The sequence below is a fragment of the Copadichromis virginalis genome, linkage group LG7, assembly GCF_057382275.1.
Source record: "Copadichromis virginalis isolate Kocher_CV1m ecotype Utaka linkage group LG7, C_Virginalis_male_GT1.1, whole genome shotgun sequence".
NCBI lineage: Eukaryota > Metazoa > Chordata > Actinopteri > Cichliformes > Cichlidae > Copadichromis > Copadichromis virginalis.
The window spans coordinates 66,048,703-66,161,839 of record NC_140624.1 but is presented as its reverse complement, the minus strand read 5'-3'; the positions used below and the strand labels follow the sequence as shown (position 1 = coordinate 66,161,839).

The 113,137-nt window shown below is 41.6% G+C and overlaps 2 protein-coding genes across 6 annotated transcripts; one reads left to right on the top strand and one right to left on the bottom strand.

Annotated features, from left to right (window-relative positions):
* The first annotated feature begins 19,776 nt into the window (after positions 1–19,776).
* Positions 19,777–88,946, top strand: ndrg4 (NDRG family member 4). Of its 5 annotated transcripts, XM_085464820.1 has the most exons (19): positions 19,777–19,913; positions 23,674–23,747; positions 55,250–55,340; positions 57,672–57,830; positions 63,181–63,219; positions 72,652–72,757; positions 75,349–75,469; positions 76,109–76,171; positions 76,586–76,646; positions 76,738–76,824; positions 76,930–76,986; positions 77,565–77,668; positions 77,798–77,854; positions 78,228–78,279; positions 82,166–82,213; positions 82,875–82,910; positions 83,058–83,109; positions 83,294–83,332; positions 84,661–88,946. In XM_085464820.1, exons 2-19 carry the CDS (start codon positions 23,674–23,676, stop codon positions 84,813–84,815), a joined length of 1,401 nt encoding a protein of 466 aa, XP_085320946.1. In that variant the 5' UTR covers positions 19,777–19,913; the 3' UTR covers positions 84,816–88,946. The 5 variants fall into 5 exon arrangements, with proteins under 5 accessions (XP_085320946.1, XP_085320948.1, XP_085320949.1 ...); XM_085464822.1 differs by lacking the exon at positions 23,674–23,747; XM_085464823.1 differs by lacking the exon at positions 57,672–57,830.
* A 1,353-nt stretch (positions 88,947–90,299) lies between these two features.
* Positions 90,300–96,830, bottom strand: LOC146706616 (olfactomedin-4-like). The gene is made up of 7 exons (XM_085464819.1): positions 96,724–96,830; positions 96,509–96,631; positions 96,182–96,400; positions 95,392–95,545; positions 93,254–93,481; positions 91,303–91,471; positions 90,300–91,045 (listed from the first exon to the last, which is right to left on the bottom strand). The coding sequence occupies exons 1-7, from the start codon at positions 96,775–96,777 to the stop codon at positions 90,592–90,594; spliced, it is 1,401 nt and encodes a 466-aa protein (XP_085320945.1). The 5' UTR covers positions 96,778–96,830; the 3' UTR covers positions 90,300–90,591.
* Between the last annotated feature and the right edge of the window lie 16,307 nt (positions 96,831–113,137).

The window sequence follows — 113,137 nt, the reverse complement described above, 5'->3', positions numbered from 1 at the left end:
TCACTGTCGTGAGACATTCTCGCAAAAAAATCACGGTTTTAGTAATGCAGTAACGCAGCGTTCCTAATTACCAATTTTGCAATAGTAATCCCTTACTTTACTCGTTACTTGAAAAAAGTAATCAGATCAGTTACAAGTAACACGTTACTGCCCATCTCTGGTGATCACCAGCACATAAAAACTGCATGTGCAGACTCAGTCTGCTATCATAAAAATCACAGTTTCGGTAACTTTTTCAGTCTAAAGTTCATGATGAGAAATGCAAGCAGGCTTACTGTCTGATTGATTTTGTGTGAAATTAGATCCATCACAAGCCTTTCAATACATCTGTCTGTGCATCCTGTTGGGCAGTCTCAGCCAAAGATTTGGCTGAAGCAAAGGACAGACTGAATGGGAGCGTCCAGCAAGCTGACATACAAGACACTAATGCTGCCTCTGGCCTCTGTCTACGTTGAGCGCCTCTGACATTTGGTATTTGTTGGAAAGCTATTTCTATAAAATGCTGAGAGGAGCCCAAGGCTTAATCTCTCTCTCTCTGTGTCGTGGCCTCTCTCACTCTGCTTGTCTCTTATTTTCTACACATGAGTACATAAATTGTTGTGGCATTACTATTCTATTGTCATTTTACCACTGTCACTTCGATCAGACTTACAAGTAATATAATCACATAATACTTATCACAGGTTGTATTACAATTATCCATCCATCCATCCATCCATCCATCCATCATCTTCTTTGGCTTATCTAATTCACAGCTTATGAACATAACTCCTGTGATTTTACTCTAGCTGTGATTCTCTGTAGCTCACATGAAAACATTGTAAAGCTGCTGATTCCTGATCAGCCACTGATTTCTGGTTCCTGCTGTAAAGAGCTTCCAGAGGGACACGTCTCTGGGATCTGTGATTTCTTTGCTCGTTAAAAAGAAAAACTCCGTTTTATTTTGTCTATTAGCCAGATTAGTTTCTGCCATTGTGAAGTGACAAGATAGTGTATAACCATGGAGACATCAACTTACGTAATAGATCCAGCCCCCAAGGAAGTGCTGGACAGTGAGGCCGAGAGTCTACAATTACAGCTGCAGGTGGTCAGGTGGCCTCTCATCCATCCATCCATCCATCCATCCATCCATCCATCCATTTTCTCAACTGCTTTTCCAGCAGTTGATTTTGGAAATAAGTTGATTTTTATGATTCTTCATGATTACTTTTTAGTGCTCCTTATTACTGCAGCCATCAGTCACCAGCTTACTGGGATCGATCTGATTTTTATTTTTACCTAAAAGAGCCCTGAGATAACTGTCCTTGTGAATCGCTGCTGCATAAATAAAACCAACTGAACTGAAATGTAAGTAAACCAAAGTGAATGTATGAATATAAAACAGACCTGTTCCACCCCTGAGTTTGCCTGAGCTGACTTTTTTATTTATGCATTCCAACACAACACTGGAATCAATTCTGGTTCTACATTTACACCTGCTGTTGCCATTTCTTTCTGTAAAGTCTGGTCTTCACCTTTTGCAAAACAGATAATGCAGATTCACATAGTCAGACACATACGTATATCAGCAGCTACCAAATAGTTTCCTATTTTTTCCTCTCGGCTGCTGGCCACCTGCTACAGATAATGAAATGAGGCCTACAGTGTGCTGGACTCCCTTCCACTCCCAGCCCGGACAACATGGCATTGTATGAGCTGTTGCTCTTGTGCCAGCTTGGGATGGGGGGTGGGCGGTTGAGGAGGATATAATACTCATTTGGAGAGCATTGCTAGGGCGTTGCTTCAGATACAGCTAATCCTCACACCTCATCACAGGGATGTGGGGGGCTGCTGCAGCATTTCTTTACCCTTGGCTTTTTTCCCCTCCTCTCTTCACACATAAGCCCTCTCCCACTGTGTTTTTTCATCTCTAAGCCCTTTTCACATTTTCCCTTTCCTCTCCGGCATCATTTATCCTCTTTTCTGAGGCATAAGGGCTAAAAAGGCAGTAGAAAGAAGGAGGTAATAGAGGATTTAGTACTAGACAAGACTGGCTGAAAAGAACTGAGGACAGAGCACAGCAGGGATCAAAGCATAAAGTAGACTCTGCATTTGGTTCTGAGCTCCATTAAACGTTAAAAGTGTATTCATAAAATTCCAAGAATCTGCCATAGTTTTAGTGCTCATAATAAATCTTATAATAAACAACCTTTTCAAGCTGTTTAAGCATGCCCACAGTTACTACACATATACAAGCCACTTTGCAACCCACCTCCACCACAGCTATTCCTTTCATGCGTTACCTAAGTTAACCACTGTTATGTTGTAGTCATTCACAACTGCTCTGTTCTGTGCTGACATTTTTCTCTATCTAATCACATGCTCACAGAAAGTTGTTTGTGAGGAGGCAGAACACAACTATGCCACTAAACATAAACCTGGCCAACTTCCCACAGCTTCATAAATATATTCAATATGCACAAAAATGTTGGTCCACACCTCTTAATCTTTGAATTCATGTTTTTTGGTGTCTGTCTTTACAAACATTTGTGAAAGAACATGTCAGTGAAGCTCACTGAGTTCTTGTGTGGTACTGCAATAGAATTTCACCTCTGCGACATGTCTGTTTGTGAAATGTCTTCCCTTTGTGATATTCCACATTCAGCTGTAAGTGGTATTACTGCAAAGGGAAAGTGTGTAGGAACCACAGCAACTCAGCCCCAAAGTAGCAGACCATATAAAGTCACAGAGGGAAAAGTCACCAACAATCTGCCGACTCAAAAACTCCAAAAGTTCCAAACCTCCTCTGGCAATAACATCAGCACAGAAACTGTGTGCTGGAAGCTTCATGACATGGAGTCTCACAGTTCAGCAGCTCCACTGTGTAGATGGCCCCATTCTAACTTTATTATTCTTACTTTATAAATGTTCCTTTTCCAGTCTGTGTTCGTCTAATAAATAGAAGGATAGAAGGATGTAGCACATAGTGTCACTTTTATTTAATTTGGGAATTTTTCACAATGCTTAATATACCAAATAATATGGTGATAATAATGTTAGTTTCCAAATTTGTTATTCCAACTTTATTTTCTTGTGCTGGTTTTTTTATTATGCCAGATCCTTTTAAGGCACTTTTTGATTTCCTGTTTGTTTCAAAATTATTGTTTTATCTGTTAATAATGTAGCTTTTTTCTGAATGATATTCTACACTCACCAGCACATTATCCTGATAACCGTGTCATAAAGCTCAGGCTCATCTTAGAGTGCTTTCTTGAACATGACAATGAGTTCACTGTACTCCAGTGACCTCCATAGTCACCAGTGGTGATAACTCTCTGACGTCTGACCCTAACTATAGGAAATCAAAATATGTATTTGTATGCCACCTATTGTGACTCTGACCTCAGAGGATTAAGACGCTATGTTAATATCAGTGAAAAATGGCAAATGGACGTGTTGTCATATATCGCTTTCTACTCTATCAGAGCACTCAAAGCACTGACTTCTGTTTGGGAAATGGTGGTTAATCTAAAGCTTAACACTGAACACCAGTCGGAAAGATCAAAACATACTAGTTTACCTTCTTATTTGTAAAGTTATGATTTGTGCAAAACAAATAAACAAAACAAAAGAAGAAAACAAAACAAAAAGCTGCGGCAGCTGAAAGAAAACATCATTTTAACTGGAGCCCTCTAAGAGAGCTTCATCCACTTTTCAACAGTTGCTTCCAAAACGTGAGCTCTGGGGTTCCTGGTGTGAGCTCAGGTGCAGCCCTGAGGTTTCAGCAAAGGTTAAGCAATTCAATCTCGGCCAAAGTAGTGACATTCACGTCATTAGGATTCAATTCATCGAATGTGGTTCTCAAAATTAAACAGCTTAGACCAGATGGGTTTCTATGTGACATTTGAGGCAATCAGTACTTTGGCACTTTTTGGAGATTTTATAATACAGCTCACAGGCACAAAAACCAGAGCAACACATTCAATTACATTATTTTGTTTTGGTAGTATGACTGGTAAAATTACATAACAACATGATAAATACTATAGGAAAAGGAGCTGAGCTGGGGGAGAATTGATATATGGCACACGGGAATGAACTCAGGATATGCTCAGGAAGCAGCTGCAGTATTTTTCATTAATCCATTTGTTTGTCAGCGTTAACAAACTGCAGCTCGTACAGGTGTACAGACCTGTGGACCGTATCTCAGGAAGTGGTTCTAATGACACTTTTGTTGAGCCAGTATGACTAAAGGAAAGAAGAAAAAAAGAAACCCCAGTCTTGAGCAGTATACACATAGTGTCCATCACTAAAAACTGCAGAATACTTTCAATTTGATGTGTGTTTGTGCTTTTCAGACATTTATGAATTGGTGTTCTTAGATAGATTTAAAAAAATGTCTTTGTGTGTTGTTGCCAAATGTATATTTGTACCCTCTCAACACCAGTTAGATTAGAAGTTGTGGTCAAAATGAAGAATATCCACTCATGAATGTTCTGGTAACTTTAGTTTTTAATGAATTCCTTGAATTGTTCTTTTTCCAGTTTGAAATGATTATACAGAATCAATTTCTTAATGGCTTAAAAGAAACAAGAATTTGAGTTTGAATTTGTTTTGGATTTTCTCTAAATCACACAGAACATTAGTGTCATGATCCGGCTGTGTGCAGGCAGGAAGAGGACCTAAATGCAGACTTAGATGTAGGACGTGAACTCAAAAACCCCAGTTTTGTTGCTCGATGCAAAACAATACAAAACTAAACTGGAAAAACCTAAGAATCTAAATCCACAGGGAGAAACACAGCCGTGAGGGAGAACGCAACACAGAACGGAGGGAGATGCTGACAAACGTGATGGAATAAAACACAAGGAGGGAAAACAAGGCACAAGAACTCAAACAACTATATAAACACAGATGCACAGACGGGGACACAGAGAGCAAAGAGACGAGGGGAGCCTAAATGTACAAAGCTTAACACAGAATAAACTCAGGATTACCACTAAGAATAATAAACCATAACACAAAAGGTAATAAAAATACAAGAAACATAAAATGCTGAGTCAAAAGGACCCAGAACCATGACAATTAGTAAGGTAAAGTAACTTGTTTCACTGCCCACTACTCTTGATGGACTTTCCCTCCCACTTCTTGCTCACGATATGAACATCTTCATTCTGGTCTCCATTCTTTCCATAGTACAAAAACAGCTCTTGTGACCACCTCTCTCATGGTTCACTCTACTTCAGTTAATTGGGGTGTGCCCCAGGGGTTTTCTCTTTATTATTTATCTCCTATCTCTGCAGTATTTTAGGGAATATAATATTCAGTTTCACTTTTATGCAGATGACACCCAGTTCTATTTCTTTTCCAAACCCTCTCCCATTTTCCTGCCCACTAGGGCTGGGCCATATCATACCGTTCACGGTAATACCGGTATAATGTTGGGCAATGATAAGAAAATGAAATATCGCAATAGAATATGGGTAAAACGCGCATGAGCAGTGCCTTTGTTTTCATACGCACATGGCGGAAAAAGCATGGCGGAGAATGAGAAGGGCGAAAGCGGATCGTTGAATGAAACGGATGAACCAGAATTGGTTTGTGAAAATGCTGCAACTTCACTGGTGTGGAACTGGTTTAGCTTTCGTCCATCAGATACACAACAAAGCACTATTTTTGGTAGAGCATGCTAGCGGGCCGTCGTTATTTTGGAAAATACGGCACACTTAAAATCAATCCTTTGATTTTTCTGAAAATCGACAGTGCCCCTTATAATCAGGGGTGCACATAAGTGGTCCGCAGGTGCGCATTCGCTGTCAAAATAAAAGACGTGCACCAGATAAGAAGTTGCAACGCGCGTTACACTAGTAGTAGCACAGGAACAGAGCCGGAGGGAAAGAGAAAGAAAGAGACACAACAGACAACAAATACATTGATGGGGTTTTTTTTTTTGCACTAATAAAGTTGTGGAGTTTAGTATTGGAGTAAAGTATTTTGTCTAGTGTCAATTATATCGTCAGTTATATCGTTATCACAAATTTTCAAATGTATATCGTGATAAATATTTTTGGTCATATTGCCCTGCTCTACTGCCCACACCCGCTTCTGATCGTTTAAAGGAAATTAAAGTCATTCCTTCCCTTCAGGTTTAGACTCTGGGTGTCATCCTCGACAGCACTCTTGTCCTTCATGGCAGAATTCAGCTGACAACATTATATCCAGAACCAGAACATATAACACCTGGAGTAAAGTGGCTCCATTGGGTTCCAGTTCACCTAAGCATTAACTTCAAGACCCTCCTTCACATTTTCAAACCTCTTCATAACCTTGATTCTCCACACTTGTCTGTTCTCCTGGATACATGCTCGCCCTCTTTGACACTTCAGTCCTCTTCAGCTTTTCTTTTCTTTACTGCAGCTGCTCACACGACTACTGTGTCAGAGCGTTTAGTCCATCTTTTGACCTCTCTCTCTCTCTCTCTCTTTCTCTTTTTAGCAAAATTGGTAGAGCGTATTTAAACTCTTTTGCACAAACCAGGCTTTATAAATAATGTCCACTAATTTTTAATATTGTTGAGGTCAGAGCTTTAGGAAGGCAATTTTATACCTTTTATTTTAAAGGTATAAACGATGGGCTTCACACAGCTGAGATATTCAAAATTACAGTGGTAAGGTAAATCTACAAACTGCAAGTTTGTATTCATACATTGTTGGGTGCTTGTTATAGTTGGTTGTGACCCAAATTAAAAACTGAATAAATAAATAAATAATAAGAGAAGAACACATTTATGTTCTAGGCCTGGTCATTCAAAGCCATTTCCTGCATCTGTGGCTGACTACAGAACGCCTGGCTCTGTCTCTTTTGTAAACTATACAACTTCACAACAGTTACTAGAAGCAGTTGATGCCTGTAATGACCCCATACTGCACAGAAACACTTTGGCATACATATCTTTGGAGGCCAATTTGCAGCATAACAGGCAGATGAGTCACAATAATTAAAACAGCAGCTCACTTCTCTCAGAGGTCAGTCAGTCTGTTGGCAGCAGACGCTGTTTGGGCTTCTGTGATGTTCGTGCACAGAAAAAGTGCTTTTTAGACTGGATCAATAGGACTGGACATCTGGGACAGGCATGCCAGGGGATTAGCTTTGGGACTCATGCTTCGTTTTAATTTCCTGTCTGTGTTTGAACAGTTGTGCTTCCTAACTGTATGTCTTAAAGAGCATTTTAAAGGCATTTTAAAGGCACTGGGAAGTAGAGATGGCACAATACCACTTTTTAATGTCCGATACCGATTCTGATATCATAAATTTGGATATCTGCCGATACCAATATGGATCCGATATAGCGTATTTTGTAATCAACAAAACTGTTTTATATAACACTGATCAATCTAATAAATTTAAACCTACACCATCCTCCCTATTCTGGTATTTTAAAGAGTACTAACTAATAGGGTTGCCAACTCCCAGCAAAAATATCAGTGAACCACCCCCGCACTTAATCGATGTAATCAACTTTAATTTAATGCGTGTAAAACAAATGCACAGAATCAATTATTTTTCTACAATAATTAAATAGATTCAACATCTTTCTTCAACAGAATTGCAGACTGCACAGATGGTACCTTCCCAAAGGAAAAAGTACTATAGCTTACTAGGGTGTATATTACTATATACAATAATGGATTTCTATACATTTAATCGGATGACCACTTTTGTTTTAAGATTCAGATAATTATTTATTCAAAGTTTTTAAATGACATAACAAAGAAAAGTATTTCTTTGTGCCCCCCTTTCCCTGTTAATGCCCAACCTGGCCCCTGACAAAACTTTGCTAGAGTCGCCCCTGCACAGTTACCAGCTGTCAGCTACTTAGAAAAGGATCCTGGTGTTATTTGTCTCTCAGAAACAGTTCATAACTTCCCTTCAACTCATTCATGTCACCTAAAAGGTAAACCTGTTTCTCCATCACCTGTTCAGCTCTGATGATTCAGTAAGGACATCTCCTGGTTTCATCTTCAAGTTTCCCTCTCACCACATATCCAAACCGACATCATGACCAGCAGCTTTTACAGCTGTGGCTCCAGCAAACATCAGCTGATAGTAGAAAGTAATATTAAATAAATTCTAACAACAGCTTATCACTTTTAAACGTGCTGCTGTTGTTTATCCGCTGGTTTCCTCTTTCTAGCGCAAAGTGGGTGATAAACAAGAAAGACAGGACTTGCAGCAGAAAAGCCGATCAGCTGATCATTGATCAGTTTCATGTTTGAAGTAATAACAGGAGAGGGAGGGGGAGTGAATGAGAGAAGTAGATGCAACTGCGCAGCAAAGACAGAATAACTCCAGCTTTGTGTCTATTTTTTAATTCTAGCTGAAGTACGGGACAAATTGCTTCCTTTTCACCTCAACATGGAACTCCGATGGCCAGTCCAGCTGTGGCTCAATATATCAGTTGTTAAGCTTAATGTGGAAATACTATGCAAACATTCAGGGATGAACTTACACACTTGCTTTACTTCTCTGGGATAGTTTTCGCCGAGATGAAATGCTGCGATTAGGAAGCATGTAGCGAGGCTCCAAATGCACCAACAGACCACCGACAGGTCTGGCAGACAACAGCTGCTCTGTCACGTGACACATACTGCTCCGATGCGGCGAGCTAGGTTACGCCAAGTAGCGCATTTTGTGAGGTCATTTTGTGATACTCGGATTACATTGTTTTTTATTTCTCTCCGATATCCGATCCAGTAATTTAGTTCAGTATCGGACCGATACCGATACATAATATCGGATCGGTCCATCTCTACTGGGAAGGTGGGTGAAACAAAGATTTTGGTGTTTCCATTCATATATTTGGCAAGAGAAGAAAAAGCTAATTTAACAGACCCGATACAAACAATCTGTAACAGATTGACAGCCATGCCCACCACAGCTCTGTGAAGCTGTGATGCACTTCAGTACTAATATCAGCTTTCATGTTTTTGACATGTGTTAAATGAGGATGAAGGCACTAGATAAGCAGTTTTTTGATTAGAAATGTCATAATTTATATTGTTTCAGTTTATAGCGATCCATCCAACAGTTGCGGAGACATTCAAAACCACAAGCCAAACCTCATCATAGCAATAAAGGAAAATTTAAATGAAATGAAATGAGGACTGACTGTATGGGGAAAACTGTGTAATAATTAATAGCAGATCAAGGTGCTAGTTTAAGGTCACCAAAACCATGTAAATGACTCTTCTGGAGAGGTTGCATAGAACAATTTGAATGAAAACCCAAAACACATATTTCATAAACCTAATGGTGCGAGTGAAAGAACAAATTAAGTCAGGAGGATTAATTGATTAGTAACATTAATTATCAACATGCAATCGAGTCCTAGTTTATATATATATTGTGGTGGACCACTGGAGGGCTCCACTCACACCCAGTTCTCAGGAAGTGTTGTTGTTGTGTTTTGGAGGGAAAGTGTTCAGTTCTGTGGTGATGAGTAATAAACGAGCAGTGTTTATCGAGAGCTCTCGTGTCGTCTGTGTTTACCTCCACATTGGTGACCCCTGACTCGAACATGCTGCAGTCCAATGGTGGCGCCGACTCCGCTCTGGATGCATCAGCAGCCGCCAGCCCTCTGCCTCCGGCTGCAGCTACGTTTGCTGTGGCGCTCGAGCTGCCGGACTTTTGGCTTCACGATCTCCCGTCGTGGTTCGTGCACGTGGAGGCTCAGTTCGCCCTTCGTGGCATCTCGGCTGACGACACGAAATATCACCATGTGGTGGCTTCTCTCGACCCGCTAGCCACCCGTCGTGCGTTGACTCTCCTCCGGGACCCACCCACCCGAGGGAAGTACGCCGCCCTTAAGGAGCTGCTTCTTCGGCGCTATGCCCTCACCGACGCAGAGCGAGCCGAGAAGCTCCTCTCCCTCTCAGGCCTGTGCAAACGTTTCCACCGGTCGCTTAAGGCCGCATTCCGTGCTTCTCTCACAGATGGCAACTGGGTTGACCGCCTTCCATGGGTTTTACTGGGGTTGCGCTGCACGGTTAAAGAAGACCTTGGGGTTTCCCCAGCTGAACTTGTCCTTGGTCAGCCCCTCCGGGTCCCCGGGGAATTGTTTCCTGAGAGCCCACCCCCGTGCTTTGCTCCCTCTGTGCTGTCTCTCCGTCCCCCTAGAGACTCGTTTTCTCTGCCTGGCCCAGTGCACCATTGTGTGCCCGACACCTTTGTTCCGAGGTCGTTGGACTCTTTGCAGTTTGTTTTTGTCAGGCATGACGCTCACAGGCCTCCGCTGCGTCCACTGTATGACGGCCCCTTTCGGGTTATTCAACCGGCCGGAAGCATTTCCTTTTGGATTTTGGGGGTCGGCAGGAGGCTGTTTCTATTGACTGACTTAAACCAGCACATGTGCTTCTGGATGACCAGGTGGTGCTGGCTCAGGCCCCCCGCCTTCCACTCCCGCCTTCCACTGGACTGGACAACCCTGCTTCTTCCTCTGGGAGCTCCCCCCACCTGGCGGGGCCCGAGCTATCTTCAGTTTTTCCTGACCGCCCATGCCAGCCTGGCCCTCAGGCTCGTTTCCCCTCCGCCAGCTCTCCACCTCCCCGGTTCAGCCGTTCTGGACGTTTGGGGGGGGGCATGTGTGGTGGACCACTGGAGGGCTCCACTCACACCCAGTTCTCAGGAAGTGTGGTGGCTGTGTTTTGGAGGGAAAGTGTTCAGTTCTGTGGTGATGAGTAATAAACGAGCAGTGTTTATCGAGAGCTCTCGTGTCGTCTGTGTTTACCGCCACAATAATATATATATATATATATATATATATATATATACTAGGGGTGCAACGATACTCGTATCGATATTGAACCGTTCGATACAGTGCTTTCGGTTCGGTAGGCATATGTATCGAACAATACAAAATTTTTTATTTATTTTATCAACTTTCCTTCTGACGATGCTGTCTGTGTTGAGCGCTCAGTGCAGCCTAGGCGGAGTAGTCAAACGCAGATTCACTGAGTGCAGGGCAAACTAGCGAGACAGAAGCTAAGCTCGTTGCAACATGGCAAATTGAAGCTCCCCCACCCTCATTCAGATCTGGCGTTTGGAACTATTTTGGTTTTCATGTGACGTATGACCCAGAAGGTAAGCGCGTCATGGACAAAAGTAAAACAGTATGTTGGATGTGCCACGCAATGCTCAGTTACATTGGTGGGAACTAGTGTGTTAGCGCAGTTAGCTCGTTAACGTGTTGGCCGTCCAGCCCCACGCACGCACGGGCGATCCGCAGTAGCTCGTTAACGGAGATTTGCCGTGTTGTGGCGTTAATGTCATTTCAACGAGATTAACGCTGACAGCACTAGTGGGAACACAATGAATATGACTGCACATTTACTCCGACATCATCCTAGTGCAAAGACAAGTGGAAGCAGACAAAAACAACAAGCACGCATGCTACAAACTTTACCCGAGTCATTTAGACAGCCGTTAGCACATGATTCTCCTTATGCTGGGCATACTGTGTGATTTTTTTTGCTCATTTTGAGCCCATCTCTGAGTCGTGCGACCGTTTTGGCGATCGGCCCGATTTTGCCTTCATCGTGCGTCGTGCATCGTGTAGTATACGTGGGGTAACGAGAAGCGATTAACACCTCACGACCAGCTCCCGATCATCAATCGCTTGGTCGTGAGGATTTCGCGACTGTCGTGAGGCTGTCACCGCAGTTTCTCACACTGCGCACACGCAAAGACAAATGTCAGTGAAAAAGATCTGGACACAAGCGATGGAGGCACAACTTGTAGAACTTTGGAAAGCTCATCCGAGCCTTTTCGATGTGGCCTCACAAAATTATCACGACCACAACAACCGTGAAAATAGTTGGATCTACATCGCTGCTCAATCACAGCTGCCTGATCAATGTTTTTTATTAGCAATTTAGCAAAGTTGATGGTCTGTGTGAGTGCGAGCGACAGAATTTCTGTTATAACCTTCATTTTATGGACGCACAGTGTGAGCACTCGGGTCGCATCAGAGCATCGGGTCGTACAGTGTGAGACCCTGCATCGTGACCTACGAACTTCTAACCCCTGCGAGTCAATCGTACAGTTTGAGCAGGAGCTGTATCGCGCGACTGAAAAAATCGCACAGTGTCTGCCCAGCATTATAGGAACCTGATATGTTTAATATGCTGCTGAGAATATAGCCCAGAAGAAGCGTATAGTATAGCTTTTATTTTGGAAAGAGCCATTTCTCTGTAATAAACTCTCTTTTGCAAAGATGTGGGATTTCTCCATCAGATAGATTTATTTTTTTTATTACTTTGTTGTTTCAGCAACATTAAATTTAAAAACTGTACTTTTGAGTTAAAATGTATATTTATAATTTTAATAAATGACAAATTAAAAATGCTTGAACATTTTTTTTTGTATCAAAAAAATATCGAACCGTGACACCAAAGTATCGAACCGAACCGAACCGTGAATTTTGTGTATCGTTGCACCCCTAATATATATATATATATATATATATATATATATATATATATATATATATATATGTGTGTGTGTTGAGGCTTCACAGGGAACATGCTGTTTATCCAGTTTCTTGGCTGCAGGTTCCAGCTACTGCTGTCCGACTATGTTCAGACATAGAAGTATAGTTTAGTTATAGCTATAGTTACAACTAACACTTCTCATTATTGCTGGAAATTCCACCGTTGTGTGACAAGCTCATTGTCAGGTTGATATCACAAAGCCTTGATATTTGTGTATGTGTTGATTATAGAGGATTAGTTTTCCCAGTGGATTCACTGATGCAGCTTATATTCTTTTGCTCCCTATAAGAGGGAAAAACCAGCTATGCAAGGTCCTCCAAAAGTGCCACCAGGTGCATTTTTGTTCATCTGTTGTTATTTTTTTCTTTTTCAGCACATTTTGAAAGGATGAAAAATTAAAACTGGAATCCTAAAGGGGCAATGAACCACAGGCAGAATCATTAAACATAATAAATATGCTGTTACTTTCAAACAAAGATTAATGTAAGGGTTAGAGGAAATGATTAATTCCAGCTCTACAGTGTGGGAACAGTTCCCTAATACATGAAAGCATCAGCCTATATTGCTCTATTATTATGAGATTATTAAAGTCAGTATAAAAAAAAATTCAAATACACAGATGTTACCATTTTATTGCTAGCATACTGTTACCAAACTACTGGTTTACTAACTGGTTTTGCTCTGGCACATTTCTACCTCCAGTTTCTGACCCTTGTTCCCCAGTTACATACATTTCAGCGTAACATTACTCAGATACAACATTGTTGATACAAGATATAACTTGGCCATTACTTGGATATTACTTTGGTTATTTAGAGGTAATAGCTTGCTATTTCAATATTATTACATTCTTGTTTTCATATTATTACCTCAGTATTACAGCATTATTACCAAGCTGGAATAGACACTTACACTGATGAGCTCTTTGAAAAGTTATTCCTCCATCCTCACTGTTTATGTGCTTCTAAATAAGATTTTGTAAATGAATGCATCTATTTTCTATTTTAATAAGAATGGTAAATGGCCTGTATTTGTATAGCACTTTACTCAGTCCCTATGGACCCCAAAGCACTTTACACTACATTCAGTCATCCACCCATTCACACACACATTCACACACTGGTGATGGCAGCTACATTGTAGCCACAGCTGCCCTGGGGTGCACTGACAGAGGCGAGGCTGCCGGACACTGGCGCCACTGTGTCTCGCCCAAGGACACAACGGCCGAGACTGTCGGAGCCGGGGCTTGAACCGGCAACCTTCCGATTACAAGACAAACTGCCAACTCTTGAGCCACGTTAGCCCCAAACCTCTTAATAAAATGGAAAATAGAGTTAAATTGAAAAATCTAAATTTAAAAGAACAGCAATGAACATCCCAAAAAAACACTTAAGCACTTAATTAATTAGCCATAAGAACATAAAATTAGTGAATATTGTGACCTGTTATAAAAATATGTCATTCATATCATGCCTTTAACGGCTCTTTCAATGTCATTTTGATTTTTCTCTTCATAGTTTAATGAAGCCCCTATAAAAAAAAGTTCACCAGCTGTTTATCTTCATGATTCTGAAACTGTAACGTAGCAGTGAACACAAACATGATAAAAAATAAAATGCTGCACAGACCAACTGAACAGATGAAATTCAATTAAAAAACCTTGAACTATTAAGACAGCGCTATTTCTTTGGCGCGCTCTCCACACAATCCATGCATAGTTTTAACCCTGTGATGCCAAATTGCACTGTACAAAAAATGCCAGATGTAAACAAAAAGAGTACAAATAAAAATTCATATATGCAAATTTCTATTTAATTTCCTTAAAAAAAATGACAGAGGGTAAACACTCAAAAAAATTGAATTTTCTAGCAGTTACAATCACACTTAGACTGAACATGTTACATACCTCAGTAAATTGCAGTGTTATGTATTCAGCGGTGTGTTAATGATCTTTATATTGATGTTATGCAACTGTCACATTTAATCCCGGACTGACTCTGACTGCAGTGGCAAAGTCGGCTGCAGTTCGACGTGCGGTTAAAACAACCTTTGAAGGGAAGTCTGAGTTTGCTCGGCAGTGAACGAAACAATTTTCAGGTTGCAGTCTAAAAGCTTCTGACACGTGTCAACAGATATCAAGTAACTCCACATGACACAAATGTGTCAGGAAAAGCTGCTGCTGGCTGTCACAGGGTTGATGAAGAAATCTCATCTGTTCTTTACATTTCCTTTTTTCCTCCTGAGGAAAGTTGTCACATAGCGGTGCTCAACTCTTTTTTACTAAAAAAACCTTGAATCTTTAATTTTAAAGTTCGTGCACTCGGCTGGCATCTCAGCGCAGAGGGATTTGGAGTAAGCTGATGGGGTCTAAGTTTTTTTGCTCTAGGATGTTTTTGCTGGATACATGACTGTTGATGGACACATTGGGAGATTGCAGAGATTGAGCCTGTGGCGGTCTAGTTAGAGAGCAGTTAAGGTCTCCAGCCTCGCTGTAGGGAGCTGACTGGTGTTGAGTCATAATGAGATTAGCCTTTTGGGTTATACCACAAACTCGTTAGGCAGCATTCAGTCAGTGAATACAAATTATGTAAATATATATAGAAAAATTGCTAAAGTATTCAAATATTTATCACCATTTTCCATTACATCACTGACTAAAATGTTTCGTTGTTCTTCAGCAGTAAGTAAGACTGCAAATACACTTATTTGTCAGCTGCTGATAAGCTATGGTTTTTATAATAAACAGTTTCTTAATGTAAATACTTCAAGGGCTACACTGAAAGCAGCACTGTTCTCGTGATAGACCTGGTGACTGGAAAAAAAGGACAGTTACTGGTTAATAAGCCTACGTTAGTGTATTTATACACCACACGCGACAACCGCCAAAGCTAAAAGATGACGGCAGAGCGGAAATTTTCAAAAACTTGTGAACCACAATGAAATTATGTTCACAGCTGGTACAAAACTGGCCTATATGAACAGTTTCTCCCTTAAAAACAACATTATGCTGGGTGATTTTTTTTAGTGGTTTACTCAAAACCAATGATGTCATGTGAACTGGGTACACCTTTTAAACGTCGTCTATAATCCAAAGTGTTTTCACTGTACAGCTGGTGCCAGAAAAACAACCAAAGAAATCATAATTACTAAAGATTTGTGTTAATAAAGGAACACAGTTTGTGGGCAAAGTACATCTGATGATAATTGTGATTAATATCAGAGTCTAATGCCCAAACACATTTGCAGACATATCAACTATCTAATAACAAAATATATCTGATCTGTAATGCAGTGGGATAAAGTGATCACATAACAAACTGTTCTGCATTTTGTTATTACTGTGAACTCTGTATGAGAGGGCAGGCTGATTATTATTACAGTAATTACTCTCATTTGCAAAACCTTCTTTATCCTGCCAAATAGATATTTTTTGAAAAACAGGCCTGAGTTGCCCACCTACACTCCACTCCCTCACCCCCACCCCCCACCCCCCTCCTCGCTCCCTCCCCCTCCTCAAATATGACTCATCTGTGTGAAATTTTAATTCATCCTCAGGTGGCACTAAAATGAATGAAGATAACTTGGTGGGGGTAATTTGTTGAATTGTATTGTTGATGAATCATGCAATGTATGAAATACTGCAGAAAGGCTTTATTTACCTTACAACTTTGCTCACTAATTACCACTTATATGATGCTGAATTGTTCCATCTCTTGCGGCATCTCTTTGATTTGTGATTCTGGGCTATTAAAATAAAACTGAGCTGTCTTTCGGCAAATAAAATCACTGCAATTAAAATGTCTCAACTTATTAGTGGCATTGTTGTAAATGCTCTCCACTGCAGCAGCACTAAAGGAAGCAGGTATGAGAAAAAAGTGGCTTCTATCGCTGTCTGAGTCTGAAAGAAAGGAGAATCTCATCACAAGCACCATATGGATGCCAAATCTGCCAAATGCTCTAAATTTGCATGTGATGACGTAAATTGGACTCACATATGTCTTTAAAAGCTCTATCTGTATCACATTTAGTGCTTTATTGAATGACACAGCATAGCTTTACATAATGACGGTCTGAGTCATGCATCCCTTTAAACCGAATACATTAAATTTAAATTGGACTCAGAGAAATTCTTAAATGCTGCTCGATCAAGATGAGTTGTGAGAGTGCGTTGGCAAGATCGCCATCAGTTTGGACGTGCTGTGTAATGGGTCAGCTCAGGGTTTGCTACATAGGTTAGACTGTCTGTGACAATAATACGATCCTCATCTTGCCCCGATACATCAGATGATCCTTATCCTTTAGTTGCTTCCTTTTTTAAATTTTCTAACCAGTTATTTACAATCCAACAATGAAGACGACAATCCTACAGCCTAGTAACAACAAACATTTGATGAAAGCGCTCTGACAGCGAGGTTATGGGAGCTGCCTGTAGACACAGATGCTTGTGATTAGATCATAAATGTCAAGTGTTTCAAGCAAAATGTGATATGTTTGTATTTTCTGTTATTATCTAATATTTTCTATTAAGAATGATATCATGTTAAGCAGCCACACGGTTTTGGTAACAAGAACAGACCACTCATTTTATCATCTAATATATGTGTACATGGAGTATGATGATATTACCAGCAGTGTTTAATGTTACGTTTTATCGTACTGTCAGTATTTATAAATATACATTCATTATGTGTCTTATTATGTCTTTCAACAAATTGATACATTCTCATAAATACTAAAAATGAACAAAAATAATAAATGCATAATTCTATTAATTAAAAACTACACAAGATAAGGCTGGTTTGTTGAATTCAGTGGTCGAATACAGTCGTATGCACGTGGCCAGACACAAATGCAGAACACTGAAGCTGGAGAAGAAGGGAACTCGTAGGCATGTGTGTGCCGTGGAGGCATATTTTGTTTTGTGTCTGCACCTTCAGATTCAAGTTATGCAGGACCATACCTATATTTTATCATCTGAGATAAAACGCGAGGAAAGAGACGACGCCACCAGCACCTGAATACCACGTGATCCTCTTCCTCCTCACCTCATCTCCTCAACTGAAGTCAGGGCTTTATCAAAAACATTATTTATTAATTATTCCTGATCTTGTCGCAATTGCTTATTGTCAGCAAATTAGCCATACAACCGTCCTGTAAGAAAACAGGATTCCCTTGACTGAAATCTGTAATGCGCTGACATCTAGTGGTGAGATTTTATGCACTGTAACTTTAACAGATTAATCCTAATAAAGTATGAGAAGAGTAACTTACTCTACCTTTAAGTGTAACGATTTAGTGCATATCAAGTTGATATTTGCAGCGTTTCCTTTATCATGTAACCAGCAGCAGGCATGTTAATTCTCCCACAGAGGGACAGCTTCTGCCAAGCTAAAAGTTTAGCCATTGCTGGAACGCTGGCATCATTCTCCTCCTCAGTTTTCTTCAAGTGTTGTGGATCCTCGTGCAGGTGCTTCTTCGTAATCTCATTAGGGCTCTTAATGCACACGACAGACGTACGAGCACTGTGCCTTAAATCTACTTTATTGCTAATGGCCAACAGATGGTGTTTGGGTGTAAAAGAAAATTACTCGTTGGCTCTAACTTTCTCCGTGACCCGGCGTTTGTCATCTCATTGAATGAAACATGCTTTTCATTTAGCCTATTACGGTCGAGTACCTCAGGCCACGCTTGGATTCCAAAACACCAAGATGACAATGCCAAAAACATGGAACCAAAAGGAACAGCGAATGGTATCTAAAAGTAAAGAAACAGTAAAAATGAAGTGGGAAACGAATGCTTAATGTCACTAGTTTTAACAAAAAGTAATTGGAGAGCTATGATGAGTTTCTTTTCATTGCCCCATCACTCACACTGGTGCTTGCTTCATCTGTGATTGTCTCTAATGTTTAGGCACATCAATATCTGGTAACATCACAAATGTGAGTCGTGATTCAGATGTCAGGAAACAGGTCGGAGCTACCCAAATCTTTAAATGTTTAAACAATATCAGGCTCTGTTTATTCTCGGGCCGGCAGCGATGTAAGGTGCCCAAAAAAGGGGATTATGTGACCGTCCCATATGCTCTCCAATCCTGTAAACAACACACTCCCATCTCTGGAACACGGGGTTACAGATGGAAGGTGGACAAGTTTAAATTGCAGGCCTAAAATTAATCTTTTCCTATAAACAAGTCTTACTGTATTCAAAGCAGAGCTGAAGTCAGTGCTCTGCCAGAGACACATGGATGATGCCGCTATCAGTGCCCCTATCACTTCATGCCCCAGTTGCCCAAACATGGTAAGCTCCTCTGACGCTTGCTTTACCCAGACAAAATAGCTCTTCTGTTTGCCTGTGGGCTGTTGGGTTGAGTGTGTGTGCGTTTGTGTGTGTCTGTGGGCGTGAAGACGTCTGAGAGCCGTGTCAGAATTGGGCGTTCAGAAAAGGATACGTTCTTCCAGATTTGGATGGATGTATTTTCATTGCTTGGTTTCAAAATCACGAGTAAATTCAAAGCTTGCCAGCTCAGGGCTGCAGAACGGCACCGGTGCAGAGCCTGGCTGGTTCTATAGGTACAACTTACACGTGTGTCACGTGTAGGCAAACAAAAACGAAACAATTACACATTTACAGACTCTTAGTAGTTCTCTCGAGAACCACTAATCGAAACAACATGAGTGAATTAAATCATTAATCACAGAACATTAAAGCCAGGAAACAGATCGTGCTGAGTAAAGACTTTACAGCTTTATCTTCACGAGGCTGAGATTTACAGTTAGAATAATGTTTGGCACTTATTTAAACTTAATGTCAATGAATGTCATTCAAACACGCTTGTGTTTATATATGCCCCTCCCCCTGCACACAGACACAGTAGAGCAGGCACTATAGTCATCCTTATGACCTCCGACTCTGCAGTGCACCTACTCGTGTGTCCTGCACACCTGGTGAGTTTGAAGCAGATCAGATGACTAGTTGTTGAAACTGGCGAGGAAAAAAAAAGACTTCTGGATTTTTGGTATGATGAACAAGATCGTTCCCACGCTTTCCTTCTAACCAGACTCACTTTGTTATACTTTTACCAGCGTCTTTCTCCTTCATCCTTCACTTCTCTCCTCGCTTCTCGGTGCTGTGATTGTCAGCGTGCTGCATCATTGGTGAAGCCACGTGCTCTGTGTTTATCATCAGGAAGGGGAGGGAGATAGAGGGAGGGAGAGAGAGAGAGCTCTTTCTCTCTCATTTCTAGTGCGACCACAGGAAGACACACACATTCACGCACAAACACTCTGAGACGTACACTCAGCCAGTCTGTAGCAGCCTGAGGGACGGACACAGAAAACACAGCTACACCAGACTTTGCGGCCACAGAAGCTCTGAACAACACCACAGGTACCGTAAAGCTTTGTCTGCCTGGATTGTGATATTGATTCAACAGTTTCTACCTAAGTGGCAAACAGTCATTTGCAGGTGAACTCTTTGAGAAGCTTCGTGTTTTGACTCTACCCTCAGCTTTGAGCTCGGATGCAGTGAGCCTGCTTTGTGTTTGAGGACTAGAGGAGGAGGATGTTAAAATGAGGACAGGAATTTTGGCACGGTGTATGTGAATGCTGCTGCTGGAGCTTTGTGCTTTTTACTTTTCCTCTCTCTCTCTCTCACAGACACACACACACACACACACACACACACACACACATATACACACCCCTGTTTCCAGCCTCTGCATTGGTGAGAACAGGATGTCAAGAGGTTGAATTTATTGACCCCACAGGAACAAAAGTGCGACATTTAGAAAACCAGACGGGATTATTATTATGTATTAAACCCAAAGCCTTTGCATTTATATTGTATTTCCCTGGTTTACAGTTGGATTATAAAGTTGTAGTTTAAAAAAGTCTTGATGCTTTTAATAATCGTCTCATTCTGATGTGTCTGACTTTGGCAATGGCAGGGGAGGGAGCGATGCGTGCTAAAGAAAACAATGCTGGATTTGAAGGAGATTGAGTCAGCTGGATGATGAATCGACAGTAGGTGGAAGTCATAAAAGTTGATTGAATCTGGTGCAGGCTTGTGTTAGTGGTGCCCTGAAAGTGCCTGCATTTGTCTCAGTGGTCTTGGCAGGACCAGACAGATTAGAACCATCAAGCATTGGGGCATCGTGGTCAAAATAAAGTGGCTGGGTGATCGCATTTAAAAACTAAGAACCATATAAGACAACATTAATGTATATGCAGATTTTATCAGAACTCGGTGAGGTTTGCAGCGTCACACCAGCAGCAGAATGAACAGATGAACAGATTAAAGAGCATTTTTCATATCCTTGAAAAAGCAACAGTGTTGATGTCTCATTTTTATTTGCACCTCTTACATAATTTCTCTATCAGATCAGCAAATGCACTTCCCTTATCATTTTCTTGCAGTGCATCTTTTGCTATGTTCAGATTTCAAGCTACTACAAAACTTATTGACTCGTATTCTTCCTGCTGCTTCTTGAGAACATGAAACAGCCGCTGAATCCGAGCTGGCCTCCCCTTCGGGAGCGGGTCTGTTTCTCAGCTCGCAGTTTATAAATAGATTTACAAAGAGCAATACGCTCCTGCTCTTGTTCATCACGAGCCACACAGCAATGCTAGCTCACACCTTATCGCCAATCCAGTTAGTCCATATTTGGCCAGAGGGGATTTTTGGGGATATAGATTTATCACATTATTCCAGAATTTTCTACAAGTATGAACAACATGAGTTAAAATCTTGCTTAATTTCCAGTGGAAGAGATGCAGTTTTGGGTTTTTCTTATAAATCATGTCACCTCCTGCTACTATGCGCCGATTAACAGCTCATAATTATCCGCAATTTTACTGCTCCCTACATCCAACTCACTATGTATTGCACTACAACTCAAAGTAAAAAGGTCACTATCCCCTATAAAAAGCACAATAAGGGTTACTACGTGTCCAAAATGGCAATAAGATACGAGCGATCCTGCTTCCATGTTTCACCTGCTGGTTCTAACCACAAGTTCAAGCTCTGACTTTACATCTTGTGGACTTCATGAAAATCAAAGGTATTGGGAAATTTCACAGCCACGCATCTGTGCAGATGAAAAATTTAAGACAACCTGTCAGATCAACAAAGCATATGAAGTAGTAGGAAAGTCCCAATACCAAGCCCCAAGTCAGAGGAGCTTTAAAAGCTAGCAAGCAGCCACTGCTTAGGAAGCTAAATGTAATTAGCACAGTTCTGACAGTTCACGACATCTGCATAGCAAACATACAATTGCACATGCATAAAGCACAGATATGAATCATTAAGGACTTAACACTGACCAGCCCATCCAGGGTTAGACTTAGTGTTGTTGATGTTATTTTTTAATTACATGCTAAATGGGAAAAATCCTTTATAAACTACAAGATGATAAATAGATAGAAGTCAGATAAAAAATGGACATTGCAGTCACATGACTCTTTTAATCTTTTCAATTTGTTCACCTTGAATTCACGATCAAGGTAGGAGGTGAAGTTTTCTAACAATCTTATGAAAACCCTAAATAGGAAAAGATCTCACGTAGAATTTTCCAATTGATTTGAAACGCGCATCTACTGGGAGGCTGATGGATAGCACTGGTGATATTTTTGCTATTGTCAGCATAAACTTCAAGAGTTTTCACACCTTAAAAACCTTTTAGCCACAATTTGATCTTCATAAAGCTCTGACTAGTTCAAATCACTTTACTTTGGTCACAAGTAAATTGCTTGAAACAAAGCAAAGAGAAAAGTTTGACTTTTGGATGGGGATCACTTTATTACTTTGAATTAACAGATAAGAAATAAGATAAGATAAGATAAAACTTTAATAATCCCTCGGGTGGGTTCCTCTGGGAAATTCGGTTTCCAAAAGCACAGCACTGACAGAAGTTACAGTTACAGAATATTATATATATATATATATATACACACACACACACATATATAAATACAGAGACATATATAAATAAAATATACGAAGGGGATAAATAGAATAAATAGGAATAAAAATAAAAATACAAGTGAATTGCACATTTCAAGTATGGAGTCTATTGCACCGTTGACTATTAACAAAAGTATTGCACAAAAGGTATTGCACAGTGAGGTGAAGAGGCACTACAGCTTAGAAATAGAGTGCTGAAGTCAGAGGCTACATGTTGTGAGATTTGACAGTGTGGTTACGTGGTGATCTCCTCTCTAAAATACAAGACAAACACATGAAATCACATACTGTACTGTTGAAATTATGCTTCTAGAACATTTAACTATTTAGTAAGGAATGCTAAATGGCTAATTCCCCAACTTTAACCTCTGAGCAGAACTTAAGCTGACTGTGAGGTGCTTAGCAGTCACATCAGCTCTCAAGTTGGCTAAACACTTTTATTCTGTTAAGACATTTCCTTGTACAAAACAGCAAGATTAACCTAAATTTCAGATGGGGGTAACAAAACTATGCCTTAGAAGAGATGTCGGGTATGTGAAGCTTTCATTGCTCGCTTTCTTGTTCCTTCTGTTTGAAAACAACTCTTCTTGCTCTTTGGGTTCTTTGCACCACTCCATAGCCCCCATCTCCCTCCCCCCAGTGGCATTTTCAATAGCTAGACAATGAGGCTGGCACTGAGAGCGAGCCACTGCAAAAGCAAAACTGTTATTACCGTGTTTTGCATGCTGATACATTTCCCCTTTGCGTCCCCATTTGTGTTGGATCTTTGCTCTAACCCAGTAGCATCCTTGTGTCTCCTGGAAACTATATCTATATAAATTATAAAAGGTTGTTGCATGTCTTTCTGGCCACTATTAGAGGCCAGTAAAAGTCAGTTGATGTATTATTAGAAACCCCATGGCTTTTTTATTGATTTGAAAATCTGACTAATTAAATATCACTCACCTAATAACAGAAAAGTCCTTTTCTATCATTTAACCTTTACATTTTTCTCCCTAATTTTTTATGACCATTTTCTTACTGACCTCTGTCGCCTGTCTTATTATTCCTTCTGTCTGTTCTCTGTAGCTTTGCTGCATGACCTTTCCTCTTATAACCTGTGAATTTTATTATTGCCTTTGCACCTGCAATGCACCAACGCTAGTACAGTAGTTCTTGTCTCTTGTATTTTTATACCTGCTGCTAGATGGGGCCTGGATTGTTTTGGAACTTCCCTCCCAAGGCTGGCTGCACGGTTCCACAAAGCCTCCTGCAGACCATGTACGTAGGATCGTAAAGCCACTGTACCTACCTACCTACATAACCTACCATACTGTACCACATAGGTCTCTCCTTTATCCAACCCGAGTGGATATACATCTATGGCATTCTCTGTCCATTCGCCCCATTCTGTCAATCAGTCAGACCAGTGTTTCAAGCATTCATTCTGCAGCAGCCAGCAAATGCCCATAAATCCAATCAAAAATCATAATTCTGTTGTTAAACAAACATGCATTTGACAGGAGCAGTCCATCTGCCATATATATATATATATATATATGTATATATATATATATATATATATATATATTTTTTTTTTTTTTTTTTTTTTTTTTAATTTTATTTTATTTTTTTAAACTTTTTTTTTTTAAGAAGAAAAAAACCACACAACAGATACTGGAACAGATACTAGGAATTAGGCCGGGAATAACGCCAGACTCTTGAATTGAAAATTCTCTCTACAACCGTTGGCAAAAACCTCATCCAGGTGACACACCGCGTGGTATGAGCCTCTTCCAGCGTGTGCAGTTTGCTCATCCTTCAGACTCTTCATCGCTTTAATATGCATATTTTTAAATGCATCACTCTATTTAATTCTGACTGTATAGAAAACACCTGAACAGTTTAAATTCAACCTGTAGCTGGGCTTTTGCTAAGCTCGTGCTTACAGGATGCTAATACTACTGTTTTAAATGACAGTGAATGATTTCCTATATACCATTATTTGTTATCTTACCACTGAATTCCCATACTGTTTTACATCCCATATTATTGTATCCTAGTTCTTATATGTAGGCTTGATATTTGGATTATATCATAAATTCTAAATAAAGAATCATAAATCAGTACAGAGATGTACGCAGGAATGCACTAATAGCTATGAACTTCTTCTTAAAGGATGCTGTTGTTTAAGGATTGTAGTTTAACAGATTAGCAGCTTTTAGAAAACTTGGGTTGTACGTATTAACAGTTATTTATTTTGATGCTTGATAAGGGATCTTGGCTCTAAATAAATACACAATCCCAAAATTGTGGTGAAAAAACAAACAAACAAACACACAAGATGCTGGATTTCACCTTTCATAACATCAGCTGAAATTTGCTTGTACAGCTGATCCTAGCCTGGTCACTTTTGTCTTGTGTTTGGGCCTAACTGATTCAGTTTAATGTGTTTAAATACTCCCGTCAGTTTTGTTGGTTCACACAACAATCCTTTGCACATTCATATTTCTGTAAAGTTTCAGTTCCATGTTGGAGTCTATGAGGCCTGACTGGAGATGAATCTTTCTCCAAACTGCTAATGTTACTAAAGCATATCAGCATGCCCCGTCATCGCACACATTGTTTTGTTTTTTCCCCTCGGTGTGTGTGTTATGTTTTGCTGTCACCCATTAATTTTGAAATGCCAGCCCTGGTGCTGACTATCCTGTGTGACTGACTCATTGTTGATGGAACTCCATGTTCCACACATCTCTGCATGCATATTAATGCCTCTTTGTTGCAGAGCTTCACCGTGTGCTCAAAATATAGTTTGCAAACAAAACCGAGTATGCTTCTAAGGAATATCCCTTTAATGTCAAATGATTCAAAGCTGTATCACCTCACGGTAACTGCAGGATTAGTTGAGTATTCTGTCTTGTGAACAACTGAAAAACCTTTTATTGAGAATATAGTACAAGGAGAAGCTTCATACAGTGAAAGTAAGTACATCTACATACAGCTAGAAACCTGTGGACTTGAATGAAGTACACTTGTAGGAACAATAATAGCACTTTTTCAACATAACAATCAGAATAAAATGAGTAAATGTTGCGATTTATCTTTTTTTTAATCTATTTTGCTGATATTTTTTATTCAAGAGCTACAATCATTAAATTAGCTAATGTATCTCATCAAACTATACTTCCCATTAATAGATTTTATTAGCTCAAAAATACATACGGATGGACACTGGTGGACTAAAAATGAATGGAAAAACAGCTGATGTATAGAATAAGTTTTCAGCAGCGACCACACCTTTTAAGCCCTGAGAATTTGATGCATGTCCTGTACTTAAGATGTTAAGAGGGCTCAAGCATGTTCGTAAAGTATCTAATTTCCCATGTATTTCTGGAAAATATTGGAAAATATTTATAGAACGGTACAATTTTCAGTTGAATTTATTAAATATACAAGAAGTATTATACAAAAAAAAAAAAAATCAGCTGATTCCGAGAAGTGCAGGAGGAGGCACTGACGAGTGCCTTTCATGGAGTGCCTGTGGCTATATTGAAAAACTGGCTGAGAAGATGAATCCCAGTGTCCAGAAGCTTGGCAGCAGAGGAATATTCCAGCATGAGAGCAAACCCAAGAAAAAAGAGTTTTCTAAAGAAGCAAAAGTGACGACTGTGAGCTGGCTGAGCATGTTTTACCGAAGAAAGGAAGAATTCCTACTGTGTGACCTTTAATGTCACACAAGAACAAACACCAGAGACATTAAATTAGACAGACATGCCTCTCAATGCACCATGAATTAAAATCTATGGCAGAACTCTGTAACAGCAAACATGTTGTTCCAAAGGAAAAATGTGCCTTTTTAATGCCATTTTGAGACAAAGTCAGCAAACAGATTTGTCTGGTGATTCTATGCATGTAGTCTTTATGTTCCTTTGAAATGAATTAAAATAATGTCATTTATTTTATTTGTAATCACTGCCCAAATACTCAAAGAGATCCTTCAAAATAGAGCCTAGGAGCTGAGATTTGCTTCTAGAAGGATTTCTTCTTGGAGGCAAGCAGTTACTGTGACAAGGTTGAAACATTTGATACCAAAGCAACATCACTCTGGGGTTTACTCACTTTTCCTCCTGACTGTAAGTCATCTTTTGTAAAGAGCAAAATTTGTGGGTTTTACGCTGCAGTATAAAACACAGAATGTTCATGGTGCATTAGAGTAAAAATGATCCGATCGATAAGAGAATGCTGCTGCTTACATACTGGCTATTGAATGCCAGCTCTGTGCTACTCTGTGGTCACTAATGGAGGGCATATATTAAAAATGGAGGCTGGCACAGCACAAGCAACAGCTTCATATAATATGCAGAAACATGACTTTGCCCTCAGGTTCAGATGTAAATCAGTAGAAAACTGGACACACCTCTCATCAGAAAAGCAGCAGGAGAAGTACGGAAATAGCGATGTGATCATTTCTTGATTACTGATTAAGCGTTAAGTGTTGGGTTATTTGTCTAGAATGAAAATAGTATCCTGACATATCAGGAAAATAATCCATCAAGCTAAAAATAAAACATGTGGCGTGTTTCTCTTGCACCTCCTCATATTTCCCTCAAATGGCTGTCAAGCAGCAACAAGAGGACAATTCAGTCTTCAGTTATTAACGCTACAATGTTACAGAACGAAAATGTGAATGTAGAAATATATTATTGAATATGCAACCTTTTTGTCATTAAAAATATGAGAAATGCATTGTTTAAATATATTTCTACATTTCTGTGCATTCTTTTTTATTTGGACGGTCTCTATCTCTCTACATATCTCCATGCACACTGCTCAAAAAAGTGAATCTGGACCAGAGCATCACTGAGCTCCTGAACACCTTCAGGTGCAACCTGGAATGATTGGATCAAAAGATGGATTGAACAATAATGTCCCACTGGTGTTCGATTGGCTTTAGGTCAGGCGAGCGTGGGGGGAGGTCAGAGGTATCAATTCCTTCATCCTCCAGGAGCTGCCTCATACTCTGGCAACATGAGGCTGGGATTGTCATGCACCCAGAGTAACTCAGCACCCTCTGTGCCAGCGTAGGGTCTGACACTGGGTCCAGTGATTTCATCTTGATATCTACCTGGCCTCTAGGGGCCTGTGAGTCCCTCTGTGGACTGTCTACAGGAATCTCCTCTGTGCTCTCGAAACTCTGCTGGGTGACAGAGCAAACCTTCTGGCAGTGGAAAGTTTTGATGTGGCATCCTGGAAGAGTGGACTACCTGTTGCACAGGTAGTTTGTATACCCTAACCCAGAGGTGTCCAAGTCCAGGCCTAAAGGGCTGGTATCCTGCAGGTTTTAGATCTCACCCTGGGTCAACAGACCTGAATCAAATGATTAGTTCATTACCAGGCCTCGAGGGCCGGTGTTCTGCAAGTTTTAGATGTGTCCTTGATCCAACACAGCTGATTTAAATGGCTCAACATGTCTTGAAGTTCTCCAGAGGCCTGGTAATGAACTAATTGGACACCCCTGCCCTAACTAAATACAAGACCAGTGAAACAACAGTCAGACAAGATGAGGAGGTAAACATGTTAGTGGCCTCCACCTGTAAATTTCATGTTTTTGCTGGTTGTCTCATTGCTGCCCCTCTAGTTCACCTGTTTTTATTTAATTTAAGATCAAAACAGCTGAACATGATTAACAACCCTCTCCGTTATGTAACTGATAGGATCAATACCTCAGAGGCTTCACTGACTTGATGCTATAGCCTGACTAAAAGATATTCCTTTAATTTTTTTGAGCAGTGTATTTATTCCAGTATCAGTGGGCGTATGGTTCTACACTCAGTCTAAAGCAGGACCGGTCAGCTTAATGAGCAACAAATCGACACAACACAGACAAATGACGACACATCAGAGCACATTAAGTCCACACAACAACACGTGTATTAGGGCGATTGTGGCTTAAAGAGTTGGCAGTTTGTCTTGTAACCGGAAGGTTGTTGGTTCGAGCCCTAGCTCGGACAGTCTCGGTCATTGCGTTCTTGGGCAAGGCACTTCGCCTACTGGTGAGGGGCTGATGGCGCAATATGGCAGCCTGCCATGTCAGTCTGCCCCAGGGCAGCTGTAGCTCACCTCCACCAGTATGCGAGAGTGAATAGTGGAATTGTAAAGCACTTTGAGGGTCTCGAAAAGCGCTATATAAATGCAGCCCATTAAATTGTTAGTGTTACCCAAGTCTTTAAATAATAGGCATGTACAACACTTCTAAGACTTTTATGTTTATGTAACTCTAAAATGATCTAAACATCTGAACATTAAATAGATTTAAATGTGACAAATATTGACAATTTAGCTCAAAATTTCCATCTCAATGCCTGTTTGGTGTAACACCTCCAGTCTCAGTGAGGTATAAAATGCAGGGCCAATCACTGCTGTTGGGGTTGTGGGTTATGGCCTGTCTTGCAGTGGTAGTGGCATTAAACCCATGCGTCTGTGGAGGAAGTGACTGCGGCTTGCTCAGGAAACCATTCATCCCTTCACCGTGGGTCATTGGGCTTCGCTTCTTGACATCGGGTTCTCCGTTCGGTTCAGGAAAGAATCCACCGACCGCTCCCCTCCCCCATCAGTGTACTGCTGGTGACCACACGCTGTCTGCCCGCCTGTCCTGCTGGCGCTCGTCCTACAGCGCCGTGGGCGGACCATAGAAACACAATCACTAGAAGGGACATTTGGTTGCATTTTTCAGCGCCGCTGCCGGACGATCCAACTGTGCCATTCAGCATGAGCCAAATAAATTCAAGTCATGACGTGTGAATGTCGGTGACTAAAATACAGTGGATGATGATAGTGCTGGGCTGTTAGCAGGTTCTAAAAGTTCAGTTCTGCAGCATCATGACATAACTGCGAGGAGGATGAGACGCTTGCAATGTGAAGGAAATATTTTTTAGAAGAAGCCCCAGAAGAGCAAACGATGCAGAGCCACACTCAGTGAAAACCTTGAATCACGTCAGTCTCTTCATATAAGTTACACAAACAACTCTGGCAGCATTTTACAAGTCCTAGAACCTTTCTGTTTGGGGGAATTGTCACGCTGGAAAAGGAGAGGATTTTTTTAATCCAACACCAAAAGAACACAATGAAAACCAGCCCGGGGCCTTTATTCCTCATTCACCGTGAACACCTGCCGCTGTGCATTCACGTAAAACTCCTGAGGCAGTGTCCCATCATCAGTGTCCATCAAAGTTTGCAGGTAAAGAAAGCAACGCATCACTGTCTGGGGAAATGTTTCCATAGCCTGCAGCGGGTCTCGCGCTGCAATGTGGCTCAGCAGTTACACAGAAAACTCTTGTCTCGATGCATGCTGAGTCATCCCGGTATGAAAATCCCAGAAAGCTTCCTTCATCACACTGTAGCATTTTTATTGGGAGAAATACAAAGTGACTTCTTCAGTCTCAGACCAAATGTTCCTCCCACTGAAAATGCCACATCCAGGTGAACAGAGAAGGAAATTATAAACCACAGGACAAATCATTAAAACTAGGAAGTTCACAGATGTTCTACTGATGTTTTATGTTTTTCCTTTTCAATTCACTTCAATTCAATTTTATTTATATAAAAAAAACAGTCCTTCATGCATGTTCTCCTCAGCCTCTGACTTTGCAAAGACATGAAAACAGCAAAATCAGCAAACACTGAGAAGCGAGCTGTAAGACTTTAGTATTCAACACCTACGAGCTTTGGTTCAGTGTGAAGAGCTGCTCGCCCTTGGGCTGTTGTCCCTTTGGGAGTCTTTGTTTAAAACTTGTAGCAGTATAATGTTATTATTTAGGTCATGATTTTACACAGTGGTGGAGAATAACAGCTACAGGCAGCCGTATGTGTTGCCTCAGCTTTTTTTTTTATTGCAGCTGTTCGACATCAGTTCAAGTTATCTTATTCAACTTTCTGCAAACTTGCTGAGTAAAGTTGCAGCTGTGAACACACCCCTGTGTGTGTGAAACAAGGTGATGATCAAAAACAAAATGTTTACTCAGCCAAAACTGCTGGAAGGAAAAGCTAAGGAGGACCCGGTACAGTGCCTCTGAACATGTCGTCGGTTCCATTACGGGGGAATTAATGAGGTGAATAACTGTATGTGCTGTGGGACTCAAGTGGGTTTCACTTTAATCACTGATCACACTTCAGGCAGTGCCAGCTCCTCATCCACCCAAGAAACTCCTTCAAAGCTGGGATCACATATCAGAATGTACATCAGTGTGGCATTTACTTAAGTTATGCGTAAAAATGATGGCATGCAGACAAAGTCAAAGTCTTGCATCCCTCAACTGATGAATAATAATGTCAGCTCTTAGATTGAGATGAATCAGAGATAAAGCTCATTCTCCTTCCCAGGCTGTGAATCTCATCACTTCCTGCAAATAGAAACTGAGAATTAATGGGTAAACATCCTGAATGGTGATTGCTGGAGGAGTTGAAACAGCAGGGCAGCAACAGTGCAGACATGTCACAGGGACGTGGTCACCAAAGTAGGAGGCTGAGTTCAGTGCATGACCTGAAAAGAGTGAAGCATGACACAGTGCAGCTCGAGTTGCCCATGCAAATGTACTGAGACATTCACCAGGGGGAAAAATACAACACAAAGTTAAATTGGTCTCGAACTGAATTCTGGTGCGAGCTGAAGATACTTTAAAGACGCTTAAATTTGTCTTCAGAAAGCTGCCAATAACCGGAGTGTTTCGTCCTCTTTGCAAATCTAAACTAATGTAAGCGTTATCATTTCACTGCTGCGGTAAGTCCAGCTCTCAGGAGCATGACCCTGTCACACCCTGACTCTGACGTTCCCGCTGAGAGATGAGGTGAAAATAGAGGTCTGAGCGAATGTGCTGTCAAACGTGTGAGCTCACCACTGTGCGGCCGGACCCTCCTTACATCCTCTATGCTGGTTTTCCATTTTAAACTCACCCTGTCTGATTCAGGTCACATTACGTTCTGAATATCCTGAGTATGAATGCACTTTACTTATTGTCTCTAAGCTGCTTTTCTGACTCCAGAGTGAAGCATTTTTTGCAGACGCAAAGCTTTCATCTGATTTCTCTGACGAGGAAACTTTTTCTGCCAGAACAGAAAGTGCCATTGTGTGTTTGTCTGGAGCCGATAGCTGATATTTAATATTTAATCTTCCACTCCTTTTTTTTTTTTTTTTTTTTGCCTGTCCCGTTTGGCTCTTTTGCCATCAGAATTGTTGTCTAAAGGCAAAGAAAGATGCCCAACGGATTTACTTTACCAAATTGACCATCCCAGCCTTGCCGTAATGGTCCATTTGATTCACCTTTTATTGTTTATTTTATTTTCACTTACTGAATACGGGACAGACTTGACTGGGGGAAAGAAGGGGAGAAAGAAAGAGGGAAAGAGAAACAGCTGAGAAGAGGGACGGGGGAGAAGGGCAAAAGACAAAAACCAACAGAACGGGCAGAGAAAAAAAATGCATATATCAATCACCTGGATCACCTGCTGAGAAAGAAAAAAGAAAGCAAGCAGAAGAGAACAAGAGTAATAGAATAAACAACATCACAATGATATATGGGAATATGACAGTAAATACTAAATGTTAAACATTATTGTGCAGCACATAAGATCAACAGAACACAGTGTGCTTTGAGGTAGGAGCCAAAAAGGGTGTAGTTTGTGGGTGTGATCACCCGTGTGTACACCTGTGAGCATGGACGCGCTTGTTTTTTGTTTTTTTAAAAGGTTCCTTCATGTAATAATCTGCTAGAGGGTGTGGGGGGGCCACAGCCCCGTCCTCCAGGGAGTGAAGCAGGTGTGGAGGAGATCAAAACTCCAGACATCCAGAGGCCCCCAGAACACAAGAGACCAAGGAAGACCAACAGAGGGGCAGCTGCGCCACTGTCCCGGAAAGAGCTGAGGAGAGTCCCAGATGAGGGCTCACTCAGCAGCCGCGGAGCAGAAGCCAGGGGGAGTTGCAGTGACGCGCCCGTGAGCTCCGCCGGCAGCCAGCTGCGCCTGAGTGACCGAGCCCCAGGCCGAGAGGCCGGGGGCACCCCACCTCCGAAGTGGCCCGAGCGAGCCCCAGGCTCCAGGCCCGATAAGCGGCCGCCAAGAAGTGAGCCGGTGTGTACCTGGACGCCCACCCCCGGACACAAAGAACCACCAACGCACCGATGTCTGAGGGGGTCCGCCACTGGCAGGGGAAGTGGTGGTGGTGGGGGGGGGATAGGCCTCCAAACCTTGGAGGGCCTGAGATGTCCCCAGAGAGGTGGCACCTGACACCCAACCTGACATATAGACACAGACATACAGGCACACACAGATACAAACATCCATTCCCACCCTCATGCTCTCATATGCACTTACTCCACACTCAACCAACGTGGAGACAGACATAAAGAGACGTTGTACACACGATCACACTCCCCAAGCATACTCTACAAACCGGGTCTAGGTGCCCTCGCCCCTGGAGGGGGGAACTGCACCCAGACCCAGGTGGTGTTTCCCTTTTCCCTGCGGTGGGGGGAGGCAGACCGCCCCGACTCCGCAGCAGCAGGGAGGCCCCACACTCCAGACCGCAGTCGGACGGCCAACTCCTCCTCCTAGTCCTAGCCCCCCTGCTCCAGCAGGTCGCAGAGAACGGGGGTGAGAGAAGACTCCAAACCTCCCTCCACCCGCTCATTGTAATGTTGATGCATGTGTGTTCTAAGGTGCATTTAAAACCCAGGAGGGCTTGGAGCTACCTGCCAGAGAGCAGCAGGTAAGCGCATGGTCCCTCCTGCTGGCCCTCAATGTCTACGTGTATTCAAAATTGAGAGGTGGGCAACGATGCCAGGGGTGAGGTGTACACCCTGATGGTACTTTGGACTCCGTGTATCGTGCCCACCCCCAAGATCCTATATGTATGTGTAATGAGAGTGTGAGTAATGTGAATGTCTAAGTTGTGGGATAAAATTGAGGCAGAGGCAGCCAGAAGGGGACAGAGGGGGGGGGGGGGGGGGGTAGCCTCCTCTGCACCCTGGTGACATACCCCTACTCCAAGGCCCTGCATGTGTGGGTGGTTGTGGTGGAGCGGGAAGAGGGAGGCAGCTGGAGATGGGGAGGGAAGGAAGGGAGGGGCAAGTGACCCCTCCCTGGGGCCAGCTCCCCCGCTGACCCCAGTAGGCACCCCCATACTCCGCGACCCGCCAGGGAAAGGGGGCCCAGGCCCATCCAGACCGGGCCCAGTGCAGCAGCGCCGCCCGGCCCCACAGAGCCCGGGACAGTCCACCCAACCCCACCACAGAGAAAACTGCACCCACCCCACCATCCACTCATCTTCCAGACTACATAAGACAATAAACACCCAGGCTGAGATCTTCCTCCACCTCTCCTGTATCTCCCCCTCCTGCAGAGGGAGCTCCTGAGGAGAGGAAAGCTCCTGCAAGATGTGACAATCTCCCCCACCAGTTGAAGAGACCACCAGGTGGCTCGACGCACCGGCGGCACCCTGCTCCAGGGCTGGGCCCCCATGCACCCACCCGCCCACAACCCCGGCAACACACCAACCAGGACCCAAGCCCCCGAGGCCTGGTCCGGGTCCCAGCCCAGAGACGGAGCGCCCCCAGAACCTCACGCCCATCCCGGACCCACCCAGGGGCAGCCAGGCTACCAGGTCAGTAACCCACGTCCGTCAGCACAGACCCTCCCCTAGCCCCGCTGCACGCAGCCGCGAGGAAACAGTCACCGGAGAGCCAACAGAGCCCCTAACCGGACATGACCGCTACCCCGGGTAATCTTCCACTCCTACATTGATAGCTTGGCTCTGAGGTAGCTTCTCAGCCATCTCCAGACATTCAGCAGCTATAAATATTTAAAAGTCTCATTTCAAATAGTGGAAATAGCTCTGTTACTAATTGTGAGTCAAAAACAGTTTTAAGAAATGTTGAGATTTTTTTTTCTTTGCATTAAAAAGGAAGAAGATGCATGTGAAGGTGTGTTTCTCCACCCACAAACCAACAGCGTAGGTAATGGAGATGAAAGAGATGTTGTGAGTTGTAGGAGTGAATGCTGGGTTGTGTCAGCAAGGATTAACATCTGCTGGAAGCTCCTTTAGGAATTGCATCTACTTAGCTCAATATCATAAAAAAGACAAGATCAAGTGAACAAGGGATGAAACAAGGCAGCAGATACAGGACGAGATAGATGGCTGTTCGGGGACAGGGCTGTGCTGCTGTTTAACATTTTAAGTGGCTTCATTTCAAAATCTGAGACATGTTAAAGCATTTTGATAAATGACATACCAGTTAATCTGCCCCAGAGAGGTTTTTGGAATCAGGTAGTGAAGCAGTCGACAGTGTACTAATGCTCACATTCACTGAAGAACAAGGGATGCAAGATCCGGTGGAGCAAAGCTCAGTGAAGGTGACTTAAAGCAGAACACCAGGAACGAGACTTTTATTGATTCTAAGCTTAAAACAACTTGTTTTGTATCAGGACTGAAACACAGCTATACCATCTTTTTCTTCTTAAGCAGGCTGCCATTAGCAATGCTCCCACAGGCTCCTGATAGCTAGTTCTGGTACAGTGCCATGCAAAAGTGTACACAAGCCTGTTTTATATCAGGCTTTAAAAATGCTTTTTAATGTTTTAATTTTAACATTTTAACAAACTGAAATGCAAATTAATCTACTGACATATAAAAAATTATTTTCTCCTAATTTATTTCTGCAAAAATCGACCACAAAGCCTCGTTTTTAGCACTGCTAACAAAATCTCCTGTGCTTTTCAGTCCTCATTGCTTTTAAAATGTTCAGTATAGAATATAAAACAGATGAAAATCCAGAGAATTTCATTAAATTCAAGCATAAATGGCTAACCAGCAATGTTCAGCAACACCCTGTGACTTCTTATATCCTCAAAAAGTCTAAATATGCCACAAAACCCTAATTTAAAGCTTGGCTGACATGGTTTAAATTTAAGGCATCAAAGTTAAACTGAAGCTTAGTGTTTGAGAGCAAGGAAGCTAAAGTCTATTCAGTTCATCATTAATTCCAGAGATACTTGTCAAATGTAAATAAATTCATAAATTTGAAGTTTTACAGATCTAAAAGTGAATAAATTCATCCTTGAGTCTAAGTGAAACTTTGTGCCAATCGAAGTCCTTCGGAAGTCCTAGAGATATTTCTTTCGCAAGAATGGGATATTTGGCAGAGTCAAAATGCAGCAGCTAGTTATGTGAAGCTCAGTGTGCTCATATTGAGGCTAGACAGGAAGCGGAACATCAGTTCTGTGAGGATTCTTGTTGGCAGTTACAGAATCACAGCAGACCTCCTTTTGGACATATTTCATCCCTGACTTCCACCTTTGTGACTGAGCGTCCTCATTTATTAGCAAACATTTTTTCTTCAAACTATTTAAATTTTTTCCTCCTATATCTATCTGTCTATCTATAGATAGATGTGTGTGATCACAGTGAAAAAGGAGAAGGGTTAGAGACCCACATCCATATCCTTTGGTGGGCAGTGTGGCAGCCATATGTCTAATTAATACACTCGAGCAGAGTCGGTAACCTTGTATCCTCCGTGCAGGAGAGGAAGCTGAGCCTCAGCACTTTTGCTCAAAGTGTTGGAATCAGTGACCGAAAAGCCTTTAGGGCACGTTGAGCAAACTATAGCACTACAAGGCGGGGAGTACATATAATGTGACACTTGCACATCACACCAGTGTTTCTGCCTCACTGCTTTTTATTAAAGGGGCTTCTGCTGGTTTATGTTGGCCTTGTAAACATTTAAACATGGTTTTTGTGACACTATGTCGTCATATTTGTCCCTCTGCTGTCCTGTGCTGTCCCACTTTCCAAGCATCGATTGAGCGAGTGTCCGTCAGATCAGATGGTTCCCCTCCACATGGCAGTGCAATTGATTTCCTGACAGGAAGCGTCACTCTTAGCCTCTATACTGTAACTGCATCCACTTAAAGTGCTTCACTGTCACTGAATGACTAGACCTACAGTTTCCAACCTTCCCCTCAGAGTTGCATAACTAACACAGATACAGGAAATCCGTGTGTAGCTTTACTCTCATGACGGTTTGTTCCAACTGTAGCAGCAAAATGTCCAGTACCTGACAAACTTGAACTAACTGAGTTTTTAGCTGCCTCAGGCCTCATTCAGATGAGATTCACAAGGGTTTTATTGTTATGTTCTCTGATCACTTTCTATAAATATCAACAGCCAAGATTGACTCCTGGTTTTCTGTTCATGTAGTTTTTATCGCACCTATTTTCTGTCTTTTACCTACATTATATTAGTGTATCAATGCAGACAGTTTTCTCCAAGTTGAAAAACCACTATTACCACTGACGTCTAACCCAGACTTAGGAAATGATATGACAGGCAAAAGAAATAAAAGTTATCAAGAGAGCAAAAATAATTCAGAATCTTTGAAAATTAACAAAGTTAATTCATATACAATATATCAGGGAAATGCTGTACTTTGTGTAATACAAATTTGTACCAAAAGGTGTTGCAATAAATCATTGTAGCCTGTATTTGGATTATGGATTAACAACACATTTTAATTACAACGGAGGCCTTCGCCTCGAGGAAATGGGGTAGAGGTAAAAAGAAGCAAAAAACCCCCATCAGAGCATAAAGGTTCAGCAGCACACAGCATTGCATGTGTACTGTGTGCTTACTTCTGATGTGCACCAATATTTCCTATAATTCATAGAACATCTTTTTTTTATAAAGACTTATTAAAATCCCTCCACTAGTTCTCTAACCTGCCCTGAGTTCACCTGAACAGATACACAGTAACAATCCAAAGTGATACAAATGGTTTCATAACCCTACACAAATGAGCAGGGACAAGGAAGCAGTGTGAGAAAGGGTTACCATGGTGCGACACTGAGATGTGTAATTTGGCAAGAGGTCCTCGTGAATGAAGAACAAAAGAGGGCATTATGTGTAATTTTAAAGCAGGGCTAGGAGTGAGAGTGATAATAGAGTTAATACAATAATGGAATTCGTGCCACTATGTGCCTTCCTGGGAATCGTTCTGTCAGTAATGTTTAATTCAAGTCAGTTTTATTTATATCATACCAAATCACAACAACAGTGCTTTTGATTATAAGGTGAAACCCTGAAATAATAGAGACAAATATGTGTAACTTTACTCGTGAAGTCATGTGCAGATTGCAAGGAAAGTGACAGTTTCCTGTCACACCTGTATAATGTAAAATGATACCAGTTTTTAACTGAAGTCTTCCAGCTTTTCACTCACTGTTTCGTGTTGTTTTGTGGGTCACATGTATTATCATCATGTAAAGCAGGTTTTCCCTTCCAGCACATATTTTCTATAGAAAACACCCGACCATAATCCCACCGAATATTTTTGCACAGACCAGATTTTGTACAAAAAAAGTTTCACTTTCACCTTTGAACTTTAGTATATTTTGTTCCTGTTTCCTCTTTCTAGATTGATGACTACACTACTTCAAATTCGAGTTCTAATTCAGCTCTGCGATTGATTAATAAAGCAGTGAGGTGAAGTAAACAAACAAATATAAAGAAAAAAAAAAGAGAAGTCAAAAGAACAAAGACGAAGCTTTCATCAAAGCAGTAAACATTTAAAACGTAGAAAATGTGCAAATTTGCTAGTTTAGATTCATTAAAATAAGAAAATAAATGTTTAAAAGCGAAAAAGGTGAGCCATGCCTGGTGGGACTGAGCTTGGTTGTCATGGCAACCATTCCTAGGCAGAGCTAAAGAGAGAAACAGAAGCATCAGAGGCAGAGAAAAGAAAAGAGGACAGGTCCATTTTGTTCTCAAGAAACTGCTGTAGAGACTGACTGTTTCTCCCCAAACTCGAAAAGCTCACTGAAGGAAAAAAAGCTCTTTTTTTGTTGCTGTTTTCTGGGCAGCATTCCTCAGTGAAAGGGACACTGAAAACAGGTCTGTAAATAACTTCTCACCCACTGACGCTTTGGCTGCCTGACCACAGTTAGTTAAGAGGATGAAGAGAGGCTTTGAAGTTAGGCCCTCCTCTGTGGCAAGTTGACTGTGATATCCACATGCCTCACTGGTCATCTCAGTAGCTTTGCCGACAGTGCTGTTTACCAGATCCTTCACACTGCTGAAGGAGAACTCAGCAGATACACGAGGGGTGGGGAAACAGGAATTTATTGCGTAGTAGAAAACCTGTACCAACTACAGTGATAATTATTAATCGGGTAGAGGTTCTCTGTGAAGACACAAAACAGCAGCAATAAGAAATAATACAAAAGACAAAAGAGGCGCAACTACAACACCAAGACACAAAAACACAAAGAGACTCGAGCTTACAAGAACAGAGATTAAAACAAGAACAGACTCTGATCAACGCCAAAACAACCGCAAAGAGATGCACGACATTCACAAAGAGGGCCAAAGCAACGACACATACACAAAATATCTACGGAGACGCAAAGCAAGCAAAAAGATATACTAAAGTAGCACAAAGACATTCAACCACAAAATGAGCTCAAAGAATATATGATGAGAAAGATTAATAACCCTGGCTCTTTCGCATGACATTTGAGAAATTGTTGTTAATATAAGGACCTAACAGTGTTTTACAAAAGCTCAGGTACATTTTTAATAACCTAATAATTCATTCTAGAAGATCCTAAAGCTTCCACGTTGCAGAGGAAATATGCTGACCTAATAACTTGCTTATGGGTTACGTCCAACTGTGTCCTAAACTATCTTAGAAAACATTTCTTGGGGCAATGTCGACACCAAATCCTACACACATCTAATGGAAAACACCTTCTCAATAGAAATTTAAAAATCATCTACAGATGATCCACAGTTACACACCACACAGACTTCATAGGAGACGATAATGGTATCTTTCCACTAGTAGCAATGGCGTCACAAGGACAAATATAGCCGATGTAATGCAACGGTAATTGATTTCACAACCAGCTGTCTTACATAAGCACGACAAAGTGAATAATAGAGCTGGTGAGAAAGAGCCTGGAAAAAGGCAGAGACGAGGGGATGAGACAACGGCGTGAAAGAAAGAAAAAAGGTTAAAGAGATGGGGTAGGCGTTCAACCACAGACATATGCAAGAGGGGCAAGAAGAGAACTAATGTGTCAAGTCTGTTTAGAAGAATGGACGAAAAACTAAGAGACAGAAAACTGTCAAACAGCTGTGACAAATCCTAAATTCAGAGAAACAAAAATATGCAGAGACAAAGTAAGTACCAGTAAAGAACACCACACAGACAGCTGCAGCCAGTGCTGGGAACATCACATTTATACTCAGACCCACAACAAACTGTTAACTAAAACTAAATATTCGAAGTTTAAAAGTCCACAATGTTTAACTCTTTTTAAGTTGAGCTAATACGTCTGAAAAAGGGATTCCTCTTTATGTTTTTAGTCAACTTGAATGAAAGAGATTGTTTAACAAGTTATTTCAAATACATACGTTACATTAATTTAAATGCAACTAAAATCAACAAACTCTACATTTCTGGAAACGTCTGAAAGAGCAGACGATACTCTGCTAAGAAGCTACACTATTTGTTGCAGTTATTTTCCCCCTGTAAGATTTTATTTTTCAATTATCAGTGGGCCAAAAATATAAAATTAGCTTTAACCAAAGCTAAGAACTAACCTTAATGAGCCTTATATGACTGGCTTTAGGTTTTTCTTCTTCTCTGTATTCTGGGTCCAGTCAAACTTGAATTTGAATCTCCATAATGATACATTTTTAAGCTAAGTTTTTACCATCTTGACATTTTCAAATCAATAGTAACCATATTTAGATGAAAGAGTGAAGATGGTGAGTGACACTTGCTCACACCTACTTTGAATGCCTAATATCAACTTAATGATGATATTATTTTAAAAAGGGGGCACCAGTAATCTCAAAATAAAGAGTGACTTTAGCTACTTGAGAAAATAATATAGATTTTTCAATCAGAGCCCAGCAAACAGAAATATTTTGGATAATGAACTATAAGCTATCCTTATATCTCAGATATATTATGATGACCCTGGAGGCAGGACTGCAACACTTTCTATGCAGACAAATGAGAAATTCATTCCAAGGATTTATTGAGGTGAAATCAGGATAAAGTGCTAATCCTTGAAGATTTATTTTTATCCGTTACATCTTTAAGGTTCAGAGCTCACAGATACTCTAAACATGTGCATAGTGTGGGTAAAGTTGTCATTTTCACTGGATTATTGGTCAGTGACGTTCGTGTCTCTGTACTAGGGTTTGTCTGTTCAGACATTAGACAGCTCACACATTCTGTGCGATACGAGTTGATCTCCACCAGACTGTGTTGGAGTCTGAAGACCCACAAAAGTGCATTCCCAGTTGACATAAGAATTTATAGTTTTATTCTTAGATTACGTTGAGCTGCAGTATCTGTGTCACATCCAAGCAGCTCTGCTATCTTCTGTGACTAAGTGCAATCTCTCAGCTTAACCAGTCACTTCCTTTGTTACTTTAATATGAAGGTAACATAAAGTAATCTATTACATATTACTGGTTATTTACTTAATGATACATTATTTCCATGTTACTCCATAACATGGCTAAACTGTTGCATAATTACCAATTAAAAATATAAACAAACTACAGCAGTGCTTCTCAATTATTTTCTCTTACGTCCCCATTAGGAAGAAGAAAACATTTTGAAAACACACATCCTGCTGTGTGCTGTGTGTGTGCACATGCTCGGTGCAAAAAACCCTGCCACCTACTGTAGTGGATGTGCAATTGCACTTTATTCTAGTATTTATTCTAGCACGGCGAAAAAAGCATGTTCCCTGGGGTCACATTGTTACATTAGTCCAAGACTACAGTCCATGGTGGCACAAATCCCGGTCCTATGAGGACAAACATGTGATCTTTATGTTAGTGTTTATGTTCAAATGCAAAGCCCACTACACGACAATTAATTGGGTATCATATAACTACTGAGATTACGCTTTTCAACAGGCAAACAAAAGCCTTCATATGAAACGGACAAAAAAGGCGTAAAAAATACTGGATTCCTTTGAAAAAAGAGACCCTGAAATGTAGAAACAGATGAATAGTTTTAACAGCTTTCAAAACATCCAAAATAGTTTGATGTTATTGAGTGGTCATACAGGGGTTTCCAGTGAGCGATCTAAAAAGAAAGCGTTAAAGGGGGGATTAGCTAAATTTAAACAGTTTCTGTTTCTATGGGCCTCGCTTTAATCACACCCTGCAAAACAATTTTCATGGTTTTTTAACTTCACTTCACAATTTATATAAACAAAAACACCTCGGTCATGGTCAGTGTTTGTTATACTATGAGCTCTGACATTTTATCAGCAAGACAGCTTAAGTACCTCTGAAGTGCAGCATTGATGAAAAATAACTATCGCTACGATTACAGTTTTTGTCTAATTCTGGTATTCATAGTGACAAATATGCCACCATTATTGTATTAACTGCATATAACTCAAACCCATTTTGACATATTTCTTCTCAGTTTAACAAACTGGAAAACTAAGTGTTGCTTTTCTATAAAGATGAAGGATGATGAAGATGAAATGGTGATAATGAGGCAAAGTGATTACAGAGGAAAAAGGAAGACAGGCAGCTATTCAGTGAGGAAGCAGGACGAAGGGAGGTGTTGTTGTCTGGTCTCTGTTCTCATATTAATGCCCCTCATGGCTCTGTTCCAGTGGCTCCAGAAAGGTCACATTCAGCCATTTAATAAACTAGACAGGAGGGGAAGGAAACAAGGAGGAAAGAGGTAAACAGACATGTGGTCTGGAAGAAGGCTTGACTGACGGTTGTGTGAATGTTGTTTTAAAAGAACTCAGTTTTTAATGTGAAGACAAGTAGTCAGAGATTCTTCTTCTGTTTTCTTTCCTCAGCGCTAATAACACCAAGCAACATGTAACTTTAATGAGCATAAACTCTTTGATATTGCTATTAAAGCCCAAGCTAACGAAACAAAGAAGAGTCTGGGTCTGTGTCCACTAAGGGGCGTTTTATTCTTTTGCCTTGAAGCACTAATGACCTCATTTTCAAAGTGTTCCTCTCAAGCACTTGCTAATGCTAGGTTACAAAAGACTTTCCTCCAGTACGCAACGAGTGTAGCTATGATCCAAAAGTTTAACTTCAACTGAGAGTCCTGTGGCACAGTGGAAAATAACCTCATTCTGATTTGTCCTTGTCTTCCTCTTTAACTCATATTAGTTGGACTGAGGGCAAGTGAAAAACTGTCCTGTGCCCTGACCCTTCTAAAAGCTGAAATTGGATGCCGTGTCCTACAGCCTAAAGAGACACTCTGTCACGTCTAGCTAGCTCAGAATACAGCACCTTAGCATCTTACTGGTTTTAGCAGATACAATCACTGTCTTTGTCACTCATTTCTTGAAAAAAACTATAGGCTATATGTTTTATTCTCAATATCAAACTTTATAATGAAGTGATATTTTTTTACTGCTGGTTTTGTTTTTATTGATCTAAACTAAAGAAAACATTGGGGTGAACTATGCTGCACATTTTGTAGTCTGCCTTAGTGATATTGTAGTTTCAATGCGGGACTATCACATTGTTAAGGTGTCCACTGTTAGTGCAGTCGTGGATCATGAGTTTATTATCTACACCTGCTTTCAGTTTGTTAAATCTTTTTCCATTGTGATTTTTTAAAAATTTCAGCCTTTTACTAATTAACTTATATTTGAGCTTTCTTTTTAAACCCCTTTGAATGCTGGTGGTCTGAGTACACCTACATTAGGAAAAAAGAGTCCAAAACAATAAAACTACATAGTTCAAAATTAATTAAACTATAATAAAATGCACATGGCTCGTCTCTATACAGTGATATTTGTTTCTCTATCAAGTTTTGACCTGATAGCATCTTTGCTATGGTGAGAACAAAGTGACTGAGGTGGCTAGCACATTTTTGTTTTCTAGTAATATTAGATGTTTTTGCAAAAGACTGAAACAAGAATTCTTACTTTAAAAGGCTGATGTGCAGCAGCGTATTCCTCTCTCTTCAGAGCCATGGCAGGGGGGGGGCACGGTATGACAGGTTTTTGATGGGGCTCCCACACAAACGCAAGGCAGGAGATGAAGCATCGCCAAATATGTTTCCAAACCAACTTCCTTCCATGCCAAAGACTAGAAAATATGGTGCAAAACCTTCCAAACATGTCTGTGTCTTGTGGCTGCACGTTACTATGCTATATCATATTTGGTGAAGACAGGACCCCAAAGAAAGACTCTTATTCAGGAAGATATCAAATGAAACAATCATTTATTGAAGGTCAAACCAAGTCCATAGAAATCGCAGTAAAATTAATCTGTAGAATGAAGGTAATTTCATCATGCCACCATATCTCCATCTAAAAATGAAAGGTTTGCTTAACGTATTTTGATTAAGTTTCATGAACAGGTCATAAATTTGTCAGTTAAATTTCATTCACTTGTGTAGTGTCAATTTATTAATAGTTCATTAAGTTCAAATATTTGAATTTGGTAAACCAAACAAAATTCATGTTAATTTTCTCAGAGTTAAAATTAAGTAACGTGAACGTTTCATAGTTTGTGAGCACACAAAAACTAGAAAACGTCACCACATGTTGGATTTCACACACTCTGTTTGGAAAGCTCTTTTTGTCACGATCTGGTACAGGGATTCAAGCGCAGAGCGGTAAGGTATCTCCAAGGTGTGGTTTATTTACAGTGCAGTGCAATATATGTACAGTGAAGGGATCCAAAACTCCGGGGGGGGGAAATCACAGGGTAACTCGCTCACGTCTTCTTCTCTCACACTCACACACTTTCCCGCAGCAGGGAGGTCGCAGGTCCGGGGGGGAATCTGAAGCAGACGAGAAGGCAGGTCACCAACAAATCACAAGTCACGGATATGAGGCACAAGAGTTGTGAGAACACTAACGTTAGGGGTACAATCATCCAGCGACGAGAGGATCTGTGTTCCAGCCTCAAATAGTGCTCCCGGTGATGATGGGTGAGTGTTGTCAGGTGTGTGTGTGGGCCAAGGGCGGGAGCCCACAGTGAGCTCCGCCCAGGCAGAGAGGGAGAAAACAGCAACAGCAATTGTAGCCTTGTGGGGCCGACCGGGCAGGCACGGAGACCATGACACTTTTGAAACAACCAGTTAAAATTAATATTTGACTCAGTGTCCCATTAAATCTGTTTAACCTGATTTAATTGTAACAGACTCTAACAGTGATGTTAGTGCTGAATGTTGTAAAAATCCTAAGTGTAGCAACTTTTATACATAAGAAATTCCATACAGTACTGTAAAATTAAATACATTTGTTTTTTATAGTTAATATAAAAAGCTTACTGTTTAAAATTAACAGATATCTTAAATATATTTAAGATAAATTAAACAGTAAAAGGCAAAAATTGAGTTTAGTATTCGTGGGCGTTGCTATTTTGTTGTTCTGGCTGTAAAACTGCACGCTCATTTGGTAACAACTTTAATCATTTAAGTGTTAATCACCAGTCATTAGCCAATGATCACATCACACACTCACACATATGACCAAGAGTTGTTAAATTGACTTAAACTTTTTATTCAATATGACCTGAAATGACTGAATGACACCATAAACTCGATAGCAAAGTGTTTACAGAGGTCCAGTAGACTTGTGGTGTAATCTATATTGGTGAATATCATGCGCCACTAGGGGGCAGTACTTACCCTTCTAGACAGGAAGTGATGCTATGTCATGAACATAGAGTGAGCTGGAATAAAGATGGTGGGATTCCACGTTATCGCCTAAATGAGGAGTTTTATTAAAAGAGCCCAACACAACATGGTGTCAGAAGTGCACTCGCTCTAGGCGGCGAAGAGAGACAGTGAAAAAAATATAACCGTCAGCTTGGCGAACGGCTAGTGACGAAAATGACGGAGCAAGCAGCAGCATTACCGGCGACTCCTGGCCCGGTTACGGCAGCTCCACCAGCGGCTACTTTCACCATCAAGCCACCGGAACCGTTCGACTTCACAAAGCCCCAAGAATGGGAGAAGTGGATCAGACGTTTCGAGCGTTTCAGAATGGCAAGTAATCTGAATGGTTCAACTGATGCTAACCAAGTGAACACATTAGTATACTGCATGGGAGACGAGGCTGACGACGTGCTAAGGGGACTAGACCTAACAGACGGGCAGCGCCAGCAGTACGATGCGGTCAGAAACGCATTTGACAGACATTTTGTCCCCAGAAAGAATGTGATTTATGAAAGAGCAAAGTTTAATAAGCGAGTACAACAGCCAGCGGAAACAGTTGACTCCTTCATAACAGCTCTATATGCTCTCGCTGAAAACTGTGAATATGGTGAACTCCACGATGAACTTTTGAGGGATAGGCTCGTTGTGGGTCTTAAAGATTCATCACTGTCGGAGAGAATGCAGCTCAACAAAGATTTGACGCTAACCAAAGCTATCACAATGGCGAGACAATCTGAGGAAATAAAAAGACAGCAAACTGACCTCAGAGGCGAAAGCAGCACAGGCAAAACAGCCATGGACGCCGTGCATGTCAGAAAGTCACAGCCCAATAAATTCAGAAGCAGAGAGCAAAAGCAGTTCAAGCCACGAAAACCACAAATAACAAAACAAGAAAATAAAACGTGTTTTAAATGTGGAAAAACACAGATGCACCCAGCAGCACAGTGCCCAGCTAAAAATGCGGAATGCCACAACTGCGGGAAACGTGGACACTACGGGAGAGTTTGTAGGTCTACAGCTGTGCATGAGGTGGCAGACTGTGCAGATGGACTCTTCCTAGGTGAACTGGATTCAGGAGAAGACCCGTGGCTTGCTAACATCTTCGTGAGAGGCAAAAGCATGACCTTCAAATTAGACTCGGGGGCAGATGTCACAGCTATCTCAGAAGAGACATTCAAAGACATTAAGCACCCAAATGAGCATCTGCAAAAAGCTGAGAAGCCACTGTATGGACCAGGAGGTGCAGCACTGACCGTGCTTGGGTCCACAAAGGAGGACATTTCCTACAGTGACAGGAGCACTGCAGAGACAATCTATGTAGTCAGAAATCTGCGTGTAGCTCTCTTAAGCAGGACAGCTTCTGTGAGACTGAAACTAATTGCCCGAATGGACAATGTTGACCTTGAGACAGTGAAGAAAGCGTACCCGAAGCTATGGGATGGGCTCGGGCTTGTTCAAAAACCGTACACGATTAAGCTGAAGCCCGACGCTAAACCTTATTCACTGAAAGTGCCCAGGTGTGTTCCGCTCCCACTACTGGGCAAAGTCAAAGCAGAGCTACAGAGGATGGAACAGTTGGGGGTGATCAGTCGTGTGGAGGAGCCCACAGACTGGTGTTGCGGCATGGTCGTAGCCCCTAAAAAGGACAAAGAGACAGTCCGCATCTGCGTGGACATGACACCTTTAAATGGGTCGGTGTGTCGTGAAAGATATATTCTTCCCTCTGTCGACCAAACACTAGGCATGCTCACAGGGGCACAGTATTTCTCCAAGCTTGATGCTAACATGGGCTTTTGGCAAATACCGCTGTCCAAAGAATCTGCTCTCCTCACCACATTTATTACGCCATTTGGGAGGTACCATTTCAACCGTCTGCCATTTGGTATTTCCAGTGCACCAGAGCATTTCCAAAACATGATGGTGACGGAAGTGACAGCCGGCCTCGCGGGAGTCGTATGCCACATGGACGACATCCTGGTCTGGGGATCTACGAGAGAGGAGCACGACATGAGACTCCACGTTGTCCTCGACCATGCAGAGAAAGCAGGCGTCACCCTGAACATGTCAAAATGTGAGTTTGGCAAAAGAGCAGTGAAATTCTTAGGATTCATTGTGTCATCTGAAGGCATGAGCCCCGACCCTGACAAAACTAGTGCGGTGCAGAAGATGAAAGAGCCAAGCACTGTGAGTGAGCTTAGGAGCTTCTTAGGAATGGTGAACCAGCTGGGGAAATTCATCCCAAACCTTTCTGAAAAAGACAAACCACTGAGAGACTTGCTTTCAACTAAAAACATGTGGTACTGGGGGCATGAGCAACAAAACGCCTTTAACAGTTTAAAACAAGAACTGTCATCTGCACCAGTGCTACAGCTCTACAACCCAAACAAACCCCAGAAGATCTCAGCAGATGCTTCTTCATATGGGTTGGGGGCAGTCTTACTACAGAAAGACAATGATTGACATTGACAGCCACAGAGCAGCGCTACGCTCAGCTGGAAAAAGAAGCGCTAGCGCTCACCTGGGCCTGTGAAAGATTCAGTGACTTTATTCTAGGGCTACACTTTGAGCTTGAGACCGACCATAAGCCACTAGTGAGCCTACTCGGAGGACAAGCCCTGGATTTGCTTCCACCGCGGATACAGAGATTCCGCATGCGCCTGATGAGGTATTCTTACACTATAAGGCACATTCCAGGCAAAAGCCTCACCACGGCCGACACGCTGTCACGGTTGCCGTTGGCAGGCAACGTGATTCCCAGAGACAATGACCTTATGGAGGACACTGATATCTACGTTGACACAGTGCTGGAGGGCCTTCCTACTAGCAGCAAATACCTTTCAGATCTCCGTGAGCAGCTGCAGTCTGACAGCGTCTGTTCGCAAGTCATGAAGTACTGTGCAGAGGGCTGGCCGGACAGGAACCAGCTGCAGGGAGTGGTAAAGCACTACTGGTCTGAAAGAGCAGTTTTGAGTGTACACAATGGACTACTACTGAGAGGTACAAGGTTGGTCATACCTGCAAACATGCGAAACGCAGTTCTGGACAAAATACACGAGGGACACCAAGGAGTAGTCAAGTGTAGAGAACGTGCGCGACAAGCAGTGTGGTGGCCAGGCCTGAGTAACCAGATCGGTGAACTTGTCCTTAAGTGCAGGCTGTGCATTCAGGAGAGAGTTAATGTGAGGGAACCTCTTATGCCCACACGTTTACCTGAGAGGCCATGGCAGAACTTAGGAGCTGATCTGTTCACACTAAAAGACAAAAACTATCTGTTAGTAGTGGATTACTTCTCGAGATATGTCGAGATTGCTCAACTCAGTCCAACTCGTTCAGCCAATGTGATTGTGCATTTACAGTCAATATTTGCACGCCATGGAATCCCTGAAGTATTGATCACCGATAATGGGCCACAATTTGCATGTCAAGAAATGAGAGACTTTGCAAAGGACTACTGTTTTGAGCATGTTACCAGTAGTCCCAGGTACCCGCAGAGCAACGGCAAAGCGGAGAGAGGCGTCCAGACCATCAAGAATCTCCTCAAAAAGGTTAGCGATCCATACAAGGCGTTGCTGGCATACAGAACAACAGCACTGGCAAATGGCTACAGCCCGGCTCAACTTCTCATGGGGCGCAGGCTTCGTACTACCTTGCCAATGCTTCCTGAAACCTTACAGCCCCGTCTGCCTGATTTTCAGCAGGTTAGTTGTTCGGAGAGAGAGAAACGGCTGAGACAAACCGAAAGTTTTAACAAGAGACATAGAACAAGAGAACTGGATAAATTGGTGCCAGGACAACCAGTCTGGATCACGGATGCAAGAGCACAGGGCACAGTGACAGCAGTCCACCCGACTCCACGATCGTACGTCATCAGTGGGCCCCAAGGGACAATTAGAAGGAACCGCAGTCATCTTGTGCCGATCCCACAAACAGAGGCTCAAACCGAAGCCACACAGATCCAAGCTACTCCTACAGAGACAGTTTCTGAGCCAAGCGCACCCCATACACCAGGTGTGGTTAGAACCCGGTCTGGTAGGGAGGTGATTAAACCGAAAAGACTTGATCTGTGAAGCTGATTGTTTGAAAACAGAAAAGTGTGTTTCAAATGCTAAGTTGTGGTTTTAAGAGTAGCATGTTGAAAAGAAAAAAGTGTTTATTCTGTTACAGGTTGAAAAGAAAAGAGAAAGTGTTTATTCTGTTACAGGAGGAAAAGAAAAAGTGTTTATGACAATACTGACTTTATGTTTCCTGAAATGTTGGGGTATGCCTGTATTGAAAAAACTATATGCAGTTATGTTTTGTTTGAAGAACAAAAGAATGTACCAGTCTGACTTCAGTAAAGGGGATGTGGTGTAATCTATATTGGTGAATATCATGCGCCACTAGGGGGCAGTACTTACCCTTCTAGACAGGAAGTGATGCTATGTCATGAACATAGAGTGAGCTGGAATAAAGATGGTGGGATTCCACGTTATCGCCTAAATGAGGAGTTTTATTAAAAGAGCCCAACGCAACAGACTAGGGCTGGGTGTCCTCACTGATTTCTAGAATCAGTTCGATTACAATTCACAAGACCTCGATTCGATCGATTTGATTTGAATCGGGGAAATTTTGCCTCAGACAGTCAGAAATATTATAATTCTCATCATTTATCAGTACATATCCATATTTTTATATCTAGAAAAAGAAAGGTGACAATTGTGAGACTTTATCAAAGGCGTAAGCATCACAGTGTTAAAGTAATGGACCAAAAAACACCGAAAAACATGGAGGAGATTTTCCTGGCCTGTCTTTTTATAGCAGGCGGTACAACAAAAACAGAAGAAAACCATGAATCAACATATTGCGGCGAGCTCAGACAAGGAGGAGACAGAGGTGTCATTTGGTCTTGCTTCCCGCAAGTTAGCCAGGGAGCACAGCCGTTATTTAGCATTCAACAGAAAACACAACAACAACAAAAAGGCGCTCTCTCCACCCAGAAACACACAGTCGCAGAGAGAGAGCGTCACCTGTAATCATAGCAACATAATGCTGCCGCCTGGAACAACAGAACGTAGCTGTCAAACGCCAAACACCCCTGACCCACTACATAGCCCACACCTAAGGGGTCAGTCGTCCCCGACAACCCCATTACCCAACACAAAGGCGATCTCGAATAGCAGGGGACCCCATCAGAACATGGGGTGCCACCAACATCCCCTGCCCCGGCGGCTGCTGGAGCGGGCGGTCGGTACGGTGTCTGTCCTGGTGCAACATTACCATGCGCCCCGGGCCTGGTATGCAGATACGGTAAACCAGTTCTGTTAGCCGCTCCACGACCTCTGCCGGTCCTTGCCAGTGACTGCACAGCCTGGGGGGCACTCCTCTCTTGCGAACCGGGCAGCACACCCAAACCTTGTCGCCAGGCATGAAAGCTCCCCCTTGGCACCTGGTGTCGCAGGCTCTTTTCTAGGAGGCCGTCGTGGGTCTCCACATTGTTGTACTGGCAGTGGTAGACCTTCACTTCGAGCCCCTGTCCCGACACCCCCGTCCAACCTGGGCATTGTGCCGCCTCCAGCCAGGCCCTCACCTGAACCAACGTTGCGTCAGCCTCCTGCTCCCGCTTCAGCTGCTGCGTGGTCAACGGGAGCCATCCCCCTCGGCTGGCTGTGGCCTGAGCAGTAGCCATGCCCAGTGCCTCCTGGGCCCGGTTCTCCTGTCATTTCGAGAGGGGCAGCTGGTGTGGGCGCAGACGGATGGGTTGAGCAGAGCCGGTGTCGATGGTGTGCTGAACCAGCCGCGTCTGCCTGCAGTCTTTGTCACTAGCGGCGATGATGTCCACATTCTCGTCCAGGAGGCACCTCAACCGCTGGCACTGGTCAACGGTGAGACCTACGCTGCTGCGCTGCCACAGGTCATCAACAGCTTGGGTTGTCTCGGTCGAGGGAGGTTTGTCTGGCCTAGAGGCTGGGGCTGAGGCGAGTAGAGATGGTCCAGAGCCACCGGCATCCGAAGTCTGTTGAGTGGCAGCTGCCTGAAGCCCGGCTTGTCTGTCTGTGGTCCCCTCCGTTCCCTGCTTTTGGCCGCACTGGAGGGCCAGAGTCTCTGTACCAAGAGTGATAGCCAGCTTTACGGTGTCAACACAGGCCCCCCAGCGGGTCAGTAGATCAAGGCTGATGATGCACTGGTCTTGGATGTCAGCAAGCCAGAAGTCATGCACCAGCTCCAGATCCTTCACTCGGATCCGCAATGGTTTCTTCCCCCGCATGTCAGTCCTATCCCCTGTCACCGTCATCAGCTGGGTGTCGGTGGGTGACCAACCCATCACAAGTGGCCCGGACATCCCAGGGAGCACCCCAGGTCGTATTAGGGAAATAGTAGACCCCGTATCCACCGGAGCCCGGCAGGGCTGGTCCTCAACCCAGCAGCTCAGGTAGAGTCCCTTGATATGCCCGACTCGGCCCACCACCGTGCATTGTTCTTGGAGGGGGGCAGGAAGCTGGAGCGGTGGTCCCCTCGCTACACCGCTCCCCCTCTTGTTTCCCTGAGGCCGCATAGTTCTGGTCTTCGGGGCGGGCGCCAGGCAGTCGCGTGCCACATGGCCAGGCTCATCACACCGGTAGCAACGGTCGGTCTGTCGATGGGACGCCCAAGTTCGAGGCATGGCCAGGCGTCCGTGTTGGCGCAGTCACTCTGGAAAGAGTCCTCGCAGAAAAGCATGCAGGCTAAGCTCCTCACGGGCTGCTGCTGGGAAATCCGGGTAGCCACGACAAGCATACAGCAAAACATCCACTGCAAAGGTGCCCAGGCTCTCCCCCGGCCGGATGGTCAGATGCTCCCTGCTCTGATCAGTGGAGTGCCGCTGCCCAAATCGCCTCTTGATGCCATGGTGAGGGCCTGGAGCTCATGCTGCTCTGCCGGGGCTAGGTCAAGGAGTACCTGCAGTGCATCTCCTTCCAATGCTAGCGCTAGGTGCGTAGCAGCGCTCTCTCCACACAGAAAGACCAGGGAACACAGCTGTAACTAATCAGGAAAACTAGACAGGGAAGGTAAAACTAAATACCAAACATACAAGAAAGGGCTTACCAAAATAAAACAGGAAATAAGTAAACTGGGGAAATCACTGATTGAGACTTTTACAATGGAAGGGTGACAGAAGGGAGGAAGGGTAAACTGAAAGAAGGAATACCAAAAATATAAACCAGCAATCAGCAGGACTTAGAAGTTCAGCACACAAAATACTGTGTTAGACATCCAAAACCACAACATACATTCTTAATTCTTGTTTTTAAAACATTAAAAATAAATTAACTTGTGATTGTATACATGAAGTTTTTAGGTCCCAGTGACTTTCTATATATTCTGTGCCATGAAACACATGCCCAGCACTAAGTGACAGACTCAGTAAACTGACGTAGGCATTCAGCTCTGGAGAATTTAGTTGAGCACCAGACACAAAGGCTGCAGTCTACTCTGTGCTCAGAAAGTCACCTTCTGTCACTGCCACTAGCACAGACAGAGCAAGTCATATATTTGTTTTGACTGGTGAAGCTTTGCTTAAAAAACGCTGCTGCGATGATGTGTTTTGTTTCCTAGGGTGGAAGATTCTTTCCATGTTAAGTAGTAGTTCTGACATTGTAAGGTCACACACACCCACACAAACACACACTTCATCAGCGTCCAGGAGCAAGTGTAAGTGGCATCTGGGCTTTGTCTCTTTAAGGGTGTTGGATAAAACGCAGAGATTATGCTGCATGACTGCCAGAGAGAGGAGAGAGGCTGCAGTAGAGGACAAAAGAGGCTGGAGAGAACGAAAAATGAGACAGAAGGGATCAGACGCAGAGATGATGATGTCACGGTCAGGGTGGTGCTGAAGGGGATTTATCCAAATCTCATTAAACATTTTGGATATTTCATATAGTTTTGGTTTTATGTTATATTTTCAGTATCTATTGCTTTGATATTTAATCGATTCATGTAACTGAAATTTGAGAAAATTTGAAAAGGAAAATGTCAAATAACACCTGCTGCACATCTATTACTGAAAATATTAGGAGTTGGTTTGACAAGGCAGTTAGCTGGTGACCATACCTGCAGCTTTGTATGGTCACCTACAGAATCCATACATGCTTCACCAAAGCCTGAAAGTGGTTAGCATTTACAGACAGCAACACAGTGGCAATGTAATTACAGTGATCAAATCCTGGCTGGGGCCTTTCCTTTTTTGCTCTTTGCCTGCGTGGGCTTCCTCCGGGTGCTCTGGCTTTCTACTGCAGTCCAAAGATGTGCATGTTAGCCTAATTGGTGATGAAACTGGCCATAAATGTGAGGCAGAGAAAGTCCTTAAAGTGTATAGAGTGAAGTACTTTTTGAAATCAAACTGTAACACAATTCTGTCAGCCGTGCATGCAGCTGATTTGGGCTGATGGTTACCAGTGAAGGGCATTGCATCTCCTCAGTTTGTCTTGATAGTGCTATTTAATGTAAAATAAATGCAACAAAGCCTTCCAGTGCTGAGGCCTGCAGTATCAGCTAAATTAGCCCTGAGCCCTTTGAGCGTGGGCATGCTCCTCTGTGTTTCACTGTTGGTGGACTGATGTCAACATCTAGCACTGTTAATCTTCTGATGCTGGCTGAGCCCACTCGCAGGGTGTGTTCATGTGTCAGTGTCTGTTGGCTTCCTTGTGTGTAACTACGTGCTGTGGCCGTGTTGTAAAGCACAATAAGCCTGCTTGATCAGACCTTCACGTAGCCCTGTTTTTCTTGCAGCGTGTGTACTCCCAAGCTCCACTTTTAAAAGAGGAATCGCGGTCAGTAAGCATCTATGTCCACTCCAATTGTGAATGCATTTTTGTTACTTTGCAAAGTATGATCATTACAGTGATGATCATACTTTTCCTCTTTATTCCTCTCCACTTTGGTTTACTCCTCGGGGACTGACATACAGAGTCTAGAATTGTGCAGAACCACACACTATGTAAAAGATGGACATAGTGTCTGTGCTTTAGCCCATATTTTATAGTGTGTGCATTTTAAGCCTCAGTGTTAGTATTTTGGCTACAGCCATGTTTTTGGAGCAAGCATTAGCCATATTTGAACAAGAGCATGGAGCGCTATCATACCTGCTAACTAACTTGTTAGAGACCAGTTGGCATGTGTTTGGCTGCTGCAACATTTTCTAGTATTTACATGTTTACAGTAGCGTTTAAATACAGCATGTTTTTTTTTATATAAAAAGTGGGCATAATCATAGCAACATCACTCACGGATTTTGAACAAGAAGCTTTAACATTAGCATTTTGGTTGCTAGTATATTGTGCTTTCGAAGCCAGAAGCTAGTCTATGAAACATGCTTCAAAAGCTACCAACAAGCATTTACAGAAGTGTACATTGATGTTTAAGAAAAAGCATCACTTTAAATTTAGGGCTCAGGTTTAACATGAAATGCATTCTTGGAGTCATTTTTTGTTTAATTGTGCTCTTGAATTATTTTTGGATAAAACTGCCATGTTTTACCCTTTTGTTACAACCAATATCACAAAAAGAGAAGGCAAAAATATGCATCTACAAATGTCATAAATGCCTCCAGTGGATCGACTGACTCACTGTGGGGGATTTGCTCTTAGACATTTCTCCCAGGCTTTTTAAAATTCTGGTCATTACTGTGCTCTAGATTCTCTCCCCCACTGTATATGTAAATTTTGTCTCTATGTTTCCAAAAAGTGATAGAAATACATTTTTCATTGCCGTAAAAATTTTCAAAGGATGGCAGCAGGTTTGTAGCAAAGCTGTTTTGCATCATGATTCCGTCTCTGTTTCCAATCAGCTCCTCATCTGTGAGCAGCTCTGTTTATTCCAGGTCAGCAGAAACATTTAATCAGCGATCCGATTCCTCCCAGATTTCTGAAATCATCCGGTGAAGGACGTCACCGCTGCCGTCTTCTCACAGAGATGCGAATGATTGTTTTATTTTAACTGTTGTTTTAAGGTCAGCTCCACAGCGTGCTCTGTGTGATGAAATGCGAGCGTAACCTTAGATGTGTCTTTTTCTGCGTGTTGCCATGGTGATTGCAGGTTGCTGTCCAGGATGGCGGGGATGAAGGAGCAGCAGTTCACGGAGGAGAAGCCCCTGCTGCCGGAGCAGAGAGGAGTGGACTCAGACATGGTTAGTCGACCTGTTTATTTACCGTGCGTTCTCTTTGTTGCCATTAACCTTCCTGTCTTGTAGCTGATTAGCGTGTGCAGGACGACGTCCTCAGAAACTCTTGGCATATTATAACGGAGATGTTTGTGCTCATTAGCTGTGATGACTTATAATTAGACAATGAGCTTGTTTACCAGTGGAGGAGGAAATTAATGAACTCCATCCAACCATGACTCTTTGATAGCAGCACTGTGAGAAGATGAAAGCTCATTTAAGAGGAGGGTAAGAGAGAGAGAGGGAGCGGTGCAGGACATAGAGTGAAAAACAGCGAATAGGCAGTAGGTGGTTAAATAAGAGCCACTTATTCCAGTCCACTTATCCATTAAATAAGCAACAGGTACAAGTTGTGGCTGAGTCAGGGGCGCTTGAATGCCTCTCATTGCAGTAATGATAAAAATGGTATAGACAATACCAAATGAAAAAGTTACTTGAAGAGGCCAGATATGAGCAATTTCCTGGTGAAGTGACTTTGTGTTAATGGAGAAGAAAGAAAAGAGATGAAGGATGCTTGAGCCAATACAGCAGGGCAAGTTCAGAGAAAGAAAATTGATTGCGCACCCTGATTGGGCAATTGTGACAAAGCTGTTGTGATCATCATAGAAACAAATTGGCAACAACATCAATCAAACCCAGAAGAACACGAAAACAAGCATAAATACATGTGGACAAGTCCTGTGCTTCAGACAGGCCTCTTATTTGTGCTGGAGGAATCAGAGAGGCGGCAAATAAAACCACATTAGGCGTGACTCACTTTACCAGTGCGTCAGAAATAAGACATCTAGTATATAGAGTAGGTCTTTTTTGTCTCAGTAGCTTATTTGAAGGAGCACAACATGCCACGCATCAATATGAACGACTAATTCTGCCATTGATCAGCTAAAGGTTGTTAGCCCTGCTCATTACGACTCTCTGCTTGTAAATAACGGAGCCATCGATCAAGCTACGTGTCTGCACGACTCAAGTTATCGTTCAGTCGAAGAGCACTTCACCCCAGACACACTCACACTTTTATCCCCCCCAGCTCTTTCAAAGTCTGTTGCTCCGGTGTTTGCAGTAGCATGTTAGTGACCTTTAAGAGCGGTTACTGAGTGATTACCTTCTGGAACCAAACACTGGTAAACTCGTCGTAAGGCATGTCGGACTAATGCTGCATTCAGTTCATATGGGGACAGCGGAGACGTCCTAAAATCCAGCGAAACAGAAACTGTAAGATTTTCATGTGTCTAAGCTTTTAAAACTAGAAATAAACTAACAGTGGTGCATTTAAATGGTAGAAAAAACTTAGAAGGTTCTCTAACTAATACGTCCCTATAGTGAAGCGCGGTGGTGGCAGCATTATGCTTTCTTTTTCTCAGCATAATATAATATTGCTGCGACATGAATACCCACAAGCCAAGGAAAAAACAACAACAGCTGTTGTTTCACACTAAAAGCCTCATAACAAATAAAAGATTTTTGTACACTAACTTACTAGTGCTTGAAATTTGAATTAGTTTAGATTTTAGGGGTACTAAGGCTAAAAGGACATCGCACAAAATGTTACTTATGTCTTATTATATCATATAACCTGTAATAATAATTCATTCTAACATGACATCTAGTATGTCTAAAAGCTGAGACACACTTTTCCGCTCTGAAGCTTCCCTTGTGATATGAATCCAGCATGGTCCTGGTTTTGAGTTGCATGTGGACAGTCTACTCCAGCAGGTCTCTGCCCACAACTTGTTCCTCAATAAAAGGAAGGCCACAGATCTTCAGCCTGACCTTTTGGGATGACACTGGAACAGAAACAAAGCAATTAAGTTACGCAAGAAATCTCCTTCCTTGGACATTTAAAGGCTTCGAGCAGGCGTGTCAAACTCATTATTTTTCACTGGCCTGATTTACAGCCCAGTGGTGCTTTGTTGGTAAGTCACAATATAAATGCCGGTTCATTCTAATTTGATTTAAAGTAATTAATATTAATAAACTCGGTCTTAGTAGAGAAGTAAAAGATCCTTCTGAAAATGTCCAAAACACATAGATAGTCAGAGTTGTGGGATTTTTTCCGCACATTCACTTTAAGGTTTACAGTTTTTACCCATCGAGGGACAAAAACATGCAGCGTATATGAATTTAGATCAGGCCTGTGAACCTTATGTTTGATGTTTGACACCCCTGGAGCTCATTTCTAAGCGTATTAGAAATAAACCATGAATGATTAGCATGTTTTCATGTTGACTGTATGTTGCTGCTATGTCTTCCCCAGATGTTTCCCAGTAACCACCTTGTTATGCTTGTTTCACAACACAGCAGGATAAAGGAGAGGAGGCATCAGGGGGGCTCCAGGGCCCCACCGCCCCCGCGCCTCTTAACAACCCCCCTCCCCCCAGTCGCTCCACTCACCGCTGGCATGTCTTCGCACGGCACTGGCTCCGCCAGACCCGCCGTCGGACCAGCGGGGTCCTCCCGGTAACTACCATAACAAGTAGAAACATCTGATCACTAGTACACTGATTCAAACACACACTAGACTAGACACTAAAGTAGATGTTTAATATTCTAAGGTGGATGACAAAGTCGGGAGCAATTATGGTAAAAAACAGTTCCTGTGTAGAAAATCTCACTTAAGTAATAAGATCAGTAAATTGTTCACAATATTTAGTTTTAAATTCAAAAATCTCAACACAAGTAAAGGTTTATGTAAAGATATTTGCCATTTTTGGCACCGGTAATTATGGTTATGATATTTTTTTAAACATAAATTGTGTTAAATTATAATAATAATAATAATAAAAATAATAAATTTTATTTATGAGCGCCTTTCAAGTCACCCAAGGACACTTTACAATAGGATAAAACACTTAGTAAAACAATGGCAGAATAAGAACAATAAAATAAAAGCACAAGATAAAATGAACAAACAGTGGATTCACAGTGAATATGCAGATTTGAACAGATGAGTTTTGAGTTGGGATTTAAACTGGGGGAGAGAACCAATGTTTCTTATTTCTGGGAGCAGAGCAGCTGAAAGCTCTGCTTCCCATGGTGGTGAGGCGGAAGGAAGGTACAGCAAGCTGGATAGAAGAAGAAGAACAAAGTGAACGGGCAGAACAGGTGGTGGTTAACAGGTCAGAAAGGTAAGGAGGAGCGAGGTTATGAATGGCCTTGAAGGTGAGCAGAAGAAGTTTGAAAATTATCCGGAATTTCACAGGGAGCCAGTGAAGTTCCTGAAGAACAGGTGATGTGCTGGTAGGAGGGGTTCTGGTGATAATGCGAGCAGCAGAGTTCTGAACCAGTTGAAGCTTATGGAGGGATTTTTGGGGGAGACCATGCAAAAGAGAATTGCAGTGGTCAATACGGGAGGTAACAAGACTGTGGACAAGAATGGACGTAGACTGGGTGGAAAGAGAAGGAAGCAATCTATTAATGTTACGTAGATGGAAGTAGGCAGAACGGGTGAGATTATTGATGTGAGATTTATAGGAAAGTGAACTGTCTAGGATGACACCAAGGCTCTTAACCTGAGGAGAAGGGAAAACTGTGGAGTTATCGATGGTGAGTGAGAAATGGTTCGCCTTCAAAAGGTTGGATTTGGTGCCAATAAGGAGGATCTCAGTTTTATCCTCATTGAGCTTTAGAAAATTAGAGCTAAACCAGGATTTTAACTCGGATAGACATTCTGTAAGGGAAGAAGGTGGGAGGGAGGAATCAGGTTTGCAAGAGAGATATAACTGGGTGTCATCAGCAAATTGTCATTGTCACTATAGAAGAATGTAGCATTTAGTATCAGTATTAGCATGACAGTAGCTAGCATGACAGTTGTAGTGACGCATTGTAAACTTCTTGTCAGATTCAGAGTCAAACTCTATAAACAAACAAAAACTAGGTCCAATGACCGAGCATCAGTTTTTTCTCTTTCACCAAATGAATAAACAATAAAACTGAAGCGTTGTTACCATACGTAGTTTGTTATATCACATAAAAATATTATATCATATATCAATATAATCATATTACAAGAAAAAAGTAAAAAATGTGTCAAAAAAACAACCGACCTGGAAACTACCACAGCTTTGCAAATTAGCCTTTAACTCTGATCAAATGTAATTTTTTAGACTTCCAATTTTATTTTTCAATGTTTTATTCTTAAATGTTAAATATTTTAAATGTGTTAACAGCTGCAGAAGAAACATGTTTGGTTTGCAGTGCATATTTTCCTTTATACGTCAAATACTTTCACAATAAAATCCCCATATCTTACTCTTATATATAATCTATAAAACCACTTGCAACACACAAACCTGTGACTAGGCCTACTATCTTGTAGAGTATTATTTATGCTGCTTTATACTTGTTGCCTCAATGACAACATTGTTTCCCCTCTCCGTTCTAAGATCAGACTTTATCACATCATTCCTCAGATCTTTCTCTACCTGATTAATTATACGTAGTCCTGCATTTCAACAAAAATATCTGGCGGGGAAGAAAAGAAAACCCCTAAAAATGAAGGCAAACATTCACTAAACCAGCTACTGACAGCGAGTCAGAGATGCCGGCAAAGAACCACAACATCTCCACAACAGCGTCACTATGCAGCCTTACAGAGTACACAGTCTGTGGGGATCACCTGCAGTAAAGGAAGCCTTACACCATCTCTAAGAGTTCATCCCTATTGGTTTCCATGAGCAGTGTGTTTGTGATCTTCCTTTTCCCTGAACTGAGATGCAGCACATCCCCTACTCTGCTGGGGATGGGAGTAATAAGAAAGAGAAGAGTGCCACCTGCTGGTGCGACCACCGTACTATCATCACTAACATTTTCCATCTGAGAACAATGCATGAAATCTGCGGGGACCGAAGTTGCCCTTTACGTTTCTGTGTCACCCTCACACCTTCACCTTCTCTAACAACCACACAGTTAGCTCATTCTGTTCTGCTGGGCAACTTCAGGTCCCGCTGTTTTTAGTGACATCTTTCTTTCTTTTTAGGTGTGTCCCTGATCTGACTCTGAGTGCCACTCCTTTCCTTTTTTTCAGTATTCATTGCTAATTACTTAAACTTCTATCATCCCTTATTCCAGCACTTTTTCTTTTGACTATGCATATGTGCAGATTCCATTTTTAATGTTGTCATATTTTCTTTCAGAAATGTTTCCAGAATCCCTCATATAAACTCACAACCTAAGACTCAAACTGTGCATGTTTAATAACGAAGCAGTGTGAAGACCATCTGTGTGATGTTCTGATTGGTGTCTAACCTCATGTGCATGCACTCACTTTTTTTTTTTTTACCGGATTTCCAGATGTTCCTGCTCTGCTTTAAGCTTTCCAAAAGCAGCAGAGCAAGAATAAGTGATACATTCCAAAATAACACAGGTTAGGATGGGTGAAGTCACCGTTGTCATGACAAATGGCAACAAAATCCTTTTAAATGTTACTCCTAATCATGTGTTATTTTATTACACATTAGGATGCATTTATTTATGACAGAAAAGAAAAAAGCTTTTTATAAATACATCTGCTCTCAAACGATGGGCTCACTGTGTTTATTTGTGTCTTAAAACAAACATCAGTTTAGCTGAGCACTGAAACGTGATGAACTGTGGGATACTGTGGGACATAAATCAAGTGTCTGCCTGTATTTAAAACTGTGCACGTGTGTGATACTAATGACATCATTATGAAATTTAAAAAAGTAAAAATTCCTTAATAAATGGCTAAAAATGTACATTTAAATAGCTATTCCCTTTCTGATATAGCGTGCTTTCCAGTTAATATGTATGTCTCTAGATTGGACGCTGCCAGTGGAGGTAGGTCAGACATGACTAGAACCCCACCTGGATGCTTCCTTGGTGAGGTGTTTAGGGAATGGGAGGAGATCCCGGGGCAGACCTAACACATGCTGAGGGCTGAGGGTGGCACAATCTCTGCCTAGGTCGCTGCCTCTATGGCCCAGACCCCAATAAACACCAAAAAGATTGATTTTCTTATGTTACTTTTATGGAGCCGGATCAGTAGTTGTTGGGTTGTCCATTAAAACAGTGGTTTCACTGTAATATCAAAAAATATTGTCTGTGTGGACATATTTACTTAATTTTATTAGTTCGTATACCATCATAATAGCATTTTAGTTTTCTACCATTAACATAATGTTAATTAACATACCATTAACAGTATGTTTTATGATACTCGCCGTTTTTTGAGCTTGAAATGTCATTTTAACTTGTTACCATCAGGAATATAAAAAATATCACTTTAATATCAAAAGTGTTTTTTTTTTTAAAGTAGCATCATATCCTGGGATGATTTTTTTAATGGATATTAATATTATATTCTGCTTAATATTTTGTATTGTCGACTTAAACCTGTACATGTGTTACCATAACTTCAGCAGCAAGTACTTTTTAAATGAAATTTTACTCTGGATGAGAGTCACTTGATTGAAATCTCACGTGTGAGCGTTGTTTTAAGACTTTAGAAAAGGTGAGCCCATCCTTTCAACTGTCAGTCGAGACCAGGTTCCCTAAAAAGTGAGCCCCTCGTGCAAGATTAAAAAATATCGACTGTCTGATTAATAATTTGTCTGGCAGAGCTGGAACGCTTTGACTGTCACAGCTGTCACGTTGACTCAAACCAGCTTGTCATCAATCAGTCTCTGAATTTGATTAGATTTTTTTTATTTTTGGCAGTGAAGGTGTCAGACTGGCCCAGAGGACGTGACTCATTTCACCGCTGAGGCCAGACGACAAAAGTGTTATTTTTATGCCTCGATCATTTACCTCAGCGTTACAGCTGCACACGCTGCTGAAGTGGCTCCTGTCAAGGGGATCTGGCTGTTTACTTCTTTTTTTTTTTAAAAATCACCATTCTCCATCACTTTTTCTTTTCTTACTGCGGATTTGTTCCCAGTTTCCCACATGCGCTTTAATAAATCATCTTTGTTGAATGGGAATGCACATTACAGCACTAACCGCACACGCAGACGTTTGATAGACTGCAAACTATTAACTAGATGTAAAGTAAGAACACTTTTTTATCAGTGTTTATCTAGTATTGCATTGCATCAAGTATACTGTGGCTCAGGAATCAAAATGAAAAATAGTCAGTGCTGGAAAGAAAGCCTGCATTTCAGATTCTGCTGATTTTTACTGCTCTCTGCAGCACCGTCCTGTGTGTGTGGACGCAGGCGTCTTCAGTTTATTGTTTCCCTCTTTCTTTCTCAATAAGCAACATTTACGTTGTATGTAAAATATCAAATTGGGCATCCAAAATGGTACATTCATAAAGAAGAAGCACGATAACCACGAAATCAAAGCTGTGGTTTTATCCGGTTCTGTAATTTTACACAGTTCTTGAAGATTAATTCAGTTATTTCCGCATACAGTTTTAATGATATAATAATTCTATCTATCAAGAAGTTATTAAGCAATAACCAGATGAATGCAGAAACAGGTGACTGCAGAGAGGAGTTAAACACTGTGCTGATTTGCAGCTTCAGGTTGTCTTGCCCTCTGTTGAATCCATTCGGACTGTTGTGTAAAAACACATGTATATTTAGAGTCACAGAAATTACCATAATGACTGTAAAAGTCACAGACAGTACAGTGCATTTTGTGTGCTGTACTGCTGACGCGCCTCTGGGAAACTGTGTTGTTGTGTGTCTGTGGTTTGGACCTACAGTGCACAGTCTGTGCTGCTCTTCAGTTCCAACAGTGCATGTGTGAGGAATATTTCTTTGTGTGACTTCAGACTACTTCTTCTTCCAGTTTTAATTCTTTCTCTCTCTCTCTGTCTGTTATGTCTGCTTGTCTCTCTCTGCAGGATAGCTGTGAACAGCTGATGCCACCAGGTGACTGGAAGGTATGAGTAGATGTGTGAGAGAGGAAGCTCGACTTTCTCTCTCCGTTACCTTTTTTATCATGTGTTTTGTGGCCTTTTCATCTTTCTTTGTTATTACTTTGTGTCAGCTTACTTGGGTAAACAGTGATGTCTTCCTGAATCAAATGATCCCTTCAAGAGGGAGATGACAATGAAGTATGGAAGTGCCTTCTGGACACTGGCACCAATATATTGCTAAATATTGAAAAAAATCAAATGTATATTGAGCAGTATTGGAACTACTTAGAAGCTACATCTGGCGATGTAGTGTGCTTCTTGCTTGGACTGATCTTTTTCTCCTAATCCTGCTAAGTACTGTAAATCCACACTCAAACACACTGCTGCTTGTAAAACTTTTCAAGCTAACCCTTGTTGAAATCTCCCAATTCTTTTAATCTTTGGGCTGAAGGAAGGACAATACTCGGTGTATAAATGCTCAATCAACAATCATTTATTTCCATACAATTCAACAATCAGAGCATTACAGCGTCCGGACGGGAGAGATGCTTGCAGAGGGTCAACAGCATGTCTCAAAATGGTAGCAACTTTCACAGACTTTTATAGCTAGTAACAGCCCCCCTCCTTGTCATAAAAGCTGCATCTTCACATGTTTTCTAATTCCTTGACCTTGCCTCCCTGTCTTTCTGTGTGAAGTAGGAAGGGGGTTAAGGAATGTGGTTTTATCTCTTCTGCCCAGACACCTAGTCTACTTCACATGATTCAGCAATAAAACATTTCAAGAAAACAGTGTAAGACATTCACAGCTGATCAAGGATACAGAGTAATGCACACTTTATCTAATGAACTACAAAATGATTATGTTTCTTTTATTCAAGAGTATAATAGAGACTAAACTACATACATAGCACACCATCAGAACTAAAGGATAATATATGGCCTACATCTGTTAACCTAATTTACTACATTGACTACTGGTCATAAAATGGCATATGTTTAACTACTAGTCTCAACACCCTCTCTGTCCTTATGGCCAGTGCAATAGCTCAGTAGTTAGCACTAGGTTTGAATGCAGGCCAGAGTGGGACCCTTCTGTGTGTGTTCTCTTTATACTGGCACTGATTAATTCTCCCTGGACCAAGGCTTGCAGGTTCGAGTTGGTCCCCTGACACCTTATGATAGCTGCTAATTGCTCCTAATTCAGTAAATGAGTTTCCATATGGGGATCAGCAAAGAATATCTTATCCTCCTTCAACTCAGCCTGCTTCCTTGTGCAACCTTTGCTCTTAAATATTTGTGTCATTGGTGCTGACTTGGTTTAGCTGAGTAGTTTAGCTCTTAAAATGTGGCCTTGAATATATAAGTTACATTTTGGCTACTTGGTACATAGAACACAGAGCTGACCATAAAGAGGCATCACAGTGTCACAAACATCAAGTAAACAAATGTCTTTTATTTGCAACATATAGAATAACTGCTGTTATCTAAATTTGCACATTTTATGACCTGCATCACATTTGAAGTATTATCATTCCCGGAACGTTTAATTAAACTTTTATTTATACATGTAGTCCCATTGAGACTCAGAGAATACACATTAAAACACAGGAGGGAAGCAAAAGCTAGAATTACAACAGAGCCAACAATAAATCAATAAAACAAACTCACAACGAGGGCTTTTCACAGCAAAAACGACTTTGTCATCAACTTGACTATGAGTTGCTGGGCCATGATTTTTAACTGGACCCAGCTAATTAGCTAATAACACCTGAATAAACCTTCATGAACTGTTACATAATCTGGTGAATAAGCCTTGAGTGGAGCTTCACACTTCACCTCTGCTGGTTTATTTTAATCAAACGTGTGCTGAGCGTCAGACGTTTCACAGAACACGTCTGCTTTACACTTCCACCTGATGCTTCAGATGATAACGCTGCATTTTAAAGATTTCTGCCTCACTTATAAAAGTCATTCTTTTCCACGTGATGTGCGATTTCTGTGAAAGTCTGTGTACGATGGGTAGGGTAGGGAAAGTTTTTACCACTTCCTCCATGATCCATCGTGATTGCTCAACTGATAAAGGAGCTCTCACACAGCTTTCTAGTGGTGACACAAAGTACGTCATTATTTTTAAAACATCAGCATTGATACTGGACTGTATGAACATGTGTGTGATCTAAAGATGAAAATGATTTTTAAAGGACTTTACAGTTTGTTATAAAACAGTTTGACTTCAACAAAAATATGAGTGACAGAATTCAGCATCTAAGATCAAAAGGAAAGCCCCGAAGTAGAGCAAGCCAGGAAAGGCCTCGACCCACTACACGCAGTAGATGTGGGGCAGAAAATCTTGTTGCAGTTCTTTGGCATCTCGTTTTGTGGTTTAGTGTTTTTGTGGTCTGTTTGGATCCTTGTCGGTTCACGTTTTAACTGTTTAAAGTCATTTTATGGCTGCTTTGTGCTGTTGTTGGGTTTCTTTTTGTGTTTTTTTGTAGTAGTTTTGCATCCCTTTGCGATTTGTTTGCATAATGCAAACGACCTGCATTATATTGTTTAATTACAGAGCTCATTAATGTAATGGGGGCACATAGTGGCAGCTGATGGGCTGACTCTAATTACAAAACCCCAAGTCTTTCACATTCACAGCTCTGACTGCAGAAACACTGCTAATACACATGTTGTTTTAAATAAGCTTAGTTAATTATTCCCTGAGTAAAAGGAGCTTAAAAGCTTTATTTAAACAGGCTGTTGCAGTGAGATCTTTTTTTCTCAAGCGATAACTGTGCACAGTTTCACAAAAGACAAAATATACAGATGTTCAGAACTTCTTGCGCCTCTTCTTGTTCTTTGTGCTGCTCCCTTTAGGGGACAGGACTGTCTCACCAACCCTCTGCTTCTCACTACATTTATCAATCTTATCTGTCATCTTCCTCTTTTCCTCCTGCCTGGCAGCTCTGTATTCACTGTCCAATATATCCACTATCCCTCCACTGCAAATGCCCAAAACAGTTTAAAGCATCTAATATCCAAGTGAAATAAAATAATGTTGCTTCATTCTGTTTATACGCAGCAAACATTTGAACTCCTTTTCTCCAGTTTCAGAGTGAACATGTTAAGAGGTACAGCTAGTATTACTGAATCCTTAGAGTTAGCTGTAACTTTTGATAGAAGACTCAGAGACACATATTTGTGGTTTTGCCTTATAGAATTCAGCATCTCTGTGCTGGGGAAATAGGTTTTGCAGCTGTTTGAGCTACTGTATTTTAATATAACCAGTGATCAGCTGTAACCCAGGAATCTACAGCCATAAATAAACACCATCTCTTCATCAACAGTTCTAATTTTACGATCGTAAGGTGTTTGGAGATGGACGATGAGCTAAAAAAATCTCTGCTGAATTTGTGAAAATGTGCAGTTGGTTTGATCAGAGTATCGAACAAAGCTTTGCCGGATGAGAGATTCCTGAAATGTGCCAAAAGCAGACTTTAGAATTGTAGGGAAGAGTCACTGGGATTTAAATTACTGTCATTTATGTACAAATGCAGATTATGGTTTTAATAGTAAACAAAATATCAGCGGGCATCTACTCCTTTTTGTCCAAGAAACAATTACAGTGCGTAGGCTGCTGTGAAATCACAATGTGCCATTTTTATTTTTGCACACAAACTAACAGTGGACACTGCGTCTGTAGTCACACAGTAAAGCTGCTCGTATTAAAGGGACGGAAATTTCAAAACGTTATTTTGGTCTATCGGGCTACGGTGTGAATAAGCTGTTGTTCTCTTTACAAATAAAAGATTGCATCATAAAAATTCTTCTAGCTGTTGGTAAAAGGAACATTTTCTTCCAGAGGACTGAGGTTTAATCCCAGTTGGTAACATTTTCTTTCTGTTCCCTTTGAGGCTTTTTTCATGTTCACTCACTCTTTGGTTAGGTCGAGGTACTAAAAGTAAGTGTACAAAAACATCATGATTTATATGTTTTGTATTAAAAAAATTTTTTTTTCTTTTCCTCTAAAGCTGGCAGACTGATTGACTGTAGACCTAATATAGGCGTATAAGAACTGACTGGGTTAAAATTTACATTCATCACATGATGTGAAAACATCAGTTTATTGTGAAATTTTTGGTAGAAATGCTCATAGACATTCAGATGATTATAGATCAGCACCAAATTTAAATTATGATCTGAAAAAAGACGTGAGGAATCAGAATAGTTGTGCCTGCGTGGGCCTACGAATTGCTGCTGAGATAAAAATGTTTGACATTTAATGAGCAACATATTGTATTTCATTCCTGCGTTTGAATCCGTTTCTGCGTTGATTTTCCCATTGCTGCTCCTCGAAAGCTTGATGGCAGAGACTGTATGTTTAACGCAGACAGCATGATGCAGACTCAGCAGGGAGAGAGTTAATCTCCAGCAGGAAGGGAAAGGGGGGACAAAGTAAAAGAGAAAGGATGGGAAAGCAAAGAGTGGTGTTTACAGTTACTAAGTCAGCATGTCGAGCGCTCTCTCTCAACAGGAAAGGGGGATAGAGTGGGAAAGAAAAGAAGGCAGAAAGGGAGAGGAAAGAGGGAGAACTGAGAGACAGGACTAAATGCAGGGCTGCTAAATGAGAGCGCAGAGAGAAGAGGGGGAGGGCCTGCAGCCAGCTCGATAGTCACTCAGACACCATCCCAGCCATGAGAACATGCACGTATCCCTCGCTCTCTCCACCTTAGCATGCTTCCCTCAAAATGGAGAAATACAGCAACTGTACACAGTATTATTCATTAAAGATAAAGACTGATAACACCAACGATCCTGTTACAGAGCAATACCCTGCAGGGAAACATCAGGTACTAACATTCATGTGGATGTGACTTCGACACGTACCACACGTACTTCAGCAATGTTGCTGAGCATGCACGATTCCATCTATAACAAAAGCTACTCTGAGCTCCGGCAAGCTCTCACAGCAGGACACCACACTTCATCCACAGAGACCTAAAACTGCAGCTCGCAGGATCCAAATATTCTGCTGACAGTGTCCCAGGGCCAGACAGCACAGGACACCCTCAGAGAGTCTTTGTCCATGACCCAAATCTGCCACACCATGCTGGGCAGATGGCTGTATTATTGTAGCTGAGTTTTATGATACACAAGCACACGATTACAGTATCAATACTGTTGTGCATTGAGTTTAAACTCAGTGTACCTTAATTTATTGTGCTTAAAAACAACCCAGGCCTATGTCTCTGCCCTCAGATCATCACCCTGTCCCAGCTGTATGCCCCATCATAAAGTGAGGGAAACAATTATTTTGTTCTCTGCTGAATTTGTAAATTTGCTCACTTACAAATAATTTTTTATTGTAGTTTCAATTTAATTGACAGAGATAGAATATCAACAAAAACTCCAGAAAAGCACATCAAATAAAAGCTATAAACTGATTTGTTTACAATTAAATGAGTATTTGATCCCCAAGGAAAACATGACTTAGTACTTGGTGAAGAAACCCTTGTTGGCGAGCACAGCAGCCACCAGGTCCGCACACGTCTCGTTCCTTGGCTGCCGCTTGCTAACTTGAAGCTTCAGCTGCCTCCACAGATTTTCTATAGCAAAATGCAATGACCATGAAAATCAGAGTCTCTTTATTTCTTAGTGGTGAGCAAGCTTACAAATTCAGCAGGGCATTAAATAAATATTTCTCCTACTGTAGCTGCACGGTGTCTGATAGTGATGGCGAGTCTTGCTTGACCCCCACAGAAAAATGTTGTTGTTGACCAGAGAAATGAAGGTGGAGGGAAAACACAGGTGCTCACCTTACTTTTTGCTGCCAGCTTTGAGTGAGGACGTCTTACAGTCTTTTAGATGTTAAGCAAGCTTTGTATGTGGCGCCCTCTCTTGGGATACTTTAATTTTCTTATCTATTCCCATCATGTTGCTTTTTTGTGCTATGCTACTTTATCCTGCTGATGTATATCATCTGCAACACACGCTGAGGTGTTGCCACTGATTGCTCGCTGTACTCTGTGTATATTGTCTTTACCAGTTCAATACCTGTCAGTACCTAAATGTCTGACCTCTTTGGCTTCATGTGGCTCACTCACCACTCATTCTTTGGCCCATGTGACTCCTTTGCTGTAAACCTCTGTCTAGTTAAATGCTCCTCGCTGGTACTTAACTTCCAGGAATGCAAACATACACTGAGTTTTGCTTGTTGCTTGCCCCAAAGGTTGGTGTCTGAAGCTCAGATTAAACATGAACAAAGTCTCACATACTCAGCTATACTCAGCTCAATCAGGTACAAGTAATCTCTGTGAGTCAAAAGCTCAGTTTTCTCCTTTTGGCTTTTTATGATATCCTTTAACTGCATAATAATCAATCTCATCACCACATTAAATGCCATGTCCAGTCTGGCACACAGTAAAGGCTTTTAACAAAACGTTTTCTATAATTCATGAAGAGGAAAAGGCTCAAAGGTAACTGGTTGCTGAGAAAAACAGCAAAGCAAAACAAGATCAAAAGTAGAGCAGTGGTGCTGATGCGAGAGCCACAGAAGACTCACAGGCCAGCGGACCAATCCAGGGGAGGGGAGGCAGCACGGTGAGCCAATTGTCTCCGGCCTGCCTCGGGTGCCTGCAGAATGTCAGAGAGAGAGAGTGGGAGTGGGGAGGGCGGCTCCAGCTCCTTGTTTAAGAGCGTGGCTGGGAGCGCAGCAAAGCAGACAAAGACTCTGCAGCATCCACTAGCCAACCCTTCGTCCTGCAGACCACCCTCACCAGGACCTAGTCCCGTAACACAGGAGAGGTCTGGCTGCTCGCTTGCCTGTCTGCACCCTCCTCTTCTTCTTCATCAGCTGAGCGTAGACTTGAGAGGGAGCCATGCCTGAGTGTTGGGACGGGGTGAGTGACTGATCAGGACCAATCCTGAGTGTCATCAACACCACAAACACTGCTTTTCCTGCTCTTTGCCAGTTCATTTTGTGATGCTTCTGTTTATTCTGAATCATATAGAACGCAGGTGTTGCTGCAGGAGATAAAAGCAGCGTGTTTTCTGTGTACTGCTGTGTGCTGCTGTTTTGTATTCAGCTGAAACTGCAGCGTCAGTGTCAGTTGATGGGCTGCTCTGACTCTGGCCCACTGACACACTTAAGCGCACTAACACAGATTCTGTGCAATGCTCTGATGCGCATACCTCTGCAGACGAGGGCGTGTGGGGCAAGTGTTAATCCTTCTGCAGTGTCATTTATGCAACCTTGAAGCAGACGAGTAAGGTTGGTGCATACTTGGGATGAGATGATGAGATGAGATAGCCTTTATTTGTCAGTTGCAGGTCTTTTGCCCACAACCGAGATGACAGACCTTGCCGACCGTACATACAATACACAAACATCACATTGGGGAGACAGGTCAGGCTAGGCAGCCTTCTCTTTCTGTTCACCTAGTTTTGTAATACAAACGAAATAACATAATTCGCTTTTGTCATGTTGCTGCACAGACGGTTATTGTTGGAAGCTTGGATTCTCTCTTAAAGATATCGCAATTATCTGAGGAGCTCATGTGTCTGTGTAATGTCACTACAACAGACTGCAAACAAAGCCTCTGATGCAGTAACTGCCTCAAATTAGAATGCTGATTGCAGATAACACTGATGTTAACGCTGAAATAATAGAGAGATAATCCGGCCGGATTAACTCCTAGCTGTTGGCTGCATGACTATTTGCTGCTAGAAGAGAGGATTATGTGGAATTTTGTCACTTGGCTGCATCCGTGGCACTGCTGTATTTCTGCACTGTGAGTCATTTGGGAGTTATTTAAATAACTCCACAATGATTGTGTGTTATTTTAGAAGAAGCAGGCAGGGCGTCGGAGATGCTGCAGATTGACAGCAGCAGGCTGACAGAGAATTTAAGGCAGTTGTTTCTCTGCATCTGAACAGTTTAAGGTGTGAACGGATGCTGAGGGGAGGACAGTAATGGCAGCCTGTCAGCGTGTGTTTGCTTCAGAGTGGAAAATATAGACCAGAGTGGGAGCAGCATCAATAAAGGCTTCAGTGCAGTTTACCGCCTGAACCTGGCATAATAATCCCAAAGCATCACTCTGCTGTGTGAAGAGTGTGTGTGTGTGTGTGTATTAGTTGCGCAGTTGATGGTTTCTCATTTTTCCTGCCTCCATTTTGAGTTTGGCTTTTTGTGGTCAGCAGATGCTGACAAAATGTGGGTCATAACTCGACACATTTGCACACATAAGTTATTTGATGATGTCACATCGGTAAAAAACACAGGACTCATATTCTCTGAAATATGATTTTTTTTTCCATATTTGCATATTTGGAGCTTTTAAATTGCCAAGGATTTTATACTAAGCATTCGTGCGAGTCTTTTTGCATACAAATAACGATTATTGTTTATTATTAATAACAACAATAATAAAAGAGCATCTCTAGTAGATTCTGCATTATTTCGATGTAAGTCGGGATGCGCAGATATACATCAGCATCGGCTCAAGGTGTTTATTTATATGACATATTATTTTTCCCTCGAGGTAAACATATCAACATTCCAACAAAAATATAAATGCAAACAATAAAGCTAACATAGATCAGCCCAAATCACAGATATGGATCGCTAATATTCATCTGTCATGTTTCTTATTCTGAATGTGAAACAGAGAGTTTGACAGTTTATTTTTAAACATTGTTTTCTGCCAAAATAAAATAAACATATAGAAAAAAATATCAGCATTTACTCTTTTTAAGCATCAGTTTCTGTTTCTGTATTAGCAGTGGTTTTATTTTAAAGTGTTACCAAAGGTGTACAAAGGTTATGAAGATTAGCTTAACCCTCATCAGAAGTGACAGTTTCCAGTTTAGAGACCGTTGAGCTGTTTTCAGAGTTGGAGCCTCAAACTCACAAGAACCACACATGGTGTCTCCCACTGGTGTAAGACTGGATGACAGTTTGTCAGTCAGTCCAAAGGGTGTCATGACTTTTACTGAAAGTCTCCACACAATTTGCAGCTGAATTATTTTAGTTGTTTTTGCAATTTCTAAACAGTAGTTAGCCACTGATACTGAAATTGTTTTCATATTTCATATTCCTGCTTTTTAAAATAGTCCATCAGAGTCTGGACTCTAGACCTTGAAAGCCACTGACTGTTGAATTATTTAAAACACGACCTTCTGAGTAAATTAACGTCCAATAGATCATCTGTAGGATTATCCACTAATTATCGCTGCACTTGCCTCTGTCATGGAAGATTAATGAGGAGCGTAGTGTGAACTGGCTGTTAATGAGAAAAGAGCAAGTTCAACAAAAAGCAGGTGAAATTATGAGTGTTTAATGTGTGCTGGCGCACAAAGGGAAACTCTTGCGATAACGGATTAATGAGGACATCTGTTCACCCTCGAAGGAGTTGTTTGGCGACTATGTGCGAACCACCAGGTAAATGTCTGCTTTTGTGTATTTCACAGGAACATGATGTTGAGACCCCTTATGGGATGCTGCATGTGGTGATCCGAGGGGCGCCCAAGGGAAACAAGCCCGCTATCCTCACCTACCACGATGTGGGACTGAACCGTGAGTATTGTGTTGGTGTCTTAACAGATGCTCCTGTTTCTGCACTTATCAAAGGTGATAATTGGCTTTCTACCTTTACTTTGCACGCTCACACACACATACACACACAAACACACACTTTTTCAGCCTGAGTCACATTTAAAAGAAGCACGTGTATTGGATTAGATTTTTATTAATTAATTTCTTTAAAAAAATTATTAAAGAAATCAGCTTGATATAAACTGAATGTGTCCCATTCAAGAAAATGTCTTTTGACCAGATTACATGAAATGAACATTTTACGTTGTAATCAATGACTTAGAGTCAGCAGTTTGGGGCATGTATACTATTTCAGTGGTGGATGGTCATCGTAACCATGGTCAAATATTTGTGAATCATGCTGACAGTTTTTTATAGTCTTGGCTCTCCATGATGTCAGCTCTCGCCATGAACACAGGAGAAGCCCACAACTAATGTTCAAACCTGCTGTTTACAAGAACCAGCCAATCAGAAGAAACTTGGCATGAACATGAAAGTGTCTCTGTGTTTCTGACAGACGATGTACTGAGTCACTGCACCAGAGTCCAGTACAACATAATTAAGGATTAATTTGAAGAGGGACTCATTCAAAGCTCCTTCAGTCATTTCCAATCACCAATATAAAGGTTTCCTCTAAAACTAGCACAGCAAAGACTTCATCATCTCACAGAAACAAATAAAAACCATTAAATTACTTAAAAAGCTGTGTGCATTTGGTGCTTGACAAGATTAATTATCTTTGACAAGAAAATATGTTGTCATCATTAGATAACATATCATCGCGACTTGATTTTCATTCCATGCACCAAGAGCTGGATGCTGTCATGACACTCCCATCATTGAGCAAAGGCACTGCTGCACTTAATTTAATTTAATGAGGCATATACATAGGTGGGGTAAAAATAAAAACAATGAAAAAAACCAAAGCATTTGTCTTAAATTGAGATGCTGAGAGGCATCGATGAAATGTAGGTCAGAAAAACATGGACATCCTGCAGAGGGAGGCGAGGCGGCGCCAGCGGCACTGCGGTGCTGCTTTGATGGGTGGAGGTGGGATAAGGAGGGTGGGGTGAATTAGGATGGTATGAGAGGAAGCGGAGGTGATATATGTATGACTGCAAATATCTGACTACATTTTTCTGCATCAGTCTGTCTCAGGTGGTGAAAAAACCCCACGTAAATCCACTCACTCCAGAAAAAAGTACACACAAATATTATGCATATAGAAAATGTTCTGCTGCTGCAGCAGAACCACAGGGCTATTAGTATTCACAGCTAGTCACTAAATCAGTTGACTGCAGCACACAATCACATAGGATGGAGCAAGAGCGAGGGATGAAAGGAGTCACAGTAAAAAATAGAAAGCATAAAGAAAAATTGGTGGGGGGCTTATTGTTCCATTAAAATGACTCCCAATCAGCAGATGGCACAGCAATCTGCCAGTTCCCTCTATTAAAAACACAGATCAAGAGAGAACAAGAGAACAGGAGGGGGCTGGGAAAAAATAGAAAGTGAAATAAAGATAAAGAGATTAGGAGTGCAGCAAAAAGAGAGAGAGGCCGAGGGAGAGAAGGGCTCATTTAAGAAGTAGAAATCAGGTCACGGAGTAGAAATTGTTAGGAAAGAAAACAAAGTGTGCATCTAATTGTACAGGATGCAGGGCATGGGAAATAAAAGGAGAGGAAGAATGAGAGGCAGATAAAGAAAGTACAGAGGGAGAAAGTAGGTCACGGAGTCAGTAGGAGTATAATGTGAAAGAGCTGAGCGGTGATTCAGCGTGTTGGTGATGCGAAACTTCTCACGTCAGTGGTCACGTAGCATTCATATTATTGCCCGCAAGCCGGCACTGCGGCAAAGTCAGAGCGTCCAGCTCCCCTCCCCTGATTTTCATCTCTAGCCTAGTTGTCATGTTAATTGGTCCGTTTAATTAACATTGCTCAGGCAGAGCCCAAGGAGGAAACAATGTTGCTGCATGGCTTCACTGAGTCTGACACACATGAGCAGAAAATAGGCCAACTGCAGAGCCGGTGGGAGGAGGGCATAAGAGAACTGACATCTTTTATACATGAAGCTATTTCAGAATTTAATGTTCTCTGTGGTGGTTCAGGAAATAGAGCTCTACAGTGAGGGAAATCCTCCGTGACCCTGGAAATAAATCAGACATTCCTTCCAAGAAAAGAATATGGATCCTCTCTTTTTTGTGCAATGAATGTCCCACTACTGCATATGCAGCATCTCCACGCAGCCCTTGGCTATTCTCACTGTTTTCTCATCACCAAGCATCAGTGACATTTGAAGATCATTTTCAGACCATTTTGTAAAGTGTAAAAACCACATTAAAATAAAGAAATTCATCAGTTCAGTTAGAAACAAAGGTGAATAAAAGCTGTGTGTCAGATTTGCTAGAAGGAGACTTTGCCTTTCCTTGCTGGCAGAGGATGAGCTGCACAGATGGCCACCTTCAAGATCCTCTCAGAGTGTGGTGCACATTCAATGTGATCACGTTCCTCTGCTCCCAGCCCTCCGTCCTCTCACCCCGTGCTACCTCTGCTTATTTCCTCACTCTCCTACAGACAAGCTGTGCTTCAACACTTTCTTCAGTAATGAAGACATGCAGGAGATCACCAAGCATTTTGTGGTGTGCCACGTCGATGCCCCGGGACAGCAGACTGGAGCATCACAGTTCCCACAAGGGTACAAAAAACACATCTAATGAATGGAGAATTATTTATTCTTCCCTGATTAATTATCTCGTGTTTAGTGGAGTCATTTACAAACTGAGAAGTTTTATAGGTTTTTATGCCTTAAATCATTAATTGAATTAATTTCTTAAATTGTGATATTCCCTTTATTGATTATACTATAGAATAATTTTATTATCTAGTTTTATTGTATTTATTTATGGGGGTGTAATGGTTTTACATTTGAAAAGTCTTATTATGAGCTGGTCAGTCCAAAAATTATTATTATTCAAACTTGTGATTCCTATTAAGCAGTTTCCTTAATAGGAATCACAACAAACAGAAAGACAAAAAGGGTAATTTCATTCATCAATGGTCATCAATGATAGTGCATAATCTGTTTAAACATGAGTGCAGATAGTGCCATTATCTAGAACCATTAACTGAGGGGAACAGAGACGTCACTGAACCGTCCAGATCCTGCACATAGAACTCTATATAATTACTTTCACTTTAAACAGCGCCCATTTACACAGCATAACGGGTGGTTGACATTTGAAAGAAAAATGTTGGGAATAACTCATCTGAGTTCTGAATCTGATAGATTTTTAAATTGTTTCGAGTGAAATGAGTCATTACTTTCTCTCCATAGGTACCAGTACCCCACCATGGACCAACTGGCTGGCATGCTGCCCATTGTTGTGGAGCACTTTGGGTGGGTGCTCTGTGCTTTGAATTTACAAAAATTCTGTATTTTTCTTGTATTTTCATGTTAAATTGTTCAAAATCAGAGAAAAATGTTTCTGCTCCCATTTGTGTTCTACACAAAATCACCTCACATGAAAACGAGTGTCATGCATTTTCAGTTCATTTAATGACAACTGTAGAAAATTAATTTATAGGACTAGAAAATATCAGATGTTGCCAGCTGGATATAATTTTAGTCTGAGCCTACAGTACCTTTCATGTCTGAGATATAGAACACTTGTTCTTTGCACGTATAAATTTCCCATCTGTGTGTCCTACAGTAGTTTTCTGTCATGTAGGCACTGCAGCAATACTTGTGGTATCCACACATATGAATTATTTAAACCATTGCATCCTTATATGTCTCATTGATCTTGTTTAGATTCAAGAGCATCGTTGGAATCGGTGTTGGAGCTGGAGCTTATATTCTGGCCAAATTTGCTGTAAGTCAAAAGTTATTCATTGTTATTTATGAAACAACAATAGCATTTCCATTTAGGTGTGCAAAAAGATTCTATTGTCTTTTACGCTCAGTTGATCTTCCCTGAGCTGGTAGAGGGTTTGGTTCTGCTCAACATCGACCCCAATGGCAAGGGATGGATTGACTGGGCTGCTACCAAGGTACCTCTCCTATACTGTGTCCATCCATTAATCCATCCATTTTCACATTTATCAGCCTACGTATGCCTTTTATATTTCTCATTGCAATAACTCTGTTTCCCTTAGCTGTCAGGTCTGACCAGCGCTCTGCCGGATACGGTGCTGCCACATCTTTTCAGCCAGGTAAACTCACCTTTAAACATAATGTTGTTTAATTTCCAGTGTGCTTAAGTTTCTGAGGTCAAAGTCATTGCAGGTGAAAACCATAGAAACCTAACCCTAATCCAAACCCCATTAGAATATGAGATTTTTGCTCTCTTCAAAAACTGTTTATGCCAGGGAAAAAACATTGTAATTGTCCAAAAAAATTACAGTTACAGTTATTGTTCAAGCATGACGGGAAAACAGGAAGAAAATATGTTTACTGTAACTCTTTGAAGTTTAATAACAGGTTCCTCATTCTAAGAAGCAATTATGGTTTTCTTTTGTTCCAAAACTTTGGGGAACAATTTCATCATAACAATGAAAACAAACATCAAGTATTCGGATTACCAAAGGTACAGGTACGGTTAGGGTTTGCATTCAGCACCAGTTCAGTGGGGGCTAAACCTCACAGAGCAGCACAAAAATCCTCACAGAGCAGCACAAAAATTTAAAAAAATACAATTTTAATAAAGTAATTTTGTCATCATCCAATTCGACTGATTATTTATTCTTGTATAACTGCGAGTACTACTGACCACAGCTGTATTTCTGTGCAGGAGGAGCTGGTGAGCAACACAGAGCTGGTGCAGAGCTACAGGCAGCAGATCAACAACAACATCAACCACTTCAACCTGCAGCTTTTCTGGAACATGTACAACAGGTGGAACCTCAAACTCAGTGTATTTTTAAGTAATATAAATATATGTAATATGAATAATAAACGTAACAACAAACATAAACACGCAGCGTTTTTTTTTTTAACTCGTCTATCTTGTCTTGCCCCTTTCAGTCGGAGGGACTTGGAGATGAACCGCAGTGGGACAGTGCTTAACGCCAAGACCCTGAAGTAAGTCTTCAGATGTGCCATCACAGCACAGTGTTATCTAAGGTTTAGTGGAGGTTAAAGCTTTTATTTTTGTTAATTTTGGACAGACTGACACACCACTGGAATCAGCTGACCAGCTGTTAGAATAATGAGTTTCTTGTGTTGAGTAAATACAGTCACATGATATTATAAACAGCTATAAAAGATTAGATAATATAATGTAAAAGATTCTCTTGTAAAAGGCATCTTCAAACATGTAGTCTGGACCCGACAGCAGAACAACAGACATATATTTAATCTGAGAGAGTTACGTGTGCTGTAAGTGATAATTAGCAAAATCATGTCAATGCTTAAAATTTTTAAGATGTTCACAAAGAATACTGATGGCCTCTAGGTGTCCTGTGATGTTGGTTGTTGGAGACAATGCGCCTGCAGAGGAAGGAGTGGTGAGTCATTGTTCTTTTTCTTTCTGTTTGTCTAAAGCCAGTTAAGACAAACAAAAAATCTTTCAGTTGGATTCATATTTTATATTCATTACTTGGATAGCTACACTGATCAAAATCTTCTCTTTCCTACTTGCAAAACATCAAAACTTTACATTTATTCCGACCAATGTTTCTGGCAATGTGACAAACATTAGTCTAGTTTACGCTCTTTTAGCTTCGCTTTTGGTCTCCACCAGCTCCTTAGAGAAAGATCTGGTTCTTTAGTTGCTAAATGCTCACGTGTTAATCACTAACTGTGTCTGTCTGATGCCACCAATAAGGCCACCATGAATGCACTAAAGCTCCATAAAAACAACTGTAATGCTTGACCAATGCATTCATCAGGGTATTTAACAAAAACTCTCTCCCTGTTTAGGTACCAAACATGATCCCGCACAGGTTTTATATTGGTCACACCCCAAATGGCCTTAAACCACTAGTACCAGAACCTCTACTCTGTTACCATTAAAGCACTTTAATAACAGCTGAATAAGTAGCTGAAACCCCTAAATGCTCATTAAAGCTGAAGATTCAGTGGATAAGTCTCTGCAGGTTTTAAACATTTCTCACTTAATGAACTTATCTTTGAGAAAATGTGCAGAGTGGGATCACTTAGGCTTGTATGACTATTTTGAGGGGACTTGGAATTAGTCTGTGACCTTTTTGTCTCATCATGTAGTAGCCGTGCTTCATCAGTTTCTTTTCGTCTTTATGTTGCTTCTATAAATTCCCCACAGAGCTGACTCAGTTTGTCAGAGTAAATAAAAATTAGCTTACCAGCAGACCCTCCCCTCCTTCTTCCTCCACCTGTTCTCACTCTGTTCAGTATTTTGTTCTCACTCTGTGCTCATTCGTGAATAAAGAAACAGGTCAGCCAGCAGAGACATCTCTACAAGCCTCCTTCTCCCCTGCCTGTCTGCATTACTATAGGTGTACTATAGGTGTGTGTGTCTATTTGTGTACGTGTTCTCCAGAGGCCAGATGGCCTCGTTCTCGCTCTGGGGCTGTCTGAAGTGGCCCAGATATGTGTGCTTCTGCACCAGTTAATCTGCCGCCTGTTCAAATTGATATCAAATCACTCCATCCTCTGTGAGATGGAGAACGAGATGCAGGGAGAGTGATGTTGTTGTTATAAAACCTCTTGAAAAGATAGAAGGATGGAGAGATGGAAGCAGGGATGGAGGGAAGGGAAGCGAGGAAGTGAGAGATGTGAACAGAGGTTAATTTATTGGATGTGACAGATGGAGGTCATATTAATATTTCATATCTGCTGATATGACCAGCTGAGGCTGCTGAGTATGCTCCACTTACTTTACGCTTTTCTTTCTTCCTTTTTTTAAGCATAAATATACGGCACATTTTGTACATATTCTTATACATATTTCCCTTTACTTACTAATTTGCATGCTCCATCTGCCTGGCAATTTTGCAATAAAGGCAATAAAGGCTATTTCTATTCCATTCTATTCTGTTAATGCAGAGTGAGTGGAATATGGAGAGATGCATATTTATAAGAGTCACATTTGCATTTCCTGCAACTAATTTGCAACTGTTTTGTTGTAGCTGTGCAAATAATTTGTAATTGATATGCAGTTTTGTATCAGCAGATGAAGCTTGTCTAAAACATTTTTTAAGAAAAATTCTTATTTTATTCAAAAAAGTGCAGATGTGCATTCATCTCACAGTTATACGTGTTTATTTTGTCAAGATTACCAAAAATGTATTTTTGGAATCTGTGTAAAGGATTAAAGATTAAATGCAGCAGAGAGCAAAAGCATGTTCTCGTTGGTTTCTGTGTGATGCCCTGAATGTGCTTTTGCATGTCCACATGTGAGCAGTTAGGCATCGTTTGTGTTTCTGTGCACATCTGTGTGCACACACTGCGGATGAATCTTATCCTGCTGGAGTGAGTCATCTCTGCAGCATACTGCAGTATCTGGGTCGTCTCCATATATGGACTATACATTCACCATCTCTGATAAAGTCCCGACACTGTTTATCTTGGAGTTGAAAGTTTTCCATCTATAGCAAGTGTTTCAGTGTGTGTTGAAAGCACGCCAGCACTCTATATGGGTTAGTAGTTTAAGGTGTGTCGTGTCTTTTAATTATAGCAAGCAGTTTCATTTGGCTTTATAGCTGTTGCTTGCTCACTGCAATTTGCATTTTTAGATCTTAGACTTGATTCTTGCACTGAAGTCTAAAATCAATAGAATTAGAATATCTTCATTAAGATGGTGGATGTTAGTTATGAACTCACTGTCAGCTCACATTTCCCCAATCAACCTTTGAGTGTGTTCATATGTAAGGTTTGGCATAATATGGCCAATCACATGGACATGAACAACAGCAGAGCCCCAAAAAGAAAACCAAGCAATATAGCCAAACAGATCTGAGGAATTAAAAAATATAATCCAAGCTAAAAGTGACACAGTAAAACCCGTATGGAAGTCTCCGCAGCATATGCAGTATATTAGGCATAACTGGTTAAATGGTACATGACATGTACCCTTGTAAGAGATGAGAAGTTTAACTCTTTTCCCTTTGGATTAGGGGTAAGTTTGATAATATCTGTGTCACGGTTCACGAGGCGAGCCGTATGGAATTATTAAAGGACCCAAGATGCAGCACAACTGAGGTGAGGAAGCTTTATTAAAGGAGCGTGCTCAAACAAAGGCAAGGGTGGCAAAAACAGAACTGAGTAAACCCTAAACTGGGAAAACTAAGCATAGAAAACAAACCTGAAACCTAGAGACACATGGAGATGCAGGAGACATGGAGAGACAACCAGCGACAACAGAGGAAGACACGCAGACAAACCAGCAACTAACAGAGGCAGACAGGTTTAAATACAGAGAAGGATAACGAGGGAATGAGACACAGAAGGCGGGCACAGCTGGGAGTAATCAGACATGACGGGACAGGGGAAACGTAAACTGAACATACTGAGATCACACACGGACCTTCAAAGTAAAACAGGAAAAACACACACACACATGCAAAGACACAGACTCAGAGACTTGGGCTAAACACAGAGACCTGACTACACTAGAGGTAATACACAGGCAGGGATGACACCAAACAGAGGGAGCACAAACTAAACCCTGGGAAACTAAAACACAACAGTCATAATACATAAAACTATCAAAAGTAAAAGTACAAAAAGTCACCAACCCAGGACCATGACAATCCGTCACATTTGCTCAGTCAGAAGAGGGTGAGCTCTGCCTATACAGCTTACCTGTACAGGAAAAATCCAGAATCTGTTCTAATGGTCATCAAACCATGTTTTTATTGATTTATACTGAGGTTTCAAAACTCATCATAAAGGTACAGTGGAGGTCATCCAATGTCAACTTTATGGGGGAAAGAGTTAACTCTAAGAAGCCAGTGTTATCTTGTGTTGTCTTGTGTTATCTTGTTAATCTCTTTTAAGTGTTACTGTATTTGGTATGTGTGCAGAAAATTACATAGTTTGGGAAACATACTGATCATGGTGTCACCAATCTTGCTAGTGTGACTTTTGGCCCCCGGCTCTGTATTCTGCAACAATTTTTGACGTAACCAGTGAGGCCATGCAAACCACTACTATAAAAACAGTAGCTCACTTATTTTGCCTGAGAGTAAAGGAACGCCTTTCAACAATATATTTTTGTGTGTTATTACGTTTTTAGTAAAACACTCTGAATTTCCCTGTATCTAAATAAACGTGATTGTACTTGAATGTTATCTGTAAATGTGTGGACATTTATGTTATGTTGCCTGATGAAGTCATCAGAAAGCATGCAAAAAGATGTGATTGTTCTTGTTATCTGGCTTAGTCAGCTCAACCTGCTGTTTTGTCTTTAAGGTCGAGTGTAACTCCAAACTGGACCCGACCAACACCACCTTCCTGAAGGTAAACGTTTGCTCTCGTTTCACCTACTACTGCTGTAGATTCACTGAAGCAACATTTTAAAGTCAGACACACAAAGGAAAAGTAGACGTGTGATCATCAGCAATAAAACAACTTGTTTCAGTTTTCAGTAATTTTCTAAAAAGCTATTTTGACCCTTTTTACTTTAGTGTTGTGTTGTTCAAAGAAATATGTTTAATTTTGGTAAACATCCTAAATAGCTATTTCTTAATTACTCTACATTGGAAGTAATTCAGTGTGTAGAAGTTGAATAATAAATCTGAACACATTTATGAACATATTCACAAACAAGAAATACTGAACCCAAGCTTTAGAAATACTTGGGTCGATATATTCTGACAGAATGTTTCATAAAGAAGAAAATACAAGAAAAATAATAACATAGACATTGTTTACCTTGATGATAGACCACCAAAGACACCAAACAGATAGATAGATAGATAGATAGATAGATAGATAGATAGATAGATAGATAGATAGATAGATAGATAGATAGATAGATAGATAGATAGATAGATAGATAGATAGATAGATAGATAGATAGATAGATAGATAGATAGATAGATAGATCTGTCACACAGACAGAGATGGTTGATTGATCATATGCTAGTTGGCTGATGGCTGCTGTCTCCTCCCGTGGCAGATGGCTGACTCTGGTGGACTGCCCCAGCTCACACAGGTAACACAAACAAACCACTTTGCATCATGAAGATGCTGCTACACAAACAAATAAAAACACCACAGAGCACAAACTCACCATCCACATTTAAGACACTGTTTCCTCAGAATTGAGTGGAATAAAAACTCTGATGTGGTTTTTTTTCAGCCCGGCAAACTGACAGAAGCCTTCAAGTATTTCCTGCAGGGGATGGGCTACAGTAAGTCTCCAAACCGCCATAGTTAGTGAGACAGAGTGGGATTCAGTGTTTTTTGTTTTATTTTTAAAATTTACTTTCAGGTGTATTTTTGTAGTGTCGAGTGAGTGTGCTATGATGTATTTTATGCAGAGGGTTATGACCAATATTAATCTTGCCCTCTGTCTTCCTTGCCCCGTTCTTTCAGTCGCTAATGTGAAGGATCGGAGGTTGAGTGGAGGGCCAGGTACTTCCTCCTCCCCGTTCACCTCTGACCTGTTATTGCCCTATTCAATGACTGTGGTATTTTAGAATTTCTTTTGAATTTCATTTGGTTGTGAATATAATATTTTGGGCTAATTATTATTATTATGGTTTTTTTTTTTTTTTACTTTTGCTCTCATTTTTGGAGTTTCTTTTATCCTAAGGACATTAACCCCCCATCTTTGTTTTATCAAATATAATTTTTCCTCCAATGGAAAAATATACTGCCCTTACTTCCACTCCCCCCATTCCTTTACCATTGCATCTCCAGTCCTGCTCTTTGCATGGCGTTCAGCTAGCTTTGAGCAAAGACTTTCAGACCAAGTTAACAATAATTCACCATGTCTTTAAAAAACGTAAATAAACTGTTGACAAAACCAAGTTGTTTTTAGTTACACTGGTTAAAAATTTATTTTTCCCTTGTATCACAGAAAGATGGAATGAAATGAACTGAACTTTGTTTAGAAGATTTTAAAAAGCATAGCTTACCTGATAGGAGAATTTTAAGTCCAGAGCTTTGAGTGTTTTTCTGCAAATAGCCATGATTTTCTGACCTTATTTAAAACTCAGCTTTGATATTCAAATATCCCAGGGTTACCTTTGCATTCCAATTTATTACAAATTATGGATTTTTGCTCATTTTTCCTATCAGCAAATTTTAGTTTTATTTTCAGTGGGAAGCAAAACAAAATACCCAGGTAATAATGGAGGTCAAAGAAGAAATATTAAACTTTAATGTGCAAATTGGCTGAAAACAGGCTCCTGATGTTGGTCTTTGTCTACTGACTGTGTAAGTGAAAAACTGTAGGCTAACGTGTGTGGTGTTAAAACTGTCAGGGATGCTTTTCTGGGTTGTTTCACCTTCCTGAAGGAACCATAATAAGTCAGTGAAGTGTGAATACAGGTTAACTTAATCCTGATTACTCTAAGGAAATCCAAAAATGTCTTTGCTCAACTTGTTATCTTTCTTCAGTGCAGTCATTTAATAATGACCAAACAAACCCAGTTCCACACTAATCATAGTCTGTTCCCATGAGAACAACTGAGCTTATTATATCACAGACTGAGTACATGGTGCTGTTAATGTGTCTCCAGGTAGACACATTAACAGCTTTAATTAACAAGCCTAACAATTCATGACTGTTGTATGAGCCAGTCAGCTGCCGTTTCTCACCTGCTATGAAGAAACATATTCTTCAGTTATCCACATTAGCATGTGCTCCCTACATCCCCCCAACATCTACTGATTGCACTTTTTTTATTTATTTTTTCAAAAATGTAAGAAATTTGACATGTTGAAATTTCTCCCAGTGCCCTCAGCCAGTATGACCCGCCTAGCTCGCTCCAGGACGGCTTCCCTGACCAGCGGCGGCTCCGTGGAGGGATCCCGCTCACGAGCCTGCACCCACTCGGACAGCACTGAGGGAGTCGGCGCAGTCACCCATACCATGGAGGTGTCCTGCTGAGAAACCACAGGAAGAAAGAGGGAGGGAGGAAGTAGAGGGATGGAGAGAGAAACAGTGAGGCGGGCTGTGCAAACAAGAGGTGGAATTGAAGGTGTGAGAGAGGTAGTCAGGCTTGATGGACAGGGATAGTAATATTTGAAGACAGCTCTCTTTGTCTTCATCTACGTCCTCCTTATCCCTGTGTCTGCCATTTTCTTCCCTCCTCCACTGTAAAATTCCATATGTAACGCTACTTTAACACCCTAAACACATTTAAATATCCACCTCAATTTCCTTTCTCCCACCACTCAATGATTTAGCATTTACTCTTGAAGTGTCATTCTTGTGTTTGCTGAGTGTGGCCTCATTCTTTGCGTGCACCCTTTCTAACCTCCCACCCCCCAAACACACAAAACAGTAATTCTGTCAACAGTCCATACAGAAATATGCTGTAAAGAGCTAGTGATGAAATCTGATACGAGCTGGTAAAAGTGCAGGACATAGCAATGAGAGCCAGACCGTTCTCACTCCCGAGGCGTAACATCCCGACGTTTTGTCACGTCCCGCGGCGTTCCTGAGGAACGCAAAAGGTGACCTTCCGCGTTCTTATGGTACGCGCCGGGTTATGGCAGAAATCCAGTGGAATGACGGTCCCGCGGTAATAGACGTTCCAGCCCTGTATTCCAGCCCTAAACCTAACCTTCTCCCTAACCCTAACCATAACCTTGTTCCTAAGCTTAACCACCACTTTAATGACGTTAAATAGTGTTTTCCCAAGCGATTTGAAGGAGAAGAGTAAACATGTGTAGATTGAGTCCAAACGGTTGTCATAGGTCCTCAGTTTTCCGATGTCGTCATGTAGGAACGTGTTGGGTGCCCGAAAACGTAATATGTTGACGATTTGTCACCTAGCGTAAAATGTTACTGTTTGGGATGAGAACGTGTTGTGAGAGCAGTACTTTTATGGGGTGTTTTCTGTTTTTATGTGACAGATTGTGAGCATCTCTCTCTGTGAAGTTTGAGAATCATGCGGGTGGGGGGGGGGGGGGGGTGTCCAGAATTAGGCAGACGGCAGAACACAGCATGTCATAGCCGAGTGCACCTGTAGCGCTAGAGAGGATTTGTAAGCATAGTTAGAGCTCACAACGTTGCTATAAAGCTGCACTTGGTAAGACCTTATTTCAAATGGGTGAACTATAACTAGATTGAAACAGTGTGATATTGTCAGTATATGCTTCAACTTATCTCCATTGATGCATTTACATTAAAATATTAATAGTCCAGGTTTATAACAGCTCAAACTTTGAAATAATAAGCTATTTTTCAGGCTGTCTGTGCTTCTGCATGTGTAGTATCTGAGACATATTCTGAGGCTCATTACCTCAAAACAGGAAATTACACGCGGGCCGCCAGTCACAAGCGCACCAAAACCAAGCCACTACACCACCAGGGAGCTTTATCAGTTTATCTGCTTTACCTTCTTCTTTTTGCCACAATAATATTTACATTAACGTCTTTGAGTCATCTTGATTTTGCGTGAGAAGACAATCTGGAGCTGTTTGGTATCAAATGAGCCAAAAATTATTTAAAAACATCAAATCCAACGTAGCCAATGTAGCAGCAAAGTTGTTATGAAGCACTTGAAAAACACCTTCTGTGAAATCAAGTGAGCCTGAAACTATTAATATCTTACACTGCAAAACATGTAAATGCTTAATAAAGACGGTGGAAAATGCACCCATACGAGCAAAATACTTATATATAGTTTGCAAAGTGAGGAATATTAATGTAGCTATATGAGCTTGAAGTGCAGATTAACCTGTTTGTGTTAACGAGGAACTTGTCAGAAAGCTAGAATTTCAATTTCAATTGCATTTAAAAAATCGTTTATTCACAGAAAGCCCCTTTACATTCCCATCATGAGCAGGGCCGGCACAGGAACATGATGTTACAATGCATCAGCTCCAAAATTTCGCTTGGAGCTAAATTAGCGTAATACACCAGAGTGCAGCTTTAAGCCGCGTGTCATCTCACATTTCTCAGATAATCCACTGCATAATACTAGAATAGAAGAAGTATTTATTAACATGTATATGCATGTCAATGTGAAAGTAATCTTAGGGCATTCTAGTATGTAATTAGTTTCTAGTATTAGGGCATTCTTCATTAGCACCTTACTTGTGGCTAGTTAAATAGAGCCATGGATGCAAACACCTTCATTAGCCTGCAGCTGTAGTGCATGGATGTGGTTCTCGCCATAGGCAGCTCTTTGTGGTCTCTTAAGATGACAATCACAGCCTGACTCAAACCAAACTTGACCAGGGAGGGGAGCTGAGGCAGGACCAGGCCAGCCCGACAACCTCTCGCTTCTGGGTCGACGTCACAGAAACTTGCCTTCCGTTACAGCATCCAGCCCCTCTTTGTGGATATACCAAAGCTACCTACCCACACAAACACACACACACACATTTTCGCACATCTACTGAAGTGAAAGCTGCGTGGGCTGGATTTTGTAATGGAAAAAAAGGAATACACAAAATTCACATGCAAGATGGAATCCATTGCTATGTGGTTAGTGGGTGTTTTGATGTGCCGTGAAGCCACAATCTCACTGGTGTAGTGCAACATAGTGAGTATATATGTGTAGTTTTAGACTAGTGCAACTGTGTGCTGCAATCTGCTGTAATCCTGGATCACCTTAATAGTGATCAGGGATGGGCTCCCTTGGATTTTAGCTCATTAATGTACAGTATTCATGTACCATAGTCACCTTCGTCTGCTTTCAGTTTTACAGGAAAACCCTTTGGTCCCCTGTCAGAAGGGGCGTAGCTACCAATTGCTGAGGTGTGCACTTCCCTGAGGCAGCCTGTAAGGGGCGGGGCTTTTTTGGCGCCATTTGGGCTCCAAGCTCGGAATGTAGGGTAACCCCCAGCCACTTAAAAAAACAAAAAACAAAACCCCTCCCTCTAAAAAAATAAAAATAAAATAAAACAAAAAAAAAAATCACAAGGTGCCCCGGCTCTCACAGGCAAACCCAGCTGCACCCTAAAGGGCTATCAGCTGAAGTCACTTTTTAAGATGTCGGTAGTGTTTTAGTCATAGTTGTGAGCACCAGGGGGCCCTAAAAAGCAACAGGCTGGGAATGAAAATGAGAAAATGCTATATTTGTGTAAAGAGGAAGGGAAAAGATCATTACCAAAACACAGAGAGAGATTCTGACCTGAAACATGGCTGAATGAATGTTAAAGGAAAAGAATGTGAATTCGTTTAAGCTGGAGAGATTGTTGAATTGCTTGAAATATTCAGTAATGGTCTCAAAACGCAGAAAACAGGGATCAGATCAAAGACGTTCTTATAGAACCTCATCGGCCAACTTCACAAAAACTCAAGGTTGCATGTAGCAGATTTTGTGATCATTTTCACTGTTTCTTCTGTTCACTAAGCTATTTTCTGCCATCCTCCTACATGACTCAAACTGCCTGGGGGGGCTCCTGAATGTATCTTGTCCCTTTTTGAAGTGCTGTACAGTATTGTCAACCCACACCTCATCCTCACTATGTTTTCCATTTCTTTTATCTTTGACATTTAAACATGTACATGAAAACCCATCTCCTATCTGCTCCTTCCTCTTCGAGGTCTTTAAATAGTGAAGTTGAATTGTGAAAGTCCACAGGTCCTGTAAGCTAGCGCTGGATCAGTTTGTATAGACCTTGGTCCTCCTTGCACTTGTAGATACTTCTTATTTATAGAGCGGGTTACCCCAACCGAGCACTCTAACATTACCGTATTGTGAGAAAATGTATTTCTTTTCCTCTTCTCTTGGAGATTTTTTTTAAAGACAATAATAGGGTGTAACCTCTTCATGGTATTTTATTGGTCCATGTGCTAACACTATTTCTCTTCTTACTGCCATTATGACCAATTTGTATTAAGCAATAAGTTCTTTTTTCTCATTTGGATCGTTTCATATTGTGGGAATCTTCCCTCTGAGCTTGTTTCTATTCACAACAGTAGGACTCTTACCGACTTCGTTGTCATCCAGATGTGTACTGTAAAGTTTAAATATATTATATAAATACATATACAAAGTAAACTGTCTCTGTCAATGTACTGATCAAGTAACAAGTGAGAAATAAAGACTTTACGTCAGAATTTGACGACTCAGGTGTTTTCTGTCACGTTTTGGGTGCATGGGAAGCCTAATAGAGAGACGCCCTTAGACACCAAAAATGTGGTTAATATAGAGCAGCTCAAGGTTCAAGGTTCTCTTCATAACCAGTGCGCAATATTGCGTTTATGATGCCAGAGGCCACAGGGTAAAGTGTGGTTTGAGGCCTGTTCTTATACAAGCTTGCTCTCTGTACGCAAGCTAGCTTTGGCTAGCAGTCTATGTACTGTACACCTGAGTAATGGGAACATATACCAGATACATACAATGTAGGCAAGTAATAAAATATTCAAAGTAGATCATCTCATTAAAACGCTTGAAAATAATGTGAACATACATTTGGAAACTGTTGGCTCTGTCTAGCACAGGCCCACCGCTGGAACGAGACAATTTAACTACACAGCAAAGGCATTGAACACCAAGTAGGCAAAGTTCTTTGTGTTACTCATGCATGAGGGAGACCTGCCTGGAGCCAAGTGTCGTTCCACCCACTTGACCTCCGTCAGACTCTCAGCCAGGTTCCCCATAGCACTCCTTTTATTGAGCTCACATGAATATACATAGGTTCATTAACATATGACGTCTACATACACACAAAGAGTACCTTGCCTGTGCGTTGTGTAAGCGTGTGTGTGTGTGTGTGTGTGGGGGGGGGGGGTCAAGATGTGACCCTGTGAAGACTCCCCAAAGCTGGTGCCAGGAGTCTAGCGGTCCATCTAAACAAAAGGCACTTAGCCTAAAACTGATATAGCTACGTTTATCCTACCATAAAACAATAAGAGAAGGTTTGACCTCTCCCAGGATGTAGGTGTGAATGCCAGAACACTCTGGAATGTACACAAAGCCTTTGCAGACTATTAAGGATCAAACCTCTACCAACATGACATTGATTATAACACTCTAAGCATATATGAGTAGATATTTCTAAGCATAAATGACAATCAAGAATACAAATCTAACAGAAACTTGTAGTTTGTAAACTTGTAAATCAAACATTTTGAAGGTGGAGAGAAGAAGGGTCAACATGTTTCAGCCAACTGATGTTGGAGATGAGGGAACTATTAGGCAAAATATCAGAAGTCATTTCTGGTATAGAAGGCAATACCCAGCACTGAGGCCTTGTCTGCTGAAGGATATTGCATCTTTTTATAATATTGTGGAAATACCATACCTTGTGGTCTTTAAATATTTCTAATTTTCAGAAGTGAGATGTGTTTGCCAGTTGAACTGACTTCCTGATGGAGTCGTATAATATACCAATGACGTGGATTTGCTCAAGCTTTCCAAAGCTGTCCACATCTCTCTTTACGTCTGAGTTGCTCTTTACCCTTTTTGTAAAGCTGATGTCAGTTAAATTCTACACTTCCTATACAATTACTTGATCTAAATTTATACCAGTAGCTCCATGTTGACTTTTGAAACATAGCCTGAATATAACACTGAATAAAACCACACCAGAAGTGTATGCTTTTAATTGATTGAAGGAAAACAGTAAAAAGAAAGAGACAACAGTAAATTGGTTTAGTATGTAAATTGATAATGCATATTGTGTATAGTATGTGTCATTTTTCAGAAATTCAATGCTTGTTTTTATTCTTTAGTAACTATTACTGGAGTCAGTATTTAGCTTCAGGACTGATTATCCAGTAACTCAAACTGCACCTTGTAAGAGACCATGTAGGAGTCACAGTAGGCATGAAGCATCTGGTCCACAGGGCTGTAGTTCAGGGCTTGAATGTTAGGAGCCAACTTCTTCATGAAGATGCCAACGTTGAACCTCTCCTGTCCCGTCACGGGGTTGAAGGAGTAAAAGATCTCCTCGACCTCTTGGTTGACGTAACGTGTGGCGTAGAGGACGCCGCAGGCCATGAAGGTGTTGGTCACTGCCTGCTTGTAGACTGAAGTGTGCCAGGTTTGTCCGAGCTTTGGTGGTTCACCCTCTTCCACCTTGGACAGAACCAAGTTGCCAAAGTCCTGGGTGGTGGTGTAGACCACCCAGATGCCAGACTCATCTGTTGCCAGGTCCAGGTCAGTGCATTGGTAGCATTCTTCAAGGTTGCAGAAGTTACCCTTTGCATTGTACCTGATTAACAGAGGACAGAAATGAATGTTTTACACCAAAAAATGTCATGTTTGCTTATCTCTTAAAGACCTGTACTTTATGGTTTCTCCTTTTTAAAAGAATATATTTCCCATGAGAGTGTTTGCAAAACTAATATTTATACTGAGTAAAATATGAGTAAAAAGAGTATTTGCTATTCTTGTTATAAAAATAAAAACTGTATTTATTATCTTTATTACAAAATAACCATTTTTAAAAACAGAGTTAAGTGAATCAACCTGGTTCCTTTGGGTAGATGTAAGGTGGTAACAATTTTGGAAGTGAGGTTGAAACGACAAACGGCATCCTTGTTGTAACAGTTGTAGTACAAAGCGCCTCCATACAGAACATTATTTGGACCTTGGATGGTGTTGGTAGTTGGATTTGAGGGACTGATCTGGACGTTGCCTGAAAAAGGAAGAAAAAGATAATAACTGACAAGCCTGATTAAAAAACAAAACCTATTACATTTTATAATACTGTTTTTATATTATCCACAAAAAAATAATTGTGCTTTTTTGGTGGGTACATCTTTTCATTGGTCTTTGATTATTGTTTAAATTATTTTCAGGATCACAAACATTCTCTTGTGTGTCAATCCTCTGCTGAAATTAGCCTTCAACAAATTTGAAGTGTATTCCCGTCTGACCCAATGTTGCTAAAACCAGCAGTGCCTAGCTTTTTAAAAAGTTTAAGGATTGACTGAATTTTCTTTAAAATTAGTTACACCTTCAGGGTGAACCTTTGGTGCTGAGATTGTCAGGAAGAGAGCCGGATTTTGAAAGTATCAGAAGATTTCGCATGATTCATGCTGTGTTTTTAAAAAAAAAAAAAAAAATCTACTGAGAGACTGGAGGAGTTTACTGGAGTCACTATCTACAACTTACTTTTAGACTGGCAGTATAGACAGAGCAAGGTGATTAGGGATGGGTATTGATAAGATTTTCATGATTCCGATTCCATTTTCGATTCTGTTTAACGATTCGATTCTTTATTGATTCTCTTATCGATTCTTTTTTTAAAAGGAGAACACTAAGGTCGATTAGCTTAGAACTTTGCTTTATATCTTCTCTTTGAACAAGATAGAAATTTAGAAGTAACATGGCCTTACAAACCCAACAGTGAGATCTTAAGAGATCCAACCTACGGCTCTTCAATGGGGTGTCACAGGGGCCCCAGGAAAAAAAATGTAAATGTAAAATAATAAAATAAATATTCTCCTGTAGCAATAACAAAGTATAACATAAATTATTCTGTAGCAATTACACAAGAATATCCAGTAATGTCCCTGCCTACAATTAAACACATTCACTTAGCGAAAATCGGGGGCATCTGCTGTGGCAAATGGGTGCAAGCCTTTTACCACAAACTCAGTCACTGCTCGGTGACATTCGTCTATCCTGGCCTGAAAGGAGACGCTACCGGTAGACTGCAGTGAGAACTGCCAGCATCTGAGCCAGACTCTGTCTCTCTCATCATGGTCACTAAATGCACAGTAATGGCAGGTTTTGTAATAAGGCAGATCGCGCTAACATAATATGCACTGTTAGTTGATTATTTACCTGCCGCATTAACGGGAGAGGACGTGCAAACGTTACCGCTGCTGCTGGGTTGAGATTCACGAGTCCGGAGCGGAATTAAAAACACGACATTCATTTAAGGTCATCGCGTGTTTTGTGAGCAAATGTTTTTGCATATTTGTAGTGTGTCCTTCCTTAAATGAAATATCTACTTTGCAAGTTGCCGTGTTGTCATCAGTTCTTGTAAAGTATAACCACACTTTTGAGTGTTTGAGCCGCCATGTTTCCTGCCAGGTAAATGACGCTCCGCAATGTGGTGACGTCATTCGGGGCGACTGGAATCGATATCGACAATTCCAAGGAATTTTGAAACAGTGGGAACCTCAACAACCTCAGCTGTTCTCAACAAGAACTGGTTTTTGATACTCATCCCTAAACGTGATGCTGTTATAGAGCCAGTTCTGCTTTTGTGCCTTTTGTGAAACAACTTACATTTCCACAATTTTGGGAACTGACTCTGTAGTGTGACTAGCAGAAGTGTTTAGTTCTAGCTTACGTTTTTTTATTGGAGGAAAGTCAGTCTACACCTTGCCTTCCGTACTGTAAATAGTTTACACTTAAATGTTCCCCAGTATGCCACAAAAAATATTACAAAAGGACAGGTTCTTACCAGGGACGCTCACCCCAATGATGAGGGAGCTCAAGGTGGAATAGAAACGGACGTAGTGGGCATATCTGTTGCTGGAAGTCAATATTACCCGCCAATACCAACTCTCCTTCCCGGCTTCTGGTTTGGGATCCCGACCCCAGGCACCATACTTGTATGAACCAGGATACTCTCCTGCTGTGTAGACCCTCGGTTCACTTATATTCAGAAACTGACCATAGGGACAATTACCTGAGGATAAAATGTTAAAGGAAACAAAGCGAGAGTGTTAATTTGCATGGCCGATTTCTTCCCATATATGGCTATAGTAGTTCATTCAGCAGGATTATAGTCAAGGTAAGACTACTATTTATATCTGCAAGAGTTAATGTTTGGTTGCATTGCTCTGCTCCGGGCCTTTCATGGAAAGTGGAGAGCAGCAGCAAAACTCCAGTACAGAACACAGCAGGCATCATTGTCAACCGATATTGCAATGATTAATCAACATACAGAATGCAAGAAAGCTCTGTGCTGGAAGTTGGTTGCAAAGTTGTTGCTTACAAATGGAGAGTCCTCTTCTCACACTAAGGTTAATTTTGGAGTTTCACAGGGTTCAGTGCTAGGACCAATTCTGTTTACATTATACACGCTGCCTTTAGGCAGTATCATTAGAAGACACCGCATACATTTACACTGCTAAGCTGATGACACCCAACTCTATCTACCCATAAAGCCAGATAACACACACCAATTAGTTAAACTGCAGGAATGTCTTAAAGACATAAAGACCTGGATGGCCGCTAACTTTCTGCTTCTTAATTCAGATAAAACTGAGGTTATTGTACTCGGCCCTGAAAATCTTAGAAATATGGTATCTAACCAGATTCTTACTCTGGATGGCATTACCTTGGCCTCCAGTAACGCTGTGAGGAACCTTGGAGTCATTTTTGACCAGGACATGTCCTTCAATGCACATATTAAACAAATATGTAAGACTGCTTTCTTCCATTTGCACAGCATCTCTAAAATTAGAAATATCCTGTCTCAGAGTGATGCTGAAAAACTAGTTCATGCATTTATTACTTCCAGGCTGGACTACTGTAATTCATTATTATCAGGATGTCCAAAAACCTCCCTGAAAAACCTTCAGTTAATCCAAAATGCTGCAGCAAGAGTCCTGACAGGGACTAGAAAGAGAGAGCAGATTTCTCCTGTTTTGGCTTCCCTTCATTGGCTCCTTGTTAAATCCAGATTTCAAAATCCTGCTCCTCACATACAAGGTCTTAAATAATCAGGCCCCATCATATCTTAATGACCTTGTAGTACCATATCACCCTATTAGAGCACTTCACTCTCACACTGCAGGCCTACTTGTTGTTCCTTGAGTATTTAGAAGTAGAATGGGAGGCAGAGCCTTCAGTTTTCAGGCCCCTCTTCTGTGGAACCAGCTTCCAGTTTGGATTCAGGAGACAGACACTATCTCTACTTTTAAGATTAGGTTTCAAACTTTCCTTTTTTCTAAAGCATATAGTCAGGGCTGGACCAGGTGACCCTGAATCCTCCCTTAGTTATTCTGCAATAGGTGTGGACTGCTGGGGGATTCCCATGATGCATTGAGTATTGCTTCTTCAGTCACCTTGCTCAGTCGTTATGTGTTAATAGACCTCTCTGCATTAAATCGTACTTATTATTAATTTCTGTCTCTCTTCCACAGCATGTCTTTTATCCTGTCTTCCTTCTCTCACCCCAACTGGTCGCAGCAGATGGCCGCACCCCTCCCTGAACCTGGTTCTGCTGGAGGTTTCTTCCTGTTAAAAGGGAGTTTTTCCTTCCCACTGTCACCAAAGTGCTTGCTCATAGGGGGTCATTTGATTGTTGGGTTTTTCTTTGTATGTATTATTGTAGGGTCTACCTTACAATATAAAGCACCTTGAGGCAACTGTTGTTGTGATTTGGCGCTATATAACTAAAACTCAAAGGTGAAAATTGAATTCAATTTAAAGTGGCTTGCAGAAATGTGGACATGCTAAAGCAGCTTAAATAGCACGTTTTTTGATATCTGCCAAATTAATGTTGGGTATCTGTGCAGGTGTGGAGATATGCAAATGCTATGCTATAGTCAGATCGCTTTGAGCTGCATAAAGGAAGCTTTTGGGGATTACCATGTGGACGCTCAGTGGGTTGGTGGGTGGGATGAAGCCCGTTCTTGCATTGTTGCAGGTCCCTCTTCAGGCGTTGGTTGGCTTGTTGTCTTTTCACCACTTGCATTGTGTCAAATGTCTCTAGCTCCTGCATCTCTTCTCTCAGGTCCTGAAGCTGACATCAGCAGACATCACAGATCTCTGATCAAAAACTCATTTTAATTGCACGTAAAATATGGTAAGAGTTTTGAATGAGCATTTACTCAAAATACAAGCTGACACATGAAAATGGTGCATTAAGTAAGGCTGGGTTTATGCCTGACTGAAGACCTTGCCATGGATAAAAATTAGACAAAGTATTTATTCTACAGGTAGAAACAATGTTTTGTGTTGAGCCTTTAATTAGGAGCAGTCTTTGAGGAAAACAAGAGCAACCACTGAGCAGTCTGTGAATTAGAGAAGCAGACTACTTTTTGAGAAGGCTGCCAGGCTCGGCACATACAGTGAGAAGGCCAAGTCATAGCAGTACTGTGACTAAGCAGACTATAGTGTTGTTATGATGTATTTCTGTCATTGTAGAATTTATAGAATTCAGTAGCTTCAAAAACATCAATTTCAGTAACTCATTTTGAAAATGTTCTAATGGGAATGTAAATTATTTTAGATGTGTGTAAGTCAGAGTGACCATTTTCTTTGTCTGCCAAGTACCAAGACTTCAGAGATCAAGTGAAAAAAGCATTTTACGTTAAAACGCGATCGAGACTTGAAAAGCAAGTTCTTAATATAATGCCTCATCTGTTTGTGAATTTACCTGTTGAGTTGTCGCAGCAGTAACACGCTCCTGTTCCAGACTGGTGCTGTTGAGCTTATCAATCAGCTCATTGATCTCAGTCATTTCGTTCTCTATGACGTAGAGGCTGAGAACACCGTAGAGCTCTCCATCATCTTCTTTCTCCAGCATCGATACATCCTTCTCCAGTACAGGCAGACGGCGATCCAAACCAAGGAGCAAACTCTCCAGCTTTATAATCTGCAGGCAGAGCAGTGGCTATAAAGTACTTAGCATGAATGCACACATACATACACACACACACACACACACACACACACACACACACACACACATACACACACATACCTTCTGTGGCATAAGGTTGCTGTTGCAGTCTAAGGCAGCACCTTGAACTCTTTCCAGTTTGTCATGAGGGAAACTTTTCTCAGATTGTGCAAATTCACAGACACAATTCTCAGACAAAGATATCTGAAATTTAAAATGTTAAACAAAGCAAAAATCAGTTAATAAAAAGCAGTTAATTTAATTAAAATATCACAATGTCTTCTGTGTTTTCTTACCTGCTGGGTGATGGTAAACAGCACACACAGTGGAACAATCACATACAGCTTCATGTTGGATCGCTCGGCAGAACTGCATGAAAGTGTCTTAGTGTGATTTTGGCATGTGTGTGACTGCAGCAGCTAACTTGTGTACACTCCCATTAAGCTCTACTGTGAGCGTGTGTTGAGTTTCACTTCCCCTCTTGTGGTTGGGATTGCAGCAACACATGAAATTTTCTACCTGATGAGGAAAAATTGAACGAGTGACAGATGGGGGTCCTGCTGCTCCATTACTGATGAGGAGAACAAACACTTTGTTTGGAGAAGCACAAAAATGACTTTTTGGAAAAGGTCTGTCATCCACCAAACAGTTATTACTCATATTCCCAAAACACCAAAATGTTAGCATCAGATCCTTTAACTTCAGCATCCACCAGGAATCAGCCAGTGGCTTAGGAATACTGCTAGGGTTGGGTTGCATTTGAGCTACATGCTGAACACGCATATTTTCAGAAACTAGAAGATGTTGATTTCAAAATGAACTCTTATCTTTTGTACTTGGTCTTACGGACCTTGCACACATTTCCAGTTATGCATTTCACATAGAGAGGTTGGACCTCCTGCACATCCTCCAGATACTGAGTTGGAGATCCTGGTAGAGCTACTTTGTCAGAGTAACACTTTTATGACATCCCTAAAATATTATCATGCTCTGTGACACGTTTTCCTCCTGGGGCTCTTCACTTCAATACAGTTTAATTTATACAGCACCAGATCACAACAACAGTTGCATCAAGGCACTTTTTATTGCAAGCTAAACACACTACAGAAAAAAACAAAAAAATATTTGTTCTGGTTTATGGTTTATGTGTAAAAATTACAATGTCGATTTTTTTTTTAACACCTGAAAAATTCTCAAAAGCCAAAAATATCACGTAGCACGGGATTGGAGTTATGTAGTACTTTGCCTTTTAAACACATTAGCTTTAGGCAGACTAAACCATCTGAGGTCTAAGCCATTGTCGGTGATGACCCCAACCATAACCCTCTGAACTCTGAACCTCTGCAATCAGAATATATCATTTTTGTTTTTATTAAATTTTTCTCCAAGACTTGCAATTGGGCAACACAGAAAATAACCATTCTAACTGCAACACATGGAAAACAAATTTTACCCCCCCAAAAAGGAAAAAAAAAACGTCTGCTTTGCTCTTCTCCAAAATACAGGGTTAGGGTGGGTTAAGGTCAGACCTCAGGGGGTTAATAGCAACACAACTTATACACTCAAAAGGACAGAGGTCCTTCAAAATGCAGTTCTGTGGCATGTTGTTGGGAAATCCTGTGAGGGAAGTGTGATTAACATGTATTTGAACCTTTCAGATTTCCTGAGATGTGCAAACAGCTTCTGTATTGAACCACTGAACTTAGGAAATATCACACCCATTAAGAGTGCTGACAACATTTAATTTCGGTAGCTTAAATTTCCAAATAATCCAGATGACCTGAGAATACATGTCAATTACACAGAACTCTAGTGTCATTTTATTGTCAATCATATAAACGTTATTAATTAACAGGCAAACCTGATTTAGGCAATGCAGTGGAAGAACTATTCTGAGTATTTTCCCCCTTCGTGCACTGCAAAATCTCCAGTGTTAAATTGACACTAGAAAGTGTCTATATGTGTCCGCTCTTTTGAGTGTTAAATTAACACTTTTGACAGTGTTATATTTCTAACAGTAAGCTAGTCACTGAGCAGTGCTGACTTTCTATCACTGGGAAATAACTAAAGATGCTAGTAATATTTCAGTGTTAGACAAACAACACTGCTAATGTTAGTCATTGTTAATCTTTAACACTGACTAGGTTACTGCAGAAATATAACGCTGTCAAAAGTGTTAATAAAACAGTGTCGAAATTGTTAATTTAACACTGGAGATTTTGCAGTGATGAGTTCATAGTTTTTGGATATTTGTCACATTTACATATTTCTATGAATTGCTTTGCAAGTTTGATACCAGCTCTGATGTGACTCCAAAGCCTTCCAAAAAGTGAAGCTTATGTTTCATGAGTCCACAAAATATTTTCCCAAATGCTTCGAGGATCATCAAGATGTTTTTTATAGCAAATCTGTGATAGCCATCTTGTTACATACTAACAGCCACTTGGTCACAAGCAAACCACTTAGGGTTAGGGTCAGTGTTGGGACTAACGCGTTATTAAGTAACGCGTTACAGTAACTACGTTATTATTGTGGTAACGAGCACGGTAACTAGTTATGCCAAAATCAGGAACGCGTTAATCGTTACTGGGATTTAGGGTCATTATTCGTTACTTTTTGAGGTGCCTATCACGGAGCTTCCACAGATTTAGTAGCATTAGCAAGTGGTGGAGGCCAGCAGGTGGAGGAGGGAAAGGGGACGGAGGAGGAGTAGAGACCCGAGGCAGCCGCCGGTCCGAGTGTCAGGTGAGCTGAACTTCAGGTAAGAAGTTATGACCTGGGCCCTATTTCAGGAAGCCGGTTTAGAAAACTCAGAGTGAAAAATGATACACAGGGTTGAGTAACCCCGAACTGTCCAACTCGGAATATTCGGTTTCACAAAGGCTGATAACAATTAGTTCAGTCAACGTTGCTTTAACCCCAAGTTAAGCGCGCACACGAGGATACATAAAGCCCTGATTAGTGGAGCACAGATTAAGCGAGTCACCATGGAGACGGAGGGAAAGAAGGCGCGGTCAATGTATTTTACAGCGCTTGAGGCCGAAATTCTGATGGCAGCATATGCCGATAACATGCGAATTTGGGCTTCAACATCTACTGGCTCTTCAAGGAAGGAGCACGCCATGTCTGACACTTCCTACAGTCAGGTTTCTGACAAAGAGGCGGAGAAGGTCAGGGTTAGTTGAAGTAAACCTGCTAGGGGGCATTTTAGCTTCACGGAGTGTGTCGTCATAGTAACTCACTCAGAATTAATCTAAACTCGCTTTGTGAAACCGAAAACCCAGAGTTTTCTTTAACTCAGGGTATACTTACTCAGAGTTTGCACTAAACCGGCTTCCTGAAATAGGGCCCTGCAGTCTATCTGGGTCAGATATAAACCAAGTTTAGGTGGAGTTTATTTTCGTTATGCTGACTTTTTCGTACTGTGTACTAGCTAGCATGACGGAGTTTCTATACATCTGGGTGGGTGCTATGATGTTACTGATGTTGAAATTTATTTTGTTCATAAGGTTGGTTAGTAGAGTTGCCAACCATCCTGTAAAAAAACGGAATCGTCTGGTATTCAGAGAAAATATTATACGTTTCTTATTGAGCTGAAAAGGAACAGTTTGTCCCGAACTTCAGCTACAATAAAAAAGACACAAAGCTGGAGTTATTCTGTGTCTTTGCTGCACAGCTGCCTCCTCTTCTCTCATTCTCCCCCTCCCTCTCCTGTTTCTACTTCAATCATGAAACTGATCAGCTGATCAGCTTTTCTCTCTTGTTTGTTTATCACCCACTTTGCCCCAGAAAGAAGAAACCAGCGGATGTCGCGCTAAACAACAGCGGCACGTTTAAGCTTGATCAGCTGTTGTTAGAATTTATTTAATATTATTCTCTAATATCAGCTGATGTTTGCTGGAGCCACAGCTGTAAAAGCTGCTGGTCATGATATCGGTTTGTATATCTGGTGAGAGTGAAACATGAAGATGAAACCAGGAGATGTCCTTACTGAATCATCAGAGCTGAACAGGTGATGGAGAAACAGGTTTACCTTTTAGGTGACATGAATGAGTTGAAGGGAAGTTATGAAATGTTTCTGAGAGACAAATAACACCAGGATCCTTTTCTGTGTAGCTGACAGCTGGTAACTGTGCAGGGGCGGGTCTAGCAAAGTGTTGCAAGGGGGCCAGGTAGGGCATTAACAGGAAAAGGGGGGCACAAAGAAATACTTTTCTTTCTTATTCTCATTTAAAATATCTAGCTTTTAAAAAATAATTATCTGAATCTTACAAACAATTGATAGATTGATGCATATATACCATCAGAACAATGAACATCACTGTCAGAACAGCGTTTGTTTTCATTCAAAGGCTTTATGATTTTTACTATAATGGCAGCCGGTCTCTAGTCAAAATGCCCGGGCCGATTTTTTGTCCCAGTCCAGCCCTGTATGCAGCTCATCTGCAGTCTGGTGTTACCTACATCTTCCTATTCAGAAGGCAGAATTTCCGAGTTCTGAGTACAATCGAAAGCACCACGACTGCAGTTTTTGTGTTAGATGTAAAAAGCGCACATGACGCTGTGACGTAGGCTAGAATCATGGCGGCAGTCAACAACGGTCCAGGCGTGGAATTTCTCTCGTGGAAATATGCACATTATCTTTTCCTTTCTATTGGTAGGTGGCACAGTGCACTTGTGGCAAATAAGCAAGCTAGAAGACTGGCAAAGTTATGGAAGCAACACATTAACAAGAGAATTCTGAGTAAAACCAAAGTTACTTTCCCTAGTTACTAGTTACTTTGAAAGTAACGAGTAACTTGAAGTAACGGAGTTACTTTTGATAGAAGTAACTAGTAATGTAACTAAGTTGCTAATTTAAAGTAACTTACCCAACACTGGTTAGGGTTAGGTTGCATTTTAGCCACATGCCATTTTTTTCTCTTTTTCTCTTTTGGCTCTCAGCGAAGGCGGTCGCACTTTTCTCCTCTCCTGCCCTTATCTTTCCTGCTTAGCTGCTTATGTCCTTGTCTTGTCTTGTGTTTTTACTTACTTTTCCCTGGAACACTCTCACAGTCTGTTCTCTAAAACCTAAAAGAGGAATTATGGATTTGATCAACTGGTCTCTGAATGCAATTGACACCCCTTCTCAACGAGAAGTCTGGGCTCGGGTGAGCCTGACTGCTGAAGATATCTACCTATTTGGAACCATGATAACAGGGTTCTTGCTGATCGGAGCTGGCTTGGCCCTGACTTATCGAAGAATTAAGGAAGCGGAACCGACTGTTCAAACCCCCACAAGGCTGCCCGCTGGGATTGAAATGATGGGACGAGGCGTGAGTTTCTCAAAATGGGCTCATTGAGTGCAGCACGGAGAAGATCTTGGAGAACACACGGCTGCCGTGAATACTAAGAACAAGACCTCTGAGTGAAAAACTGGATTATATCTGGAGGGGCTAGCTCCAATAACACCTTTGAGCGCTAATTCGATCACATCTTGGGGAAGTGCACTGCGGTCGTGAGTTCTCAGAACCTGCTCTTTGAGCAAAAAGAATGACAACATCACGGAACGCAAGTTTGGATAACATCATAGAAAGCTCACGGCTCTCCAACAGGAGATTGAGAGACCAGTGTTGGACTGTTAGAACAGCTTTGAAATTCATATGAGTTGTTCGCTCTGAAGTAAAAACCATCATCACTTCATGCACAGACCCCTTCGGCGCCAGCTGCGGCCTCAACGCTGGAGCTGAACAAAACACCCTGATAACGACTGTGTTTAGACTGTTCCCCCCATTCCATGCAAGGCCACCTGGGTTGGCTGGAAGACTGTTTACTTAGCCTGGCAGGGCGAAGGACACTGTCTCAGCTGAACTCTGGACACACACATACACTGATATGCACACACTGATCCCCCCTCCCTTTCCAAACGCCTTCGATGCTTGTGCCCTACCGGGGAAGATGGCGGGTCGACTGGACCAGCGCAGACACGCTGCAGGACCAGATGCGCTGTCTACACCGGCTCTCTCTTACCCTTTACCCGCCCCTGTTGCTTGTCTTGTGTTTCTATGGTGTATTGATAGTCATGTGCTTTTTGTGCTGAGGTGTTTTTTCTGTTATCAAACTGTTCTCCCACTAGGAGCTTAGTCTGAGTGGAGTTTTTTTCTCCTCCTCTTACCTCATGTTATGTATTGTCGTTGTTTTTTTTCCTATCAGCCTACCTTTCTGACATGTCTCCCCAATGTGTTGTTTGTGTAAAGTTTGGTCAGAAGGTTCCTTTGTAAGTGCGCATGCGCCATTAGCGTGCTGCCAGCTGTAACCCTAATTTCTTTCGGGATTAATAAAGTATTCTGATTCGGATGCCAAACAAAAATGTGGTTAAAATAGGTTGCAGTCCTGTTAAAAGATTTCCCTTTCAGTGGTGCGAGATGGTTAACAATTCCCTGTAAAGAGGTAAATGTGAACCTAAGCCTAAACGGGTCACTGTTGACTGGACCGATGTTAACAGCATTGCATACTTTAAATATCTTCATGGTTTCACCTGGAGCTTGCTTGACAGCTGTTTTCCCTTGACTTTGTACTCTAGCTCAGACCTTCCCAAAGTGTGGGGGCCACCCCCTAGGGGGGGTGCAGAGCCATTGCAGGGAGGGCGCGGTATGTAAAGGGAAAAAAACAAAAAAACCAACGCTTGGACACTGGTAGCATGGGGCGCCTCCACAAACGCAAAGCAGGAGATGAAGCATCGCTGAATATGTTTCCAAGCCAACTTCATTCTAAGCCAAACACTAGAAAATATGGTGAAACATATCTGCCCTTTGGTTTCACCTGCACAAGTGCCGAGGTAGGTCTCCCTGCAGGATTGGTTTTCCCTTCGTCGGGAGCACACACTGGGCTGTTCAAATCACGGACAAACAGTATCCCACATTCCTTATTTTTAGTTCACAAACACTTGTTGTTGGTTAAGGTCAGACCTCAGAGGGTTAATAGCAACACAACTTATACACTCAAAAGGACAGAGGTCGTTCAAAATGCAGTTCTGTGGCATGTTGTTGGGAAATCCTGTGAGGGAAGTGTGATTAACATGTATTTGAACCTTTCAGATTTCCTGAGATGTGCAAACAGCTTCTGTATTTAACATGTTACAAAAGTTAGGAACAGAAAGTGACCACTTGGCACTGAACTCAGGAAATATCACACCCATTAAGAGTGCTGACAACATTTAATTTCGGTAGCTTAAATTTCCAAATAATCCAGATAACGTGAGAATACATGTCAATTATACAGAACTCTAGTTTCATTTTATTGTCAATTATATAAACGTTATTAATGAACAGGCAAACCTGATTTAGGCAATGCAGTGGAAGAACTATTCTGAGTATTTTCCCCCTTCATGCACTGCAAAATCTCCAGTGTTAAATTGACACTAGAAAGTGTCTATATGTGTCCGCTCTTTTGAGTGTTAAATTAACACTTTTGACAGTGTTATATTTCCAACAGTAAGCTAGTCACTGAGCAGTGCTGATTTTCTATCACTGGAAAATAACTAAAGATGCTAGTAATATTTCAGTGTTAGACAAACAACACTGCTAATGTTAGTCATTGTTAATCTTTAACACTGACTAGGTTACTGGTAGAAATATAACGCTGTCAAAAGTGTTAATAAAACAGTGTCGAAATTGTTAATTTAACACTGGAGATTTTGCAGTGATGAGTTTATAGTTTTTGTATATTTGTCACATTTACATATTTCTATGAATTGCTTTGCAAGTAACAAGGCCGTAACACCCCTTCCCATAAATACAAACCTGTGGTTTGTCAAATGATTATGATAAACAAAACAATTAATCAAATCCATAACTGTTTCAACACCAAAACAGTAGGCTTTCCACCTACCAAACCCCATAGCAACGGTTAGGCATTTCCTGCGGAAGCTGCCAACCCCATCTCAGTGGGTTCACAACATTGACTGAGAGTGGCCCCAGACCCTCGAAACAGTGTCCCATGTGATAGCCAGGGCTTCGAACCATCACATGTGGAGAACCCAGCAGGCAGCTAGCAGGTTTTACTGAAACACAGACATGTTTGTTAGCAAGGGGTGCAGGTCTGAGTGGTGGTGTTATACATGATCTGTCCACCTTCAGGTAATCTTGAGGAACTGGGACACTGTCAACCACCAGCACCTCAGGGCTAGTTGACCTCTTACACTGATTACAGGGTGCTACTGAGCAATTGTGCTCCAGGTTTAGCCTTTTAGTAGGCCTGGCAACCTTGTCAGTTTGAGAACCACGACTGACTTTTATCAAAGCAGTCACTTTTTGCTTTGAGTGTGCTTTCTGTTTGAGTTTCAGCTTCAAACAGTTAGCAACAAGGTGTCCAGGTTTGTGGCAGAAGAAACAAAGCTTCCTTTTGGGTCTTGAAACCACCAACTTTTTCACCCTTGTTAGCTGGCCCACTCTTACCTCTCCAAGATGTACTATGGCATAGAGGGGTATCACATTCAATAGCATTTATTTTATGACTTAGGGTGAACTCATCTGCCAGTGTGGCAGCCTGCTGTAATGTGGAAACCCTTTGTTCACTTAAATAAAGAGCAATACACTCAGGAACAGAGTTTTTAAAATCCTCCACAAGCATGCGCTCACGTAACGACCCCAAATTGTTAACCTGGCTTGCAGAGCACCACCTATCAAAAAGCTTTGCCTTCTCCCAAGCGAAGTCAAGGTAGGACTGACCCTGTGCCAACTCCAAACCTCGAAAATGCTGCCTATAGGCCTCAGGTACAAGTTCATAGGCTAGGAGGACGGCACTTTTAATCTTTTCATAAACTAGGCAGTCTCCCTAGACAGACCAGAACAAGCTTCCTGAGCCCTACCTGTGAATTTACACAGCAACACCACCCCCCACACGTCTTCAGGCCACTGTGATGCAGTTGCTATGCTTTCAAACACACTGAAGAAGCTCTTCTTCTTCTTCTTCTTCTTCTTCTTTGTGTTTAACGGCGGTTGGCAACCAACATAAAGGAGCATTACCGCCTCCTACTGTTCCGGAGTATGGGTCAGACAGTGAGTTTACAATTTGGATAAAAAAAAAAACAAAAAAAACAAAAAAAAAAAACCTACACTCTTTCATAAACACCTATATCCTTCAGAAACCCCACCAGTTCCCTCACCTGTGCCCTACTACCCTCCAACACACTCTTCAGATTAAATTCCCCAATTCCCCGCTCCGTCAACCTATTCTGCAGAACTGTCCTCTCCACATCATAACCCTTGCACCGCAGTATTACATGCTCTACTGTCTCCACCTCCTCCTGGCACACTCCACAAAGCCCCGTCTCATGTTCTCCTATCATCTCTAGTGTTTTATTTAATGCACAATGTCCGAGTCTAAGCCTGGTAATGACCACCTCATCTCTCCTATTACCCCTATACAACCTACTCTCTGCCACCTCCTTCTTAAGATGATACAATTGTCTGCCCTTACTCCCTGAATCCCACCGCTTCTGCCACTCCTGAACAACCTGCCTCCAAACAATACCTTTTGCTTCAGATCCACTGCTTGTAATTGCCATCTCAGTCCTATTTTTAGTCAACGCTCTTTTTGCCAACCTATCCACCTTTTCATTTCCACTGATCCCTACATGAGCTGGCACCCAAAGAAAGTGAATATTGCCACCACAACACCTTATCCTGCTTATAGTCTCCAGAATAGCATACAGCATGCCCTGCCTTGTCTTCGAACAAAATGATTGTAGACTTGAAAGAACAGCTGCCGAGTCAGAACACACTACCACCTGCCTGATTTTTGAACACTCTACCCATTTCAATGCTACCAAAATTGCTACCATTTCAACCGTTTACACTGCCAGTCCATCCGAAGTGCGTCCGTTTATTCCAATATTTTTTGACGGGACTGCTATTCCAAACCCTGTACTTCCAGTAACTGGACTTTTGGCACCATTCGTGAACACATGAACACATTCAGGGTATTCAGTCAAGCTGTGAAAATGAAATGCTGAAACAAGATTGACTCTGCCTTTCAATTTTCTCTTCAGATCCAGCAAGTACCAGTCCACAGGAGGGGTCTCCAATAACCATGGGGGAACCACAGAGAACACCACTGCAGGACATATTTTAAGTTCATACACCTGACATTCCTTAGCCCACTGATTCCCCACCTTTCCAAAATGATCCTTCTGACTTCTTCCATACTCCCAGCATTCCAGAAGTACCTCCTTTGTGGGATGTGCGTCACTATGACCACCAAGATGAACCCAGTAATTCACAGACACTTGCTTCCTCCTAAGATCTAGGGGCATTTCTCCCATCTCCACCTGTAGGGGACTGACTGGAAACGTTTTAAAAACTCCACAGCACACTCTAAGGGCTTCCGATTGCAGAACATCCAAACGTCTCAACACAGAAGGAGCTGCTGAACCATATGCCACACACCCATAATCAAAGACCGACCTAATTAATGCCTGGTAAAGTCTTTTCAAAGCAGAAGAGCTCGCTCCCCAACCCCTCCCAGCTACACACCTCATAACATTAATAACTTTTTTGCATTTGGTTTCAATCCGGTCAATATGCTCCCTCCATGTCAGTCTCGAATCAGACACAACACCTAAGTACTTAAAAGAGCTCACTTTCCCAATTACCTTTTCATACAGTTTCAATGTCAAAGTCTCACTCACTTTTCTTTTGGTAAAGAACATCATTTTTGTTTTTTCCACCGAAAACCTGAATCCCCAGTCAAATCCCCACTCAACCACCATAGTTACAGCCTCCTGAACCTTGCCCACTAGGTGCTCAATATTTCTTCCTTTTTTCCATAACACACCATCATCAGCAAACAAAGACCTCCCAATTCCCTCAGGAACATCAGAAAAAACATCATTGATCATTATAACAAAAAGCAGGGGACTAATCGCACTGCCTTGTGGCGTTCCATTCTCAACTATGCACTGACTAGAAATTGTAGACCCAATTCGCACTTGGATCTTCCTACCAGATAAAAAGTCTTGGACCCAATTGAATGTCCTGCCACCAATACCCAACTTATGCAACTTGATTAAAAGCCCATCCCTCCACAACATATCATATGCCTTTTCTATGTCAAAAAACACTGCCAAAACAGACTCTTTAGTGGCCTGCGCTTTCCTAACAACATTCTCAAGTCTAATAATAGCATCAGTTGTGTTCCGAGCTGTCCTGAAACCACTTTGGTAATCGGCTAAAGCCCCTTTTCTTTCCAGCTCAAAAGACAGTCTTGCCATTATCATACGTTCCATTAACTTGCACACATTTGATGTAAGAGCAATTGGTCTGTAGCTAACTGGTTTAGATGGATCCTTCCCGGGTTTTTGTATTGGCACAATAACAGCCTCCTTCCAAGTACTTGGGAGCTCACCCTTAATCTAAACTGTGTTAACCAAACACAGCAGTTTATTAAGCGCTTTCGTACCAAGGTTCTTCAACATTAAATAACAAATTTGATCCTTTCCCGGGGCTGTGGGCTTTGTTTTTTGAAGTGCTCTCACCATTTCTTCCCAAGAAAACACCACATCCAAACTACTACCTATATGCGCCTTTCGTACTAGAGCCTCCGAATACTGTGTTTTAGTGCGGCACATTCTGTGTTTTCCCAACACTGATATGTTATCAGAACTATGAATCTTAGCAAAAGTTTTCACCATAACCTCCACTTTTTCCCGAGCTGTTACAAAGTTCAGTTGGCCTGAAGATAGAACTGGGTAATCCCATTCCCGCCGGTCACCTCCCATTCTTCTGACCATGCCCCAGACCTCCCCCACTGGAGTGGTTCTTCCTATTTTAGAACAGAACAACCTCTAACTGCTCCGCTTTGCTTGTCTCACTGTCCTCCTGACCACTGCCACTGCTTTTCTGTATGCAATCAGAGCTTGTACAGTAAGGGTTCTTTGGAGAAATTTAAACGCCTTGTTTCTTTCCTTTACAGCAATTCGACATCCCTCTGTCCACCACGGCACCAAAGTCCTACTGACATTGCCTTTACTGGTCGGGATTGAGGCTTTGGTCGGCTACCACAAGTACTTCAGCAAACTGATTATTCATTTGATCAACGCTACCAGACTCATCAACCTTGTCAATCGTTTCCTCACATAATTTTTGGAATTTTGTCCAGTCCGCCCTATGAAAACTCCACTTCCTATGCACCTCTCCTAGAGATACTCGTATCTTCCCTCCAACATCACAGAAAACAGGATAATGGTCACTACCTATAGTAGTGTCTGTTCTGATGGTCCACTGACTTATGCCTGCAAGGACAGTTGAGACTAGAGTTTAATCCAAAACGGACTCTGTTCCATTAACAACATTACATCTGGTCCCCCTACCATCATTCAGGCACACCAAATTGCATGTATCCATCAATTCCTCAATTACCTTACCATTTTTATCTGTGTGCGTGCCTCCCCACACTCTGCCATGGGCATTAAAATCCCCACACCAAATAACTCTACGACAGTCACTGCCTTCAATTGAACGGAGACGCGGCAGCTCCCGTCTGGCGCAAGGACTGTAGAAATTCACAATAACATTTGGTTCATTCCTGTCCGAAACCTCAATAGCAATATACTCCAAATCATCGCCTTTACCCAGGAGTCTATATGGAATGTCTTGTTTGACAAACGTTGCACACCCTCCCCCTCCACCACGGTCCCTGTCATTTCTTATTATTTTGTACCCATACAACACAAAATCCAAATTAGACTTAAGCCAAGATTCCTGTACACAAATGACATCCGGTTTGACACCAAGTAGTTTGATGAAATGCTTCAACTCTTGGCCATTGACCAACAGACTCCTTGCATTCCATTGAAGAATAAGTACCATGCGTACAGAAAGGAACATCATGTTTCCTGACTTGACTGAAAATTGAGGTTGTCCCTCACTTCTTCCCATGTCAGTCCTACTAACCCCCAATGGTTAATCGCCGCCTTAACAATGAGCTGAATTTTCTCCTGCTTAGATCTCACATCAGCTGTGGTGTTTATCACTCCTGCAATGAATGTAACCAACGCCATCTTATCAATAACCACACCATTCGTGTTGATCCGAGTAACTTCTTGATCCCGAGATGCACCCCGTCCTGGGTTGACGTTGACCTTTTCACTCACTCTCATCACCCTCACTGCTTCAGCATAGGAGATCTTCTTCTCCACCCTCACTTTTTGAATACGAGTTTCTTGTTTCATTCTCTCACATCCAGCATACGCAACACTGTGACTCCCACCAAAACTACAACACTTGGGTTGAACTCCATCTCCACATTTCCCATATTCGTGATCTCCACCACACCGAGCACATCTCCTCTTTTACTTACAGTTTTTCGCTAGGTGTCCAAACCTTTGACAGTTAAAGCACCTCAGAGTTCTGGGAACATAGGCTCGAACTGGATAACTAATGAAACCCAAAAACACTTTCCTTGGCAGGTTTCCTTCTTCAAAGTGTACCAGGATACTTTCACTATCCTGTTATGTGACGGCTGTGTGCAGGCAGGAGAAGAACCCAAAGTGCAGACTCCGGACACAGAAAGTAACTCAAAACGGCTTTAATGCTGAACTCAAAAAGGTAACAAAAACTAAGAATACAAAATACACCTACGCAGACAAAACACACAGCAAGATAAAGGTGGATCGCGACAATGACAAACTGAAACACAGGGCTTAAATACATAGAGGGAGCAATCAGGGAATGGACAACAGGAGGGAAACACAGCTGGGGCAAATCAGAACTGACGAGACAAGGAAGCGTAAACTGCACACACTGAGATAAGACAGAGACCTTCAAAGTAAAACAGAAAACACATAGCACAGACTGAACAAAGACACAGACTCACATGCAGGCACTACAACAGAGGGAACAGAGACGTGGGACCAGGGCAGACACAGACACTGACTGGACACGGGGATATACCGGACAGGGGAGACAGCAACTAAGGATTACACAGAGACAAACCATAAGACCTGACTCTAACAAAAACCCAAAGACTAGAAATTATAAATAATATAATAAACTCAAAAACCCTGGGTCAACGACCCAGGCATACTAACATATCCACCTTAAGTCCATCTTTTGTTGCTTTCAATCTGACCACAGAAATCACATTCCCTCCTTTGATTTTGCTTTTCAGATCATCCATTTTCACACTAATGGGCACCCCAGAAATTACCCCCTTGCACCCACCTCCCGTCTGTGCACCCACTTGCCCGGCATTTTCTACTTTAAACTTCCCCAATTGTTTTAAGGTCAAAGCCTTGTTGAGCTGCTCTTCATTCACACATTGCACAAGAAGATTTCCATCTGAGAGTACCTTAACAGAAACTATATCTCCCACTTTACTGTTAAGTTCAGCTGTCAACACGAACGGACTCAGTTTTTTAACATGTACTTGTGTTCTTTCATTGAATCTCAGAACAACAAACATTCTTGTTCTCTCTCTAGCTTCTAAAGAATCATCCCTACCACTACCGCTCCCACCTCTTTTACGCTTTTCCCTCCTCTGCTCACCTGGCGCTCACGGAACAGTCGTGCTCAACCGCCGCCACGGGTGGACTGCCAACCAGGTTTGAATTTTCGGCATCGCGCCAACCAGTTTTGCCAGCAGACGCCGCTGCCATCCATCCCGCTCTCCTCCCTGATTCTCAACGAGAGGTCTCGTGAGCTTCCCTGAAGAAGCTCTCAACACTGGATTCACAGAAAACGGGAACCAGGTGGATGTTATTACTTACAAACGAGCTTCTAAACACCTGTGCACTAATAGCTGTATCATCCATTTAGGGGGCGGAGAAGGCTTAGCAAACACACCCTAATTAGGACACCACCACACCTCTCTGCCAACTCACTCAGAAACTACCGAACAATTAACCAATTAATGGAGAACTACATAACTTACTTTAACTGACCAATTTACCTCTTTCTGCACACACGTTAACAAATACAACTTACCCAGTTCCTAAGCACACCAAACTATACCTACCTATCTTCTGGAGCGTGCTGGGCTCGAGGCAACTTGAAAGGCAAAGCTTCAGCGACCGGAGCCCTGAATTGCCTACCCCCAACAGGGAACTTATCCCCACCCAGGATTACTCTGAAAATAAGAAAGGCAAAACAACAAAAGAGTGCCAGAAGGAAGAACTTAATAAGCTCAGCTGGACACTCACCTAACTTAACTAGGTAGTTGGGGAAGTTGAATCTCTAAAGGTGAAAAAAAGCAAGATGATCAAAAACCAATTCAAACTCGAAACTCCCTTTTCAACAATCCCGGATGAGCCCCCACTTGTTACGTTCCCCTAAAGGGGTCCAGGCGATGGGGGGGGGGGGGGGGGGGAGAGTAACAAAAGGTGTCCGGGTCAGGAAAAGGAGACAGAGGCAAAATGGTTAAATCAAAGAGTTTTATTGAAGTTTCTATTAATACTAACTAAAAGAGACGGACAAGCCGCTATCACCGTTTAAAGAAACAAACAAAACTCAAGTGTTAGTCAATAAAGTACAAAGTAAGTCAAAAAGAGTGTAGCTCTCTAGCTGCAAACACAGACACGCAGCTCACTAGTTGTAAACCACAAAAACACAGCTTACTAGCTGCAAACACCGCAAACACTCAGCTCACTAGCTGTAAGCACACTAATGGCACTCTGGCCCAGAGCTCACCTTTCCCTGGGCTTAAATCTTAATTACTGACGAGAGTCACGAGTCCTGTCACGATTTGTTCCCTCGGTTTAAATCACGGACAAACAGTATCCCACAGTCGTTTATATTTTGAACCCATTTTGCCCAGAGAGGTATTTTTGAAAAATGTATTGATAGCAATGCTGAATATTATTACACAGGAAAAAAACAACTAAATGTAAAATAATCACACCGTGACGATTTGTCTTGTAAAACAAAAGGGGGGCCTAGCAAAAACAGTTTGGGAACCGCTGCTCTAGCTCATCCCAAACCATCTCAGCTGTGTTTAGGTCACTGATTGTAATGGTTGATGATCTGTTGCAGTACTCCACTGCTCTGCTGTTTGGGCAAACACAACATTGCAGAGTCATGGATTTTTCACCATGAAGACCACATTCACAGTCTTCTTCAGACAGCTATGACTGCTGATTGCACAGTCAGAGAAACAGTCATATGGGCTCCAGTGACATGATATGGGTGCTTTAAATTATAATTTCTCAGACAGGTAACTCTTGCAAAGGAAACTTGTCACGGCCACGGTGTTAGACGTGTGGAGAGATGCGAGAAGGCCCAAAGTGCAGGCACTGACTTTACTGAGAGTGAGCTTTATTTACAGTGGCCAAGCGAAATACAAACGGCAGCTGGCAGCGACTAGACTAACACAAAAACCTAAACTGAAAGCACCTACAAAAAGCCTCGAACTAGAAACCTAGAAATGAAACATAAAAACCTTAAAATGGGGAAACGTGCAGACCAACGATGAGAGACACGGGACCGGGGAACATGAAGAACTCAGCAGGTGATACACGGGAGAAATGCATGAGAACACGTAGACGAACCAGCAACAAGCAGAAAAAGACACAGGGCTATCTACAGAGGGATGACGAGGGAATGGGAAACATGAAGGAAAAACAACTGGGGCTATTCAGACATTACAAGACAGGGAAGAGACAAAGCTGAATATACAGCTATAAGACAGGGACTATCAAAGTAAAACAGGAAGCACGAGACAATCACAAAGACGTAG

Coding starts and splice junctions, on each gene's coding strand:
- LOC146706616 (XM_085464819.1), bottom strand. CDS start 96,777: ATGAAGCTGTATGTGATTGTTCCACTGTGTGTGCTGTTTACCATCACC. Junction 93,482..95,391: donor ACCCACTGAGCGTCCACATG/GTAATCCCCAAA, acceptor TTTTATCCTCAG/GTAATTGTCCCTATGGTCAG. Junction 91,472..93,253: donor CATTGGGGTGAGCGTCCCTG/GTAAGAACCTGT, acceptor TTCCTTTTTCAG/GCAACGTCCAGATCAGTCCC.
- ndrg4 (XM_085464820.1), top strand. CDS start 23,674: ATGGGGCCTGGATTGTTTTGGAACTTCCCTCCCAAGGCTGGCTGCACG. Junction 77,855..78,227: donor CTTAACGCCAAGACCCTGAA/GTAAGTCTTCAG, acceptor GATGGCCTCTAG/GTGTCCTGTGATGTTGGTTG. Junction 82,214..82,874: donor CCAACACCACCTTCCTGAAG/GTAAACGTTTGC, acceptor CTCCCGTGGCAG/ATGGCTGACTCTGGTGGACT.